The 144,179-nt window shown below is 39.8% G+C and overlaps 2 long non-coding RNA genes and 1 pseudogene across 2 annotated transcripts; 2 read left to right on the top strand and 1 right to left on the bottom strand.

Moving 5' to 3' along the window:
• Positions 1 to 24,984: 24,984 nt before the first annotated feature.
• Positions 24,985 to 101,303, top strand: LOC150014969 (uncharacterized). Its single transcript, XR_016509953.1, has 7 exons — positions 24,985 to 25,090; positions 30,304 to 30,444; positions 33,715 to 33,819; positions 60,158 to 60,236; positions 60,960 to 61,093; positions 63,342 to 63,480; positions 101,187 to 101,303. It is a non-coding gene; the product is annotated as an uncharacterized LOC150014969 (long non-coding RNA).
• On the top strand, positions 65,311 to 65,509 carry LOC150014970 (protein transport protein Sec61 subunit gamma pseudogene; annotated as a pseudogene).
• Positions 101,304 to 111,229: 9,926 nt separating the features above from the next.
• On the bottom strand, positions 111,230 to 130,157 carry LOC150014968 (uncharacterized). Its single transcript, XR_016509952.1, has 5 exons — positions 130,093 to 130,157; positions 125,799 to 125,960; positions 118,127 to 118,269; positions 117,532 to 117,621; positions 111,230 to 111,372 (listed from the first exon to the last, which is right to left on the bottom strand). It is a non-coding gene; the product is annotated as an uncharacterized LOC150014968 (long non-coding RNA).
• Between the last annotated feature and the right edge of the window lie 14,022 nt (positions 130,158 to 144,179).

The following is a 144,179-nucleotide window of genomic DNA, read 5'->3' as shown; positions in this document are numbered from 1 at the left end:
GCCCGGCTGAAGAGGCAAAGACAGATAAATCACCAGGGCAGGGGTCTGGCTTTGTGGACAGTGGACCTCTCTTGGACCCCTTGGAGGGGCAGGTCCTTGTTCCAGAGTGGGGCTCCTGGACCAGGTCATGGCCCGTCTGCTTTGTGTCTCCTGGGTTTCTGATTCCATAGTAACATGTCAGCACAGGACCTTATGAAGGACAGTCATCCCTGCACACTTGTGACTTCTCCGAAGCCTTCCTTGTGCCTACTTCACCTCTCAGCAGACCCTCACAGAAGCATGCAAAGCATGTAGCCTAGGTTAGCATCGCCTCTGGAGCAATTAAGAACTGGCTCCCAGAGAGCTTTTGTAGGTGTCCCAGAGTCACATGGCTGTGGGAACAAGCTTGTGCTCAGTTCCTGCAAAGCCACTTCCACCTCTCAGCTGGGTAGGCCAGGCTGTCCCAGATCTGTGATGAGAGCACCAATTTGTTGTGAGAACGAACCTGGCTGTCAGAGGCACTGGCTGTGGTAGGACCTGGGTTCAAGCCCAGGATTTCTCCTGGCTAGTTCTGTGTACTTGGGAAAAATGCTCTAAGCCTCAGTTTCTTCGAACAGAAAACAAAGAGAGGAAAGTAGGTAAGCTTCTCTCTGGGGTTCATGAGGATTTAGCACTGGCCGGTCCTCTTTCCCTTGATGTGTGACCGACCACCTCTGGGACTTTCGGAAAGCTGTGCACACAGCTCACACAGGGATTCTGAAGCTCAGATGAGATAATGGAGGGAGTATGCTTTGGAAAATCCACACACACCATTCAAACGTGAGGTAATAATAGGAACAACGGATCTGCCACAACCCTGCCAAAACCCCCAGCAACTTCTGAGACAAAAAGCAGACCTGAATTCTAGAATCTTCATCACTGTGATTGCTTTAGCACAGAGGAACTTTTCTGCCTTTCAGACATCTATCTCAAAATGTTATTTTCTTTTGAAGACTGACGAGACTGTGGAAAGCACACTATGGGAGCCATAGGAAGCAGTGGGTGCCTGGTAGGTATCAGTGGTGCTAATTAGGAGGCCCCATTGACTGTAAGCTCTTCCAGGGGACTGACATCATATTTGTCTTCATATTCCCTAGGGCCCAGCACAGGTTCTGGCGTATGGTAGGTGCTCAGTGATTATTTATTAAGCTGAACCAAATTGGCTTTTCTCATGCTCCATGGGGTCTCTGAAGGCAGAATCTATACTCATTTCTCTCTTTCCAGAGCCACTCCTAGTGTCTGGCACAGAGTAGGTGCTTAGTAAATTCGGACTGAATGGAAACTAAGCACGGTGGAAAATCAGGCAAACATTTCTAGTGTCTGCACTGAACCACAGGGGGAACCCAGGGCTCCAGGTAGGAAAGGAGTCTGGGATTTGTAGCCTGAGTAGGAACCGGTCAGATGACAGGCTCACTTCAAAGGCACACGGTAGGGAGGGAAGAGGATGCGGTTTCTCAGCCGCCTGTTTGGCTGTGTGGGAGCTTCAGCTGGCGGCAGAGGGGAGACCTCAGCCAGGACTATAGAGATGGAACAAATGAGCCAGAAGAGAGGAAGCAACTTTAATGGAGACAATACATGCTTAAAATTTCCCTCCCTTCTCTGCATCTGCAGGACCAACGTGGCAGCAGTGTGTGTGTGTGTGTGCGCGTGTGTGCGTGTGTGTGTGTGTGTGTGTGTGTGTGTGTGTGTGTGTGTCTGCTGAAGGAAAAACAGCTTTGCAGCCAAATAAATCTGAGAGCAGGTCCTCCCGGTGCAAACCAAACTAGGGTTATGGGATCCTGAACATGGTCCCCCACCCCCTGAATCTCCATTTCCTCATCTTAAAAAAATGGGATCAGTAATTCTTACCTTACAGGGTTGTTGTGGATATCAAAAGAGTGTTTTGTAAGCAATAAAACAGCCATTTATTAAGCACCTGCTCTCGCCTAGGCACTGAGCCTCATAGCTGCATGGATTTAGTGTGTAATCCCCTTAATCATCTTGAAAGGTAGTTATTATCATCCCCAGTCTCCACTTCAGAACAGAGGAAACTGAAGTTCGGAGGCATTGAGTAATTTGCTTAAGTGATGGTGCCCGAAATCCAACTGGATTCATTTTGCAAAGATTACACGTTGAATATATACATGATGATTATATTTCGTGAATCTTAGTCAAGCCTAAAACTCTCCCACAGGGGCAGTTTTTCTTTACTGTCAGCACTTTTCCTACCCCCCCATCTCTCTTTTTTCAAAAAGCGAAAACTTTGGCTAACCTGGCAGTCGGCAGGAGAAGGGTGAGTTCCACTGAGCCATTTAAAAATGATTTGACTCTCTCTGTCCAGGCACTCCTTGGCTTCAATGGGACACAGATCAGGAAATTATTTCTAGGAGTTTATATGAGGGAAAACTGCTGAAAGTTAAACTCTTGGATGACCCAAGAACATCTGAAATATCAAACTATTCCTCCAAAAGAAAACTATCAACTCTTGACATTTTTTGGAGTCTTTCTTTTAAGCTTTAGCCAAATAGGAGATAAATGTGGAAGATCAGGAAAGCCAATTAACTTTTATTGAACTCTACCACGGGCCTGTGTCTTGACGTACTGTCTTCTCGTTCCCTTATAGTCACCCTGTTTGGGAAGTATCATTAGGTCCACTGGGCAAATGAAGATGCTGGAAAGGTAAACGTTTGTCTGAGATGACACAGCAACCAGGCGTCAGCCAAGATTCAAACCTTAGCCGGTCTGGTCCCAAAACACAAGCTCTTTCTACTGTTACTCTCTGCTTCTCAGTCTGCAAGTTTGCTGAGGGAGGCTGTTGCTTCCCCTAAATTCCATCTTTAAGGAACCTGTTCCTTTGTCCTGTAGCGAGCACCAGAGAGATCTGAAGAAAACTTCCTACCTGCAGGTCAGAAGAAAAAGGACTTTAGCTTTGAGACTGCAGGAGACCACCAAAAGGCTGCAGCAGCAAACATGGGTGAGCTCAACTTTTGGAAGGTGTGCTTTGTGAAATGAACACCGGCTGGATGTTTCTATTTTTGGATGTGAGTCCAGGCATCAGGAATAGGCTGAATCGTTTTTCTTGTTTTTTTTTTTCCGGCAGGGTGGTTTGAGCTTGGGGAGAGGAACAAAAAAGAAGCAGGGAAGGGGAGTGCCTTTCAACTCATTCAATTCAAAGGGAGTATCATGGATGTAAGCAAGCCATGTGCAGATTCCATTATTTAGTTCTATAAAGTGGAAGATGTCCTACCTGCCCCACCCCATTTAATTTTTCATGAACTCTTGAACTTGTCCGAGAAAAATCAAAACGAGCTACCAAACACTTGGTTTGCATGCCATCCTCAGAGTTCTCCTGGGGTAGTAGCAAGCTCACAGACTTCGGCGTTCACAGGATGCAGGTTTTACTTTCAGCCATGCCACTTACCTGTGTGGCTTTGTGTAAGCTGTCAACATCTCTGACCTGAGTTTCCTCATCTGTAAAATGAGTATATTAGTGTCTGCCTTTTAAGGTTGGCATGGATATAAAACACTCGATATTTAGCAGACACTCATTAAACTTTTGTTCCTTTTTCCTCTGTGTGTTGCAAAGTGAAAATTCTTTATCTATATGCTCTTAGGTAAAGAGGTGGGCATGAGTGATGACCTATATATTTTTAGGACAACTTGGATCCACCCCGATTGTTGGCAGGGACCATCCACCGTGGTTTAAGACCTAAGTTGATGCCCATTATGTCATTATGCAGCCTGCAGAAGTGATTACTAATGTTACTTTTCCAGTTCACTGCTGAGCGGAGAGGAGAGAAGAGAGTTTTTCACACTGCTGGCGGTTTGTTGGAGCACAACGATACAAATCGCAGATGGCTTCCTCGGCAGATGTGGCTCTGTAGAGCTGCAGTGTGGGTTTACAAGGGGTTTAATGAAAACCTGGCAGCCTTCCAGGCTTAAATCAATCCTCTGGGGTTCTCAGCTCATGCACATACAGGCCAATCTGCAAATGTCCACCCTGTTGATGGTATGGGGAATGCTAGGGTGAAAAGTTTTTACCTGGGAAACAAAGCCAAACTTATCTGGCTGAGTTCACAGGCTTCGAGCCTGGGAGATGGAACAGTGACGTGGAAGGGAAGTTGGTAGGAGGAGGGAGGCTTACATCTGGAAGATGTCCAGGTGGCTGCCGCCCAGCTGGGGGTGATCTGGGTCCAGGATAGAACGATGGCTTTTCCAGCTGCTTGGGGCTCACACTCTTTTCTCCCTTACCATGGCTCGGTCTGAAGGGAGCAAGCAGGAGCTACAGTGGGGTATGTGGAATAAGAAAATGGTTTCAATTTAGTTGATGGTGTAGACTGGAACTGGACTTGACTATTGTTGCCTCTGCTTGAAATGCTTTTATTCTTCAAATGATCAGTTTGCTATTTTTTCATCTATTTTATTTTGGCTTTAGTGTCATCTCCTTGAAGAAGTCTTCCTTGATCACCTCCCTGAAAGAGAATCTTTGAGCTCTTAGCTGTACATTTGTTTCATAACATATCACAATTTATTTGCCTGTTTGCTTTCTGTTTGAGTCCTTTGGCAGAATGTAAGCTCCCTGGAAGTAGCAGCTTTGTTCATCTTTTCAACTAATGCAGCGCAGGGCCTAGTCGGGTACCTGGAATGTAGCAGATATTCAATAAATGTTATTAGATAAATGAATACATTTTGGGACAAGGATAAGATAGATTAGTGTTTGCAGCTTAATGCTACCATTTATAAGTTGTATAACTGTCTAAATTGTTTAATCTTTCTTAGTATGGGATTCTTCAGCTGTAAAGAGAGTTGTATTTTATGTAGTGTCAGGCACATAAGAAACATTTGATAAATCAAAGCTATTTAGTCCCTGAGGAATTAAGTTAGCCATGAACAAATATTTACCACACCCCATAGTAAGCATTTTTGCATGCATTATCTTACATAATTCTTCATAAAATCCCTGTGAAACAATCATCTCATTTCAAAACAAAAAAAAAAAGAAAAAACAGACTTGGAGAGATCAAATGGCTTGAACAAGCTTACTTACATTGCTACTCAGTGGCAGAGGCAGTATCGATGAATTTCTATTTTTAAAGCCATAATTTTTCCTCATAATTCCAGGCTGCTTCTTATTAACACTCACTCTGGATAAATAAACATAAGGAAGCCACATTCTCTGTTCTGTGGGGGCTCTGGTTTAGGTGATAAGACATATGTAAGAGTAGAACGAACACTAATAAAAACCAACTTTTTAAAAATGCTGCTTTGAAGTTGACAAAGCTTGTTTGAATATTTATAATACACTCAAGTTTTAAAAGATTACTATCCAGGATATATAAATAATTTAAACAAGTCAATAAGAAAAAGACAACTCAATAGAAAAATTGACAAATTATGAACAAGCAGTTTGAATGGCCAATAATCACATGAAAAGATGTTTGACATTTCTAATCACGAGAAAATTCAAGTGAGAAGAATGATCAGACTGGCCAAAATAACAGAAAATATCAAGGGTTGATGAGGATAAGGAGACACATATCATGTCATGCTAGTGAAATTATAAACTGATAAAATCAGTTTTGGAAGCCACTGGCAATATCTAACAGAGGTGAAATTGAACATGCCCTTGGAACCAGGGCTTCCTCTGGGAAATAAGAACCTTGTCTTAGAGAAGCTCTGGCACATGTGCAGTGACAGTGTCGACATTTCATGTAGTATTGTAGACAGTTATTGGAAACGATCTGAAAATACATTAATAGGGGAATGGATAAATAGACTGGTCATTTGTAGATGAAATATAAAAAAGCAACTGAAGGAATAAATTAAAGCTTCACTTAGCAATGTGGATGAATTGCAGACACCTATTGTTAAATATAAAAGAGGAAATTGCAGAAAGACAGCAATAATGATATAATTTATGTACATTTAAAAACCATGTCTGATTCTTGGTATCCACCCCACAAACAACAGTTACTATCACCATCAGCACCATCACTCCAATTTGTTTCAATCAGTCTTTAACAACTTGTTTTCTTACTCCCTCCTTATAGCTTCCCTCCTCTGCCCAACCCAAATCTGGACAGTTTCTTGTGGGCAAGCACCTGGTTTGTCTGTGTCTAAGAATTGGTCTCAGCATTCCAGTTAAGTCTGCCAAGCCCAGGGACAAGCAGAATGATCACTTCTGTTTCTCTAAAGTCCTTGCTCCTCAGAGTAGTCTGAGGTCCCAAGCATTGCTTTTGGGTCCTTTCAGAGTGGAGCTAAAATAAATAAAGAACGTGTGTGTGTGTGTGTGTGCGCGCGCGCATGTGTGTGTCTACCTCTATCTCTAACTCTCTTGGAGTCTTTGATGATTAATTTTATATGTTAAATTGGCTGACCAGACATTATTCTGGATGTTTTAAAAACTTTGAATAAAGCAGAATGCTACTCACAGTGAGGATGGGACTCACCAAATTAATTTTCAAAAGATTGATTTACTCAGTGCTTCAACTAGAACTACAACATCAGCTCTCTCTGGGTTTCCAGGCTGCTGTTCTATCCTGTCGATTTTGGACTTGTCAACCCCTGTAACTAAATAAACTGCCCTCCCTTTATATACTCATACTGTTGGTTCTGTTCTTTTGGAGAACCCTGACTAATACAGAGTCTGACATCTCCAGGTCAAATCCAGTACCACTGGACTCTTGCTCATCTTGTATCTCTCATCTTTTACAGTGAGAATCCTGGTTTCCAATAAAGCTAATATATTTACTTATTTGATCTAACCCAAACACACATACAAATCAACTATTCTGGATTCTTCAAAAATGTCATTGTCATGCAAAAAATGCAGAAGGAATGTTGTAGATTAGATAAAATGAAGAGACATGACAACCAAATGCACTGCATGCTACTTGTTTGGATTCTGAATTGGAAAAAAAGAAAAAATATCCATAAAGGACATTATTGAGAAACTTTGAATATGGAAAGCATATTAGATAATGTTTCATAAATGTTAAATTTTGGAGGAATGATAATGATATCATATGAAAGAATATAATTGTAAGAGATAGGAGATGCATATTGAATTATTTAGAGATGCAGTATTTTGATGTTGGCAAGGTATGCTTATATGGTTCACACAACATATATGTATTAATATAAACAGAAAGATAGATGGATAGGGAGAGAGAAAGAGTAGGGTGTGTGTGTGTGTGTGTGTGAGAGAGAGAGAGACGGAGAGAGAGAAGGAAAGAGCAAATGTGGCAAAATATTAACATTTGGTAAACCTAAGAGTAGAAAAAATAGGAGTTAATAGGACTATTAATAGATTTTTCTGTTGAAATTTTTTGGTTTGAAACATTTTAAAATTCAAAATATGGGTGAAATGGTAGTGGGTATTATATATCAACTATTTTATATCTAGTAGTGAGAACATCTAGATATACATATCAAGTGTTATGTATTTGTAGCAAGTATTATATGAAAAAAGTAATTTATTTATAAATATTGTGTATTTATTCTTACATGTTTAAACTTCAGTCACCTTTAAAATACTCTCCATTTGATACACTACACTTATTGAGACATTTTTTCCACTGCTTCAAACAGTTTTGAACTCGTCAATTTTGATGCCTTTTACTGCTTCTGCTGTTTTTTATTTCACCTCTTCCACATCAGCAGTTTCCATTTGAGCAGTTTTTTCATCTGGGGAAACAAAAAAAAAAAGTCATTTGGGGTGAGATCAGGTAAATAGGGAGGGTGGGGCACGGGGGTCATGCTATTTTTGGTTACAAACTGCTGAACACTCAGCTCAGTTTGGCAAGTGCTCTCGTAAATCACCCATCATGAAATGGGCAAATGTGTTGAATAGTCTAAAAAAAAAATTCACTGAAGCCATATGCAGCCTCTCACAACAATCTCAGCTGGTACCCTGATACAGATGGGTTCCTAGAACACTCACCTAGCAGGGGAAGCCTGTATTACATGGAACCCACCCTCCAGGAGATAATTCTGGTTTTTTGGGGTCCCCCCTCATATATTAAGTACTGACTTTATGCTAGGCTTGTGCTAAGTAGTTTATATATATCATTAATTTATTAAATTCTCATTGTAATTCTTTGAAGTAGCTAACATTACTTTACAGTTGAGGAATCTGAGGCTCAGAGAGGTGCAGAAACTTTCATAAGGTTACTCAGCTAGCAGGAGGCTCAGAGAGAGGAGCAACCTGCCCAGGTCATCAGCTAGACAGTGGCAATGACCAGATAAGGACTGAAGTGTATGATTCTTCTGGGGTTTGGTCTATTGCATCAGAAAGTTTCTTCCTCCTTGTTTTTTTTAACCACTGGAGCTCCATTTAGAGAAAGTTTTTGCCAGCTCATTTGAGAAAGATTCTCTTTCCCCACTCTGCTTTGAGAAAGATAAGGCATCCTGCTTCCTGTCCTTGGCTCTTACCCAAACCTTTTATACTCATCCTCAGCCATACATGTCCTTCCTGGTTTTTGGGTCACAACTTTATCAGATTCCAGAGATGTGAAAACCCAAGCAGGCAGCAGACGTTTCAGACTAAAGGCCAGCATTTCTATTCATGAGCTGAGGGACAGTGATTCTTTGTCTGCTTCTAGCTGTTCTCACGCTATTCACTTTAAACACAAGCACGGAGTTAGCCTGGTACAGTGTTCTGCAAACTGAGGGGCATGACCCACTAGTAAGTCTTGAAATCAATTTAGATGGTGGCTGTCAGCATTTAAAAAGTGATTTAGAATCAAGTTAGAATAGGAAATATCAATATATGCTCATTTTAAAGGCAGGTATTGTTTTTGTGAATGCACATATGCAGACACCCAGAAACACACACATATGTTTGTTTTAAGTGATGGTGTAAATTTTATTTTTTATTATTAGTCACAATTAAAAGAATCCCAAAGCTACTGGTTTTAGGACAGGGGTCAGCAAATGCCTGATCTGTGACCAAAGTTTATCGGAGCACAGATATACCCACTTGCGTGTGCATTGTCTTTGGCTGTGCTCACATTACAGTGGCAGAGTTCAGTAGTTGTGACACACCATGTGGCCTGCAAAGCCTGAAATATTTGCTATGTGGCCCTTCACAGAAAACCGTGTTGGCCCCTGTGGCCCATATGAGGCCAGAAATTCTAATTTAACGTCAAATAAAGCTTCCATTGTATACAATCTCCAGAATTTCTTCCCAGTATTTCTCCTCCAATAACTATCTAAGTTGTAGTTGTCACGTACAGATTTACGTACACGCATATGCAAATACAGAAAAGTAGGCATAACAAAGCAAGTCTTGCCCAAATATCTCTTTCTAACATAATACCTGGAGTATTCAGGTGCAATGTCCTGCGAGGACCCAGCAAACAGGATGGCCTTTCCATTCTAGGAAAGTGTTTCAGTGTTTCACCCCATTGCGCTCAACCAGACGTTTCCTTGTGCAGGTTTTCAAGTGAAATATTTCAATCCTGCGTTCATCTTGAGGGCCACGTGTCTTATCCAAGCTAAATATTTCCAGAAAATAAATGTCTAGACACCGTCTCATATAACTTAAGCACCCGGTTTTTAAAAGATTTCTAGCAGGCCTCCTTTTTGGTGTGTGAGTGAGTATAGTTCTGCTCCTGTGCAAAACCATGGATAAGGTCTGATGAGCCTATGTCAGCGCACCTGCAGGGGGCTGGTGAGCGCTGCTCAGTCATTAGGGGACAGCACACGGGCTGGGGGCTGGGACAAGATGAGGCGGATGAGACTTGGGAGTATATTTTATAGAAGAGTAAAGAGTTTCCTTTTTTTGATATCATCTTTTATAAGAATTTTGGATGAGAAGTCATGTATGTTGAAATCTTACCTCAGGGAGGCTTGCCATATGTGTTGACTCCTCTTATTGAAAAATGAAGACTATATGAATGACCACACATGAAGATAAGATTCAGCTGCATCACTTTCATTTTCCATTTTATTCATGTCTGAGGTTTTTCAAACCATAGGTTTTGCTTAAGTCAAGTGAGCAATTTTTAATGCTTTTGATATTTATGTTTTCTTTAATATATACTTTTGTGTCACTGTGATGTACTTCAGGGTTTTTACTAAAAATGAAATTTTAAGAAAGATTGAATACTTAAAAGAAAAATCAAAAAATGTTTTTAAAACTACTCTTATATTTTTATAAATATATTTATATTTAAAAATATTTATATAAATATACATTTATACTATATGAATATGAAATTATTAAAAATTATATAAATATACCTATATGATAAATATCAATATCTATATTTTGTATAAATATGCATACATATTTTATGTACAAATGAATTACATATTATATTTTATTATGTTTATTCTTATATATTTTAGCTACATTTATTATTTTAAAGAAAATAATTCTATATGAGAGAATTTATAGTGGAATATACTGAACCACCTGAAATTCTATGGAGATACAATTCAAGAAGCAGCCATTACTTTTCCTTTTCTATATTTTTATAGTATCATGCACAGCAGTCTTTTGTGCATCATAATTTTTTTTTTAAAGGGAGAAAATTTGGGAAAGTATCCAGGAAATGGAAAGGAGAAAGAAAAAGAGTTTACATTTTATTGAGATACATGTAAAAGTCCTTTATTCTCCTTAGCCCAAATCCCACAAATAAGAAACAACAAGATTTCTCAGTATGGCACCATTTCCACTTATTCAATGACTGGTTTACATGCCAGGCACGCGGCTAGGTCAGAGAGCAGAAAGAGCAAGGCCTGTGCTCTAATGGGACTTCCACGCAGAGGGAGGGAGATAAGGAAAGAGAAAATAAATGAGATAATTTGAGAGAGTGATAATACTAGGACTAGAACAAAACCTGATAATGTGCTGGACAGAGTGGGCATACTATCCTGGGTAGTCTGGGAAAGTCCATTCAAAAAGGTGAGGTTAGAATGGAGTCCTGAATAAAGAGAACTCAGACCTGTAAAGACTGGAGGAAAGAGCTTTGAAAGCAAAAATCCTGAAATGAGATGTGGGAAAGAATTCATTCTGAGGTCACGTCTTATATGAATAACCTCTGGATCATTACTTTAAAAAGTAAGCTTATGGGATACTTATCTTTTCAGTACCTCATAGGAAAAAGGTTCAGTGGTCAAATGATTTGGAAATTGGGTGGGGCTAATGATGATGCCTTTTTGCTGAGCTGGCATTTCTTAGCAAGCTCCATAGTAAGGTGGCTGGTCTCAATAGCTGGGGGTTCTCTGAACTATGCATAGGAAGTTCTATGGGAGACTTTATTTTCCAAAGATGGTTACAGCAATCTCTCTCACCCCACATAGTCTTCCTACAATATAATCTTGACATTCAAACTATTAATTGGGGGTGTTTAGTTTTCTTCCCTGGAATTTGGATGGGCTTGGACTATACTAGAAGTGACACTCTGTGATTTCAGAGGCCCAATGATAAAAAGCAATGTGATACAGCTTCCTTTCGGTTCTTTTGGGATGGAAACGCCTAGAACCCAGCTGCAGTGCTTTGATGTAGTACAGACAGCCACACGGAGAGGCTTCCTGTAGGTGTTGTAATTGACAGCTACAGCGGAAGCTCTCACCACCATCAGCATCAGCCCCAGACGTGATCCCTGCTCCCACCTGTCAAGTCTAGTGTCTTCCAGCTGAGGCCCCACTGTATAGAAGAGAGCAGTTCTATCTGCTATACCTTTTCCCCAATTTTTGACTTACAAAATCTTTGAGCAATTAAAATGATTGCTGTTTTATACTATAAGGTTTATTTCACATTAGTAGACAAGTCCCTTCCGTCCCTGTCTGTGCGGCTGTCTCTCCAATGCCCGTCCATCCATCCATCTATCTATATCTGTCATCTATCTATCATCTATCTATTATCAATCAGCTATCTTTATCTATCATCTACCTATTTATCTGTATCTGTCTATCTCTGGTTCTAGTCTGCTCATTTGTTTGTTTTGTTCAATAGTTTACACTTATAGGTGAAATCATATGGAATTTGTCTTTCATTGCCTGGCTTATTTCACTTAGTATAATACTCTCCAGTTCCATCCATGCTGTTGCAAAAGGTAAGAATTCCTTCTTTCTTTCTGCTGCATAGTATTCCATGTGTAAATGTACCACAGTTTTCTGATCCACTCATTTACTGATAGGCACTTAGGCTGTCTGCAGCACTTGGCTATTGTAAGTAATACTGCTATGAACATTGGGGTGCTTAGGTTCTTTTGAATTGGTGTTTCAGCATGCTTAGGGTATAATCACAGCAGTGGGATTGAGCATCGGCCTGCGAGCTAAGTGTCGCTGGTTCGATCTTCCAGTCAGGGCACATAAGAGAAGGAAAACTCTGATTCCAAAAAACCTCCGCTGCCTTGCGGCATACCTCTTCAGGGGAAAGGCTAAGGGAGTAAACCCCGACAGAAAATCTGGAGCTGGAGTCCCTAAGGCGGTTTGACGTTGTAGTCAACACCGGCAACTCCTGCAGCGCACCTGAAGCCAAGCTGTATTGACTCTGTCTTTCCCCTTGGATCCTTTAGCTGAGAAGAGAGGGGGGGTCTGCTGCATGGGCAACAGCTGGCCCTCCATATCACCCTGCCCAGGCTCTGTAGCTTCAGCTTCACAGGAGAGGACACTCCAGCGTCATCGCAAGATGTCGACTCAACACGGGAGGAGACAGATACCGTTTATAAGCTCATCCGATTGGCGAAGGAAACGAGCGCCAGGGGTCTCCTCTGACGGTGGGAGAGGTCATCGCACCTCACTGGACAGCTACCGCCCGCCTCAAGCTGGGCAGCCCCCAGCCAATTAGGTGCCGTCTCGCCATGGCTCGCCTGCCCCACTGGGTGCGTGGGGATCAGAGAGGCGTCTCTCGAAAAGTGGGCCACAAAACACTCGCATCAGGCAATTCCAAGCAAAAAACAAGAAAGAAGCCTCCAGCTCTTTGCCTCGCTAGCTGGAACATCAGGACCATGTGTCCCGGACTTACTGCAGACCTTCCGTGGATCAATGATGCCAGGAAAAACGCCGTCATCGACAGGGAACTGGCACGACTAAACATCGACATTGCAGCTCTACAGGAGACCCGGTTGGCCGACAACGGAACTATCAGAGAAACCAACTACACCTTCTACTGGCAAGGGAAGTCTCCGGACCAACCAAGACAGCACGGTGTTGGGTTCGCTGTGAAGAACACACTTGTTAACTCCATAGAGCCACCCACAGGAGGCACAGAGAGATTACTTACCCTCCGATTGTCAACAACTTTCGGCCCAGTCAGCATTCTTAGCATGTACGCCCCAACCCTCTGAGCCACCACCGAAGAGAAAGAACAGTTCTACCATGCACTGGACGAAGCGTTATCCAAGATCCCCAGAAGTAACGCTCTTTATCTCCTTGGAGACTTCAACCCAAGAGTAGGAGCTGACCACATGGCCTGGCCCACCTGCCTCGGAAACTTTGGGAGAGGAAAGATCAATGAGAATGGTCAGCGACTGCTTGAGCTTTCGTGTCACCACGGCCTGTGCGTGACAAACACATTCTTCAAGTGCAAAGAGATCCACCAGGTGTCATGGAGGCACCGCCGCTCCCGCCACTGGCACCAGCTTGACCTCATCATCACCAGAAGAACGGATATTGGCAGCACCCTCCTCACCCGCAGCTACCACAGTGCAGACTGCGACACGGACCATGCCCTCGTGGTAAGCAAGGTGCACATAACGTCGAAGAGGTTGCACCACTCCAAGATGAAGGGTTGCCCACGCATCAACACCAGTTGTGCCAGCAACCCAGTTAAGACCCAGCAATTCATCAACAGGATGGAAGATGCACTCGGCGAGGGAGTGGCGGCAGATGACATTATCGAATCCAATTGGTCACGTCTCCGCGACGCCATATACAACTCCGCCATTATTGCTTACAGGAAGAAAGAGCGGAAGAACGCTGACTGGTACGAGGCTCACTGGGAAGAAATGGAACCCGTGATCGAGGCTAAGAGGAAGGCCCTACTGGCTTACAAGGCCACGCCCACTCCCAGTACACTTCAAGCTCTACGGGCTGCCAGGAACAAAGTCCAGAAGACCGCCCGCCACTGTGCCAACACCTATTGGCTAAACCTGTGCAGAAGCATCCAGGAAGCCGCTGATATAGGCAACGCACGAGGAATGTATGAGGGTATCAAGAAGGCAACAGGCCCAATCCCCTCCAAGATCGCCCCCCTTAAGTCCAAGACAGGTGAGGTCATCACTGACCAGGAACAGCAAATGCGGCGGTGGACCGAGCACTACCTCGAGCTGTACGCAACGAGGAACACCGTAAGAGACACTGCTCTTAACGCCATCCCAGACCTACCAGTCATGGAGGAGCTAGACACCCCACCTACTGCGGCAGAGCTCAGCAAAGCCATCGACCGCCTCGCTTGCGGGAAAGCACCAGGAAGCGACGGAATCCCTCCAGAAATCCTAAAGAGCGGGAAACCAGTCCTGCTACAGCCGCTCCACCATCTATTCTGTCTCTGCTGGAAGGAGGGTTACATCCCCCAGGCTATGAGAGATGCCAACATTATCACCATGTACAAGAACAAAGGAGACCGCAGCGACTGCAACAACTACCGGGGCATCTCTCTCCTCAGCGTCGTCGGCAAAGTATTCGCCCGGGTCGCTCTTGCCCGCCTGCAGACCCTTGCTTCCCGCGTCTACCCAGAGTCCCAGTGTGACTTCAGAGCTGGCTGATCAACAGTGGACATGATCTCCCTACGCCAGCTGCAGGAGAAGTGTCACGAGCAGCATAAACCACTCTACCTCGCCTTTATCGACCTCACGAAGGCGTTTGATCTGGTCAGTCAAAGCGGACTCTTCAGCTTGCTACGGAAGATTGGCTGTCCACCACATCTGCTTGCTGTGGTCATGTCCTTTCACGACAACATGCACAGCACGGTGTCCTACAACGGCGCAACCTCTGAGGCCTTCCCAGTCAGCAGCGGAGTAAAGCAGGGCTGCGTCCTCGCGCCTACGCTGTTCGGAATCTTCTTCTCCATGCTCCTCCAATACGCCTTTAAGGACTGCAGCGAGGGTGTCTTCATTCACACCAGATCCGATGGCAAGCTCTACAACCTGGCCCGTCTACGAGCCAAGACCAAAGTCAAAGAGATGCTCATCCGTGAGATGCTCTTCGCCGACGATGCAGCCTTGACATCACACTCCGAAGAGGGACTCCAGCAGCTAGTCACTTGCCTTTCCCACGCATGCAAGGAGTTCGGACTAGCCATCAGCCTGACGAAGACGAACGTTATGGCTCAAGGCACGGGGACTCCCCCATGCATCACCAGCGACGGATACACCCTGGAGGTTGTCAACGATTTCACTTACCTCGGGTCCACCATCTCAAGCTCTCTGTCAGTCGACTTGGAGGTCAATCGGAGAATCGCCAGGGCAGCCACAGTTATGGCCAAACTGAACCGGCGAGCGTGGAACGATTCCAGCCTCACTGAGAAAACCAGACTGTGCATCTACCAAGCCTGCGTACTCAGCACTCTCCTCTATGGCAGCGAGACGTGGACCACCTACGCAAGGCACGAAAGGAAACTCAACAGCTTCCACATGAGGTGCCTGCGACGCGTCCTGCATGTTGCCTGGCCGGATAAGGTCCCCAACACCGAGGTGCTGAAGCGAGCCAACATGAGCAGTTTGCATGCAGTTCTTAGTGAGAGACGCCTCAGGTGGCTCGGCCATGTCAAAAGAATGGATGCAGGCCGTATTCCCAAAGACCTCCTCTACAGCGAGCTAGCAGAAGGCCAGAGGATGACAGGGCGCCCAAAACTGCGGTTCAAAGACATCTGCAAAAAGGACATGACACAATGCTCCATCAATCTCAACACATGGGAAGTTCAAGCAGACGACCGCCTAGCCTGGAGGCTCGCGGTCAGGCAAGGTACGTTACGCGCAGAGGCTGCACGCAACGAGGAGGCGGTCCAGAAAAGATCGAGGTGGAAGCAGCGTCAACAGCAGCAACAACAGCCATCTGCCTTCACCTGTACCAAGTGCGGCAGGGATTGTCACTCCCGAGTCGGACTGCACAGCCATTCTCGGCGGTGCAGATAGACTCTCAAGAAGCTACGCCATCGTCTCTCGAGACGGACGGCTGCCGACGACGACGAGTAGACAAGTGGACAGGTCCTTGGTACCTTATTGTCAGCTTAGGCACTGGTGGTCTCTTCAGGCAAGAGAGACTCCCCTTAGGTTCTAGGGACATTGTACTAAAAACTCACCTTAGTGGCATCCCAGGGCTCAAGTGCTTTACCACTAAGATGAATGGGAAGCTGGATCATGCAAAAGGCCAAGCTGGACAGAAAAGAGACTAAAGTTCCACTCTTGCGTGTCATTGCTAGTAGAAAGCCGGCCACCATCCGTGTTTGTTCCATCTACCCACTGGCTTTCATGCTGTCCTCCAGAATGTGGCTCCTATTTCACACGAGCATATAGAGCCCAAAACAGGCATTATTTTCATACATCCCAACCAAACTAAATTATTTGCCGCTCTTTGAAAGTGGTCTGCAAACCCCTTCTCAAAAGATTTGTTCAAGCTATTCCTCCCCTGCAGCAAAATCCACATGCAAATGTAGCCTCCACTCCAGTTGAGAAAGAGATTACTATTTACTCTCTTTGAAATCTATAGCATAGAGATGAATAATAGCCTCTGCAGATATTCTGCCTGATTCAAACCCAACCTATTAGATCACGAGCACATTACTTAAAACATCAAAGCTACAGTTTCCTCATCTTTAAAATGTGGATGATGATAGTGCATATTTCATGGAGCTAGTGTGATAGTTAAATGTCTTAATATATGAGTTCTTGGCTCCTAGTGAGCACTATAGTAAATTATACATATAAAACATATATTTATAACATAAAGTTTTTGAAGTGTATAGAATATATGAGAATATATACAAGTTTGTTTCTGCTTTGGTTGTTCATTTACTTTGTTTTTCAGATTCTACATATAAGCAAAATCTATAGTATTTGTCTTTCTCTGACTTATTTTACTTAGCATAATACCTTCCAGATCCTTTTATGTTGTTGCAAATAGTAAGATTTCATTCCTTTTCATGGCTGAGTAATATTCCATTATATATATATGTGTGTGTGTGTGTGTGTGTGTGTGTGTGTGTGTGTGTGTATCCCACAGCTTTTTTTATCCATTCATCTAATAGTGGTTACTTAGGTTACTTCCATATCTTGACTACTAAAAATAAAGCTGCTGCAATAATCATAGTAGTGCATGTATCTTTCTGAATTAGTGTACTGGATTTCTTCAGATAAATACCCAGAAGGGGACTTGCTGGGTCATATGGTAGCTCTATTTTTAATTTTTTGAGGAATATCCATACTGTTTTCCATAGTGACTTCACCAATTTACATTCCCATGGATAGTATACAAGGGTTTCTTTTTCTCCACATTCTCACCAACACTTGTTGTTTGTTGATTTATTGATAATAAGCATTCTGACAAGTATGATGTGATATCTTATTATGGTCTTGCATTGCATCTCCCTTATGATTAGTGGTATTGATCGTCTTTTTCATGTGTTCATTGACCACCTGTATGTCTTCTTTGGAGAGATGTCTGTTCAGGTCCTCTGATGGTTTGTGATTGGTGTTAAGTTGTACGATTTCCTTTTATATTTTGGATACTAACCACTTATCAGATGTATCATTGGTGATTATCTTCTCCCATTCGGTAGGTTGTCTTTTTGGTTTTGTTTCATCAACTTATTTTTCAAAACCTACCTCCAGAGTCATCCCAGGAATGAAGTCTTTGATGACTCATCTGAGAGAACTGGCTATATCATCCATGATGCTCTCATTCAACAAGCTTCTGTTGTTCCACCTGTGACATTGGACTATAAGCTCCTTGAAGATGGGGACTGTGATTCTGTCTTCAGATCCTCTGTCTTAGTAAATGTTCAGCAAATGAATGAGTGAATGCCTTTATCACATCACATTGTAATTAATGTGCCTGCATATCATTATCATTGAGCATCACTGTGTATCATGAGCCCCTGGAGGGCAGAGATTTATTCCTCTCGTCTAGTCAATCATGTCTTTTCCGATTTTTTTCTGTCTCTAGCACTGCTACTCACATTGATTAAGTAGGAGGTGATATTTTTTATTATATATGAGTGAGCCAAGATAAAGAAAACTCATGTGCCTGCACTTGGGTTATTTTTTAGCTTTTAAGTGGAGTGAGATGACACAAGACAGCCTATGGTGGAATCAAAAGAACACCTTACAAGAAACCCTATGCTCTGGGCTTTGCCATAACCTTAACCAGCTACTTACTCAATTTGGATCTACTGACTAGTCAGCTAGACTAGTGGTGTTGAGACCTGAACAAGACAGTATGCATGAAATGCTTGACACTTGGACATGCTCAACCTATGTTAATTTTCTTTCACTTGGTTAGTGTCATGACATGGATCCAACTTGGTTATTTCCTTAAAAGCAATATTCTGTAGGTCTTTAGGCATAATAGACAGTCTAAGTATGTCCCTCTGCCAGCTGGATATCAAATGGTGCCCTTGAAGCCTGACACTATTCTTTGCCAGGAAGATATTAGCCTACGCCCAACTTCTACTATTTTAGGATTTGATGACTTTGGAAAGAAGATAACAGTTGACTTTTATGCAGATAGAGGATGGCTGTGCTCTGGAAGAAGGTGCCAAAACCTCAACTAATGCCATTTGGAATGAATTCAGTATGCTCTGAACTTCGGCATTCAAAGGCTATTATTTTTATGCCAACATAAGAGTTTATTCAGGAAGTTGCAAGAAAAATGTCAAATCTCATAGCAGTGAACTCTAAAGAAACTGGAAAAATCTTTAACTCTCTTGTTTATACATGTTCAAAAGTCAGGAAAATGGGGAAAAAAAGTTCTATTAGTCTTTGGATAGTCTTGGTAATGCGATGGCTACAAATAACTTTACAATTTCAGTGACTTAAAAAAGCCAGATTTATTTATTTTTATTAATATTATATGTTGATTATGTGTAAGCAGGGTTCTGCTGTTCTCACTCCAGGATTGAAGGTGGTGGGGCCTCTACCACATGCAGTGCTGCCAGTTGGGGCAGGTGATATATGACATCATGGTGAATTATGCACTCAGTCTTACAGCTTCTGCTTGCTAGTGACATATCTGTACACATTTCATTGACCAAGAAAGTCATATGGCCTTGTCAACTTCATGAAATGAGGAAGTATAACCTTACTGTGAGCTCTGGAAGAGTAGTACCAGAAATATCAACAAACCACAATAAAACAGAGAAAGTAAATTCAAGAGGTGTTTGGGAAGTAGAATTAATAGGATTTGGTGGAAGGATAAAGGAAAAGGAAGAGGTCTAGGGTGATGGCTTAGTGTCTGGCTTCAATGTCTGAGTAAAGATGGTGCAATTTACTGAAGAAGATATCCTAAGTTTTGGACATGTGGCATTTGCTCCAGCTGAAGGGAACTGGGAAGGGGATGTTAAATAGGGGGTTGAATATATGGATCTAGAGCTTAGGGGTAATATATAATAAGCTGGAGATAAATGTTTGGTAGTCATCAACTCAGAAGTGTTAGCTGAAGCTAAGGGAAAGTGGAAAGAGTAAAAAAAAGAGAAAACTCAGAAAAATAACACAATATCAAGTGCTATAATTGGGTTATCCTTGCAATGATGATAGATGTGAAAATTGATTTAAATTACTTTGGAAAACAATATGTAATTACATAGTAAAGATGTGCAAACCCTCTCACCCTGATATACTGACTCTGGTTTTATATCTTAGATAATTTCAGAGACAATATATGAAAGAAATGCATAGCAGCATTGCTGTACTAGCAAAAAAATGGGAAACAACCCAAATATTCATCAGTAGGAGAAAGGCTAAATGTATCGTGGAATATTCATACAATAAAATGATGCAGCAATAAAGAATAATGCAACAGAGCTTCATAAACAACATGGATTATCCTCAAGAACATAATTTTTAGAAAAAGAAGGTAGCAGAAGAGAACATCCAGAATGGTTCTTTCTGTATGCTTTTCAAAGGCTTGTAAAACTAAACAATTGTGGTAAAACTTGAAAAAAATAAGCAAAAAACAAATGATAAACACAAAAATCAGGATAGTGGTTGTCTTTGCAGGGAAAAGGGTAGAGAATAGGACCCCAAAAGTGCACACAGGGGTTTCAAAGATGATTATCATATTCTATTTCTATAAAGGTGGCATGAACAGGGGTGTAAACTGTGCTTTTTTCCTTTTTAACCTACATCTATTTCACATTTTTTGTTTTTGCTCAATACTTATTTATTTTTGAAATAATAATCTAAAATGTAGAAACAAAAGTAGACACATAGACCAATGGAACAGAATAGAGAGCCCAGAATTAAACCTCTGCATATATGGTCAGCTAATATTCAACAAGACAAGAACACCCAATGGGTAAAGGATAGTCCCTTCAACAAATGACGTTAGGAAAACTGCGTAAACAAACAAAGAACAATGGAATTGGACCCCTATCTCATACCACTCACAAAAATTTGTTTGAAATGAATAAAATACTTTAACATAAGACTTGATACTATAAAATTCCTAGAAGAAAATGTAAGAAAGTCTCCTCACATTGGTCTGGGCAATGATTTTTTTGTCTATAACACCAAAAACAAATAACAAAAGAAAAATCTATAATTATGATTACATCAAACTTAAAAGCCACTGCACAACAAAAAAATTAAGGTGAACAAAATAAACAAAATGAAAAAGTAACCCACAGAATGGGAAAAAAAATTTTGCAAACACTGTTGAATAAGTGGTTAATATCCACAATATATAAAGTACTCATACAACTCAATAGCAACATAAACAGACAACCCCATTTAAAAAGAGCAGAAGAACTAAATAGACTTTTTCCAAAAAAGACATCCAAATGGTCAACAGGTACATTAAAAGATGCTCAAAATCACTAATCATCAGAAAAATACAAACCAAAACTACAATGAAATAGCATCTTATACCTGTTAGAATGGCTATCATTAAGAAGACAAGAGATAACAAGTGCTGGTGAGGATATGGAGAAAAAGGTATACTTGTACACACTGTTTGTGGGAATACAAATCAGTTCAGTCAGTATGGAAAACAACATAGAGATTACTCAATTAAATAAATCTACCGTGTGATCCAGCAGTTCCACTTCTGGGTTTATATCCAAAGGAAAGGAAGACAGGATTTTGAAAAAATATATGTACTTCCACGTTTATTGCAGCATTATTCACAATAGTCAAGATATGGAAACAACCTAAGTGTCCATCAATGAATGAGTAGATAAGTAAAATGTCATATCTCTCTAACTGTCTATCTATCTATTATCTATCTATCTATATCGATTCATCCATCCACTGCTATTTAGCCATGAGAAAGGAGGACATCTTGCCATTCATGACAATAAGGATGGACCTTGAGCACATTATGCTAAGTGAGATAAGTCAGACAGAGAAAGACAGGTACTGTACAATATCACTTACATGTGAAATCTAAAAAGGCCAAACTAATAAAATCAGAGAGCAAAATGGTGGTTACCAGGGGACTGGAGGTGGGGGAATAGGACAGAAGTTGTTTAAAGTTACAAACTTAGAATGCATCCTAGAGAACTAATGCACAGTATAGTGAATATAGACAACAATATTGTATTATAAATATCAATCTTGCTAAAATTAGAAATGAATTATTCCAACGGCTAAAAAAGTATAATTATGTGCTGTGATAGAGGTGCTAATAATTACTACAATGTGATCATATTACGTATATGTAACAAATTAACATCATGTATTTGAGCCTTTGTTTACATAATCATGTACTAGGGCAATAAAAAGATCCACTTCAGGTCAAATAATTTTACTTCATGGATTAAAACACTTCCATAGGTTTCTATGATCTTTTAAGTCCAAACTCCCTGGCCTGGCTCCTTAGATCTTTGATGATCCAATGACTTGTCGTTCTGTCTAGTCTCATCCTTCACTACTCTCACCAGGTTTTAAGCTTGTGGTTTTCCATGCTTGGCACTCTGATCAGCTCTACGCCTAGTTTCCACTGCTCTTATTCCCCAGAATATCCTTTCTTCATATATTAATCTGGCTAAGCCATATTTGACTTTTAAGACTTAAGTCACATGAGAACTCCTCCTGGAAGCCTTTGCCTTCCCTGCATTCTTCCACCCCAGGGTTGTGTTACATAAAGTTTGTCTGAGCTCCCATGCACCCCACAGAGATCTTGATCATTGCAACTATTTCACCATATGGAAAAATTTCCTTCTAATCTTTTGTCTTTATCTTAAGAACATGCATTATTCATTATTTTTTTAATATTCAGAGCATTGGTCAGAACCTATAGGTATCATTAAATATTTGTTGAATGGGCAGACCTGAAAATCATACAATTCACAGCTTATGGAGGGAAACTTCTCTGCAAACTCTTCTTCAATAAAATCATATATTCCTCTATACCCTCTCTCTACCTCCAGTGTTTAGTGCAGAGGCTTGAACAGAGAAGGAATTTAATCAGTGGTGGTGTCTTTGTTGAAATGTGCATTTAAGAAAGGTTGCCTTTAATATTTCTTTTCATTTTAAAGTCAAAGTCTTTAGTTCTAGTTTTGGTTCTGTTAACCTTGTGAACTCGGATAATTATTTTTTCCTATCTTGGACTCACTTTATGCATCTGAATAGTGGGAATGATAAAACTTACCACACAGGATTGTTTTGAGAGTTAAATGACGTATCATCTAGATCAAGAACTGTTTGTTACATTTGAAATCATCAAGCAGGGTTTTCTCACAGGGCGATACATTTATCCAGAAGTATTCAAGTCTCATTAACCTGGAGACACTGTTTTAAAAAGTTTTTGTAGGATATAGGACAGTTTAAGGTCCATGGATGATAATCTTGAGGAAAAACAAAGTCAGAATGGTTACGGCACAGCAAGGAGAGGCCACATCTCCCCCTCTCCTTTCTTCCTTCCAAAACTTCTTCTCACATCTGGCTTGGGTCATCAAATAAAATTAATTTGTTAGTTTCACCCTGTTGAAATCTGTCTCTGTCAATGCACGCCACGGGCAGTTTGGATGCAAATCAGTGCCAGTGTCTGCTGTCTCCCCAGTGAAGACCAGAGAATATTCCTAGATCAGGAAGGGAATTTGTAGGGTGAGTTCAAAGCAATTTCATGGTGTCATCTGGGAATATTTTGAGTGCACTAAATTTTAAAACTTAAGTGAGGACTACCCCTGGATTTTATGATAGGTGTCAAAATTATTATTTGCAAATAATAATAAAAAAACACAACTAAACAACTGCTTTGGTTCCTTTCTTGTTTAAAGTGGAAAAATTTGGATAAGAAAATACTGACAGCTATTATATTTTAAATGCACACAGTCTTTTTCCCTTTGAAAATAACTATTTATTATCTCATTCGATCTTCACAGCAACTTTTTAGAGGTAGATAGGGCAAGTATTACCTTATTTTGTAGCCAAGGAAAGATATATTCAAGTCCACAAAGGTTAAATGATCTGTCCAAGGTCACGAGTTAAGAAGTAGGCGAGGCATGGGACTTGAATTCTTGTCTTCTGATTCTAAATCCTCTTTGGAAAACACAAGGCTGTTTCTCCTTCCATGCCTTTGCTCTTATTGTCCCTTTTGCCTGAAACAATGTAAATGAAAGAAAGAGTTTTCTAATAGCTGTGCTTTCCAGAGAAGGAATGAGGTAATGAACTCCTTATTACTGGAGATGAGATCCTAGCATTGAACCGTAGATTAGACTCGACAGCCCAGAAGCCACTTCCAAATACGTGATTCAGTATCGTTAACCCAAAAGCAACAAGGCTAGCCATCTAATCTGTGGACATGGAAGCCAGGCTGGGAGAATAGAAGTATGGGGTATTACAGAGATCTTTCAATTCACAGAACACCAACGCATCAAAACCAGAGGGGACCTTGGCCCAGCTCCCTGCACCAACTGTAAAACTCTCCTCTCCCTTTACCACTTGCTAATTAGGATAGCCCCAGCAATTTGAAAAAAGAAGAAGCTCAAAGTTTGTTCTGGCTCTGAGAATCTAGGCAAAGGTGCAACTTGGTGGGTCCTGGAGTGCACCAGGTCTGGAAGAAGTCCTAGGAAGGACTCTCCCAGATTCCAGCTATACTGGAACTCCTCATGACATGTAGGATTGAAGGACAATTCACCTAATGATTTAGCCTGATAACTTATCAGGACTCCAGCTAAAGTAGATTGAGAGAAATAATACACTTCAAAAACTAACCAGTGAAACAATATACATATTATCAGCAAGTTAGCAGTGGGCCAGATCAATTGATTTCTAGAGCATAGGTAAAGTGGGAGGGGCATGGACACACTGTACTTAGAGTAGAATAGCTTGGAGTTGAAATTCTGGTTCTGCCACCATGTCTTGAAGTGACTTGGCAAGTTAGTCACCTGTCTTCCTGTATCCTTATCTGTAACTTGGGAAATATTCACTCCCACCTCTCAGAGGAATGAAACGGCAGATGTACATGCACACACAGGGCATGTTGTAGGTGTTCAACAAATTCCAACTTCTTAATCTCTTCCCACCTAGTAACAGAATGCCCACTTATTGCAGAGCAAAATACTGTATGCCATCAAGAATACATTAAAATACTAAGAAAAAGATTAGGAAATTGCTGTTTTTTTCCTTAGACTATTTGAGTGAGGACTAAAGGCTAATGCTTATTTTCCATCATTTAGTGGATTTGAAACACAAAAAGGAATCTGTGGGTCATTAATCTGGCTCAAGGGGTCACCCTGCTCAAGTTCAAACCAGTTGCTCTTCACAGCTCTGCCTTATTCTGGGTTTTCCCTGCACTCTGGGATCTCCTTCCCCCGCCCCATGTCCCCTGTCAACATGACTGATGAATTCAATATCACTCTCTCCCCAGCTGACAGCCCAGAGAGCTGACTCCGAACAGCGGGCCCCCTGGTTGCCTGACTCAGGCCTCCCCAGTCAGAGGCAGGGGCTGCTGTGGACAGGCAGACAGGTTTGGAGAGCTGGTAAGTGAGAACTCCCCTAGTGCCTCCACCAAGAACGGATTTGACGAGGCTGCCATTCACTCTGTCAGGCTGCGTGTGGGATTCATCAGGATCCAGCCCATCACTCCTTCAACCCCATCGCTGTGCCCTCAAGGATTTTTCTTTGAACTGGGTTGCTCTGAAGGCATTGGTAAATCCACACGTTTGTGATCCATCAATGCCTGACAGCCTGTTATTCCAGAAGCACTTATGCCCGGAACCAGCAGAGTAGGAAAGGTTTCTCGGTGCCATCACGGGACAGAGATTCACTGGTTTATTGATTCATCCCACAAATATTTACTCAACCTGCTGGTTAACTACTGAGACGAACCAAGGAGGAGGACTGCTGGTGGGCCTCCCTATAAAGAAATATCACTTAGTGAAATGGAATCCAGAAATTCAGACTGGAGGACTGTGAATATTGAATTGTTGTTGAACATACGATCTGAGTCAGGCATTTTACATTTATCACCTACTTGACTCTGTGATGTCCCTGTATATTGTACTACCTTCATTTTATAGATGTGGAAACTGAGGTACCTAGAGGCTCAGTGACTTATTCAAGTTCCATGCATAGAATGTGTCAGAAATGGGATCCAAACCAATCAGGTTCCAAATACCCATAATCTTAATCATTTTTCTTGCATTGCCTCTTCCCACACTCTTTTTTATTTTTTAGTTGTTGGTAGGACAAAAGCAAAATGGAGCTGTTTATGGCAGCACTTTGAAAAAATATAAAGCTTTCTGCTGTAAGAGAATAATACTGCATTGGGTGTAACTTTCAGTGGCTAATAGAGCATTTGGTTGACTGACCTCTCCACCAAGTTCAAGAGGCCTCTCAGGTTTCAGTCATCAAGGCTGCCTAAGAGCCCTGGGATTCTGAACTATTTCCTTGTGTGTTTCTCCTGGACCAAGGCTCCTGAGTGTGGCCTTAACCTGGTGGTACTCTGCCGCCCACAGAGAGATGAGGTTGGCCCGGCACTGCCCTGGGGTTTTCATCCAAATAACTGCTGGAATAGGCTACATTCAACCTGGTGAATGTTTATTTCTTATCTCTATTTGAAGTAAGCTTGTTTTCCAAAGGCTCCCCACTAAAATAGGAAGTAGAGAGAGGGCCTTTCTGTGTTCAGCGAGGTTTCTCTTGCTTTTCTTAGCTATTTGCTATAAAGGTTGAGTTGTTCAGACCCAGGAGACATTGAGACAGGGCATTAAGACACAGCATTCAATAACTAAGTGCACTGAGCTAGGGGTCTGTATTCAGTGATTCACTCACTGTATAACTTTAGGCAAATTGCTTAACTCCTTTTTGTTCCCATTTCTCCCTTTATAAATTGGGGGTAATAATAGTTTTTCATCTTATGTAATTATTGTGCAAGATAAATGGGATTATAATGTCATTTATTGATTCTTTCATTCATTCTGTCACTGTAAGAAACTTGATATATAGTGATGAATAAAACAGTCATGAGCTATGCTTATAGTCTGTTTTATTACATATCAACCAAAATTCCATGTTCTTTATACAAATTACTCAAATTAGCCTTCACATCAGGCATTAATATTCCTGTTTTGCAGATGAGGAAACTGAGAATAGAGAGATGAAATTTCAAGCCCAAGTCCCCATAGCTCACAAGTGGGTTTGGACCCATGTGGCTCTGCTTCAGAATTTGCTCTCACTTGGTAGGCAAGGAATCTCCACTGACAGAAAACCATACAGACTGTCTTAGCTCATGTATATAGAGTACCAGCTCTGTGCTGGGCACTCCCAGGTGCTTTTACAAAACTTTAATTTTAGCTTTACTATGTAACTTGGGCGAGTTATTTAACCCCTTATCTGTAAAATGGGAATAATAATAGCACTTAATACAGAGCCTGACCAGCAGCAAGTGCTCAGAAAGTGCTTGGTAAATGAATAATCTCCACCCTTCTATGTTAGGTAATTACTTTATTTTATGATTCCTATTTTAGCTTGGGGATTGGGTACCATAAAGAAAGCAAAAGGTATGCCTTGCCTCTAGGAAACAGTAACCTCTGAGCAACAGTAGCCTCTGAACTACTTTAAGCATCATAGGTACTATACCTTCCTCTTATTTTCCTCTCCTTCACCATCCTTCTTCTTCACATACGTCAAGTGTACAATTTGATAAGTGTATGTATGTACCTACGAACCCACCAATCTAAGATAGTGAACATATCTATCACCCCCATGTATTTCCTCATGCCCCTTCAGAATCCTTCCTTCCTCCCCTTATTTGCCACTTCCTCATCCCCACCTCCAGGCGATCACTCATCTGTTTTTTGTTACTTTACATTAGTTTACATTTCTAGTATTTTATATGGACAGAACCACATATTCAGTATTCTTTTAAAATTTAATCCTCACTTTTTTTATTCAGCACAATTATTTTGAGGTTTACCACGCTCTTTCATGTACACCTTATCATTCCTTTTATTGCCAAGTACAAGTTAGTTGTAAATATATATCATAATTCATCCATCATCTGTTGATGAACATTTGCTTTGTTTCCAGTTCTTGGCTATTAGGACTAAAGCTGCCAAGACATTAGTCTTGTTAAATTCCTAGAAGTAAAATGTTGGGTCACGTGGTAAATGTGTGTTTAACTTTTTAAAAAGCTGCCAAACTATTTTCTCAAGTGGTTGACATTTTACATTTGCACCAGCAAAGTAGGAGAGTTCCACTTGCTCCATATCCTCACCAACACTTGGTACATCACTCTTTTATAATTTTAGACATTCTAATAAGTGAAAAAGTATCTTATTGTGATTTTCATTTACATTTTTCTAATGACCAATGATGCTGAGCATCTTTCATGTGTTTATATGCCATCCATATATCTTTTGGGTTAGAGTGTCAAATCTTATGTCTATTTTTTATATTGATTGTTTTCTTATTATTGAGTTTTGAGAATTGTTTACACGTTCTGGATACAAGTCCTTCATCAAATATATAATTTGAAAATAATTTCTCCCACTGTATGGTTTGTCCTTTTGTTCTCTAGATAGTATTTTCCCATATCTTACTGATAATCTGTTTATTGTTTCCAGTCTTTTTTCCCCTGTGTGTCTTATTTTGGACGGTCTTCACGTTAACTACCTTCTGCAATGTTGAAGCTGCCATTAATCCCATCCATTTCACTTCTCATATCAGATATTGTAATTCAGCTTCAGTCTTTCTTACATCTTTCATAACTCTTTTTAATATGTTCAGTCTTTTTCTCTAGCTTCTTAAACACATGGAATACCATTATAACTGCTTTAATGTTCTTTTCTACTAATTTTATCATCTGGTTTAGTGTCAATTGATTGATACTCCTTTTTATAACAGGTTGGTTCTTCCCACTGCCTCAAGTAGTTTTCTCACACGTGTGCACTGCTCAGCACTTAGCTGATTATATAGGGGCCCTGTTCAGATCTCTGAAGTTTGCTCTCCTTGCGAGTCTCTCTTTCTAGAACACTGCCTTAGGAACTCTACCCACTTTGGTCTACTCAGACTCAGCTATGTCTCTGCAAATCAGGGAGCCCACTGGCTTCCACCTGGCTTCTCTATCTTATGCCATGACCTAGAAACTCACTCCAGGCTGTAAACAATTATAAAAGTTATAACTGTTATAAGACTTATAAGGGCAATTGTAAGACTTACCTTGGCTGGGTCCTCAGGGATCACTGTCCTTCATTGTCTAAATGCCCAATGTCTTGAGAACTGTTGTTTTTTTGTGTGTGTGTTTTGTTTTGTTTTGTTTTGTTTTAGTTGTTTCCCGTGGGAGGGCAAATCTGTTACTCCATCTTGGCCAATAGAAGAAAACTTCATAGTTTCTTTAGGTACAGGGAACCCTTAGAGTCCATTATCAAATCTCTCATTGTTATGGGTTAGGAAATGAGGAATGGTGCATATGTTGTCTATAGCAGGTTGATTGAGTTTTAAGGAATATACTGTGCAGTATTTGGTGTTGGGTTAGGAGAATAATGCTGTTAAGGCTAAAGGAGTAGGCAGAAGCTAGATCACAAAAAAATACTAAATGCCATACAAGGAGAAAGGATTATTCTACGGTTGATGAAGAGGAACTGAACAATCATTTTGAGTCAAGGGATGACAAAGTCAGTCTTAATAGCTTAATTAAAATGTGGACATCTTTTTTTTACACAATGAAATTGTATTCACCTCTAATCCTAGAGGTGAGGAGTTGAGTTTATGGAGTTCTAGACTGCATTTAGGTCCTATCTGTGTGTCTTTGGACAAATCAGTTCATCCCTCTGGAGTCTCAGTTTCCACAAATGTAAAATGAGAATCCCAGCACCTGCATCTACATCAACTGATAGTAGTGGGATTAGATGAGATAATATATGTCAATGTTTGAGGACTACATGAAACAATGTACATTTGACAAGATATTATAGGTGCCCAGTACAGAGCCTGACATACAATAAGCCTTTACTAAAGATAAACAATTATCAATTGAGAAAACTGAGGCACAATGAAGCTGTTTTGATTGCAGTAACAGAGAAGTAAGGGGTAGTACTAAGCCTCCAACTCAGCATTTTGATAGCTTTCCATGCCTATAATCCTTGAAAGCAGGATTTAATACAAAAAAAAGGTAATAATGGTTGGTAGAAGCAAATGCCAACAGGGCCACAGAGATGTACATAGAGGTGGTGCAGGAGTATTTGCTTCTCTTGGGCACTCTCTGACCCAGCATTTATAGCCCAACCAGACACGATTTTCTGAGCAATGACTGTTGGAAGCTCTTGGATCCCAGCTACACAGAGGGTTACATTTAACAGGCTAAAATAAAGAATCAGAGCTAAACTGTGGTGTGCAATGGTTTGTGGTCATGTGTTTTAATGTAATATTTTGGGAAAAATTAAACTATAAGAGGTTCTATTGTGAAATGAAGGCTTTTATTTGTGTATGTTCTCCCATGTTGCCAAATCTTTGTACAGGCTGTTCTCATGGACTAAAATGCAGTATATTGTATATTCAATATTCTTTAGATGTCTGATTGTGGAACATGTATTCTTCTTTCAATTCTCAGCTCAAATACGATTAAACCTTCCCTGACCTCCCTAGGCAGATTTTATATTCTTTCTCTTTTGAATCCTTTGCATTTTGCAAATACTGCTATTTTAAAATTGCCTCGTTTTATTTCATCTCTTTATCTGGCTGTGTCTCCCACTAGACTGTGAATTCTGTATCAGCAGAACTATACCACCGTTGTTTATTGTGGTATCCCTGGGACCTAAGACAATGCCTGGAACTATTAGTGCTCAATAAATATTTTTGGATGAATAAATGCATAAATGGACATTGGGAATATAAGGTAAAGTGATATGCATAAGGACCCTTGCTCATAGTAGAACCTCCTTTGTGTTTTCATTTCCCTCCATTGTATTAATGTGAGTTTTACATGAAGTCTTACTTCTCTCGCTCTATTTAACTTCATTTATTGTTGGAGACTGTAGTAGAGGCTTCAGCAAATGCTGGTTGAATAAACAAGGAGGTTTTGAACCTTAGTTACTTCATCTGTTGCGTGAAATGGTTAGATTTAAATATCATAGTCACTCAACCAATATTTCCTGAACCTCTACCCTTTGCCAGGCACTGAGAACACATCAGTCATGGACAGTGTCCTCAAGAAGCCTATGGACTAGTAGACTTAAGACGGGGACTATCATGCAAGGTAGAAAGTAGCTGAGACTGACAGGGAATGGAGGAGACTTAAACCAAGGTTTAAGGAGAATGGGCCAGGTTCTCAGGAGATGGTGCAGCTGCAGTTGTGAGAATTAGATTTAAACATCTTCTCTGCACCTCTCAGCCAGAAGTAGCATTTTTTATAGCTCTTTAAGGAAACCCCTTTTAGAATACCAGTTCTTTTCTCGGAGGATGTGACGATTAATTTTATGCTTCAAGTTGGCCACAGGATGCCCTGACATTTGGTCAAACATTATTGTTGGGTGTGTCTATGAAGGTGTTTCCAAATGAGATGCATATTTTTGAGTTGGTAGACTCAGTAAAGCAGATTGTCCTCCCTAATGTGGGTGGGCCTCATCCAGTCCACTGAATGAAAAGGTTGAGTAGAAGGGAACGCCTCTGCCTAACTGCTGAGCTGGGACATCAGTCTTTGTTTTCAGATACAAACTGAAAAAAGAGCTCTTGGGTTTCGAGCCTGCTGGCTTCTGGATTGGAACTAATGCCATCAGCTCTCCTGGTTCTCAGGTGTTCAGACTTGGATCAGAACCACATCATTGGTTCTCCTGGGTCTGTAGCTTGCTGACTGCAGATCTCAGGACTTCTCCATCTCTGTATCTGCATGAGCCAATTCCTTGTGATCTCTCTCTCTCTCTCTCTCTCTCTCTCTCTCTCTCTCTCTCAGCTGTGTTTTTCTGAAATACCTTGATTAATATAGAGGCTAAGAAGAAAATTCCCCTTGCTGAGTCTGTATATAACAGGAACTGGATGAGGTGCTTTGTATTCATTACATCATTCATTTCACACAACACCTCTCTGGGTGTGGATGTCATTTCCAGCTTACAGATGAAAACACTGAGGCTCAGAGAGGTAAAGCATCATTCCCAAGTTCACACAACTAACAAATGACAAAATCAGGTTGTAATCTCATTTTCTTTAGCTCCATAGCCTATGCTGTTTCTCCTCCATTCAACCACATCCTTCCCTGCATGTTTTATCTCTGTTAGAGAGTGAGTTCTTTGTGGGCAGAAACCAGGTATAATATTTTTCTTCCTCTTGCCCATCTTTGATTCTCATGCTCAGTGCAGTATCTGGCACCGGTGGTGAGAGTGGGACTTGTTGAGCGATCTACCTGAGTCATGGGACTTCTCTGCAGAAAAAGACTTCGGAGACCACTTAGATCAACTCAGCCTTCCCTCTCCCCTTGTTTCTAATTCAATTCATTTTCTAATATATGCTATTGTTAATTATTATATGGCCATACGTTTCCCATGGAAATTCCTGGGTTTCCTAAAAGTTTCCCCGAAAGGCTGCAGAGCACACCTCCTCACAGGACTCTCCCTAATGCCCCTTTTGGCACTTTGACTTGCCTGTGCCACCTGGGCCTGGCGCCAGCTCTGCAGTTGGGCTGGAGCAGGGAGCAGAGGGTGCGAGCTGAAGAGGACAGGGGGACCCTGACAGGCTAACGGGGCTCCTGCTGATTGAACTCTGGCTATAAATAGAAGGAGTACTAAGCTGAATGTCTTTTTAATATACACGTGGTATTCATTTATTTAATGAAGAATTTTCCTGGAAAAGAGAGCTGAGCTATTTTTTTAGTCGAATGTGAAAGAAAAACTCAAAGGAATTATTTGCTATTTGGATGTATGCTTTTAAAATGGGCCACTCTGCAGGGGCAAAATTAAAATCAGTGTGAGCCATGGGCTGGAGGTGGGGGTGAGGCGCTGACTGGAAGGGGCATGAAGGAACTTTTTGGGGTGATGGCAGCATTCTATATCATATTGTGATAATAGCCACATGGCTGTACATGTTTGTCAAAACTCATAAACTATTCACCTAAAAGGAGTAAATTTTACTGTACAGTAGTCCCCTCTCATCCATGGGACATACATTCCAAGACCTTTAGTGGATGCTTGAATCCTATAACTAGTTAAAATGTTTTTTCCTATACATACATACATACCCATGATAAAGTTTAACATATAAATTAAGCGCAGTAAGAAAATAACAATAACTAATAATAAAATAGAAAAATTTTAACTATATTATAATAAAAGTTCTGCAAATATGGTCTCTCTCTGTTAATGTCCTCCACCCACAAATTTAATGCCTTTTTAATTTTAATTAAGCATTTACCACACAGTGTGTCCATAACTTATGCAGTTAGAAGTGTGACAGCAAAACTAGCCTAATGTTATTTCTTCTTCACAATTTTATAGAGAGAAGATTTGTTTTTATTGTAGATCTTAGCAATCTCAACATACAATTTTTTTCCTTTCCTTATGAAATTGAGAACTTTCTTTCACCTTTTCACATAAAAGAAGCATTTTAGAACTTCTCTTTGGTATATCCAAATTGCCAGCATCACTACTCTTGTGCCTTGGGGCCATTATTGACTAAGATAAGGGTTGAACACAAGCACTGTGGTACTGGGACAGTGATCTGAAGACCAGGATGGCTACTAAGTGACAACCGGTTGGATATTCAACGTGGACATGCTGAACAGAGGAATGATTAACGTCCTGGGTGGGATGGCATGCAATTTCCTTATGTTACACTGAACAGCACACCATTTAAAACTTATGAATTGTTTCTTTCTGGAATTTTTCACTTAATATTTTTGAACCAAGGTTGATCATGGCTAACTGAAATGCAGAAAGTGAAACCATGGACTAAGAGGGACTAAGAGGGACTCAACATCTCTGAATTACAAACAACATATCACAGTGTTTCTTTCAAGGGAGAAAGGGAAAGAGTGGGGAATGAATGCTTTCAAATACCTACTTTGGGTGGAGTTCTCTGAAGCTCCTTTTTTTCTTTTCTTTATTTATTTTTAATTTTTATTTATCTTCAATTTGTTTTTATCCTCACTCAAGGACATTTTTCTATTGCTTTTTTAGAGAGAAAGGAAGGGAGAGAGGAAGAGAGAAACATTGATGTGAGGGAGGAACATCGATCTGTTGCTTCCTGTATGTGCTTCAACCAGAGCATTGAACCCACAACTCAGGTATGTGCCCTGACTGAGAAATGAACCCCAACTCTTTGGTTACATGAGGACACTCCAATCAACTGAGCTACACTGGCCAGTGGTATTTCATTTTTTAAATTAAGTTTATTGGGGTAATATTGGTTAATAAAATTACATACGTTTCAAGTATACAATTCTATGGTACATCATCTATATATTGCACTGTGTGTTTACTGTCCAAAATCAGATCTCCTTCCATCACCATATATTTGACCACCTTTACCCTTTCCTGCTCTCCAACCCCTTTTCCCTCTGATAACCATCATACTGTTGTCTGTGTCTATAGATTTTTGTTTGTTTTTCTTGTTTGGTCATGTGTTGCTTTCAGTTTTATATCCCACATGTGAGTAGAATCATATGGATCTTGACTTTTTCTGTCTGACTTATTTCACTTAGGATGATATTCTCAAGAACGATCCATGCTGTTGCAAATGGCAGTGTTTTGTCTTTTTTTTCTGAAACTTCTTTGGGTTATTAACCTTATTTAATACTTGTAAAACCACAATGAATTAAAGATTATTGTCCACGTTTTACAGATTAAACACCTGAGATTGGGAGAGCCCAAGTTAGTTGTCCAAAATCACACATAAGCTCATACTGGGCTTTCCAAGGAGGTTTTAGAATCTCATAGTGACTTCCTTCCATTTATCTGAGTGTTCAGGAAGATGGAGCCCAGTAGTCTTTGGGACTAGAAAGACTGAGTTTTTTTTCTCCTTACATAAAATGCTTCAGACAGCTTCATAATTTCTCTCAAAAATGTTCCTTCATTCTGTATTCTTTGGCTGTTTCTGGCTGCATTCAGGAAAAGGTCTTAATAAGGTGCTAATGGTTTTTAACAGCCTTGTTTACTACCCTTGGACCTCCCTTCTTATCCAGTGTGCTTAAATTTGGGCAGACTTTGAAATCTTTAAGGTGGCAGGGTGTTCTCTGTAGGGCCTGCCATCATTCCTGGAGTGCATTCCCATAGCTGACACCATTAGTCAATCATGATTCTCTGTGACCCCTGATGTGCTCTTGCAATCCTTCATAACATGGTCCTCTGGGCAGTAATTACTAACCCTTTTGAGTTGGTACTCCAAAGTAAAGGCCTATTTTTCATTGTACCTGTGTTGCTAGACTTAATATAGGTGCATTTATTAATTGAGGATGAAATCTTACTCTTTCCTGTCCTTGAACCTGAAACCCTGAGAAAAGTTGGTGTCTGAATCTAGAGGCAAAACTAGAAGGCGTATGACTAGATTTATCAGGGTGATCACTTTATAATTATGTAAATGTCTAATCACTGTGTTGTAGACTGGAAATAATATCACATGGTTTATCAATGGTAATTGATAAATAAAAAATAGTAAAACAAACGTAGAAGAAACATGGATTAGAAAATTGGAATTGGAATTAGATATCAGGTCTGAATCACTTCCCCCTATCTCACCTCCATGTCTCATTTTCTTTATCTGTGAGATGGGGAAGCTTAAGTTAAATGAGTTAGCAAATAGGAAACAAATCTCACTATACCCCAGGCTCTGTGAAGGACTTTTACGTGCATTATCTCATTCAACCCTTACAGCAAAATTATGCATAAGACATTTTTAAATCTGCCTTTTATAGACAATACTTAATTTGTTCAAATCACTCAGTAAAAAGTGAGGTCAAAAATAGAATTCAGATCTGACTCCAAAGCTCATACTGTTAATGACAAGCCATATTGCCTCTTATTCCAAGCATGAGGCAGAAAGTATCTGGGATGTTGCACCCTTTATTGCAAAACTCAGTGGATTGGCAAGGAATTAGACCAGGAATTAGCTCATATATTAGACTGGTACAGGCACTGAAGATTATAAAGAAGTCATCTGTGGCAGAGAAATCTGGGAGTGGTAACAGGTACTAGTACCATTTTGAGGATCCTGCTAGTCTGTATGGTACCTTTGTACAAGTTAGAAAAAAGGCTCACTCTGGGCAGATGAATTAGAAATGTCATTACTTCTAGGAAGACATAGAACAATAGGAGGCAGAGATTAGAACATTTGGATGGAAAAAAAATGGAGCCCCTTCCTGTATGTGGAGGCATTAGTACAGGGTGGAATGTCAGAAGCACTCAGTCTTTAGGCTGGTGTCTGGGTAGTACGCAGGTTATGCAACGGCACTAAGTAGCTGTGTCTTGATAGGAGGAAAGGGCATCTTGAGGGACCTGGAAACAGGTGAAAGTGAAAATCCAGATATAGTTTTGTCAGACTGGTAACATCATTGCTTGAACTAGAATTGCAATCCCTCTTTAAATGATTCTACAAGCCAGGGTGACTGATTACAAGAATCACTTCGGGGACTTGGAAAAAAATGCAGATGTCTATGTTCTTCTGCTAAATAATCCAGCTCGGTGAATCTGAGGTGAGTAATTCTTATGAAAAATTTATAAAATACTGCTTTACTTCACGCTCATCACACTAAAGTATTGCAACTGTCTCTGTTAGCAGCATGGTAACCATCTGGCCTGCTGGACTGTCTCTTCAGGGTAGGGCCATGTCTGCTTCACGTCCACATCCCTAGCACTAAGAGCAAGTTCTGGCACATAAAATGGGGGGAAAAAAAAAGAGTCAATCAACAGAGAAATGATTTATTGATTAAATAACTCATAGTCCATCTAAGAATTCTGGCTTACTCATGTTATTACCCCCTCTGCCAAGTTAGCTGCAACTACATGTATTCCTTCCCTGCTTCCTCCTTTTTCCTATTTTTCTAATCACCATCTGTTCCTCACCCTAGCCCCAATAGGACAGGACCCACCATTGTGGGAGATCCTATCACAATGATCTGAGTTTAATTCTCAACCTCACTCTTTACTGTGTGACTTGAAAAAATTAAGTACTGCCTATAAAATGTATATTTAAAAGTTTCTTACATATATGTATCTTTGTTGTAAGGCTTGAACAAAATAATGCGTGTTTTTCCTGATACCCACACCTATGTTTGGGTCTGGGCTCTGCATCTAACACATTATCTGTGACTGTTCCTCTTTAGGCCTCATTTACGCCCTGTAAAATGGAATAGTTTGACAATATAATTTCTGAAGTTTCTTCGAACTCTGACATGCTAGAATTCTCTTATTGGAATCTAGAATTTCTGGTAACTTCTGTAAGATGAGATGGCCTTACGTACTGGCGTCACAGAGCCTGCTGGTTGGAACCGGGAGGCTGCGCAGCTGCAGTGTGGGATTTTCCGGAGTTTGCTTTGCTGGTAGGAGGCTTTCTTTAATAGACATGTCCCAGCAGGCTGTGGCCATGCCCATGGGCAACTCAAGAAATACTGGCTGCCTGATGGTTGTGTTGGACGAGGAATGTGCGAGGAGCCCTGGAAAACTCAGTTCAAAGGCGGAGTGTGCTGAGGTTTCCAAAGGCACTTATCCTCTGAGGCTTTGAATGCAAGCTCTATCGGAAAAACACAAGTGTCTGATTCCAAGGGAATAGTTTCAAGTAATAATAATAAAAAGGGGCTTTGAAGGCTTCTTGGAAATCAGCTTCTATAGAATAGTGTTTGAGAAATTGGGTGCAACTCAAGCAGAAACATGGATTGAACTTCTCCCTTTGCAGACTCATTCTTTTAAAATATTTTATTTATAAATATGAAAATAATTTGTGCATATGGTTAAAGAATCCAAACATTACAAAAAAGTACAAAATACAAAACCAAAATCTCCCTTCCTTTTTCTCTTCTCATTTCTAGTTCCACAAGGTCACAATTTCTTTCTTTCTTGCATGTGATTATTATGTAAGTTTACAGAAATTGAAAACAATATTGTGATCAAATATGCATAACAAAGTTTACCATCTTAATCATTTCCAAGTGTACAGTTTGGTGCCATTAAGTGCACTCACATTGTTGTGCAACCATCACCACCATTTGTCTCCAGAACTTTTCCATCATCCCAAAGTGAGACTTTGTGCCCATTGAACATTAACTCTCCATCTTCCCACCTCCTTCCTCCCCAGCCTCTAATAATTACCCTGCTACTTTTTCTGTCTGTCAGTTTGCCTACTCTAGGTACCTCATATAGGTGGAATCATATACTATTTTTTTTTTATGACTGGCTTATTTTACCTAATATAATTTATTTTTGACTATTTTTTATTTTAAGTAGGTTACTATCATAACTAATTTATAAGCTTATATGGTGTTAATCTTTTAAACTTAAACAGTGTTTATTGATTCCTTGCTGTAAAAGATTTAGCATCATTTTTCCACTTCTAAAATCCCTTCACACTCTCTATCCCTCAGGCTATTATTTTTATCATTCCAATATTTTCAGTTCTTCAAGTAGGTGGTTCTCTGCTGAAACTGTAGACTCTTACACCCAAGCATCTGCTGGGTATCTCCACTTTAATATCTCACAAACATCTCAAACTTAAAATACCAGAGAGGAGGAGGCAGGGGGATAATGAGGAAAAGAAGGAGAAGGGTCTAGTCAAGGAACAAGTATAAAGGACGTATGGACATGAACAGGGAGGGGATTGACTGTGGAAGCAGAGGGTGGGCAGGGCAAGGGAGAGCAATGGGGGAAATATTAGGAGAGCTATAATTAAACAATAATTTTTTAAAAATCACAAACTAAATTCATGGTCTTTGGCCCTACTTCACCCTGTCCCATCTCCAGCCTGCTTTCCCTCAGTCTTCCCATTCAGTAAATGCCAAATTCATCTTTGTACTTGTTTGGGCCCCAAATCTTATAATCACTCTCTCTCCTTTTTGTCTCCTTCACATTCAAAGTGATGGAAAATCCTGTTGACTTTCTTTCAAAATATATTCAGAATCTGACCACTTGTTATTACCTTCCCTGTCCAAATCATCATCATCTCTCAGGTGGATTACTGAAATGTTCTAGCTTGTCTCCCTGCTTCCTTCCTTACCATCCTATAGTCTAATTACAAAATAGTAGCTAAAGAAATTCCTCTTAAATGAATATTAGATCATGTCTCTCTTCAAAATCAGCCAATGGCTTTCATGCTCATTCAGAATGAAAGCCAAAATCTTTTTGGTGGTGGCTCAGGAGGTTATGTAGGAGTGCATTTTAAACTATTTTTTTTACATATATTTTATTGATTATGCTATTACAGTTGTCTTAGTTTGTTTCCCTTTGTCCCCCTCCACCCGGTACTCCCAATCTCTCTAGCAATCCTCTTTTTAGTTTATGTCCATGGGTCATGCATATAAGTTCTTTGGCCATTCCATTTCCTATACTGTTCTTAACATCTCCTTCTTTATTTTGTACCTACCAATTATGCTTTTTTTTGGATTCCAGTTATTCTTTTTTTTTTTTCCACCCTTAAAGATTTTACTTATTTATTATTTTTTAGAGAGGAGGAAGGGAGGGAGAAAGAGACGTAGAGAAACATCAATGTATGGTTGCCTCTCACATGCCCCCAGCTGGGGACCTGGCTGAAGATCTGGCCTGCAACCCAGGCATGTGCCCTGACTGGGAATCGAACTGGTGACCCTTTGGTTCACAGGCCAGCGCTCAATCCACTGAACCACACCAGCCAGGGCCAGTTATTCTTTCTTTCTTTATTTATTTAATTTAAAAAAGATATATTTATTTATTTTTAGAGAGAGGAAGGAAGAGAGAAAGAGAGGGAGAGAAACAACAATGTGCAAGAGATACATTGATTTGTTGCTTCTCGGACAACCTCAGCTGGGGACCTGGCCTGCAACCCAGGCATGTGCCCTGACCAGGAATCTAACCAGCAATCTTCCGGTTCTCAGGCTAGTGCTTGATCCACTGAGCCACACCAGCCAGGGTCAGTTATTCTTTTTTTGAAGTAAATTTTATTGATTATGTTGTTACAGTAGTCCCAATTTTTTTTCCCTTTGCTCCCCTCCACCCAGTACCCCCTTATCTCCAGCAGCCCCACCCCCCTTAGTCTATATCCATGGGTTGTGCATACAAGTTCTTTGGCTTTACCCTTTTCTATATTATTCTTAACTTCCCCCTGTCTATGTATTTTGTACCCATCAATTATGCTTCTTAACCCCTACACCATTTCCCCATTTTTCTCTCTTCCCCCTTCCAGCTGATAACCCTCCAAATGATCCCCATACCTATGATTCTGTTCCTATTCTGGTTTGCTTAGTTGGATTTTGGTTTTATTTTTTTTAGATTCAGTTGTTGGTAGTTGTGAGTTCGTCATAATTTAATGTTCATAGTTTTGATCTTTTTTTTCTTAAATAAGTCTCTTTAAAATTTCATATAATAATGGCTTGGTGATGATGAACTCCTTTAGCTTTAACTTGTCTGGGAAGCACTTTGTCTGCCCTTCCATTCTAAATGATAGCTTTGCTGAATAGAGTAATTTTGGTTGTAGGTCCTTGCTTTTCATCACATTGAATACTTCTTGCTAGCCCCTCTTGCCTGCAAAGTTTCTTTTGAGAAATCAGCTGATAGTCTTACAGGTATCCCTTTGTAGGTAACTCTCTGCTTTTCTCTTGCTTCTTTTAAGATCCTCTCTTTATCTTTGACCTCTGGCATTTTAATTATAATGTGTCTTGGTGTGGCCCTCTTTGGGTCTAGCTTAGTTGAAATTCTCTGTGCTTCCTGGACTTGTATGCCTATTTTCTTCACCAAATTTGGCAAGTTTTCCTTCATTATTTTTTCACATAAGCTTTCAATTTCTTGCTCTTTTTCTTCTCCTTCTGGCACCCCTATGATTCAGATGTTGGCATGTTTAAAGTTGTCCCAGAGGTTCCTATGCCTCTCATCATTTTTTTCAATTCTTGTTTCCTCATTCTGTACTGGTTGACTGTTTCTTTCTTTCTAATGTTCCAAATCATTGATTTGAACCCCAGTTACCTTCCCTTCACCTTTGGTTTTGTGTGGATTTTCCTTTGTTTCATTTGGCATAGCCTTCACTTCTTCCCTTATGCATTTGCTGTCTTTAAGCTTATCTGTCAAGCCTGTGAGCATCTTTATCACCAGTGTTTTGAATTCTGCATCTGTTAGGTTGGCTATCTCCTCATCGTTTAGTTCTCCCACTGGAACCTTAATTCGTTCCCTCTTTTGGGCCATACTTCTCTGTCTCCTCAACTTGACAGGCTCCTGTGTTTATTTGTCTCTGTGTCTTAGGTAGAGCTATCGCACCTGTTACATTGTAAGGGATGGAGCCTTAGATATGTCAGTGTGGGGGCGACCTATTTCACCACGTTGTGAAGCTGCATGTGGGGGAGGGATCTGAGAGGGAACAATGCTGCTTGCTCAGCACTTTTCCCTTTTCCAGGCTCTTCTCCCACTTCCATATGGGACTGGTGCCTCTCTAGCTGTTGCCCTGGCCATTGTTCCCAGAGTGAGTGGGCCTGCGGATGTTCTAGGACCATGGGGCCCTTTAAACAAGTGGACTCTGTCGAGAGGCTGGCATTTTCTTTCTCTGCTCCAACCCCCACTGGTTTGCACAGTCAGAAGCAATGAGGTTTATTTTCCCAGGCACTGGAACTGTAGCTGTGTGGTCTGGTCTGGTGCTGGGAGCATTCCCCAGGTGTCCCTCCCCACTTTTTAAAACATGTGGCTGCACCTTCCACCAGCCTGCTGCTGCCACCACTGCTGCTGCCATCACACTGCATCCTATCTGCCCTAGCTCTCCCCCTTCTACTTGTCTAGGTGAGTTCTTCTTTATATCGTTGTTTGTTGGACTTCCATGCAGCTCGATTTTCTGGAGCTTCTGGTTGTCTCTAGTTTTGAGGTAGTTTTATTTCTTCTTAGTTGTGGAGAGAGATGCAGGGTGTCTGTCTAGGCCCCCCTCTTGGGTGGAAGTGAGTCCCAATTATGTTTCTTAATCCCTGTACCTTTTACCTCATTCTCCCACTTCCCCTTCTCACCTAATAACCCTTCAAATGATCTCCATATATATGATTTTGTTCCTGTTCTGGTTGTTGGCTTAGTTTTTTGTTTTTTTAAGATTCAGTTGTTGAGGTTTTGAATTTGTTGCCATTTTAATGTTTGTAGTTTTGATCTTCTTTTTCTTAAATAAGTCCTTTTAATATTTCATGTAATAATGGCTTGGTGATGATGAACTCCTTTGGCTTTACATTGTGTAAGAAGCACTTTATCTACCCTTCTAATCTGAAAGATAGCCTTTCTGGATACAGTAAGCTAGGTTGTAGATCCATGGTTTTCATCGCTTTGAATACTTCTTGCCAGTTCCTTCTTGCCTGCAAAGTTTCTTTTGAGAAATCTGCTGAGAGTTTTATAGGAACTCCATTGTAGGTAACTCTCTGCTTTTTCTTGTTGCTCTTAAGGTTTTCTCTTTATCTTTAACCTTTGGCATTTTAATTATAATGGGTCTTGGTGTGGTCCTCTTTGGGTGCAACTTGTTTTGGACTCTTATTGTTTCCTGAACTTGTATATCTATTTCCTTGCCAAATTAGGGAAGTTTTCTTTCATTATATTTTCAAATAAGGTGTCAATTTCTTGCTCTTCCTCTTCTCCTTCTGGCATCCATATAATTTAAATGTTAGCACTTTTGGAGAAGTCACAGAGTCTTCTTATTCTCTCCTCATCTTCTTGAATTCTTGTTTCTTCATTCTGTACTGGTTGACCGTTTATGTCTTCCTTTTGTTCCACTTCATTGATTTAAACCCTGGCTTCAGGCCCTCCACTGTTGGTTCTCTGTAGACTTTTCTTTATTTCACTTAGTGTGACCATTTCTTCTGGGCTCTTTTTTATTTTGTTCCTGTACTCAATGAGTTCTTTGAGCATCCTGATCACCAATGGCTTGAACTCTGCATCTAATAAGTTGGTTATCTCCATGCCATTTAGTTCTTTTTCTGGGATTTTGTTCTGTTCTTTCATTTGAGTCATATTTCTTTGTCTCCTCAATCTTGCAGCCTCCCTGTGTTTGTTTCTGTGTATTAGGTAGAGCTACTTTGACTCCCTGTCTTATTAGCATGGCCTATTGTAGAAAAGGCACCTGTAAATTGTGTAGGGTGGAGCCTTAGGTAATCACCAGGGCATGGCAATCTGCTCCACTGCTTTGTGGCTGTTTGGGGGGAGGACGTGGAGAGAGGATATTGTTCCTGCCTGGCTTTTGGAGGTTTTCCCAGCCCTTGCCCTGTGCAACTGGTACCCTTCCAGCTGTTGCTCTTGTGCTAAATCCGGGGAGGGGGGTCTGCATACATTTTAAGTTCATACAGGCCCTTTAAGCAGAGTCTTCTGAAAATCTGGCAGTTTTTTTCCAGCACCTCAACTCCCTCTGGGTTTTATAATCAGAAGTTATGGGGATTTACCTTCCTGTTGCTGGAACTCTGGGCTATGCAGTCTGGCCTGGAGCTGGGTATGTTCCATACAAGGAGGGATACCTTGGGAGAGAGCCTTCTGCCACTGCCACCTCTCTGTGCCTCTCCTCCCATTTCCATATCTCCATCCCTCCTACCCACCTGGATTAATGTGGCTTCTTTAAATCCTTGGTTGTCGGACTTCCATGCAGCTTGATTTTCTGATGGTTCTGGGTGTTATTTGTTTTAAGGTGTAATCGTAATTCTTTCTGTGTTTGCGCAAGGAGTCAAAGCATGTTTACCTACACCTCCATCTTAACTGGAAGTCCTCTTTTCAACCTTTAATGCTCATATTTTTCACCAAGGGGTCTTGTTTAAAGTGCAGGTGTTATCCTAAGTGATCTGATACTGCTGGCTCAAGGATGACACTTTTAAAAATTCTTCACCCAAGGATATGTTTTTATTGATTTTAGAAAGAGAGGGGGAGAGAGAGAAAGATTGATTGATTGACTACCTCTCATATATGCCAGGACTAGAGATTGAAACTGCAACCTGGTTATGTGTCCTGGCTGGGAATTGAACCAGAAAACTTTTTGGTGTATGGGACAATACTCCAAACAATTGAACCACCCAGTCAGGGCTCAAAGACCCCACTTTTAGTGCAAGACTATATGATCTTCTCCGCAACCCTTATCCTCACCCTCCCTTGCTTCACAGGCCTCTGTCTATTATATTCCTCCTCCTTCTTCTTGCTCCATCTTCCCAGCCTCAGCTGCAGTACTTGTTCTCCCTGCCTAGAACACCCTTCCCCCAGATATTTGTAAGACTCACTTTTTCCCCTTCTTCAGGCCATTTCCCAAGTTTCTTCTGAGGCCTTTTCTCAACTCTTTATTTAAAATGGCAACCTTACTTTCTATGGCTCTCCTTAGTGCCTATCCCTGCTTAATTTATAACAAGGGTATACAAACTATGGCCTGCAGGGTATTGGTCAGATCTGAGCCACTGCTTGTTTTTGTAAACAAAGTTTTATTGGAACAGAGCCACATGCATTTGTTTATGTATTTTTTATATATTCCTGCTACAATGGCAAAGTACAGACAGTCCCTATCTTAGTGATGGCTTGACTTACAATTTTTTGACTTCCCGATGATGCAAAATGATATGCATAATAAATTCCAAGAGATATTCAATATTTTGTTACAGAAGGTTTCATGTTAGATGATTTTGCCCACTCTAAGAAAATATAATTGTTCTGAGCATGTTTAAGGTAGTAGGTAAAGTGTATTAAATGAATTTTTGACTTATAATACTTTTAATTTATGACAAATGGGTTTATCAGAAAGTAACCATATTGTTTAAGTTGAGTAGCATCTGTATTTTTGTCAGAGACTTAATGGCTTGCAAAATTTAAAATATTTACTATCTAGTTAGCCCTTTACAGAAAAAGTTTGCTGACCTCTGCTTTGTAGCTTTGAACCACCATCTGACTTATTAGATAAGTCACTCATTTGTTTGTTTATAATCTGTCTCTCCTCACTATGAAGTGAACCGTGTGATAAAAAAGGTTTTGTCTGTTTTGTTCACTGTTATATTCCTAACACTTAGGAAGATACCTAACATAAAAACACCCAATAAGTATTTGTTAAATGCAAGATTGATTATCTTTTATAAGTTAAAAAATATCCTTAAACTTTTGCCAGCCATTTGGATAGTATTGACTGACTTCCCACCACGAAAATGAGGACACTGTTGGACCCACACTTTCTGCCTTCCTCAGGGCTTTCTCAGGCTGCACAGCTCCTATGCTCACTGCAGCCTTCTGTTGTGTCTCTCACTGACCTTTTGTGGTCTGGATTATGCCTGGATGATCTCATTGGCTTTCCAGCCTTTCGAAATTTGTGTGGGTATCTCTCTCTCTCTCTTTTAAAAATATGGGGCAGATGAAGTGCTTCCCAGACAAGGTGAAGCTAAAAGAGTTCATCATCACCAAGCCATCATTGTAGGAAATGTCAAAGGGACTTATTTAAGAAAAAGAAGATCAAAGCTATGAACATTAAAATGACAACAAACTCACAGCTATTAACAACTGAATCTAAAAAATAAAAACAAAATCCAACTAAGCAAACCAGAATAGGAACAGAATCATAGGTATGGGGATCATTTGGAGGGTTATCAGCTGGGAGGGGAAAGGGGTAGAAATGGGGAAATGCTGTAGGGATTAAGAAGCATAATCGGTTGGTACAAAATAGATAGCGAGAAGTTAAGAATAATATAGGAAAGGGTGAAGCCAAAGAACTTATATACATGACCCATGGACATGAACTAAGGGGGGTGGAACTGCTGGAGGAAAGGGGGTACTGGGCAGAGGGAGCAAAGGGGGAAAAAATTAAAACTACTGTAACAGCATAAACAATAAAATATACTTAAAAAATATGAACCACCAATGATTTGTGTATTCTATTTTGTATACCTTTGTTGTCTGTTCAGTGGGGTCTTATCTGGGAGGGATGTTCAGTCTGCCATCTTGAAACATAAACCTGAAATTTTAAAAGTTTAAACACAGTTCAAATTTAAAGGACACACATGTATCATCTTCCCATAGAAGTATCTTCCTCCCCTCTCTGCTCACCCAGATTGTTCAGAGCCTCTCCTTGGGACCCCAAGAAGAGCATTTTGTGTTTCTTTTTCACCATGTCATTCTATTATTATTATTATTATTATTATTATTATTATTATTATTATTATTATTTGCTTCTCTCTGTGTTGGTTGTGCCTCCAGGTTGCAGAGTCTTTGAGTGTAGGGTACATGTTCATCTGTAAATTTCTAGTGCTGCCCACATAGTAGGTGTTCAGTATTTTCAGATTGTCTGTGCATGCACACCTACTCTATGCACATGAGAATCTAAGGTTATACAATATAGCTTTAGCTTTTGAGAAATTGAAAGCGTAGTGGGGAGAGCAAATGACACACTGATAATTCTAAGTGTAAATAGAGTGGGTACAGTGCATTGATGACACACAAAGGAGCAGAAAACTGTGCTTGGGGTGGGCAGAGAGGTCAGGAGAAGCCTTGAAAAGCAAGAAGATTTATATATATATGTTCTGAAGGGCATATGAAACTCTCAGGTAATGCCAAGAACAGAAGAGAAGTTCAAAGTTAATTATGGCTGGGGTCTAAAACACAAGGGGGCAGTGGCAGAGGAGGAGGAAACTAAAGAGACAGGCAGAGGTCAGAACATGCCTAGTGTCAGCTGTCTAGATGATCATCTTGCAGTTTATTCTGAGAGGAGCCACTGGAGAACTTTAAGCAAGGAGTAGCACGAGCATATTGACATATAAAGATTTTGAGCCATATAGGGGGTGGACTGACAGAGTGCTGAAGATTTGTGACATCACTGCAGTAGTCTAGGTGAGGGAAGTGATGAGGGCTTGACCGGGGGAATAAATGCTAGGAAAAAGTTAGAGAGATGGGTTTGGGAAACAGAAGGAGGATGGAACTGGTGGGATTTAGAAACTGCATGATGTAATGGGTTGATGGAGAGGGAGTAGGCCAGCTTTTTAAGGGCCCTTCCAGTGCTGGGGTTCTAGGATCCAATGACTGAACGAAAGGACAGGAACTCTTGTTTTTTTGTAGATCTCAAGTGAAAGGCAAAAAGGCTGTGACAAGAGTAATTTATGAGACTCCACTGGGCTGTTTCAATCCTTTCTGAAACTGCAGATTCCAGCTGAAATGAGGAAAAGGCGTGCCTTCAGTTCTGTTTTTGACAGCCAGGCTACCCATTTCCTTCCCAGGAAATCGATGGGGAGTGGGATGTTCTGGTAAAATACGTGAGATCAGCGTCTTGTCAAGTTCGGATTAATTTAAAAAAAATTGGATTAGCATCCAACTGAAATGAATGTCAACTGCTTGGAATGTGTCTTTGGATCTGAGTGATTTTGATATGAACCAAATGTGACTGCTTAGTTAAGTTTTTAAGTTTTTATTTATGCAGAAGCATCTTGATGTCTTAACCATGTACCAAGTTTAACCTTTAGAAACTCCCCAAGGAAAGGAACACATATCATCTGTTTTACCTTTGTGCAGTTCTACTTTTTAAAAATGTTTTATCAGGCTCCTTACCTGTTCCTAACCATCACAACCAACCCAAAAGTGTTCAGGAAAAGGAAGAGAATAGGTCTCACCACATACCGAGTGCCTTCTCTGCTTAGACAGGTCCATTAATATTGCATAGATCTTCACAATTGCATTCAACTTAACAATTATTATCCCCATGTGAAAGACGTGGAAATCAGGCCTCCTAGGGGTCTCTAAGTTAGTAAACGTGAGAGGGGATTCCACTCCAGACCCAGCTGATGTATTGAGTACCTATCATGGCCTGACATTATACCTGCTTTACTCCATTTCATCCTTTCAGCAATGCTAAAGTATAGAGACTTAGAGAGGCTTAAGAAAAAGAAGCTTAGCAAGGTTAAATAACCCCTCCAAGGTCACTCACAAGAGAGACATGAGACTTTGTTTTCCTTATTTACTTACAGGCCAAATATACACATTATATGCCTAAGAGTGTGTTCAGAAATAATATGAGCAATATTAGATGTTATTGCTAGGAAAACTCACCATGATAACACACATAATTCTAATACAGTATTCCCTAACTTATTGCAGGTATTACGTTCTAGACCCCCCTGTGATAGGTGAAAATCCGCGAAGTAGGTACCTTACAATTATTTTAGTATTCATATATATTTTAAGGCTTTATAAACCCTTTCCACACACTTATAAATCATTCCCAGTCCTTTATTAACCTTTTCCACTCCCATATTAACTTTTCCACACTTTTATAAACACTACTTATTTCTTAAACATATTCTACACTCTTAAACCTACATAACTTTAACAACATATGTATACAGTACTACAAAATCACACAATATAGGGAAAAATTCATGATAAATAACTAAATAAAATATTTTTTAAAATCCCACGATACAGTGAGGCCATGATAAGTGAACCACAATATAGAGAGGGACTACTGTACTTCAAATGGCCCTTTCTGGGTGGGCATCATGATTCCTGTTTCCTAGATAAAGCAATTGAAGTTTAGAAAGGTTAAAGAGCTTGCCCAAGGATCCTACCCAGGTCTGGCTGACTGAAAACCTGCAGGTATTCAGGGTAGTGCTAACCTACATCGAGAGCAGTTAGTTAGAGAAACTTGTAAGAAGGAAGAAGGTGACCAGAGTGAAAACTCTGCATTGATATTTCACTCAGCCCATGAAGTTTCCCTAAGTAAGTGGTGAATAAATGCCCTTTGGTGAAATTTATAGATGATTCTAAATCAGGTCTTCAGCCAACATGAACAACACAAAAAGTGATGTAAGTAATCCCAAATTAGGGATGTTAGAAGAGCAGGTAGGAAATAACAAGATGAGACTGATCAAGGAAATTGAGTTAAAACATCTGGGCAGGCCATGTGACTGGCATAAGCAACTCATATAAGCACCTTTTAGGAGCTTGAAGTTCTGTAGGCGGAAGGGTGTGAATGGTCACTGTGTCTATTTCCTTCATCTACAGATGAGGAAACCCAGGCTCAGACAAGAGAAGAAAATGATCCAAGGCCATGGTCAAATTAATGGCCAACTTAGGATAAGCCCCACGTCTCCTTCCTCATAAATTGACTTTTTCCATTATGGCCACGGTTTTGGAGTCAAAGGTACTTAAACCTAACTCTACCATTTAGATGCTTTGTCTTTTCAGGCATGTTACTTGACATCGTGGAAACTCACTTTTATTATCTGGAAAAATGGTAAACTAATAGATATTCATTGGGGCTACTTTGAAAAATAAGTGAAACAAGGATCAGCACCTGACCAATCCTTGAATCCTTGAAGTTCAAGAAATATTAATTTATAGCAGAGAAATGCCTTAAGGGCAATAGCTCTGGCACAGGTATGCTGTATCTGTTCACCACGCATGAATGGATACTGAAGGCTCTTCTAGGAAGATCACAATGAATGTGGTTGGAGTAGATCTGGAAAGACTGCTTTTCAGAAGGAAGATTCCTCATAAGATCTAATTTGAGAGATGACTTCTACATCAAACATTGGCTAACGTAAAAAAGTAGGGGCACAGTTATCTTGTTTGTATGATATGATGGTCATGTGGGAGTTGGCCATCATACCGAGATGACCTTAAGAAGCTGCATTCACCAGAGGTAGAATTTACAAAGACTATAGCACCAAATAGATTCTGTGGCTCTTGGATCCTACATTCAAGAGGATATAAAAGATTGGAGATAAATCAAGAGACTGGAGGTTAAATAAGGGTTGATGAGAATGTCTTTGATTTTAAATGACTATCAAAATTTTTATTATCTAAGAGTAAACAAGGAAGTCAGGGGGCCTACCTCAGCTTTCATCCAGAAATATAAGTAAGACTGTCCCCACTGAGTAGGTTATAAGGACAAAGAGAGACATATATAAAGTTGCTTTTTCAATTTTAGCCTATTGATCTCACATGTGCACTCGTCAATTCCTCATATTTACTTTATTGAATTGTACTCTTTAGATTGGCTTGTCTGATTTATTACTGGATATGAGTTCTTTGTCACTCATCAGATTATGGTTATGAACTTTGTCAAGCACATTGTTTCTCCTCAAAATGTTGTGAACTGAGATGAATAGAGGAAAATTTGCATGGGTAGGTTAGTTGAGCAAAGACTGTCTTCCAGATGCTGATCTGTTTTGTTATCCAGATTTTATCCCACCTCTTTCATCCATTCAATGAGAACTTATTGACTATTATATCATTCCCAAATAAACTTTTCTTTTGTGTCACAATGAGTGAATATGACTCCATTCTAATCAACTCAGCTTTGGGACTCCTAAGAAATGCAGTTTAATTTTCTTATCTTCTATCACTTGCATGGTTCTCTCTGAGGGCCAGGGCAGTGTTGTTCATATCTCTGAGGCTCTAACATAATATCTAGCACATAGTAACTGCTCAATAACTGTGAAACAAATGAATTAACAGAGCAAATCTGATAGTCCTTTGAAACTCTAGGCCTCAAGCCTACTAAACCAGAAAGAAAGATAGCTTCAATACTCCTATGATATTTTTTTGAATGCAGTCTATGCAGGGGTAAGATTAGGAGCTATGGCTCAGAAGAAGTGACCTGAATCCCAGATTCACCGACTACTTGGGTTATGTATAATTTTTTCTAAGACTAAATTTGAGGATAAAACAAGGGCAATAGTAATAATCATAAATGAGACATGTAAAAATATCTAGTAAAATCATGTATAGCTTAGTCCCTTGAAACAAGAGATTCTTCTTTCTCTTTCTTATATATATGAGGTTCATCTGGAAAAAGTTCAACCATTGTTAATACAATGAGAATGGTTTGCATGACATCGGTATAACCTGGCAGCCAAAGAGAGTGGATTGGAATGCACATTCATGAACTTAAGATGACTTCACTGTACTAGTCAGGGGGTGGTAGATGCCATTGAGTGAGCATGTGTACTATGTGACTGTCACATTCAAAATGACTGAGCAAGTAGTGCAACAAATCTGCATTAAATTTTGCATTAAGTTTTAACAGTCCTCTGTGGAAATTATTCCGATGATTCAGAAGGCTGCAGCTATGGGCAACTGGTGTTTGGTAGCTTCATCACGACAATGCACCCGCTCATACATCATATCCTGTGAAGAGTTTTTTGGCTAAACAACATTTCACCCAGGTGATTCAGCCCCTCTATAGACCAGATTTGGTGCCCTGCAACTTCTGGCTTTTTCTAAAACTAAAGTCACCTTTGAAAGAGAAGAGATTTCAGATCATCAATGAGATTCAGGAAAACATGATAGAGCAGCTGATGGCAACTGGGAAAACTGTGTGAGGTCCTAAGGTGCCTACTTTGAAGGGCACTAATACATCATTGTCCTGTGTACAATGTTTCTTGTATCTTCTTCAATAAATGTCTTTATTTTTGGTAATACATGGCTTGATACTTTCTGGACAGACCTCGTGTGTGTGTGTGTGTGTGTGTGTGTGTGTACTTGATCTTTATTCTCTATACTTGAAACCCAAGCAGCAACTGGGGGTAAGAGTCATAGAAAAAAAGTTAAGTTAAAACTTAAGGTCATGATCAAGGTTATGATCATTTTGGACGAGAGCCGAACTAGAATAACATTATCTGATAACATGGTGCAAATAACATGGCAATTGGAAGGAGACAATTTAGTTTGGGTTTCCGCCCTTTCCTGTGATGTATCAACTGAGAACGCTGGCAAATCAATGAATTTCCTGAACCTCTTTTCATTCACCTTTAAATGAAGTTCCTAAGCTGCCTAGACCCTTCTTGGGGGCAGAATCTGTGTCTTATTTATTTTTATGTGCTTAGCATCTGTCAGAGCATTTAGCATACAACAATAACAATATAAATGATAATAAATGACTTTTCTAAACATTTGTACTAATTTATTTAATCCTCACAGAAACACTGTGACGTAGGTACTCTTTCAGTTTTAATAAATACTTGGAGAATGGAATAAGACTAATATATCAGTAAATCAACTCAGAAGCAACCATAACAAGTCAAAGTAATTTGTAAACTTCAACTGCCATAAAATTATAAGATAGCATTTTAATTCTATTTCTTTATTTTGATCTAGAGGACAAGCTGCTTGGACTTGTCACAAAAGAGGGAGAGGAATCCTATCTAGAGATTTTTATAAACATCACTCTTTGTTTATGCTATTTTATTTAATCTTCATCACAGCTCTTTGAGGAAGATAAAATTATCTCATTTTATAGCTATGGAAACTGAAGCTCAGTTATATTGAGCAACTCTGATTTGCTCAGTGGCAAGGTTAAGATCCACATCTCAGTTGGCTGTCTCTGAGACCAGGCCCTTCTAGAGATGGCTAGGGAAGGGAAGAATGAGAAAAGAGGAGGCTTCGTGTGGGTTTGTAATGGGTTAAAAACAATAAAACAAAAACTGAGGCCTTGTAACCCCTGCCTCCAGCACCACTTCAAATGTTTTTCTTATCCTGAGAGTCAGAAGTAGATGTCCTCAAAGTACCTCTGTTCCCAGGAAAAGGCCAATGGTTACTCTGCTGGGAACTGCAAAGGATAAGGAGACTGTTATTTTCACGGAAATCTGAAAGGGCAAGCAGAGGCCAGATCGTGAGACGTGTGTCTGTGGTCTCTTTCACATGTAAACATGATGATTGTTCTGGTTGGGTTATACTTTTATACCTTTTATTCTTTCCCCCCGTGCTGGGGAGGCAGCACAGTACAAGGGGAGAACACTGGACTAGCATGTAGGTGAGAGCCCCAGGGATGAGAACCTTGCTCTAACCTATTTCGAGTCCTCCCTGAGTCCTCCCCTCTGGATCTCATTTTCCCCAACCAGTAAGAGTGGGCCCTTCCTGTTCTATATTCCATGGTCTTAATTTACTATTTTTTATTATAACTTCCCATGCCTTAGGAAGGATGATTCAGGCTTCACTTTGGGAGAGGAGAGGTATTCCCAACTATTATTTCTAAAGTGTAAGTTTAATAATGCTTAGCCCTCTAGTATGGCTTTTTTTTTTTTTTTTTGCAGGTTTCCCTCTTAAGGAACCCATTTGTTCTAGGCACAGTCGAAATAAGTCAGGTGTTTAAGTTATTTAATTAAGTGGTGTTTATGTGTTTGCATATGTTTACCTAAAAGGTAGAGTTCCTGTTTCTAATCCCAAGCCCACCCAGAGCTAACTGTGGAAGTTTGAATAAGTTATTAACCTCTCTAGGCTTCAGTTTCATCCTCTGTTACGGAGAGTAGTAGTAGCACCTAGCTGATGGGGTTGTTCTGAGGAGTAAGTAGAATCATTTAGGTAAAGCGCTTAGAAGAGTGCCTGGCCCGTAGTGAACACTAAATGATGTAAGGTGTTTTTATGAATTCTTATCAACTCTAACTCTCATTCTACACACGAGAAGATGGACCCTCAGAAAGTTTAAGCAACTTGCTCAAGGTCCTATGGTAAGCATATGCTAAGAAGAGGGGTGAGAATTTTAGGATGCGTTGATTGTATTTCAGTCTGGGTCTCAGAACAGCCTGGGTTGTGCCCTTTCTAACCCTGGTCAGTTTCTGCCCTGACCTAAGGCAGGTGGGCAATGAAGGAAGCAGAGGGCATGTGTGATGCCCTCAAGGCACAGCCCCCGACCCTAGAACACCACAGTCCCTGAAGAGTCTGGTACTTGACTGTTATGCTAAAGGTTTTTCCCAGGAAACTGGTGAGGTGTTGAGGGAGGATCATGGGGAAAAGATGGTCTTTCCTCAACAGCAGTTCTTTCACTGCATCTTCGCTGCATTCAAGGCCATTCTCAAACTCCCCATGCTCGCCTGTCAACTTCATCTCCATACTATTGTTGACATAAGGAACTTCCAAACCTGTAAGATTTTTTTTTTAACTGAGATGGTTTATTAGTTTATTCATGCCTTCTTTTTTTTCTTTTTTTTCATTTATTTTATTTTATTGTTTAATTACAACTGTCCCAATTTTTCCCCCATTGCTCTCCCTTGCCCCTTATCCCCACCCACAGTCAACCCCCACCCTGTTGTCCATGTCCATGGGTCCTTCATATTTGTTCCTTGACTAGACCTTTCCCCCATCTGTCCCTCGTTATCTCCCTCCTCCTTCCTCTCTGGTCACTGTCAGTTTGTTCCTTATTTCCATGTCTCTGGTTCTGTTTTGCTCATTTGTTTGTTATTATGAGTTTATCTCAGTCAAACTGATGACAGTGGCTGGGGAGCAAATTCTCCATGGGTTGAGAAAACGCTCCAGAGAATGGCAGTTTTGCACATTATTTTATACATTACAATCACAGTAGGAGACCGAAGCGGGTTACAGGAAATCCGCTGGTGATAGATTAGGGAGGTGAGAGAAAACAAAATAGCAAATCTCTGTGACTGAATAAAATGTAAAACAGAGAGACAGGTACTTCTTTTACTTTGGTGGGTATAGGATAGTAAATAGTTAATGATTAACATGATAACAATAACAATGAGGGGTTCTGTAGTCTCTTGCTCAGGTAAGAGATTGTGCCCTGAGGGGTCTGGAGGAAGGAAATTACCCTCCCTCCTGCCACCCTCCCTCCCCCAAGGTGAGCTCAGTATCCAAGTCTAGCCCTGAGGTCCAGGCATGGGTGCACTCTCAGTTGGGTATCCAATGAGTCCCTTAAGGCTGATGGGTATTTTGAGATGTTGCATAGTTATTTGAGTAGCTTCTTGGGGTCATTGAGTAATTTGGGGGTTTGAAATCTGGTGGTGAGGGGTCCAGGCTCAGGAAGACAAAACCTTAATTTAGGTCTCAAGCTGATGGACTTCAATATGAAATAATACTCCTTGGAGGTATCTAAAGACTTTCCTGAAATGTGCAGACATGATTACATGAATAGTTTTAGAGAATTAATTTCTAGCACCTTAACTTCCATATATGTTCTTTCCTAGCATTGATCTCCCCTAAAGCTTTCCTGCTAGTAAGAGAGTCTCCTCTCCTTTCTCTCCTCCCTTTTATAATCTCTCTCCCCTGCCCACTTTTAAATACCTCTTGCTTTATGGTTTTAGGAAACTAAATGAATTTACAAATTTATACATACAGAAACACTTTACAGAAGTATTGATGGCCAATAAAAGACTAGGTTCTAGCATAAAAATCTAATACACTAGGATAAAATTCTGTGGGAGAAGTAAAATAAAAATAGGAGATCAAGGAGTTTTTTAAGTAGAAAAAAAATTTTAAATTTCCAACTGTTAAAGAAGAGCTTGTTTATACATATTCCACATGGATTGTGGTAGGTTTTAACTAACTATGATATTTAGACTAAATTGGGTACATGCAAAAGCGTGATGTAACTATTTTATTCTAAAATGTCAATATTTACAACATGATGTTTAAAGTTTGATGAAAAATTTCAGATGTCAACTTAGAGTGTGTGTTTTATAAAACAACTGTTTTAAGGGTACATGAAGAAAGTTTGCAGACCACTGCTCTACTGAGCCGGCCTGGCTAAGCATTCCTGGCCTGGTTACTGGATTCTGTTCTCTGGCCAGCACCCATTGTACCTACTGTCCATTCCCCTTAGGACAGTGACCCACAGCTCCATTCAGGGTTCCTTCCCAGTCTCCTTTCTGAGGGTTTGTTTGCAAACTCTCTGGAAACTTCATATACCAAAGCCTTCATTCTGCATATTTTCTCCTGTTATTATGTTTAATGCCCATAGAAAGAGATTAATGGTCCCTTTGAATAGAACCAAAACCCTTAGCAATGTGCCCTTTAGGTAAGAAAAGCCTTTAGAAATAAAAATACAGCATCCTTGATTATCTCTTTGAAGAAAGAAAAACGATTTATTTCTTCCTGGTGCATCACTTTCTTCCTCCCTCAGGTTGGATAGACGCACTGTAGCTAAAAGTGCAAATAGCAGACTATGAAGATGCATGTGGGCAATATTTGGTAGAGAAAGAAAGAGGGTGAACTCTTTGATCCTGATGCCATCCACCACTTCTGAGCTGTGAGATCTTGGGCAAATTTCTCACCCTCTCTGAGCCACAGATTCATAACTGTAAGGTGAGATTATAATGTGAACCTGTTACGATTTTTGTAAAGATTATATAAGATATTTATGAAAATGCCTAGCCTAGGGTGTGGAATGTAGAAGGCAGCCAATAAGTAATTACTCTGAGCACTGACTATATACGTGCTGTTCCTTATACTGCATTTGGGGAAACAGAGGTGAAGAGGATAACAGCACATCTTTAAGATGTTTGCAACGTGAGTGAGAGTAAGATGAATCTAGCAGGCAGTTAGAGGGGCGTGATGGAAGATCGGTTAGAGCAGCAGAGGTAAGTGTGAGGAATAATGGCAGGATATGAGCAGGACCACTAATCCAGGGTTGAGGAATCCAGGGTTGAGGTAGATAATGGCTTCTTAGAGACCCTGACATCTAAGTGAAGAACTGAAGGCTAAGAAGGAGTTGGCCAGGCACAGAGGAGAAATGCCACCGTGGGCACAGGGAAAGTCCTCAGCAGAGGCCTTGGTGCAGAGATCTTGGGGAGGGTTGGGATGCAGGTACGGAGATCACCTAAAGAGGTGAGACTTATTTTCTCTTCACAAGGAAGAGCCATTGCAGGGGCTGATCTGGGAATGACCTGGCCCACTTTGTGGTTTAGAAATCTCGAGCTTTAGCAGGAGTAGATAACAGGGTGCCAGTCAAGAAGAGCAGTAGCCCTTCTAGTCCATGAACTTTTCGAGGGCAGAGAGAATGTTTATATACCTTCATTAATTCAGGGCCCAGGGCTGCCTCTTAAGGAGTTAGAGTCTGATAAAATGTTTATTGAATGAACTAGTCAATAGCTCAGAAAACTAATTTTCCTCAATTTTATATTAACTAGGGCAAAATTACTGCTGAATATAGTTTCTCCTCAATGTCCACTTTGATTGCTCCATTAATGTTCTCAGCAGGTTCATGCCTGTAAAGAAGGCAACAGATAAAAGAAATTACAGCTGTCTGCTAGTTCACACAGGAGTTGCCCTAAGCATCCCTCCCAATGACCACTTGAACATTGTACCTTCTCTCTTTTCATTGTACCCTTGTTTTTCTTATTTGTCCTCATAATCAGACTTCATCATTGAGCTCTGTTTGTGTTGACAGGCACCTTTGATTGTGTGATTTACCCACCTCCATTCTGGCACTCTGAGAAGGTGCCCTTCTCTTCCCCTGAGGCCATTCCCACTTCTCCCAGGAATGTGATCAGACAATCAGCATGCAGTCTATAATATGAACATGACGAACTGATAAAAAGCCAGACAAAAATGGAGACAACAAAAATCCCCTTTCAGCTCACTTAGCCTGGTGGCCCTATTATGAGTACAATATGATTTCCTTGAAGTTTTGTGCAATTTTGAGAGTTAGGACCCCCTGGGCTATTTCACTTTGGAGAATTTTCTCTGGGACTTGCTTCATAAGGCTGAACCTCAGGGCTTGTAATTATACCACAGGACAGCAGGAAAGCAGTTGAAAAAAAACCATTGAAAAGGATTCTTATCATAAGCTCCTTCTCTAATTTGGGGAAACAGAAATCTCTGCATGTTTTCTCAATAAGCACTCCATCAGAAGCCTTCTTATCCTGACAGGCTTCTCTCTTTCATAAACACAGCAAGAATAACCTCTGGACGCTGGCCTACCATAGTCAAGTATGAAAATGTAAATTCCATGGGACACTGTTTTTCCAGCCGCCAGATGTGGATGAAAGGAGAAGGGTGTTTTATTGTGTTTTCTCAAGAAACAGAGAATGGTCTGTCCTGAGATGGGGCTGCTCTCCTCCCACACAAGTGGCCACCATGTGGCCAGAGGACAGCTAGCTAATTTGCAAGATTAAGCTTTTCCAAATATTTGGAATTGGTCTATTCTGTCTTCAGCTAATAAAATGGATTTCTATTCCAAAATGGATTTAGGAAGCAGACACAAGAGCTCCTAAGGGCTTGTTGGCAAGTTACCTGTTAACAGGGTCCATCCGTCAAATGGATGTATGATGGGTAGGCTCTATATGGATTGTCTCCTACCTGTATTTTCAAGGATGCTTACCTTCATACAGAGGTGTTGAGGGCAGATGGAGGCCAATCCCAGTTGATGCTGACAGATGTCCAATATAAGCTTCTGTCCTCTGTTGCACACTTACCCCCTCGGAGTCCATAACAAACAAGGGTCCATTAGAAAAAAGCAAACTTATCCACCAAACGAGAAATCTACCTCAATTACAAGTATCTTTATTTGATTCAATGACTCATTCATTAATTTAATATTGAATGTCTACAATGTGCCAGAGACTCTGCTAGATACCAAGAAAATAATGAAGTGCCTCAGAGGGGCTGGTAGTTTATTTGGGGAGACAGTTGTAAACATCTATAATATAAAGTGCTGTAAAATATAAGCTGTACAAGGAGCTTTGTAGAAGGATGCCAAGAGTCTGTCTAGGGAAGGCAGGGAGTTTCACAGTGGAAGTAGCCCTTGCATTGAGTCTCAAAGAATGAGTAGGAGGTTTCCAATGAGAGAAATGTGTGCAAGGCAAAATGATAAATGTTTTAGAGAAAATGCTGTGTTTGGGGAGTGACAAGTGTTCATGTGGCTAGACTGTGAAGTAGAAGGGCAGGGAGAGGTGGCTGTGAGGAAGTGAGGAAGGCAAGAGCCAAGTCACCAGGGACATTAGTCATGCTGATACATTTATAGTTGTCTCTGCAGGCAATGGGAGAGGGGAGAGCAGTGGGACACTCAACAAAACTGAATGGGAGAGCAAAATGATCACATCGTGGTGTAGAAGATGGTTTGGAGGTGAGGGAGAGAGTACATTATCTGTTCAGGGAGTGAAGCAGACCTGCTGACAATGAACTATAATCAAGGGTAATAAGGTTTAATATGGTGAGATGGGGATCTTCCCTCTGCTCTTCATATCTAGCCTCTACCCTTCTCCATCATGCTCTATGCCATAGGGCATTGACATCTATGGACTACATCAATGCATCTTAGCCCTCAGAATCTAGTTAGGTTCTGTTAATGGAAGCCTGGGCAGGAGACGAAAAATGGAGAGGAGAGTGAAATCAAGTTGGGTATTTATTCTCTTTGGTCCTTCTCTGTGAGATTACCTCGGGCTGGTTTTGTCTCTTGGTAAAAGTCACAGCTCCACTCAATATGACCCTTCCCTGATAAGTTCCAATAACCCCTCCCTGTCTTGACTCTCTCAGGTAGAGGGATATTAAAAGCCTTGCTGGTCTTTGAGTACTGTGCTATTTCTTAGTTCCTCCATGTCCTGCCCACACCTTCCTAAATAATTCCTCTATTAACTCCTCCTGAGTTACCAGAATTGAGTGAATCCTTTTGTGGGGGGACTCTGACCACCACTGTAGTAGGTAGCACAGGACTAGGGTAGACAGAGCAGGCTAAAGGAAATAAGAAAACTTCAGGGAAGCATGGCATTTGGGTCCTGTCTTGAAAGATGAGACCAAGTTTTCAAGCCATCAATAGTGTGAAATGCAATCCTTTGACTGAAGGAACAGAATAAACAAATGAATGGAGAAATGAAGGAACAGGGTGCATGTACAAAGCCATGGTTGACTGGAGGGGAGGGTGCCTGAAATGTGAGGTGAGCTGCAGCAGGAGATGAAGAGGCAAAGATAAAGTAGGTCAGAGTGGAAGAACCTGGAACGCCAGCTTAGGAGTTTGTGCTTTGACCCTAAGAAAAGGGACAAGGATGGTGGCAGCACTGGGGATTGAATTATATGAAGAGTAATAGAAGGATCTGAGAGTGTTTCGCTGGTAGAAAAGATTAGAGAACATGATCATTGTCTTCAACTATGTGAAGGATCTGGATAATGATATGGCAATACGTTTCATGAGTTCACATTCTTTGGCCCAGTATTTCTATGTCTAGGAATTCGGCTGAAGGAAATTATCCAAAGTGCAGACAAAGTCTTCTGGACAAAAATTTACATTGTTAAATTATTTATAATAAGCAAATTGAAAACAACCTGAATGTCCAGTAAAAAGAGAGTTGTTTAAATAGGTCTTTACAATAGAATATTATGTAATTGTTAAAACGAAGTGTATAAAAATGTGAAGTCATGGAAACATATTTTTAATGTCATGTTAGGTGGGAAGGTAGGATATAAAATGTCTATACAGAATGATCTCAGAGACATAAAAATATAGGAACAAAATAAAAATACCAAAATCTTATCTATAGTTATTGCTGTTGGTAAATTTGTAGGTGGCTGGTAGTCTCAGGATGTTCCAAAGACCATCCAAAGAGAGGCTGTATACTCATCTCAATGACACTATAACCACCACCACCACCACCACCACCATCCCACAACCACCACCACTACCACTGCCATCACCACCTCCTCCTTCTCCACTACCACCTCTTCTGGCACTACCTCCTCCACCATTTCTACCACCACCATCACCTACTTTATTGAGCATGTACTATTTTTTCTCTATATATTATGTTTCTTAATCTTCTCAATTCTGTAAGGTAGGTTTTATTTTTGCTCACACTTACCAGATGAGGAGACCAGCTCAGAGAAGTCAAGCAACTTGTTGAAGATCACAGTGCAAGTAAGTTTTAGAATTGGGATTTGAACCCAGGTTATCTGATTCCAAACTGTTATGTTATTCTGCTAGTCCATTACTTTTGCATAGCCATGTCATTGTCTCCAGTAATATATTATTGGTTAGAAGTTTTCCACAATAATGATCTACAATGCTCAAAATGGTAATCTTGGTAACACCTTGTAGATATTGACTGCATTTAAAGTAGATGACCCAAATGAAATAAAGTCTTATGAGGAGGAGATGGGTCATAGTAAATGTAGTAAAACTTGTTTAATAAAAGCAAATGACTAATATTTATTGAGATCTTATTATGTGCTAAACAATGTTCTGGGGTTTTTACACATATTAATTATTTAGTTCTTATAAACACTCTATGAGTTTAGTACAATTGTAATCTTCATTTTATATATAAAGATACTGAGTTTAAATAACTCGCCAAGGCCACACATTTAGAAGATACGCAGCAGCAAAGATCCACTACACAGCCCACTATGCTCCTAAGTACTGTGCAATACTGCCTTTGTATGTGTGTGATGATGTAATTTTTTTGTTTTTTTAATGGCCAGCACCAGAATCCCTCTCAAGGATATAACTGTCTTTCCTATAAAAATACCTTGATGAGCTATTGGGAATAAAGGTGTTATCAGGAGCTCCAGCCATGAAAGAATAGTTTAACTTCTCTGCCTGAGAAACTGAGAGAAATCTGCTTGTTTGTTCTTGCTCTAGTGAGAGAGAAGAAAGATGGAGGTCAGAGAGGTGTAAGAGCGAACAAGCCAGCAAGACAGAGCATGAAATATAAAGTGATGGAATGCAGGGAGGTCAAGGGACATTTAGGAACAGGTCATACCTTCAAAATGTCTGTAAGTACTACTATGCTCACAAATGCTATATGATTATACTATTATTGTTATTATTATGGGTAGAAATTGGAAAAGTGCCTGAATTTTACATATGAATCAATGCTACATGAAATGGAATCAGCAAGTTTCAGTAGTACCCTAGAATCATATATGTACAAGCAAGGAATGCCTCTAGGGTTTACAGAAATTTGAAGGAGGATTTCAGACAGTGACAGGGTCTGAAACTTCAGGTTCCATCCAATTCTTTCTAGATCTCTTTAGGAACAGAGGCCCCAGCCAACATCTAAGTTAGCTATTTTATCAGGGTTGAATTTTCGGACAATCCTATAATCTCTTGTTCTGACCATTTTCTTTTGAGAAGAAAGAAATGGTGTTCAGAAATGGTATGGAACTTCCTTGGGTCTACAACAGTAAGAGGAAGAGGTAGGACTCAAAGCCACGTTTGTCTGATTTCAAGGCCCATGGACTGCTCACTGTCTCACCTGTCTTAGTTTTGCTTCTCCGTTGAACCTCATTGAGAAACCCTCATAGATTCAGTGGTGGAGATTCTGAATCTCTGGGTATTGGGATGGCTCAGGTCTTAGTCCACAGGCCAGACCCTTCCACTAATTCAGCAGCCGGGGTGTAATTATTCATTCAGTTCTCAGTAAGACAAGGGAATGTAGACTAGCCCATGTGGGTGAGCCAATGGCTAACCTAAGGTAGCAATGGGTTACTTTAAAGTTTTCAAAGTAAGCTTCCCAGCCTTAAAAACGTGCAAGTCACATTTTTCCAGTTTGAAATATGCAAATTTTAATAAGATCTGCTTAGTCTTGTAAAAGTATTCTCATAACTTTAAAGTATTTTTTAAATGGAAAAATGAATATACTTGTATGTTCATTGTAGAACATTTGAAAAATACCAAAAAGAGTAAAAAAAGAAAAACAAAAAACAAAAAACCTCAGCTTTAGGAATTTTAGCATATCATTATCACTAAAACTATATCTTTGATAATTTGGTTCACCAAAACCATCCTTTGTTGTTTGACTTTATACTGCTTTGTGTACTTAGTGAGGCCCAATGTCTTTCCATATATTAACTGATGACTTGTCTCTTCTTTTATAAATTGCCTTTTCATTTTTTTGCTTACTGTTTTAGATTTAATTTATACTTAAATATAAAATAGAGGTCTCTTACAGCCACAAAAAGAAGAGATGATCCAAATATCTTTGTGTCTCACCTATTCAGTAACTGTCTCTCTTTGGCTCCCCCATCTAAAATGAGGGGGAGGAGGTGAGTGAGAGCAATCATGACAGAGAGCAGTGTTTCTCAAGGTGTGTTTTCTGAAAAGGAAAATAATAATTTCAGGAGAAGTTAATGGATGTTGTGAAGAAAGGTGCTCAAAGGAGTTTGGAAAGTGCTGCATTCAATAAAAAACATAATCATTCTTAAATTGCAGCTAAACTACAGGATTTTCTATAGCCTTTTGGTGTTGATAGGGATTAAGGCTTCTCTAGAAAGTAGGAGTGGAAGATAGATATAACATTTCCCAATGCTCTTTGGACAACCCTGGTGTGAAAGAAAGATTTTAGGACAAGTGCCTAGAGTCCTGTTATTTTCTTTGTTTGCCACTGAAGTGTTTTATGACCTGGGGCAAATCCAAAATCTAACCATTGGTAAAATAAACAAAGATATGTCTGAGATGGGGCTTGAAGGTAGGATTTTGATAAGAGGAACAAAGACATTCTAGGTGAAGACAACTGAATGAGCTAAATACAAGGCACTTTCCTATCCAGTGATAGGAAACCAAATATTTCTGGCCCCCATTTTGTAACAAATTTACTCTCTGAGTAGAAAAGTGAGAGGTAGACTTTCACCAACTTCTTAATACTTCTGTTTCAATGCCCAGAAATCCACCTGTCTTTTTTTAAGTGTTTTTGCCCATAGGTAGACCACATCATAAAAATCTGTATTTGAAACAAGAAAGCTCTCTATTTCAGTCACTTCAACAGCCAGACTTTGGGCTTAAGGAGAAATTATAGATGAATGTCTTTAAAATTCAGTGAAGAATTTTTATGACCCATTACTTGAATGGCAGGTCTAGAATTTTCATTCATGCCTTATTTGTACTAATTGTATAATATATTCAGGCAAACTTCTTAGAAAGGTATTTATTTTATTATGAAAAAAAGAGCATAAACCAGAACATTATTGAAACTGCTAATTATGAAATAAGTTTCTCGAGTAAAAAGAAACCTTGAATTTGCAGAGGATCTGCATATCAGTTCATGCAAGTTTCATCTTGTTGGTACCTGGCGCCGCGGTGGGGCTGCAGAAATGAGCAATACGGCATTGTGCTATCAAGGAGCCCATAGTCTGTGGGGAGACAGACTAGAACACAGCTAAAGGTAATAACAGTGTCCTCAAAGCTATGCTAGTGTCCCTGAAATAAAACCTACAGATCCCAAAGGAGAAAGGTGATCGATTGTCTTGCTAGGGGAGAAGCAGATGACTTCACAGAGATGATATTTAGACTGCATCATAAGCTGAAAACAATTATGTATCTAAAAGGAAGGACATAAAGGTGTTACTTACGCTAAAAAGCCTTCCCTGACCTCCATAATTAAATCAATTTCTTCTACTATTCCACTCATAAACAATATCCTCCACCCCACTCCCCACAGTGTCGGGTGTACAACCTTTAATGTTTCCATTTCTTTGTACCATTTTTTAGTTAATGTCTGTCAAGTTAATCTAGTTAATGTTAGACTACATGCCTATGAGAGCCGGGACTATGTTTTTCTTTCTTTCTTTCTTTCTTTTCTCCATGCACAACATAGGTCACAGAAGGAGCTCAGTAAATGTTTGTTGAATGAACAAACAACATAAATAAAGACAAAGAAGCAGGGGATAAGGGCATTTTAGGAGAATGAAGAATTATTCATTAACATGACTGGAGTAGGGTGCAGAGTTGGACATGAGACTAGAAAAAAGTTGAGCAAGAATTTATTAGCTGTTAGCTAGAGTAACCAGATAAAAGTGAAAGTCAACCAGCACTTCTAAATAACTAGTTGGACTTCCTTCTGTCACCCCTCATCCCCAATTAATTTATTGTTGTGCATGTAGTGGTTAAAAGTTATTCTTTACCCTAAAGCCAGGTGAGCAGGCCTCTGAGATTTTTCTAAAAACTGTTTTTCTTTTTTATTCTGAGACATCTCATTCTGTATACTCACTCAAAGTGAGAGGAACTTTGGGATAACAAAATTCTTTTCAACCTTCAAAGTTAAGCTCATGTACTGCCTCATGGAATCCTTGAACCTCAGAACTAGAAGGGGTATTAGCTGAAGAAATTGAGGCTCAGGCTGAGGAAGTGACTTGTCGGAGGCCACACAACCAGGAAGGAGCAAAGCTGGGACTGGAATCCAGATGTGCCTGACTCTATCCCCTGTCATCCTTCTCTACTTTTCTGAAACCACTTGTCTTTCATTTGGCAGCCTTCTGCACTTCCAGGCTTCCTGCCCCAGAAGAGTTTCCTGTTTCACCTCCAAAGCTATCAGCAGCCCTTAGGCCCCTGCCAAACATCTGGCACTTGACAGGGATGTTCCCTGCTTCCCCCTCTCTGCAGGGTGCTGAAGGGGGTGGGTCAGGAATTATGCCTTGATTCCATCCAGCCAAGCAGAGTGTAAATAAACAGGAGCAGGAAAGCACATGTGTAGCTGGATAGTGGACGTTATGCATTTCCCTCTGAGCGTCTATCTGCAGGAGAGCCTGACAGCTCATCTCTGTAGGTGCCTCAGACACCACCTCTCTCCTTGGTGGAGGACCCTTGAGACTGTGCCCTCAATTTCTACCCCTCATAAACCCTCTTTTAACTTTCTAAACTGCTTTTGTGTCCCATGTCATGCCATGTTCTGTCATATGCCATATTTTTATTCTTGTTATGTGCTTGGCTGGGAACGCTTTCTCTTGATTTGTGGACCTTTAAGAAATCTCAGTTCAAGAGCAACTTCCTCTGTGAAGCATCCTTGATTCCTTCAAACGTAAGGACTCCTTCACCTGTTCTCATTTGCATGTTCAACCACTTTATACTTCTATGATAGCATTTATCTTATTAGCTTATACTTGTCCATCTTCCCCATCAGGACTATAATAGCTAGTTCCGGTGGGACTTGGTGGGTGTGCTCCTGTGCTACATGCCCCAAACAGCTGAGGTGTAGGCAGGCAACATTACAGATCAGGTAATGCGGTTTGTTGAGCCTAGTTGGCAGTTCATGAAGGATTCAATACAGCTGGTTAGAAGAGGCACCAAACCTAATAGGAAAGAATTCCAGAAGATTGGCATGGCAACAGTGATACGACTTGCTATAATGGGGTTCATTGGCTTTTTTTGTGAAATTGATCCATATCCCTATTAATAACATTATTGTTGATGGCTGAATACCTTTCTAGAGGAGGGTTTTTTAATCTTGGGTATTGGTGAATGAATGAGGACTTGAGAAGCTCATGGAGTAAAAAAAAAAAAAATGCCTACATATTTTGTATTCTTTTTTCATTTTTCCCTTCCAAGATGCTTTTTTTTCTAAATTAAAATAATTTCAAAAAAGAATATAGTAGCTAACATTAATAACTACAATTTATTAAACACTGACAGTGTGTTAGGAAATATCACACATGTTGCCATAGTTAATCTTTGGGGTTTGGTGTTCTAATTTGGGTTGTTCTCAAAGCAAAGCCTGATACAGGGGATCGCAAGAAAGAGGAGTGAGGCCACATGGAGAGGGAGACAGAGAAGGAGGAAAAGGCAAAATAATTTTGCATTTGAAGGTCACCACAGTAGGCAATGGGGGTTCCATTCTATCTCTGAGAAAAGTGGGAGGCTGTAGCTGATTTTTAGCAGAAAGGTGATGGTAGCTTAGTTTGGTGTCATGGGGATGGTAGGATTGGTAATGTGAATGGATTCTAAAGATATGTATGAACTTGGTGATTAACTGGCAGAAGTGACAATAAGGTGACATCAAGGATGATTCCCAGGATTCAGGCTTGAGCAGCCAGATAAGTGGTAGATGTTTATGTTATTTCCCAACTTAGGGAGCATAGGAGGACAAGATTGGGGGATGGAAAGTGATAGGATATGTCTTAATCATGCTGAACTTGAGAGGCCCATGGCTTACCCTGGTAGGTCAATGTCCAGTACACAGGCTTGAGGATCAAGGGTTAAGATTAAGGTGAGGCAAGAAAGGCACACAAGGCACAACAGTTAAGGAGGCATTTATTCTCAGTGTTTTGCAAGTGCAGGGTCAGCACTTGAGAATGACCGTCTCCTTAAATTTTAAACCCTAGGCACCTTGCTTGCCTCACTGTAGTCCTGGCCCTGTCTGAGTCACAGGAGAGAGGTTTGGGCTGGAGTCTCAAGTTTGGATGATGTCAGCATATAGGTGATGGACTGGACATTTGCCATGGTTTCGCTTCCCAGAATTGGTTTCTACTTCCTAAAAACACTTAATTTCATGTTGGGAACAAATGTCTTGGTTGGACATTATGGGAAATAGGTGCTTGCCTCCTACAATATAAGCCCAGGAGGGCCCTGGAGGAACACACTCTGAATATCAGGGCTTGAATCTAATGTCCATTGTAGTTGGTTTAAGTCCTGGTCTAATGGCTCTAGTTAAATAGGTCAGTTATGCTCAAAGATGAAATTGTAGGCCATTTAACTTTGGTACCTTATCTTTCTGTCTTTGGTGTCCCTATTGTCCCTTTTCAATGATAACAGAAGGAAATATCACTCTTCTCTAGAGTGTGTTGTGTCAAGATTTGAGGTTTGTACTGACTGTAGCAATTTTGGTTACAGTAGGCTGGGGAAGTAGGGACCAGTTGTGGGAGGGGGAACATGTGGAGTCTGAAAATAAGAGACAGCACTGGAAGCAGAACAGAGACAATGAGAGAAACCAGATCCATGATGACATTGTTAGAGATGGCTAGATCAAGTCTCACTGAAATGAATTGTGTTAGTAAGTTAGAGTCTGTGCTGCTGTAACAGTTGCTCCAGTTGACCCATTTCTCAACCAAGGGGAAGAGCAAAAGAAGCTGTGAAGATCAATGAACTTCCTTTAAGAGAAGTGAGCTGAAAATTGTACTCACCTCCTTCGTTTACATTCTACTGCAGGACCACTCATAGATGCAAAGGAGGCTGGGAAATGTAGCCTCTGGAGAGTGTGCAGATCAATGGACACCCCTTTCTGGTCATGTGGAGACAGTGAGTCCTATTACTAAAGAAAAGAATGGGAGAATAGATATTGGGAGTATTAATTGGTTTTACTGAAGCTATAAATTCTCCCTCCTGCCAAGCTGAGATTTCTGTTCTTTGCAATAAAAATGTGACTTATAAGAGATAGGATCTATCTCTGAGCCTTTGCTCTTCCCATCATACTGTCTCTCTGCACCTTTAAGGGACATTGCTGTGCTGTGTTTGTCTGAATGCAATTGAATTTAATTTGTTAAGGGAGGAAGAGGGATGGAAATAACCTGAGATGATACTTTAGTTCTTTCATTTTTTTTTAAATCTCCAAGTTGCAGTGAGAAAAATCAGTTGAGAGAGGGTTATACACTGTCTGTTTGATTTGAAGGCCCCTGTTCTCTCCACCTCACCCCCACTGTGTCCTGTGGTATTGAGGTGCATAATGGTGTAAGAATTAATGGAGACACGAGGAGTCAAAAAATATTTGCAGTGGGGAGGTAATTGGTGTGAATGCAAGGAACAAGAGGGCCAGGTGTCATGTGTGTGCATGTGTGGGCATGAGTGTGTATGTGTTTGCTCGTCTACAGAGATGGCAGGCAGTCAAGAGGGAGTTAAGTGCTGAAAGGACTTGTGAGAGATCAGCTCAAGCAGTTGTCACTTTCTTAAGACCTCCCCTCCTTGTCACCCACACTCCTGACCCCTCCTTGACAATGTGCTTGTTTGTTGACTTGGTGTTTACTTGAATGGGGTGTTCTGCACACCCAGAGCCTTCCTTGCTCTGACAAGCTTGGAGAGGCTGGTTGAAAAATGGCTGCATCACCCAAGAGTCTGGAATTCAATGTAGAAAGTCGTTTAAGGCCCATCCTGACTGTGAGGGCTGGCCAGGAGGCTGTTGCCATAGCAGAGCAGCCAGTGGGGGTAGGACAAGGGTGGGGAGGCATTTGTTAGCAAACTGGATTTCCAGGAAGGAAAGCCCACGCTCCACCCCACAGGCTAAATTAAAGCTGCCTTAGGATTTCTCATTCCTGTGAAGGCTCTCTCAGAAGAATTCTATTGTCTGCCCTTCAGGAATGAGAGGAAACTTGCTCCTAAGGGGGCATAATAAGGGCACAGCAGCCAAGGACACAAGGAGGAAGCAGGGAGTCCTTGAGTTCTCTAAGAACCTGCTGTAGACTCCCTTTTGGCAAGTGTTCAGGGAGTGGCTGAACACTTGAACCTGGCAGGGCAGCCTGGGGCCCTGGGAACAGTGGTGAAGTGGAGGAGTTGGCCTTGTGCTGACTCTGCCCAGCCCAGACTCTTGGCAGCTGATGGTCACACTGACACTGTCACTGGAAGTATGCAGCCCCACTTCTCCCACACCCCAGTGTGCCCTTTTCTTGGCCAGAGGGAACTGCTCAGTGTTCCAGTATAAACATCACACACTTTCCTCATCCCAAGTTCTCTCCAGTGTCCTTCCTTTCCACCTATATCTGCTCATCCTTCAGGCCCTGATCAAATTTTCTCTCTTTTGGAAAGCCTTCCTTGATTGCCCAGGTAACCATTTATACCTACTTTCTACTAGCCTATATATCTTTACACCTAGCATATTGTCTTAACATTTTTATAGACACCTGATAAATTATGTTGGTAAATGAATAGTCCTGACTTGAATGCTGTAACTATTAATAAAGCATAAACATTCAATCATTAAATAAGATTGCACCTGTATGTGTTCATGGACAAAATTCACAAGCTCTTTAGTTGAACATCATGTTTTAATTTTTCAGTTTATGGTGTGTGGTTATTGCACCTATCCAAACCTGCATTCAAGTGACAAGTGACATGCTAGAAGGGTGATATGTAACTTATTTCTGACTGTGTATTCTTCAATAAGTCATCTCTTTTCTCCTTTCCATCTCAGCTTTTGCTAAGGCTTCTTCTAGCCAGAAAAACACTATGGTTATAGGCCTGAAATGTTAAAAATGTGACCTCCTAGGAACATTTGTATTTTAAAAGGGTCACAACTAGAACCATGAAGACTTAGTATAGGACTTCACTGGAAGATCTGGAAGATGAAACAGGATTCCAAAGGCAAAGATTCACAGAACTTCTATAGAGAGACACAGTATGAGTATCGTCATCCAAATTGGTATGACTATACCTACCTCTTATTAAAACTTAAAAAAAAAAAAAAGAAAGAAAGAAAGAAACACATAGAGAAAACTTAAATGCATATTGCCAAGTGAGAGACACCAATGTTTAAAAGCTATATATACTGAATGATTCCAACTATATGACATTCTGGAAAAGGTAAACTAGAGACAGTAAAGAGATCAGTGGTTGCCAGAGGAGAGAGGTTTGGGGGAGGAACAAATAGAACATAGGGGATTTTTAGTGCAATTAAACTACTCTGTATGATAAAGTAATGACCAATACATGTCATTATGAATTTGTCCAAACCCAGAGAATGCACAACACAAAGAGTGAATCCTAATGTAAACCATGGACCTTAGTTAGTGATAATATTCATATTGGAACATCAGTTATAACAATAATACCACACTAATGCAAGATGTTAATAATAGAGGGAATTATGTATGGAGGGAAGGGGTATATGGAAACTTGCTGTACTTTCTGCTTAATTTTTCTATAAATCTAAAGCTGCTCAAAGAACGTAAGTCTATAAATTTAAAAAAGAAACAAAACCTTAACCACAGATCTCCTTAAATCAGAGCTAACATTTATATACACTTACCACATCAGTTACTTTTCCGAGCACTTTGTGTAGATTTAACTGTTTTAAAATTTTCACATCATCTTGTGAGTTAAGTGCTATTATTATTCTCATTTTACAGATGAGGAAAGTGAGGCCCAGTGAGATTAAAGAAACTTGCCCAGGTTAACACATTTAGTAACTGGCAGAGCCCACTTTGACCCCAGGCCTCCCGGATCCAGAGTTCGAGCCATGCCGTACTACATGTTTCTGTTCTGTACTCTGTCACGTGCTGGATGTTTGTATTCTATTCAGGTGTCTCTCTTTCAGGTTGCCGTTCAGGCTTGTCACAGGCCGGGGTAGGTGCTCTCGTCTGTGTTCTCATTGCACCCTGTCCGCAACCTCAGCACTGCAGGCACGCCGCATTCAGCATGCGTCTGTTGAGTGTATATTAACTGATGGCCAAAGGAGAATTTAGCACGTGTTTGTTGGGCCTTGGACCCCCATCTTTTAACTCTGTTGTCACTCTTCACACATCCTCAAAGCTTTATATGAGCAATTCTCCTTTCTGGAACACAACTTAATCTAATCCAGGAGATGAGAACTCATTCAAGGAGATAAAAATTTCACTTATTTGCTCCACTCTCCTGGAGCTCATTTCCTTGTCAGTGAAGGTAAAGAAAAGGAGTGGAGCAATTCAGCATCCCACTTAGTAGACCACTTTCACCTCCTCACTTCACAGTGGTTCTTCTGTTCACAATAATCAGGCTCTGGAGGTGTGCATTCTGAATTCCCCTCCCTGACAAGGGGCCCCTGAAACTCTGTGCTTTGGGACTCTGGAAGTGGGATCCCACTGAGGACTAAGTTGTAAAGCTTGGAGCAAAAGATGGTCTGAAAAACTGTGTGCAGCCTAAGAAGCTGGACATCAGTGTAATGGTCAGCTCTCCCCTACCCTGGATCTGGGTCGGCCATGGCTCACCTCTTTCACTTCCTATTCTCTACAACCCGGGTACAGCTCACTCCTTTTGTGTCCCTAGTTTCCTGCTCCCCCTGCCCAGGCCAACTCAGCCTTCTTCTGTCCAGTTCTGGCTAAAATGTCAATTTTTTCAAAGATCTTCTCCAACTGCCTGCTATATGTCCTCACTGGGTTTTAAGTTTACCTAGCGTAATACCCATTATACTTAATTGTAATAAACAAAGGCATGGTTTGACTTTCTAATTAGTTGTAAAATGCATGAAGGGAGAGAACAGCTCTGTCTCTCTTCCCATTGTGTCCCTACTACAATACTGAGAACAGAAAAACTGCTCATTAAGTACTGGTTGAATAAGTGAGTGAACTTGAAAGCACCAGTGTAAAATGGGTGTGCAAAGAGATGGGTTTTAGATTCAAGGTCATGGGCTAGAACACACCATCGGGAAGGCAGCTAAATATCCAGTACATTAGTTATATTTTGTGCCCCATTAATGTGTGTTGAATAAATGAAAGAACACTGATCTGACTGTGCCTGGAGGTTGGGTTCCCACCCCCAGCCCCCAAAGAAAAATTAAATAAGCCTTCAGTGGAGCAAAGCATCTTTTCCCCCAAGAATCAGAATGGCCTGGCCTAATATATTTTGGGGGAGAGCTTTGGATTATAGATTACAAAAAGAGAGAGTTTCTCCCCTCCAAACCACTTCCTTGAGGATGTACTGAATCACAGTGAATGGCTGATTGAGCTGCCAACAGGCCCCTCAGAAAGTGAGTGGTCAGAGACTCATATTACGTAGGATTAATATTAGGCATCTCTGTCTCAGCCCAGTGAAAGGCCTCAAGTGTCCTTGGAATTTCAGCGACCTTTCCCCATCAATGACAACATTGTTCTCCCAGCTCCGTGGCTTAATTCGTAGGAAATGCAGCACGCTCCTCATCACCACTGCCCACCACATCTGCGATGGGGGTCCCAGGGCTGGGAGCACTGAGCTCCAGGCACTGCAATGTTACACTTCCCTTGCACAAAACCTCCCAGGCTTCAAGGCCTCCGGATTGTTGTTTTCCGAATCTCTCTGCAGTCTTTTCAATGGTCTTAGCTGAGAATTAGGAGGTAATGGCACAGGTTCGAGGAGCCTCGTGGATCTTAAACCTGTCCATCAGTGGAGCACCTCTGACCCAACAGAGCAAAGCTGCGGATCAGAGAACCACCGCAAACAGAGGCAACAGTGTAGGATCTGAAACCCAGACAAAGCACTTCCACTTAGGCAAAGCACAATGGAATGAATGGGTTGTTGACTTGTTTGCTTCTAAACCCTCTCTACCACCTTAAGAGTTTGCCTTCATTTTACAGAGGATGGGGGTGTGGCTCAGGGCACACAGCAAACTGAATAAATCATGAGAATTCAAATGCAGACCTGCTTGACTTCAACCATCAGTTGGGTGATGGTAGTGGTATCTACTGAATACTCACTTGTTGGTCACAGTATATTTGGGTTTTAGATTCTTTTCCTTCTATATTTCTTATTGTACCCTTGTGATGTAGAAATTGAAACTAAGGCAGCGTTTGCCAATTCTTTTCTTTTGCAATTTAACAACCTTAGGCAAACTTCTCCAGTGGTTGGGCAGCCCGAGTAGAGAAGATGAGTGAGTAGGTGGAGCAGAATGAAGTGTCTGTAGGTTGGTGGGAGGATGGACTAGGTTGGGCAGGAAAGGAGGTGAAGCTGGTGTGTGAGAGCAGGGGTGGGTCTTATTCAAGTTGAGCCTCTCATGCCTGGACTATGATGGGCACTCATAACATGTCTTCTGAACAGGTATGTGAATGTTAGCAGGGGATTCATGGATGGATCACGTATCTGGAAAGTCCAGTGAGGCCTTAGAGCAGTAATTATGCAAGTGAGCCCGTAGGAGTTGAGGGTCCTAGAGGGGGATAGTGGACTTTAAGAGTCTCAGAGAGGGAGCCATTTGGAGTAATGACAAAGGCCACTCTGGGGCCATTGCTGAGTGGCTGCAGAAGGCTATGGCAATGACCATTGAAGAGCAAGAGACCCGTGGGACCAGAGTCTGGGGCAACTCCTTTCACTCACCTATTGGTTTTCCACACAATTCTGGGTGGTTGTCATGCATAGGGGTTGGACGAATACACGTCTCCAATCACTTCAAAGAGTCGAGTGTTAGGTTTCTCCAAAGCTCTACTTCCAAGGGAGAGAAAATGTAAACATCTTGTTGTCAAGATCCACTTTGCCTGTTGTGATATGTGTGTCACCTGCAGTGTGTAGCCAGGAAGCTTAGATACTGGCTGTGGTGCCCACCCCCCTGGCTTTCTATGAACTGGGTTGCTAGAACGTAAACACCAGAGCTGATCTACGAATACGTTTTCTTTTTCATCCAGGCACTGCTTTTACCTAATCAGCCCCTGCTTCCTGCAGCAGAGGTCTGGGCTGTAATAGAGCTGTTCTTATTTTATTTTTTATTAAGTTCATGAACTTTGGAGGAAGGAACTTGGAAAAAAAGGTCTCATTACCTCAGGAATGAAGGCTCATGCTTCTTTTAATGCCAGACATTGGTACAGCTTTGCTTGTTATAGCCACAAATAATCCAGGTGGAATATTGCAGCAGAGTGGCAAAGAACAAACAGGATGGCCTCTTGGGGTGAAGCAGGTGGGGTAGGACGCAAAGGTCAGTGAAGGGTCAACCTAAAATGGGAAGATCCTGAGTCAAGACTTGCAGGCTTCAACTATGGCTAATGATTCATATTGATTGACTTTGTGAGGACAGAATCTACTGTAGAGTCTTCTAGAAGTCAGGATAATGGGAAGAGTATGGGTTCTGAATTCAGATAGCTTTGGTTTCAAATTCCAATGTGGCTACTTACTGTAAGCTGCATGACCTACACGTTTCCCAAATCTCTTGAGTTCTGGTTTCTAAATCTGTACAATGTAGAAAATATCTACCTTGTAGGACTGTTGAGGGGATTAGATATGACCCTGTAGGAGAAGTACCAAATAGTGGGTCAATAAAGAGAAATGTGGTATAAGACTGCTGACTTCACGAGTCCCATTCTCTAATAAAATTGTGGTGATTCACGCAATTTAATTATTAACTGACAGGAGGCTTGCTGCTGTGCTGGAGTCTCCTTCCTCTGCAGAGATTTGTGGGAGGAGTGCTGAACTTCAGGGCCTGAGCTAACCCAGTTTGCTAGACTTCTCTGATGATAACAATCGCCTGGAACACTTGTTCCATATTCTGAGTTCTTGGCTTTATCTCAGACCCACTGAATAAGAAGTTTCAGGGAGCCTGGGAAGCTGCATTTTTAAGAGACCATTCTTATTAAGGATTTCAGGAAGCACCATCAATCTTAACTATACCACTGATCGATTTGTGATAACAAGCTGATTTGTTCTCTTGAAGTATAAAATAAAAATTTACTACAAAGGTGATCTCTAAGATCCAGACTTATTTAAAAAGCACCTTTAATTGACTGATATTTGGGGGAAGAGTGTATCATTATGCCTTTAGGAAGAAGATGCTCTTTCCTTCCTCCCTGCCTTTGCTGTTCCCTCTGCTTAAAATTCTCTTCCCTGCTCCTTCTTCAAGAGTCAGTTCACACATTCAATTCACTTCCTCTGAAAACCTTCCATGATTCCCCCAGCTCAAGCAGGGGCTTCTTCCTCTATGTTCCCCTTGTGCCTTACTGATACATCCTTCATAAGATGAATTGCATCATATTATGCATTTGTTTTTACGTTTCTTCCATACTGTTTTTTTGGTGCATAAGGGTTAAGAGGGTGGGTTCTGGAACCAAAGTGCCTAGATTTGAATTTCTTTCTGGGAGTTCAGAGCAGAAAAAACAGAAGAGATCACATTGAATGGGGTGTTGAAGGACAAACAAAAGTTGTCCAGGTGGAGAAGGGAGATTTCCAGTGAATAGCAGATGCAAATGTGTGGAGGTTATAGGAAAACACACCTTTCCCATCTGGAACCATTTTTAATGAGAAAATCATTTTTGTGATGATATCTTTTGAGGTCTTGAAAACTTTTTGAATAGAACACATTTGGTGCCTTTTCATTAGGCTTTATTTACAAAGGCCAGAAAAGAGACTGTTATAATTCTGAAAATAATGTTTTAAATTGTTAAACTGGAGTGAGTGTGGATTAGTCCTCAGACACCCCATGCACTGTACGATTTTGCAAAGCATGCTACAACCTTGCATATGAAAGACTTCAGCTTCAGACATACCTGGTTCAAAGATGCCTCTTGCACTCATTGTTGAGTGACCTTGAGCAAATTACTTAGCTTCTTTGAGCTCAGTTTCCTGTGGGTAAAATAGAAAATTAAGACCCTTTCCCTTTCCTTCTACTCTCCCAAAGTTGAAAGGGGCAACTAAAAAATAGAAAACAGAGGAAAGATTTTAAACTAATCTTGAGAGATCAAGACACTAGGCTCATGCTGTTTAAACAAAACTTTTAAATGATAAATGACAAGCCTAGAATTTAAATTCACACATATAATGGAAATACTGGTTTGAGGAAAATTAGTCTTGCAACAATTCATGTCAAAAATACAAAAAAAATTGTTAAAAATTAACTTAAATCAGCTTTAACAGTTTAATGGGTCACTAAAAATGTACTTTTTAGTTTGGCGTAATAACTAGGTTGGCAAACTCTTTTTAGCTATGTAATATCAAGTGTTATCAGGGAAGAGGAAATCGGGAACCCTCATGCACTGCTGACTGGGGTGTAGACTTCTTTAGTCATTCTACAGAACAACGTAACACTACTTGGACAAATTAAGTTTGTGTATTCTTAGGACCCATCAGTCCCATTCTTGGTTTGTGGAAAACTCTATAGATTCATCCATCCAACTTTCTTTTGCCTCCCCAGGTGATAAGAAGGTAAAAATCTATATTTTCCAGATGTCTTATCGTTCAGGTTCCATTAATGGTTTAGTGTCCTCCAAGTAAAGGCATGCATGCAATATTTGTGATGTGGGAGTAATTATCATGAGGCAGAGGTCTATTTTCTGTTGTGTCTTATTTTTGATGGTAGGTATGCTCATGAACACTTTCAAATTGCTGCAATTTATTTTGTAGAAAGTGTAGTCATTGCCTAATAGCCAGCCCTAACATGGTGAGTATTGATAAGCTGAACAATGCACATCTTCTTCTCAAGCCTTGGTTTCAGAGAGGCAGTGCTGGTTTCCGGGTCCTCTAGCCACTGATAGTGGAAGAGGCCATTGCTCCCAGGTTGGCCACTTCTGCTGTATGGTTCTGGGAGTCATTCCTAGAAGCTTAGCCTAGATCCTACTTACTTCCAACCATTTAAAAATAACAAATTCTATTAGATACCTTTTTGGCTCAACTAGCTCGAGCAGACTCTGATAACTAAAACTGATCCAGGAGAATTTCTCATAAAGGGAATGTAAATGATGCTTATTACAATATTATATATAACAGCTGGGGGTAAAAGATCACCTGTTTATCATCACTGAGGAGATGGATTTATAAAATGAGGTGGATGTATACTCAGGAAGGAAATGGATGTCTACATGATGATATAGACAGGTTTTAATAACAGCCTTTATTTAAAAAAATAAGAGAAAATGAATGTATAGCATAATGTCTGTTATGAAAATTGAAAAATATGCAAATTAAAAAACAACTACCTGACTGACAATGACACAAACCCTTATTTAATCTACCCCACATTAGAATGGGTGCCTAATTGAGGGAGAGAAATAAAAGTACAGGATGCAGACAACAAGGAATAAATAAACAAGAAGCCATGCATATAGTGTGAACAATGAAATTAGGAGATGGATTTACAAAAGTATTTGAGATAGGAGGGAAAAAGAAGAACAAATGTTATGTATCGCAGGAGAAAATACTTCGAAGTGCTATTTCTATCATACCTGTAGCACAGCATAAATGTTTTGTGTTGTACACTAATACAGATGTTGACAAAAATATTAATGTCTGTGGGGAGGTATAAGAAGATGATGGAAGGGCCACATAATGTGTCATAATGTCTGAAGGCCATGGGGATAGTCATCCTGGGGAAGAACAGAGATGAAGTGGTAAGCAACCATCTTGGTTTGCTTGAAACATTCCCAATTTTATCACGAAAGTCCTGAATTCCAGGAAGCCTCTGAGTCCTGGGCAAACCAGGATGGTTGGTAACCCTGGGGGGTTATCACTGCTATCTTCAACTATCTGAGTAGCTTTCCTAGACAAAGATAAGAAGTAAATGGACTCTATGAACCTTCAGAGGGAAGACCTTAGACTACAGGAAAGAGCAAAGTTAGAGGAGGAAAAATTTTGACTTAATATGTGCAGGACAGTCTGACACCCAGTAGTGAATCTGTGAGCAACCCATTTCTGATGATACTACTGACCACTAGCATTCAGGAGGTTCCTGCTAGGTATGTAATCTCATTAAATCTTTACTGCATTGAATTTATGAGAAAACAAAATAACTCTTTCAAGGTCAAACAGTTAGGAGTTGAACATGGGATTCACTGTTTGACTCCAAGAAACCCAGGCTAAGTAACTAATATCTTTTAAGATAACCTTAAGCATCCTTACTATTCCAAGATGGTAAAATTAAGTGCTAGATTGTATGTTACAGATTTAACAATGCTTGGAAGTTCAGAGGTGAGGAGTTTCAATGAATGCTGGTCTAGTCAGAGACTAATCATGACTAGATTTTTAAAACACTTGATTCTCCTAAGAAGTCTAGCAGCAGATACAATCCTGAGCATGTGTCTCTGGCCGGAACTCTCAATGACACTCGATAAGAAAAGAGCTCTGAAGAGGTTTATGATGTGGTAACTACAGTATCCCTTGCACAGACCCTCCTATTGTTGAGACTTAAAAAGCAGGTGCAGTGTCTGTCTCTAGATGCAGAATGGATAACCAGGATCATTGCAACTGGGATTAATAATAATAATAGCTACATTTAAAAAAATACACATATACTATGTGCTAAGTATGGTGTAAAGTGTTTTACACATATCCAGAACCTATCACAGAAATATGGTAGTCACTCCATAAATATTTCATGAGCAAATAATCACATGTCAGTTTCTCTGATACAGTCAAACCTGGAGACCCTACACATCTCTTCATGGTAGGCTCTATTATTATGCCCATTAGATTGATAAGGACACTAAGGATCAAAAAATAAATTGTGTTGCTATTATCATACTTTATTTTTATCTACTGTTATAATAAAGTTAGTAGGTTGGAGAGTATATGGATATACCTACATTTTAAGAGACCTATCAAATCAGATCACATACAATATTTTGTTGTATAGTTGGTTAAATCCAACTTCTGCAGTATTTTTAACATCACTAATCATTATATTTTTTCTTTTAGGTCTCAATTGTTCTTGCATGTAAAGGTATTTTTAAAATTTGATCTTTTTTCTTAATTGTATTTACTTATTTATTTATTTTTTGATAGAGACACTTTAAACTTGATTATATCATATGCCATGGTTTCCTAAATCCTGTCAAATGACAACAAGGATTACTAGGGCTCTTATAACAACGATTTCTAGGTCACCTTCTTGATATTCTGCTCTAGAATTTGTGACTGTATCCAACACAATGTAGTATAATTATTATAGCCATTTACTATTCAATGATCTTTTCAAGAGAAAGCACAAGCTAAGTGTTCAGCAGTTTTCTGTTGAATGGATGAATGTATTTGTTAAACTGATCTTACGTATCTTTTTCAAATAATTTGCACAATTGTTAAATAGGAAAAGCAAAGAAGAGATGATAGTATTCTCCCACTAGACTAATTTGGATACATTCATTAATACATAAACTTAATCAACTACAAATTTGTCTAAATGGCATTATATTCCTGTTAATTTTTTTCTCTTTTTACATGAACATCATACAATGTTTGTCAAATGCTTGAATGTGAGAGAGAGTTTTGCAGGAGTTATGATTTTAAAAAACTATGTATCAAATATATCTCAATGATCGCTTCTGTTTTTAAAATGCTCTTATATTTTTCTAGTAGTCAGTTATAAGTAAATATGTTCATATTTTCTTAAATTCACTTTCAGCTGCTTTTTGAAAAACTAACATTTCTATCCATTTCCTGTCTTGTGGCATTTTTCTAACCCTTTAATATTTTAAAAATTTCTGAAAGTGTCTGTAATGTTTTGACTCCAGAAAGAGACTTCACTTGAATTGAATTAGTTGAATAACTTAGATCTGCTGGTTATGCATTTCTTCATTCATTCAGTTTTACTGCCTTTGTTAGTATCTGCGATATGTCAGGTTTGTGCAATACACCTGGTCTTTGGCAATGAGTGAGATATGGTTCTCACAGATGAGGCAGTAATGACAAAAATTAATAGTTGATTATACTGTGATGGAGGTAAGCATGGGCTGCTTATAAGAGAACAGAGAAGGGGCTATCTGTGTCAGTTTGTCAGTAGAGGATTTTCCCCGAAGAGCTGATTCCTGGGCTGTGGCTCAACGTATGAGCGGAAACTGGGGGAAGGACATTTTAGGCAGAGCATTTGCCAAGTGTGGAGAAAGGGAGGAACAAGGGGGAAAGTGAGGAACAGAATTGGCAGGAATTTTGGCCTTTTCTCTCCAAGACCCAAAGTAAGATCTGTCAGACAGCATGATCATTCAGTGATCACCTATCTGTCCTTTACATGAACTCTGTTTGTGGGCGCTCAAAATATGTTGGCATGGAGTGAGAAATTGTACAGAAACAATATTACTCCAACCAGTAAGCTGGCAGATTCAAACAGATTTCTATGGGGCTGATGGCAGAGAATGAGAAATCCTATAAACTGAATCCTGAGGAAGCTCATATTCATTTAAGTCTTATGATAAGCACATGCTTTGTATAATCATGCTAGTTAGTTCTGTGTGCTCCTTATCCCTCTCACACAGCTCTCTGGAAAGCTAGGATTTATATTTATCCATGGATGTGCTGTCTATAATCAGGAAGCTTTCCTTTTGACTCCCACAGAAGTTTCCATTTAAATAAAAATAAAATTGAAATCAAAAGCTGCATTTGAAGTTACTCTGCTCCCTTTGCCATTTACTAATCAGCCCTTCTCATTATTTAACCTCAGAAATCAAAGCCTCTGAAACAGATGAATGTAACTACGTACATGCTATCCATTTGTTTATTGACTCTGCTTATTCCCAGGCTCCCCTATGAAACTTCCCCACATGACTCTTTAATGGAGTCCAGATAAATAAGTGTTTCTCAAGGTGTGGGTTCCAAACCATGTGCATGAGACTCGCTGGAAAGTTTACTAAAACTGAAAATTCTCCGGACCCCACACAGACATTCTGCATCAGAAGGTCTGGAGTTAATGCCAAGTATCAGCATTTTAAACAATCTCTAGAGGATTCCTATGAATATTCACCTATTAAGTGCATCTACCCTGAGCACTGACTGTGTTCCAATGCAGGAGCTCAAAGTGGAGTAGGACGTAGTCTGGCGGATGACGAATGAGCACACTCATTTCACTGAAACCGATTATAGCAGGGATGGAGCACACAAAACATCAGTGTTTAACAAATTCAATGCTTTGGCACAGTGATGGAGCAGAAATTTTTGCTATTAATAAAATTATCAAAGTCTGCAAATGATTTTTAGCAAAATGTGTATTAAATCTGATTCAAGCTTTTCCTATTTTTATAAAAGGTTTTTTTTTTTTTTTTTTGGTTTTTTTTTTTACTTCTGGCCATATAGAGGCATAGGTAGATATGCTGCATCTCCCTCCACAACTAAGAAGGAATAAAACTACTTCAAAACTAGAAGACAACCAGAAGTTCTAGAAAAAGTTGCATGGATGTCCAACAAATAAAGAAATAAAGAAGAAATACTCATCCAGACAGCTAGGAGAGGTGGAGAGGACTAAGTGTGGTGGCGGCAGCAGCGGTGACAGCAGCAGACTGGTGGAAAGCACAGCCACACATTTTAAAAAGTTGAGAGGAACACCTGGGCAGCATTCCCAGCACCAGACCAGACAATGCAGCTGTGGTTCCAGTGCCTAGGGAAATAAAGCCTCCTTGCTTCTGACTGTGCAAACCAGTGGGGTCAGTGCAGAGGAAGAAACTGCCAGTCTTTCAGTATAGTTGGCTTGTTTAAAGGGCTCCCATAGTCCTAGAACGTCCACAGGCCCACCCACTCTGGGAACAATGGCCAGGGCAACAGCTAGAGAGGTGCCAGTCCCATACAGACGTGGGAAAAGTGTCTGGAAAAGGGGAAAGTGCTGAGCAAGCGGCATTGTTCCCCCTCAGACTCCTCCCCTACATACAGCATCACAATGTGTTGAGACAGGTCACCCACACACTAATACTTAAAGCTCCATCCCTTACAACATAACAGGTGCAACAAACAGAAGCAACAAACACAGAAGCCTGTCAAGATGAGGAGACAGAGAAGTATGACCCAAAAGAAGGAACGGATTAAGGTTCTAGTGGGAGAACTAAGAGATGAGGAGATAGCCAACCTAACAGATGTAGAGTTCAAAACACTGGTGATAAAGATGCTCACAGGCTTGACAGATATGCTTAAGGACAGCAAATGCATAAGGGAAGAAGTGAAGGCTATGCCAAATGAAACAAAGGAAAATCCACTCAAAACCAATGGTGAAGGGAAGAAAACTGGGGTTCAAATCAATGATTTGGAACATAAGGAAGAAAAAAAGTCAACCAGTACAGAATGAGGAAATAAGAATTGAAAAAAATGAGGAGAGGCTTAAGAACCTCTGGGACAACTTTAAACCTGCCAACATCTGAATCATAGGGGTGCCAGAAGGAGAAGAGGAAGAGCGAGAAATTAAAAGCCTATGTTAGAAAATAATGAAGGAAGACTCCCCAAATTTTGGCAAAGGAAATAGACATACAAGTCCAGGAAACACAGAAAGTCCCAAACAAGCTAGACCCAAAAAGGTCCACACCAAGACACATCATAATTAAAATGGCAAAGATTCAATATAAAGAGAGGATCTTAAAATAAGCAAGAGAAAAGCAGAGTTACCTACAAAGGGGTGCCTATAAGACTATCAGATGATTTCTCAAAAGAAACTTTGCAGGCAAGAAGGGGCTGGCAAGAAGTATTCAAGGTGATGAAAAACAAGGACCTACAACCAAGATTACTCTATTCAGCAAAGCTATCATTTAAAATGGAAGGGCAGATAAAGTGCTTCCCAGACAAGGTAAAATGAAAGGAGTTCATCATCATCAAGCCATTATTATAGGAAGTGTCAAAGGGACTTAAGAAAAAGAAGATCAAAACTATGAACACTAAAATGACAACAAACTCACAACTATCAACAACTGAATCTAAAAAATAAAAACAAAACCCAACTAAGCAAACCAGAATAGGAACAGAATCATAGGTATGGGGATCATTTGCAGGGTTATCAGCTGGGAGGGGGAAGGGGAGAAATGAGGAAATGGTGCAGGGATTAAGAAGCATAATTTGTTAGTACAAAATAGACAGGGTGAAGTTAAGAATAATATAGGAAAGGGTGAAGCCAAAGAACTTATATGCATGAACCATGGACATGAACTAAGGGAGGTGGGATTGCTGGGCGAAGGGGGATACTGGTTGGAGGGGATCAAATGAAAAAGAAAATGGGACTACTGTAACAGCATAATCAATAAAATATACTTAAAAAAAGATAAATTTTTATTACACAACCATTCAAACATACACAAAAGTGGTGAGAATATAATACTAGTACTAACATTAATATTAATAGTATAGCATATAATAGCATAATGTGATTTAATATAATAAACTTCATATACCCAGTATATATATATATATATATATATATCAGGACTCTGCCTTTCTTGCTTCACTTCTGCCTCTCCCCCCTGCAATGCCACCCAAGTATTATTATTTTTGGTCATTATTTCAGATCTCAAATGATTTCATTCATACATAGTTAAAGACAGAGTTTTTAAGAATATGGACATTTTCTTAGCTGACCATAGCATTTCTTCACATCTGAAGAAATTCACTATAATGACTTGGTATCATTCAAATTTTTCCAGTTATCTTCACAATGTGTTATTACTGTTGGTTTGTCCAAATTATGACCTAAATAAGATCCAAACATATTGCATTTAATTGCTTTTCTTGTCTCTTGTAATTTAGAACTGCCTCTTCTCCCTGCCTCCTTTCCCTGATCCTTCCAGTTTTTATGCTGTTTTCTTATTGAAGAAACTAGGTCTGATAGTAAGTCTTTTATTTACAATAGCCAAAATATGGAAGCAAATGGGTTTTCCATAGGCAGATGAATGGATAAGATGTGGTACATATATACAATGGAATGTTATACAGCAATAAAATAAAGGATTAAATTTTGACATTTGCAACAACAGGGATGGGCCTAGGGTGAAATAAGTAAAATTGTCAGAGAAAAGCATATACTGTGTGCTTTCATGTACAGGTGGAACCTAGAAAACAAAACAAAGCAACACAAAAACAGACCTACAGAAACAGAGACCAAAGGAATGGTTGCCAGAGGGGAGAGGTGTGGGGATGGGAAAAACGTGAAGGGAACTTGAGTAAAAAATAATGTGATAAGTTTTCATGGTAACAGATGAGTACTGGGATTAGTGGGGTGATCACATTGTAAGGTATAAAAATGTCTAATCACTATATTGTACACCTGAAACTAATATAATTAAAGGTAATACAGTATACCAACTATACTTAATTTTAAAATATTTTAAAAGCCCCACATCCTGAATTTGTCTATTTACTTTCTTGTGGTGTCATTTAAGTAATTTCTCTACCCTTCCCATTTACAGTTAACTATAAGTGAGTTCTAATGCCTTGATCCAAGTACAAGGTTTTTTTTTTTCCCCCAAGAATGTTTCCTAGTTGCTGCTGTGGACTTCACAGAATCTTTAGAAAGCACATAAAATCTGGTTGTTTAGTGGTACCATTTTGAACAATGCTAATTTGATTAAGGGTTTCAGATGGTGACAGCCTATCTCCATTCTAAAACTTCCCTCTCAACTTTCATCTAATGGTCTCACCTATGATAATTTTTGCTTGAATCAATTATTTCATAAAGAGTTGAAAGGTGACAATTTTTTAAATTTTGCCATCCTTTCATATTTATTGGCTGAGATTCTTCTGTCATGTCCCATGGTGCTCACAAACTATAGATACCTGATTACTCTGAAACATATTTCATTGAGCAAAAGCAAGATAAATGCTTCTTTCCATTAAATTACTGATTTTCAGATAGGACTTGGTGCCTAGTTACCATTAAGTGGAGCACCAAGCACATTGAGATTATTGATTTATTTTCCTATTGAGTCTTATTATGAGTACTTGGATATTCATATGCAGTGTGTTTCAATGCATTGCAGCCATCATTATCTTGGTCAAGAGTCCTTTCATCGCACCCTCAGTAGTCTTTGATAGTTTTCCTACTTCTTAGTATTAGGAGTCCCTAGAATGTTTTTGCTCCAGATCTGTAGCATCATTCATTTATCAGAGAAATCCTTGTTCCTTTGGCAGGGGAATGGTATTTATAAGCCACTATTCAGATGTTAGGAACATTCACTGTCATGAGGCTGTGATTGCTTCTAGGTCCTTTTAGGGGGCAGAGCTAGAAAATACCTATCTTTAGAAAATCATAGGTTCAACTAATCATTTCCAATTCAAATATAGTAATATAAAGTTTTATTTAACTATATCAAATTTATACTCACATCTCTCATTTCATATATACAACATCTTGGTTCCTGATAAAATTACCACAAGGACTTATTTTTTATATACATAATATTTGTTTTGGTTGAGACAGATGCTTGATATAATTTCAATCTTAAATTTATCAAGACTCACTTTCTCTTGTCCCTGTCACTTACTTGCATTCCAATAAAATTTCTTAAGTGGGAGTTAAAGGGGTGGAGTTTCAGCTGATGTAATGCTTGCTAATATTTGTCTGGTACTTATGATATAGTGGGAAGAATTTTAATGAACTCATGCTTAAATGATTAACATTCAATCCTTATGCCAGCTCTGAGATTGGGTATTATTATTATTTCTATGTTACCATTGGGGAAACCAAGGAATCAAGAGGCTTAATAACTTGCTCAAGGTCACACACATAGTAAATCGTAGAGCTGAACTTTAAACTGGTGAAGTTGGGCTACCAGGACGCTGATCTTAACCATAAAGAAACCCTGCTTCTATGAAGCTGTGTGCTCCAGGTCATAGTAAAAAAAAAAATAGCTTGGGAAATCTACTGCCTAAACTTCTCAAGTTCAGATTTACCACTTGTTTCTCCTCCAGTTTTCTCCTTCAGTGATTCAGTTTCTCCTTCGTTGACTAATTCTGGCTAATTTTGTTCTCTACTGTTGAAAGTAGTAGACATTTAATAGACACTTTCAGGTCTGCTTATGGTCATTTATTCAGCAAAGTCTAACTCTGAAGCACAATCTGCTTATACATAATGTATAAGCAAGGCTATTTTGGTTGTAATTTTTTAGAAACCAGAGTATTCCTGTTTGACTATTAGCTCTTTTTTTTTTTTTTTTTTTTTTTTAACAAACATGTTCCAGCACAAAAAATTTTCTTGTGCACTCCAAATCCCTTTCAACCTTAGTAAATTTTAGAATTAAGGTTGGGTGGTATAGTGGGAAGTGCATGAAAGACTTGGGTACTCTGTATTTTGACTTTTACATAAGAGAAGTTGGTGGCATCCATTAGAGGCAATGACCATGAGAGGTACATTGGGGCTGGAGAATTCTGGATCCAAGGTGTAGAGGACAAGTGCTTACTCAGGACAACTACTTCAGGCAGCATAGCTGAAGTCATAATGGGACTTTCCAAAGTGACTAAAACCTTAGCCAAGAAAGAAGAGTGAAGCATTAAGCCATCATGTCAAGGGAAAAACATCAATGGCAATAATGAGAACATAGCAGGCAAAGTCAGCAGTTCATTAGTGGGATAGAATCAGGTGTGAGCGATAGACAAAGAGAATAGTTGTGAACAAGGTGGTGTGTGAAAGAAGAAAGTGTGCTGAAGTCCCATTTATGTGGTGCTTAGTGTGGATTTTCAAGGTGGTTGAAGTAGCTTCAAGCCTTGCTACACAAAACATGGTCCACAGATGCCATTTCTGTCTCAGCTCAGACCTACTGGATCAGGGTCTCCTTTAAACAAGATTACCAGGTAGACTGAGGAACACAGATTTTAAGGAGCTCAGCTCTAAGAGACTTTGCCAATGGCAGCTATGTGATTTAGGGAAGTCCATATCCCTCTCCACTCACAAGTTCCTCATTTCTAAAATGAACAGGTCATAGTTAAGTTTTCAAAGTATCTTTCAAAAATTGGAATTTCACTTCTAGATGTGCTATTGATACCATCTCCTCTCCTGCACTTTGGTAGAGCACAGCATGAAGGAGTTTGATGTTCTGGTGCCACTGTGGTGGTGTCAGAGCTCCCTGAGCTGTCTGGGGTTCCAGTGCCCCAGCCTGCTTGGCCCACATGGCCCACAGACCAAGCTGGACAACAAGGGGATTCCTCCCCACTGAGATAGGAAAAATGCTTCCTGATTGGCTGGCTATTCAGGAGCCTAGTGATACAACCCAGAGGTGTGAGGAGTTAGCTTCCAATGGGGCAAACCTTGACCAATGGAACAGGGAGACCATGATGAGAAAGGCAGATATATGTCTCTCTTCTTTCTCTTCTGTGGAGTGCTGAGTTGCAGGGTTTGCTGGAAGTCTTTCTGGAAAGTCGTGTTGACTGAAGAAGTGAATATGCCTTTGCAGGGTGAACATCTTTTGGCAGCTTATCTTGAAGAGTGTCCTCAGAGCAATATATGCATCACCTTAGTTGACTTATCTCTTTCTTTCTCTTCTACTTTCCTTCTTCACATTGACCTTGCTTGGCTTGCACTTTCAATATAAAGTGCTAGCACTTTAATCCTTGCCTCAGACTTTTTCCTAGTGGATGAAGAAAAAATTATTCCAATAAGTGTCAAAGACACCAGGCTGTTTAATAGGAGAAGGTACTGTTATCCCATTTTATAGAATATAGAAAAATGATGTGAATGAGTTGTCCCAAGGTCACACAATTAGAAAGTTCCAGAGCTGGGTCTTTATCATAAGTCTATTGGCTGCAAGCCCATGCATGTCTTTACTTGGATAAAGAACTGAGGTTTACAGAACATCACTTAACATGTCGGTTCTCCCACTCAGTTCTCATAATCGCTCTGGGTGGTAGAGGTTATTGATCTCCATTTATAGATGAGGAAATCAAGGCTCAGAAAGTTATTGGATTTTCCCGAGACATCACAGCAAGTAAGTGCTCAATCTGTGCTCAGCTTCATTTCATAGCAGTGAATCAATAATTCCTGATGGCTCTATGCCTGTGGAAGGGCTCTTCCTCCACATGGCTATGATGGCCAACGCTGATTAAAGAATACGAAAATCACTGTGACTGCAGATATCCTATACAGACTCAGATAAAAAGGCTCAAAGTAATTTTTAAACAAATCCCTCTTGTGGTAGTCACTCTCATTTTACCACAATATGTCCTATAGAGTCCTTTACAGCAATACAGACTCAAATTGTGTCCCTCCCCAATCCCATGCTTCAAGATATAAACAACTGGAATCTTTAAAATATAAGCACCCAGATCCATGGAATGAATTTTGATGTGGTAACTTTAGATCAACACCAATCTACTGGCAAAGCCTTCCTTAGTCACCCCAGCCTATGATCCCCTCTCTGTGGATGGTGTAGAGTTATTCAAACAAATATGGGTTTTCTCTTCATCTCTTTTTTATGGCATATCATTTGTGGAAGGAAAATCCCCATCCTAGCTGGACTGCTTTGAAAAGTTGGAGGTTGGGCTGGAAGAAAACACAAGAGGAGCATGACCTTGAAATGGATTCAGAATTCTTCATCAGGGCCAAGCCTTCAACCATGATGGATCTGTGGAATAATTCCTCAGAGCCAACTGCTACAAGATGAAACTGAAGCCACTGTAGATTGCAGGAGGCCAGGCTGAGAGTTTTCTCAGTGGCTGGGCCACAAAACTCTCCTTCTACATGAAGTCAAGCAAACTATTTCATATACAAGTTCATGGGGAACAGTGTTTGCCTTTCTATTTGAGTTTTCCACAGTCCCTGTACCAAGGCCTCACTGCCTGGTGGTTGCACCAGCCCCATTTACTTTTCCTGCCTCCAGTAGTCAAATCTGAATGGTGTCATAAGATTCATTAACTTTCTTTCAGAATAAAATCCAAGTGCTTGAGTATCTATATCACAAAAAGCCTTTTATTAACTGACTTCTGCCTCTTTCCAATCTTCTTCTGTTTTATTTATTTATTTATTTATTTCTATTTTTAATCCTCACCTGAGAATATGTTTATCGATTTTAGGGAGGAAGGAAAAGAGAGAGAGAGAGAGAGAGAGAGAGAGAGAGAGAGAGAGAGAGAGAGAGAGAGAGAGAGAGAGACATTGATGTGAGAAACAAACATTGATCTGTTGCCTTCCCTACTCATCCCTACTGGGGATTGAACCCACAATATTTTGGTGTATGAGATGATGCTCCAACCAAATGGATCATCTGGCCAGAGCTCTCCTTCCATTTTATATTCTAGCAACATGAAGCTTGTGACAGTTAGCAGAAGTTATGTGGCAATAACAAACCAAATCTCTGTGACTGACAGGAGCAATGACTTATGTCTTGATTCTGCTACATGTTCACTGAGTGTTGATTGGGCCTCTGCTCTGTTTCTCACTCACTGCCAACTGTCTGAAGACTCTACCATGTAGCTACCAGACACCTGTGGCTACTGAGCACTTGAAAAGGGCCTAGTCCAAACTGAGATGTTCTGTAAGCACATCTCAAAGATTTACTACAAGAAAAGAACAAAATAACTCATTAATATTTTTATATAAATTATATGATAAAACTATATTTTGAATACACGAATTAAAATATTTACTATAATATTAAAATTAGTGTTATTTGTTTATCTAATCTCAAATTTATCTATGATATTACTTTTTAAAATGTGGCTACAAGAAAGTTAAAAATTACATAGGTGGCTTGCAAAGAGATTAGCAGTCACTTCTACTCACATTTCATTGGCCAAAACGATTACAGGTTCCACCAACTTTCAAAGAGCAGGACAGTGCTATCCTAACATGTACTTGAATGGATAAGAGGAAAGAATAGGCATGAACACCCTTAATGACTACACAGAGTTCTTAGTGGTTTTCTGAACAGGACAGGTGTCTCTGACAGGCTGTTCTTTCTGGCTGAAAATCCTTGGATGACTCCTACTTCTTAATTTGAGGAGTGGCTCAAATGAAACTTTTACAGGGAAACCTTCCTGGACTGGCCCCCCTGCCCCCACTTCCACAACCAACACACATAGTGTAGGGCTGATCACACTATTCTCTTTGCCTGTTTGACGTTGAGTGCATCTTATCTAGTTCTTCAATGATGTGAGTTTTTTGTTGTTGTTAGTTTTTTTGCATCTGGTGCCATGACAAAGCTGGTGTTCTTACAGGAGACCCCACCAAACCCCGGGCTGCAGCCCAGTAGTGGTCCATGGCCTGAGCTCCACCTCTTCTCACCCCTGTTCATGGTAAAAAAATTGTCTTTCATGAAACTGGTCCCTGGTGCCAAAATGATTGGGGACTGCTGCTTTACAACATGCTCCCTGTCTCACTCATTGCTGCATCCCCAGTGATGCATAAATGGCCTGCTTGCTACAGGGTAAACACTCAGTAAATGTTTAATGATCAAATGAATGCTGGATTGTAGAGCACCATTTATAAGCTACTTTTACATCTCCCCATCCCATGTGAGCCTTGTGGTATTCATGAGGGGGAGACTGCACTGTGTTTATTATCTTCAGTTTATAGAAAAGAAAACTGAAGTTCAGAGTAGTGCAGAGATTAGTCTACATTACACAAAAGAAGTTGCAAAATCAGAAACAAAACACAGGCCTCCTGACTCCTGACACAGTACTCTTTCCATAAATTGCCTCTTTATTCATCAGGCTATTCTTTTTTTTTAAATTATATTTTATTGATTATATTGTTACAATAGTTCCAATTTTTCCCCTTTGCTCCCCTCCACCCAGCAACCCCCCCTCCCCCAGCAATCCCCTACCAAATCCATGCCCATGATTCATACATACAAGCTCTCCCACTTCACCCTTTCATATATTCTTCTTCTTCTTCTTTTAATAAATAAATGATTAATTAATTATTTTAACAATAAAAAATAACAATCCCTCCCTCTCAGATATTAAGATCCTTTATAATCTTATAAAGGACAATGGGCGAAGGTCTCAAGCTCCTCTAGCTGCTTCAAGCTGGACACGGTTGTTGCCCTACCTACCCTTGGGTCCAGAAATCCCTAATAAGATTGGGGGTGTGGAGGGGAGGGTGGCCTTCCCACATGGGGAAGGATCATGCAGACTCCAGGTCAGTTGGCTGTCCCCGGACAACGGTGTGCTTGGTTTAACAAGCTGGCATCCTTGTTGTATTCTGGGGGCAACAGATTTGGCAACAGGGTTAAAAGATATCATTCAATCCATAACTACTAGATGACAAAAGGCAGGGGTTAATTTTTCAATGTCCCACATTAGGAAAAAAAAGGGGGGGCTTCTTTGGAGGAAGGTGTGCCAGGCACATATCACCTGTCCAAAACCCTTTTGCCCATTATACTTAGTTTGGGCTGAGGGAAATATTTTAGGTTTCCCCCCTCTCAGATCTCTGGGCCCTTTTGGTCCAAGTCATTAGGATAGAAAAGAGAAACCAGTTTTAAAGTGAAGCCCACAGACCACCCCATTCTTCACCAACCCAGCCACTTAGTTCAGCCAAACCATTGAGTCTCAGGAGGCAGCACTGAAGACAGGATTAAGTGAGGCCTATAAGTACAGACAATCACTCAGGTAATGAAATCATAGGCTTATGCCCTTTGAAAACAGAAAACACATGTTAATTTATGTAACATAACCCCAAAACAAGTCTCTAAATCTGTAAGACTGTCTTACTGGAAAGACATCCAGTTGCAAGGCATTTGACATTCTTCTTGCCTGTAAATTAAATATCTTTGATGATACCACAGACATAATTTAACTTTCAAGTGAAAACATACTTTAAATGAAAAGAAACTTTAAAGATGGTTAGCTGCACTACTTTATAGTTTACCACTGAGCACTATGATTTTCCTTCAATCACGATTTTTCTCTCTTAGATTACCCTCTTTGTCATTAAAGGGACTCATTAAGTCCATTTTTAATTTATCCTGTTCATTTGCATAAACACAACAAGAGCAGCAACTGATCACTTATGATCTTTAGTTCTGCTTTGCTGGAACTTACACAAGGAACATTTAGGGTGACCCTCAGTCTGCCCTTCAGGGCACAGAAACTGAGCATTCAGCCTTGCCTGTACACACCTATCTTTTCCAAGTCCTTCTGGTTTTCCATTGTGCCTTAAGGTCCCTTCTAGCCATCTTTCAGGAAAACAACCTTCATTCCTTCCATGGAAAGATTGCTGTGGACTGCACAACGAACCATGGTACCAGACCTTTTATCTTGTGGGCTTTTATTACCTTCGAAAGTCATTCTCAGTTCCTCAGGGCTTTTTGGTAACATCCAGAGCCCAAGCATGTCTCCTTTAGGCATGACATTCCAGTCAAAGTCTTGGTCAAAAAAAAAAAAAACCTCTATTAACAACTGGTCGTATTAGTTTTATGCAAAGAAACTTACATCAGGCTATTCTTAAAATGGCCAGTTTGGATCTGCTTAATGTAACAAAAGTAACAATTTTTTCTATGTCTTTAGAATTTCACATCCAGTGTTTCTCTCCACTCATTCATCTAACCTTCCTTTTTTTTTTTTTAATTTCACAAATATTTATTGAGAACCTACTACATACCAGGGACTGTTTTTAGGAATAAAGGTTCTTGAATCAGACTGGATCAAGTACACTTATTAGTTGTATGGTCTTGGGTGAGCTTAACCATTCCTAGCCCCAATTTCTCATCAGCAAAATGGGAATTACAATGACTCTTCCTTCACAGGGCTGTGCTGAGAATTTTCTATTTTCTATTGCTGCTGTAATAAATAACATAGAGTTAGGACCTTAGAAATAGCACCATTTATTATTTCAAAGTTCTATAGGCCAGAAGTCTGGGCACGGTTTGGCTCAGCTGGTTCTGCGCTGGGCTTCATAAGGCTGAAATCAAGGTGCTGAGTTCCTTTCTGGAAGCTCTGGAAGATGAGTCTGCTTGAATTTCTTCCAAGTTGCTGATAGAATTTAGTTTTTTGTGGTTGTAGGACTGAGGTTTCCATTTCCTTTCTGACTGTTGGCCAGAAGTAGCTCTCAGCTTCTGGGGGCCAATTGCATTCCTTGAGTCATGCCCCACTTCCTCCATTTTCAGAGCCAGCAACACATTTAGTCCTTCTTACACTTCAAAACTTCATCTTTTGCCTCATTTTTAAAGGCCCAAGGAAAAAAGGAGTTTGAGAGGTGGTGAAGCCCTGTGTAACCCATAACTTAGGTATGTTTTCTGTCTTAATTCCATCCATGGAAATTCAGGCAGTCTAAGGACTCTGGTGCTCCTATTCAGGAAAATGGTTTGGGGAGATATTTGTCATCAAGAAGGCAAGAACATCATTGTGTCAATAGCTACTTATATTGCGGGATTTTCTTCTGGCAACAGAAAGGTGTATGGTCACAAACATTGCTGTCATTGATAATTAACACTAGTATCACTTGTTGCAAAAGTTATTAACTTCTGAAATCTCAGCTGACCATAAAGCACCCCAGGGCGATGAGTGGGACACTGACTGCATCTTAGTTAAGGTCACAGGTATTGAAGTCACCAGATTCTGGTTCAATTCTGGTTCTGTCACTTACTACGTGTCCTTAGGTAGTGCAATTTACCCCTCTGATCCTCAGTGTCCTTATCCCTAACTACAGATAATAACCTCTAACTAACAGGCCTACTTGGGATTACATGATATAGCACTAGAACGGTTATTATTAATGCTGTGTCTGGTAGGAAGGTGCTCCATCAGTGGTGCTCTTCTTTTCCAGGAGGGCAAGGTCACAGAGCAAACACAGTGGCAGAACATACTGTCTCCTATTCCAGAGGCTTTAACCCAGACTGTCACCAACTGAGAACTCAAAGCCTCTTCTCCAAACCTGTCCCATTCATCATCCTCACCATGCCTCCCTGACTATCAGTCCAGTAGAGAGAGACATTTTCAGAACTGTAACCATGAAGTAGGTCAGAGGAGGCACACCCATCTCTTGGCACCTGTCTCCACTGACATGGCCCAGTTTAGATCTTCATCCTTGACTTATATAATTACCTTTCTTAAGCACTTAGCCAGCCATCACTGCTACAGGAACATGCCTAAAAATAATATACCTTTAAAGGTTTTAACCAGCACCCAAGACTGAATGTCCTCTAGACCCACAGTGGCAAGGACAATCTCTATCTCTCCCATCTACCTTTACCTCCTAGCACTGGATGTGGCCTTCCCAAAGGATCTTTGACATTTAAACAGTCCACTCACCTTCCTGGATGGTCTGGGTTCTCTTCTGGACTCAAGGAGAGCCAAGAGAAGCTCAGTGGATAGCATCATCAGAGGGCCTTGCAGATTTAAGTCAGGTTATGTCCTCATTGCCTTTGCTGTAGGGATACTGTTAGGAGGTGAAATTCACATGTTAAAGCCCTAAACCCAGTACCCCAGAATGTAACTGTATTTGTAGATAAGGCCTTTAAGGAGGTAATTAAGATAAAATGAGGTAATCATGGTGGGCCTTGATCAACTATGACTAATTTTCTTAAACAAAGAGGAAATTAGACATGAACAAATGCAGAGGAAAGACTATGTGAAGACACAGGGAGAAGAAGGCTACCTATAAACCAAGGAGAGGAGCCTAAGAAAAATACTGCCAACACCTTGATCTCAGACTTCCAGCCTCTAGAACTGTGAGAAAGTAAATTTCTGTTGTATAAGCCACCCAGTCTATGGCACATCTTTTGCAGCCCAAGCAAAATAATCAAGACACAATTGCAAATATTGTTCACTACATCACAAAGTGCCTCCTGTGTGAAGCCTGTGGAAGAAATTCTTTTAGACAGTCTGTCCTGGGAAAGTAATTATGGATTGGTTTTCCTTTTTGCTTTGGCTGCCAGGAAACTGGCCGTCAAACTTGAAACTATACCAAGCAGTCATGTGAGGCTTTATGGTCTGGATTTTTGTGTTCTTTTCCCCATATTAATCAATGATTGTTATGTATATTTCCTCTTGTTTTTATTTTTTTATACATACTTCCCCAGTCATTGTAAAGAACTGAAATTAAAAATAGAGTGGACAGAATTGCAGAAGCTATGCTTTGGGCAATTACTATAATAGTGATAATAAGTAACACTTATTAATTAATTGTTCTGTGTGAGATTGTCTTGGTCATTTATATAATGTATTGTCTCATTTAATTCTCACACAAACCTCATGTGGTAAGGGCTATTATTGTCCCCTTTTTAAAGGTGAGAAAACAGGCACAAGGACAGAAATTATTTGCCCAGTTAATACAAAATGTATGGTAAGTGGTCACGCCAAGCTCTGAAGGGGAGACAGTCTGACCCAAAGCCTGAACCATTCAGTATTGGTCTAAAGGAAATAGGCATAACTGATTCCAGCTTTGTTTATAAGGGAAACGAGACATGGTTTAGGTACCAGGTTGCTAAGACCTGACTTGTTCGTAGGAGCAACTGAAGAAGATGATGGATCTGAGTGAGGCAGAAGGCTCCTGAAGGCTCCAGGAGACTCCACAGTTTCACTGTCTCTGGGATGAGGACATTCATGAGCAGAGCCAGGGAAGTTATTGTAGCTCTGAGTGCTTCATCATACACACCCCACTCTCCCCTACAACTTTAAGCTTCAGCCAAATCTTTTTTTTTTTTTCAGTTCTACAACACTGCCAACTCAGACACCCTCTCTTCCGTGGGTGTGAATACCCTGCTCTTCTTTTACCTCCAGACTTTGCCTAGTTGATTAGTTCATTTTTCAGAAAACAGCTCAGAAATTCCTGCCTCTAGGAGTGCTTTCTTGGGTTTGGTCTCCTCTGTCACAGTCCTCCAAATTTCAACTTGCTGAGCACACTTTTAAAGTGACCTGCTTATTAGTCTATTTTCTCTGCTAGACCCTGAAGTTCTTAAGAACAGGAGCTGTGTTTTATTCATCATTTATGTACTACACTCAGGGTTGGCCCAATGCAGGGAATTAATAAGGGTGTGTTGAATGAATGATTTTATGAATGGGAGAGTGGCGTCCTTAGGTTTTGTTTGCACTTGCAGAGTCTTCCTCCATGAGGATTTATCAAGCAGGGAGATTTATCTCTCTGCACATCCGGACTGATACTCACATTATCCTGCAGTGTTACATCACTGTGTGTGGTCTCAAGTAGGGCTCATTGTGGAATAAAATAGGTTTAAGCAAATGAGCAAGCAAAAAACACATGTAACTCAAATTTGCATAATCGTTGTGGTTAATGAAATTCTTTCACATAGATTATCTCAGTGGTTTTAGCCTCCTCGTTTTACAAATAAGAAAAGAGAGTGACTTTGCTTAGTGGTGCTCAGCCTGTATGGTGGTTTGGGGTGGGCTCTAATACAGAACAGGGGCTTTGGATCAGAAGGTCCTGGGCATGAAGCCCATCTTGATTGCTTATGGATCTCATCGAAATTCTATTTTCTCATTTCTAAAATGGCAATAATAATAGAAACTAGAGTGGCTGTGCAGATCAAGAGAGTTATGTTTGGTGAATAAATTAATATACAACTTGACTCTTTAGAAAGTTTTACAGCGAACTTGAGGTTGTAAGAAAGCATCGGAATTCCTTGTGGATTCCTGAACACCCTCAATCTTCCCCCTAGAGTTCTCCTCATTTACTTCTCCCTACATCTTGCAGTTGCTAAGATCCTTAGCTCTCACCACGTGGGCTTTACTTCATGATTCTTGGCCTCGCTTTGAACTCTTGTTCTTCTGCAGCTCTCTCTTCAGGACTTGTTCTTTTGCTGAGTTGGAACTTATTTCTCCTCTTGCACAACTTCTCTGATTCCACAGCTGTGACACCCCACCTGGCAGAGAGTTCTGCTGTGGAGACAAAGCTGGCTTGGGGGGCCTCAGCCAGAAACACAGAGACCTCACTGCCTTGGCCTGGAGGAGAACACCTTCCTCTGATTCTAGGCAATGCACAAGAGAGGACCTGCACAATTCCAAAGCCAACATTTTTGAGGCATTGGACAATTTGATGGTGGAGTTCATTCCTTCCTCCCATCTGGCTGGGCTCATTGTGATCTGTCAAGTGGCCTTGGGGCCAGAAGGACTGCCAGATTGGGTAATTTTCTCAGAAAAGTGCTATAAAGATGAGGGTTTCAGATGTGCTTTCAGCATGAATCATAAGTCACAGGCACCAGGGTTAATGTGAGGCACATGTCTACCAAAGGCAGTGAGGCAAAGCGAGGCTGGGGTGAGGTGTGACATCCTTGGGGCTGTCACATTTCCAAGGAGAATTTGGCACCTGTGAATTTTTAGTGCTTGTTTTAGATATTTACACCAACCCTTTAGGTTGAACTCATACTAATTTTTATTCAACAAAGAATTATTGAGCTTTGAAAAAGATAGGAATGGTCCTGGCAGTGTAGTTGGGAAGACAGATATGTCAAGTGACAATTACAATATGGTGTGAAAAGGATAGAAGTGAAGAAAAGGAAAAGGTGCTATGGGACGCTGCATAATTGGATCTCAATTCAAACTTGGTAGTGATGGTGAATAGAGGGGAATGGTATCATGGGAAACCTTATGTATCCGAGACCTAAGGAATGAGTAGAATTTAGCTAGTTTAAGAAGGGAGATTAAGAATATTCCAGGAGTTGAAAGAATATGTGCTAAGCCCTGGACATAACTTGTTTGAGGAATGGACATAATTTCTTAGGGGAACTGGAGCATAGGTAAAAATGGAGTGAGGGCAAGTAAGAGATAAAGGAGTTCATTCTCTACTTTTTCCCTGTGCCCCAACTCATGTCCAGGCAAGGTTTGCATGGGTACAATGTGCCCAAGAATATGTGTCACGTGGGAAATTCCCTACCATCATAGATTCATAAATTCCTAAAGTTTTGATGAGACTTTAAAAATCACCCATTCGAACCCATATTGTTTGGTTGTGATGCTCATTCTCTATTTATGTCTCTGTCTATCTCAGTGGTCTAAACCTTCATTCATTCATTCATTCATTCATTCATTCATTTCTCACTCACAAAACAACTCAGACTGACCTGCTCGCTTCTTTGTTAACCAGGGCAGTGGTCCTTATCCCTGGACATACCTTAGAATGTCCTGGAGGAGATAGAAACCCAGGCTGCACCTCAGATCAATGAAATGAAAATCATTGAGGGTGGGGCCCTGGCTCCCAGGTGATTCTACTGTGTAGTTATGGTTGAGACTGATCATCCCTTTGCTCTCTGGTCTGGCAGAGATGATTTACATCAGGAAAGCTAGAAAGGAAAAAGTGTGCTGTTATATGGGTAAATGGATACAGTATGTTATTAGAGACCTAGAAAGAGCTTTTTGTACTTAGAATTATTATATAATTTATCATCCAGATTGGGACACTTTTAACTGGACAATGGGGGAAGACTGGGATAGCCACAGTCAAACCCAAACAAATGGCAGCCCTAGCTACCCTCTGTCACCAGCTCTGTTTATCTCATTTTCTCTAAAACCTACCCCCAATCAGGCTTTCATCATATTCTTCATAAAACCTTTCCTTGTCCAGATTACCAATTTCTCCATTATTAAAACTTATGGTCAATTGTCTGTCCACATTTTATTTGGTCCAACATTTGACATAGTTGATCTCTTCCTCACTTTGCCATATGCCACACTCCCCTGGTTTTCCTTCTAGCCCACTGGCTACTTCTTCTTCGTGCTGGTTTCTCATGAGCTCTCAGACCTCTTAACATCAGAGTGAACCTACGTTGGGCCTCAGGCCTTCTTCTCTGCTTCGTTTTTATCTACATCCCTTCATGAGGTTATCCAGTCTCATGGGGTGAAATGTTATCATTATGCTGACATGTCCTAAATTTATATTTCTAGCTCTAATTTCTTCAGTGAATGACAGGCTCTCCTTTCTACCTTCCAGCTTGACATCTCACCTGGATGATAGAAGTATCTCAGACTTCAGTTTCCCACAACTGAACCCCTCCAACCCCCTCATTCTTGCACAAGATCTTTTTCTCTCACAGTCTATCACAATGAGATATCATGTCACAACTATTAGGATGGCTACTGTTAAAAAAAAAAAGAAACACAGAAAACAGGTGTTGGTGAGGCTGCGGGAAAAAGGTAACCCTTGCACATTGTTAAGAGGAATGTAAATTGGTGCAGCCTCTATGGAAAACAGTATGGCAGTTCCTCAAAAAATTAAAAATAGAACTAATATATGGTCTAGCAATCTGTCTTCTAGGTATAAGCCAAAATAAATTACATCAGCTTCTTGAAGAGATATCTGAATTCCCATGTTCACTGAAGCACTATTCATAATAGCTAAGATATAGAAACAACCTAAATGTCCATTTATAGGTGAATGGATAAAGATGTGAGACTCTAACTCTAGCTCTATCTATTTCTATCTGCATATAAAATAAAATATTATTTAAGCATGAGAAAGAAGAAATTCCTGCCACTTGTGACAATATGGATGAATCTAATGGCATTATGCCAAGTGGTTGACAGGGGTTTGGGGCAGGGAAAAGGGAAATTTTTGTCAAAGGATACAAAGTTCCAGTTATAAGATGAATAAGTTCTGGGGATCCAAAATACATCATGGCGACTATAGTTAACAACTGTACTATATACTGGACACTCGCTCAGAGAGCAGATCTTGTGTTCTTCATACACACACACACACACACACAAGAGGTAAATATGTTAGGTGAGAGAGGTGCTAGGTAATCCTATTATGGTAATCATTTCTCAATAGATAATGTGTATCAAATGATCATGTTGTACATCTTAAACTTACACAATGTTGCATGTCAAATATATCTCAGTATCTTTGGGTAAAAACCCCAACAATCCCTTTCATATTGTTGCTCATACCCCCAAAACATACTGCTTTTACTGTGTCTTCTTTTTCTTATACCCACATTTAATTAGTCAGTATGTGCTTTCAAAATATACCCAGAATTTGTCCACCTCTTATCTCACAGTAGCCACCACTCTGTCCTAAGCCTCCATTATTTCTTGGCTAGATTAGTACACCAATGTGTCTCTGTCTGCTCTGTTCTTGCTTCCCTATTGTCTTTCTAACACCACAACTAAACTTATGCTTGGTTCAACTTATGTCAGTTGATCTCCTTTTGCTGTTCAAAACCTTCCAGTGGCTTCCAATCTCACACAGAGAGAAGGTCTAAGTCCTCATAATGACCTTTCAGACTCTCCATACTCTCCCTCACTGTCCCCTTCACTTACACTGCTCTATCCACACTAGTTTCAGATTTGATCCTAAAACATGCTGCTCTGAAGCAGATGATCCTTGTCTCTAACTTGGATTATTGACATGGCTACCAACTCTGGGCCTTGGTACCAGACATTTCCTCATCCTGGAATGCCTTATACCTTGGTATGTGCCGACTCATTTTCTTATTTCCTTTGAGTCCTTGTTCCAAATTCACCTTCTAATAAAGGCCCTGTAGAAACACTCCTTAAAATATCACCTTACCCTCCAGCATACAATATATTCTCTATCTCCCTTTGTGCTTTATATTTCTACACAGTATTCTTCAACACTCAGTGTACTTCATTTATACTTATTTATTTTTGTCTAATTCTCACTTAAATATAAGCAACATGAGGACAAAGATTTGTTTCTGTATCCCCAGTGCCTAACAAAGTGTCTAAAATATGACAGGTGTTCAATAAATATTTGAATAATGAATAAATTATCAGAGCTGAAGGGAGGAAGACCGCAGCCTGGTTTTCAAGAGGAAAATATCTTAGTGCTTTCCTAGTGACCCACCAGAGGAAGTGAGGAATAATAGAAATGGATCTCCTGTGTGGATGTATCAGGACATTAGTGCAGCCAAACTTTATTAAATGCTTACCTTATGCTGGAGGTAGTTTCAGAGCTGCTTCTGACTCATAGGAACTTAAAATCTACTGGGAAATATGGAAGTATATATGGTGATGCTAAGCAGAATGACTTATGTGCACAAAAAGGAAATCTAAGCATGTGGAGTGGAAGCAGAAAAGAAGGCGAGATTCCTTCCAAAGAGAAAGGGTGCTTCCACAGAGAAGATGGCATTTGAACTGCATTTGAATCATATGAGAACTTCACCAGAGGGAGATTGGAGGAAAGGATACAAGGTGGAAGAAGAAAAGACAAGATGTGTCTGGTTGGTGGAGAAAAGACCATCATGACTGCATCATAAATAAACATGCATATTTAATAAGATACAAATACAGACAGATGGTTGGAAACCAGATAATCCTGGGGAGGAAGTAGTGTCATGCTGGAGAATTTGGCTACTTTTCAGTAGGAAGCTGAATGCATTTTGGAGACATTAAGTGATGTGATATAGCTGACTTTGTAGTATGCTGTCTGGGTGAAGAGAGGAGGGGAAAACAATTCCATGCAGAAGGGATGTACAAAGGTACTGTAGTGGGAACAATTTTGTCAGTCCTCCTTGCCAGAATGTGAGCACGGCATCTAGAGTACCCAGCAGAGTATCTGGGGCATAAGAAGTGCTTAGTAAATATTAGTTTAGTGAACGAATGAAGGCATGAGCCAAGTGGAAATGTGTTGACTATTTAACAGACACCCCAGAATCTAAGTCCAATGTGGCTTCATTCCAGCGTGGCTCGTATATAACTGAATTATTGATCTGGGCAATAACAGTGGTCACCTTTTATTTTGGATACAATCTGGGAATAAAGTGGAAAGATTTGTATGTTTGTGTGTGTGTGTGTGAGAGAGAGAGAGAGAGAGAGAGAATTGTGGACATACTTTGTTTACTTTAGATACAGCATTTCTGCCTCTGAGGAATAACAGAAAACCCATATGAATCTTGGTTTTCTTCAGAGAGCTGTAAAGATTTTACACAGGAATTTTCATTAAAGTCTTTGCTTTTTCTCCAGGATCCAAGTGACCACCTGGCAGTTACTTCACCAGCAGAGCAGCTCCTACAGTCAGCAGTTTGCTTTGTTCTTTTATAGATTGCACTTTTGCTGGATTCAAGGAACCTTTTCTTGACGTCAAGGTCACAAATGTTGTCTCTTCTGTTTCCATCTAGAAGTTTTAGATTTTTTTTTGAAGAATTGGAATCTTTTATTCATTTATTCTATTTTTTAAGATTATATATATATATATTTTTAGAGAGAGGGGAAGGAAGGGAGAGAGGGAGAGGGATAGAAACATCAATGTGCCAGAGAAACAGCAACCGCTTACATGCTCCCAGCTGGGGACCTAGCCCACAACCCAAGGATGTGCCCTGACTGGGAATCAAACCAGCAACCTTACACTTTGTGGTAAAATGCCCATCTCGCTGAGCCACACCACTCAGAGTAGAATTTTTTAAAATTATAAGTATATTTTTATGCTGTTACAGTTATCCCAATTTTACTCCTTTGCCCCCCTCCACCCAGCCCCACCACCACTCCCTCAGGCAGTGTATAACTATTTCACAACTTTTTCAGATTCATTTATAAATATTTGATATTTTTTATGCTATTAGAAGTGATATATTTAAAATTTTTTAATTTCTGATATTTCATTTCTAGTATATGGAAATACAATTGATCTTTGTACTATCAGTCTTGTATTCTAAAGCTTTGCTAAACTCAGTTCTAGTAGCTCTTTTTTTTAAAATTTTTTTTGTAGATTGTATTGGATTTATTACCTGGATAATGGTGTCAATTGTGAATAAAGTCAATTTCACTTCTTCCTTTCTAATCTTGATATTTATATTTCTTTTTTAGGGGATCTGGAAACTCTTTGAAGGTAGTAAACAAACTGTGAGCATCAACTTGTTTGTATCCTACTTTTTTTTTTCTTCTGTATATAGCAAGAGAGTAAATCTAGTTCCTGTTATTCCATCTTCACCAGAAGCAAAAGTTCTCCTTACTTAGATTTAAGATAAAGACAAAAGATGAAATTTAAAAAATAATCTTCAGACCCAATGTCATTGTCACTGCCTAATGAGTTTTTGAGTCCATTGTGCTTAATTTCTCATGAGAAGAGACTAAGTATAAAGAGATAGTGCTACTAAGGGGGCCACAGAGGCCAACAGATCTAAATTATTTTCAAGGTCAATAGTGATAGTAACAAAAACAGTTCCTTGCATTCTGTGTAGCTCTTCCTGGTTTATGAAATGCTTTTGCATTTATGAACTGATTTGGTCCTCCTAGCATCACTAGAAAATAAATGAGGGAGATTATCCCTATTTCATTGGTAAGGAAATGTGAGCTCAGAGAAGTAAAATGAATTTTCAAAGAACATTCACTTAAGGAGAGGGGAGTTGGGAGCTGCTACTACTGTCTGACTTGTTGCCTAACTCTTTAAAAAATAAATAAATAAAAACATACTTCTATGAAGTATTTCAAACATATACTACAACAGCCAGAATTATATTATGAATGCCCAGGTACTCATCACCTGTCATGAACAGTTATCATATCATGAACATTCTTCTTTCATCTGTATCCTATCTACTATATGAGGTCTGTCCAGAAAGTATCCAGCCATGCACTAGAAAAATACAGACATTTATTGAAGAAGATACAAGAAATATTGTACATAGGACAATGAGGCCTCATTTCCCTTCAAAGTATGCACATTGGGACCTCACATAGTTCTCCCAGTGTCTCTTCCACTGTTCAAAACACGCTGCAAAATCCTTTGTTGGAATCACAGAGCAAATTTCGCCACATAATATTTCATGTCAAGATCCTGTGTCAAAATCATAGACACAGTAGTTTTTAGAATCCCCAGATCAGCTTCTAGTTCTTGCACTGTCCGTTGCTGATCTTTGTTGATTGCAGCCTGTATATGTTCAACATTCTCAGATGTTCTGCTTGTTGCAGGCCTTCCTAATGCCAATAACCTTCAACAGATTCTCATTTTTGAAGTGTTTGTGCCACACTTTTATCTGTGCTGCACTCATTGCGTCATCTCTAAAAGCCTTCTTAATCATCCAAAGAGTTTCCACAGAGGAATGTTCAAGCTTAATGCAAAGTTTGACACAGATTCATTGCTCTACTTGCTCAGTCATTTTTTATTATGACAGCCACACGGTGCACATGCTCACTCAACTCGATGGCGTCTACCACCCCCACTGACTAGCACAGTAAAGTCATCATTGTTCATCATGTGAATTCCAGTCCACTACCCTTGGCTTTCAGGTTACATCAACGTTGTGTAAACCATTCTTGTTATATTAACAATGGCTGGGTTTTTCCAGACAGCTCTAATATCATTTACCAGGTAAACCCTCAAAATGTACTCTAAAAGCTAAAGAGTCTTTTAAAAATACATACCCACAATACCAATTTACATGTAAAATTAGCTTCAATCCCTTAATTTTATTAATTATCCATTCAGTTTACAAAATTTTGGTTGATCTCATAATGTCATAATTTTAAAAAGTTTACTTGAATATAAATAAGTTCCACACACTGTTATTGGTTTCTCTTAATGTATATGCTTTTTTAAAACATACTTTTTCTCCTTGTAACTTACTTATTGAAAAAGAAAACAAATTATTTTCCTGTAGTATTTCCAGCCTGTATTTTACTGATTATACTTTTGTGGTATGATTAAACATGCTCTTCTTCTATATTTCCTGGAAATTGGTAGTTGCAGCTAGAAGCTTGATCAGATTCAGGTCCAACTGTTTATTTTGGCAAGACAACTTCATAGGTGATGTTGTATTCCTCAATAGACACATAATATCTAATTGTCTTAGTTTTTGTGATGTTAGCAGTCATTGATGCTTAAAGCCTGTATCTACTAATTTATTATGGGCTGTGAAATGATAATATGCTAATCCTATTACCTGTCTAGGATAATTTCCTTTATATTCTCATACACTCAACCAGTGAAGAATCAAAATTCTGAAAATTTAACCCAGACCATCTTAAGACCAGTTAAATAATACAAATAGTAGAGCAAAAATTGAATGCTCTCCAATCTGTATGACATAACACTTCATCCTTTGCTAAGGGTCATTAATTATATTAGCTTGGTACTTGAAAAAACCCTGGAGGCAAGACAGGGTTCTATGTGTATCAAATTGGCATAAGAAAGGCCACCCAAAAAAACATATTTCCCTGTGACGTCGTCCCCTTTTGTAATTTGACTTTGCCTTCCTCCCATCAAAGGGTGGAGTCTGTTTCCCCAACCCTAGAATACTGAGGAAGTGACCCTGTGTAAAGCTATGCCTTAAGAAATCACATAGTTTCTACTTTCTTTCAGAACACCATGCATGTGAAGAGACCCAGTCTAGTTCCTTAGGTTTGAAAGACCCTTTACAGAAAAAAGAGAGTCAGAACCCTAGCTGTGTCATTTGGGTTTAGGTCCTAATTAACCCACCAGCTGAATGTTGCTTCATGAGTGGGCCCAGGCAAGACAACTCACAATATGTCAACAAATTGTTGATATTTTAAATCACTAAATTTGGGGATGATTTGTTGTATGGCCACGGATAATGAAATAAGGGAGGCTATCCATATTTTACCTAGAAAACTAAAGTCCAGATAGGGAAAATGTTCAAACTAGCAGGTTGTAGAACTAGATTAAGATTTATGATTTAAGACTCCTGCTCAAGTGTTCTTGTCATCTTGATGGTTCTTTCTTTTTCCAAACTTACTGGCCATCTTAATCTAAACTCCCTATATCATAAAGTAATTCCTGAGGTTGAACTTCTTAATACCTCAAGGAAACCTGTGAATTGAGATGCATTTCATAACTCTGCTATTAGCCAGGGCTCTAGAAACTCCCTTGAGAGAAATAGAAACAAATTCTTTAGTGAAGTTTTAGCCTTAGCTATATTCTCAATTCCTATCGTTATTTAGTCTTTGGGAAAAGAAATGTGAAAATCCCCAAATTAGGGTGAACATGGAGAAAAGACTTGCAATATAGAAAGGGTTAAGGGCTTTAAAAAAATTACCCAAGCGTAACAACTGCTTTTGTGTAAGTCAAGTAGGTGTTGACTGATTCTATCAATTTGTAAGTCTAAACAACTTCCAGATGGTTCTGATAATGGTGAAAATATCTTCTATTTGATTAGTGCTTTTCAGTTTACAAAGCAGTTTCACATCTGTATCCTTATTCCAATCCCATTGTGGAGCCTGTAAGGAAGTAGGCAAAGGGTTATTAGTTTCATTTTCTAGATGAGGAAACTGAGTCCTAGGAAGGGGAAGTGACTTGCACAAAGCCAATGTTTAAGGAAGCAGAAGAGCCAAGATTTGAACCAAATCTGATTTAATGATTGATGTCTTTTCCACTCCACTACCTCTACTCTTGTCCAAAGAGTTTCCTTAAGAACAGCCTCCATCCATTTCCATTTTAGTAACAACAATGAAAGGAGCAACTATTATGTGCCAAGTTCAAAAGATAAGGACACAAAAATTCAGTCTGGCAAAGCAATATATATAGAAACAAATACTTAATAATAATAATAACATCAATCAAGTACCATGTGTCTAATCTTATTCTAAAAGAATTACATATCTTATTTAGCTCTCAAAACAGTACTATAAGGTCTCTGCTGCTATTATTCTCCTTTTATAGATGAGGCAACTGAAGCATAAAGATGTTTTAAGTAACTTCTTAAAGAAAGACAGCTTGTAAGTGGTGAAACTGGGACAATAAGTTCCAGAGTGGAGCCCTGGAGAGGTGAAGAGGGGCACAAAGGAAAGAAGCCCCTACGACTAGGAAGACTTCACTGAAGACAAGCTACATATACCCGGCCATGAAGGATCTGGGGTTTGTCGGGAGTCATGGGCAACGTGATGAGTAGGTGTTGTTAGGGAGATGCGTGGTCCATGAGAAGTTCAATACGGTGAAGCTTAATGTGGAAGTGTCACCACACAGCGATGTACATGCACATACAGCTATATGACCTCAACAGCTTGTGTAACAATAGCTGCTTTCGGTGTTTATCAAGTGCTTCCACCTCAGCACAGCAGAACTTTCAGTCAGGGCAAACAGGGTGAATCTGCTCGTCTAGTGCATTAGCTTGGTTCTGTGGACTTCTGCCAGTTCTCACTTGTGATGTTTACTTCCCAGTTTCATGCTAGCCCACACCTGATGAGCCACTTCTCAGTATCAGGGCTAATTATCATTATTATTGAGAATTTTAATTAGCGTAATTACCATCAACATACATTTTGATTAATAGTCATTAACAGTAGTTTCTAAGATTTATTTTAAAGCTGAGATTTAATTATTTAATTAATATAACAATTAAAAATAACTTATATTTACATGGGGCTTGATAGTTTGCAAAGTGGTGTCAAATATAAAATCCCATTTGATCCTCCCCCGAAACTCCAGGTGGTAGGCAGGGTGTGGGTTATTATCCATGTTTTATAGACAAGGAAGCTTAGGTGAGAGGAGTGTAGAGACTCATCCAGTTTCCTTCCTCCCAGTCTGGTTCTACTTTTTTCCTCCATCTCTCCATCAGCAATTATTCAGAGTTTCACCCCGAAGTGATGCCTGAGCCAAATCTTAGGGGATGGGTAGCAGTCAGCCAGTCGTGAAAGAAAGGCAAGAGCAATTGCTTCTTCAGAGAACTGCCAGTATTTCAGAATGGCCATGTGGCAAAGTAGAAAGAATTTGGGAGTCAGGTGGACCTGGCTTTGGGTCTCTGCTTTGTCACCTGAGTAATCATCAGCTCTGTGATCCTGGGCATGTTTCTTAACTTTCATAATCTCAGTATAATAGAAGTATTAAAGTATCTCATAGGAGGTTTCTGAGAATTTGTGGAAAAGTGTTACATAGAATCAGACACACAGTAGGCCTATAAAAGAGAGCTTATGCTAGTAAGTATCATTGCCATGATAAGAGAGTAGGATGGGTGCTGATCATGCAGGGGGTGACAATGGCAATGTGATGATGCTAGAAGGATATGTAGGAGTCCAATTATAGAGAACACCACTAAATAATTTGGACTTTGTTATCTAGCAAATAGAGAGCCACAGAAGGATGATGCAGAACTGACATGGTCAGACCTGTGCTTTGACATCATCCCATGGAGGTGGATGACTGGTTAGCAAGCTACTTAAACCACCTGGAATGGAGGTGTGAAGACCTGGGCTAAGGCCGTGACACAGCATGGAAGAGGACCGAGACTGGAGACGTCCTGGGGATGTCCCTCACCTCACCTGCTGCTTGATGACATGTATGCATTGAGGAGCAGGAGGGTTAAACCACAGTCCTTGTTTGGACAAATCTGTAATTGATGGGCTATAACCATAATGCTGGCTGACAAAGGCTTCCATTAGAGTCATGCAGGTATTTTCTAAGGACTAGAGGTTATTCCACGGACCCTTGATGCCTTAAAGGACTGCCATCTGAGATACTGCAGCAGGGCAGAAGTTGCTGGCCAAGTTAAAGAAAAGTTTCACTTTCTTTGTTAATCAGTACTTCACAGCATGAGAACGTTCAGCAGAAACCAGTATCACTGTGAACTGGGTGAAATGAAAAAATAAGCAGAAACCAGGTGGTGTCAGTGCAAAACGAATCCAGAGGAACACTGTTTATGTCTGTTTTTTAAAAAACCAAGAGGAGTCCAACATTTGGATCCAGGATAAATTAACTTTATTCTCTGTTTCCTTAGTTAAATTCTGTCAATCAAGAGTTCGAAAAAAAAATGTAGCCTAAAACACTTGGGTCTGCCTATTGGCTTTTTACAAATACACTTTTATTTTAAAGGATAAATTTTGCTTTATATAAAGTTTCAAAATCATAGTATCCTGGCATTATGAGAAATAAATAATAATAATACCTCACTTTGCTACTATGTCGCTCTTTTTCTAAGCACTTTCACTTTCAGCATCACTTAATCATATTATCATAAAAGTAGGCAAGCAGAAACTATTATTCTCATTTTGAACATAATAAAAATGAGACATGGAGAGATTAGGGGTATTGTCCAAGACCATACAGTTTGACAGTGGATCTTTTTAGTTGCCAAGGAGGCCAAAGTGTAAGTCATCAGCCACAGGCAGTAGAGTGTAGTTAAGTGTGGGAATTAAGTGCATGACTTTGGAGTCAGACAGCCCAAGATTCAAATCTTGCCCCTACCACTTACTAGCTGTAGAACTTTGGCCAAATCAATAGGCCTCTCTGAGTCTCAGCTTCTTTATACATAAATTGGAGATCACTATGTTTCATGGTTGTTTTGGGAATCAGAAACGATAAAACAATGTGCTTTCTCAGCTCAGAGCTGTCATTCATTAAATCTCCTATAAATGATAAATACTGTTATAAATTCAGTAGATACTCTTCGGAGTGGCTTCTTGACTCACAAAAAGTTTTGGAGAATGACTCTCAACACAAAAGAATGAAGCCCTAGTGGCCACCTTTGTTTCCCTAGTTATAATTGATTGATTCATGGGTGGACACTTGACCCGCACTGGGCCCATCACAGATCTTCCCTTAAGTTTAAAAACCAAAGCAGAGAGCAGGTCTGTAGTGGTAGAGGCCTCAACTGTGGGCAAAGCTTCTGCTGCAAGGAAAATAGTTGGTAGTAAAAGAGAATAAATTGCCCATGGATAGAGAGTTAGATAAGAGGGATCGAGGACCCTAGTGAGCTGCTGTTCCCCATGCCCAGATGAACTCCTGCCCCTCTTATGCCCGAGTACTAAATATTTCCTTAATTATTTCTCAATTCTGACATATCTACCATCTACCATTTACCTAAGCTTGTTGAATTTAGATTCTTGTCATTTACAGATAAGAGTCCTGACTTAATGCCATTAGTGTTTGCCAGTCTTAGTCACCCACTTGGGTAATATTCTGGTCAAACTAGAAAGCTCTTGGAAATGGAGACACAAGACAGTTCCAGAAGTCGGCCAGGAAGACTAGACTATGAAGGCTGGCTCACTGCCTACTGCATGTGTGACCTTAGCCAGATTGCTTTACTTTCTGGTGCTTCAGTTTCCTCATCCATCAAATGGAGCTCTACCTGACAGTATCTAGCACTTAGTAGGTGCTCAGTAGATATTAACTCCTTTTAAAAATGTTTTCACTTTCCCGCTCTGCCCTCCTTTCATGATGTTGCCACCTGCCTTGTTAACATCGATGAGAACAAATCTCTGACCTCTGAGTTTGCCATTAGAATAATGTTCCTCAGTAGTGTTATTAATAACCACTAATGTCACTCTCTTTAATATCCCTAGCCTTATCCAGGTCTTTGTTTTGTTGTTTTTTTAGTCCCCATGACACATATAAGTACTCATGGCTCCCCAAACATGCCCCATGCTTTCTTATTTCTGGATTGTTGTGTATTCTATTTCTTCTGTGTGCACTAGTCAAACAATTCTTCCTCTGTTGGATTCTTGTGCATTCTTCAGTTCTCAGTTTACATATTGCTATCTCCAGAAAGTGTTTTCCAACTACCCAACCTTGGGCAGCTGAGCTCCCCTTCCTCTGTTTCCAGAGCACGGTGTCTTTCCCGGCCATAATACCGATTCACCCTCTTATATGCAGTTGCCTGTTTTACTTGTCCCTTTTCCTCCTATTTTTATCACTTTCTTCAGCTTATTTCCCTCTGCCCCAAGTTTTAACCCAGGCTTGCCTAGTTATCACTTTTTCAGGGACCCCCTTCTCTGACTTTAATGACAACATCAGGTCTTCCTTTCCTCACCCATTTTATCCTTTCCTGGCTCCTTGTACCACTTCTTGATGGCACCCAGTATGGTATGGGAGTCATTCATGATTTTTGTTCACCCAATTAACATCAGCATCTCACACATAGTTGACACTCAAACACATTCACTGACTGACTAACTAATCTACAGAATGAGACAGTCTTTAAATTTTCTGGACCCAGGATAGCACCTGGGACACACAGAAACTTGCCTGCCAAAGCATGAACATTTCTTTTAAGCATGGATTTCTGTGGAACCCAGGACAAAATAATGACAAACATTGTAATTCTAACCAACTACTGGATTAATGATTTTGACGTAATATGGAATGAATAAAGGTTTAGGGATCAAAGAACTTTGGGTAGAGATTCTGGCTTAGCCACTTGCCCTTATATGATCTTAGACAAGCAACTGAACCATTCTGAGACTGTTTCTTCATCTGTATAATAGCAAAGAAGGGTTGTGAAGAGGATAAGATGTATGTAAATTGTTGTCTACAGAGCAAGTACTTAATTTTGACTATTATAACCTGGATAGTTTTTACCCAACCATAGCTAGTTTGACCTTGGCATCTGATTAACTTTCCTTTTTCACTGTTTGGCATGGACTGATGTAGTCTTATAATGGACAGGCAATTTTTCCATCAAGTTCAACCTTGGATTTTTTGTGAAAGACTTTTTACTGACTGGATCCACTTTGGCTCTAGACACCAAGGGTCTACATGTCTCCGTGGAAAGAAATTGAGAAGGAAATTCTGTATACTGTGACAGTCTGAAATGAAGAGAGATCTAAATGATTAGAGCTTCCAGAAACCCACTGGCTATAAAAGTGAGTTGTAGCAGAGGAGGGACTGGATGAAAGAATGTGAATGGATTAACCAAAGAACATATATGCATAATCCATAGACATAGACAACAGCATGGTGATCACCAGAGGGAAGGGGGGGGGGCGACATTTGTAATAAGGAAAACAATAAAAATAAAGTGAAAAAATATTCGAGATCCAGGGAAAGCTTGACATTTCAATTACCACAGGTACTCTATCCTTCACACACACTGAAACTGCTCCCATGAATCTTTTCTCCAGGGAATAAAGGGGAATGGATGATCTTCAAGTTCAGTAGTCCTTTCACATCCATAGTTTTACTTTCTATGGTTTCACTTACCTGAGGTCAATCCTGGTTGAAAAACATTAAATTGAAACTTTCAGAAATAAACAATTCATCAGGGTTTTTTTTTTTTTTTTTAAGAAGTGAGTTGCGAAAAAGAGAATGGTTGATTATGAATATTTTATTATTCTGACTTCCATGAAGGATATAGGGATTGCATCCAGGCCACCAGCTGTTGAAGGATTTTTATTATTGTGTCAGTCTCAGATTGACCCACGATGGCCAGGACCAACTTCTTAGGATCAGGAAGCGATGCTGAAGCTTTCTTATTCCTAGACAAGGCTGTGGGAGATAGATAGTGCCACTAAGAATTGGTAAGTGCCAGATGGAGACAACATCCACTGTACCTTTATGCCTTGGCCTGTGCTACTTTATTCCCCCAAAACAGTGTTTCCAGTTTACCCACATGCCATATTCTTGTTCTCATTTATGGAAGGCACCATACCAATAGTCAATAGAGAGCATGGGTTTAAGAATTAGTCTGACCTGGGTTTGAATCTTGACCTTGCTATCTACTAGCTGTGTGGGAAGGTGACTAATCTCTCTATGCTTGTTTCTTCCTCTTTAAAAACTGTGGCCAGTAATGGTACCCACCCAAAAGGGTCGTTGTGAAGATTAAATGAGACAATGCCCGTGAAGTGTTAAGCACATTGTCATGCTAAATAAACGAGAGCAACTTTTGTTAATTATTTGATTCTTAACTCAAACTCTCTCTTTTTTTGTTTTATATCCCATTGCTTCTTGTCCAACTCTTCATTTGAGAACTTCCCATACTCTGTTGTGACAGTCACAATTATACAATGCAAGCCTTACTCATCAGCTTAGGATATGTTTTGATGCCAGCCACCCCACTCTATAACTTTGACAATCTTTCTTTTTTTCTCCTTTTTTCATGATCTCTTCCCCATTTTATAAATAAGGCTCTATGGTCTCTTACAACTTTAAGCCTTCTAAAAACTGAAACCAAATTACAGTGGGATGCCAACAACCTCCCCTTCCAAATCACAGAAATATCTTTCCTTCTGGAACACTTATTATTTACACATCACTGAGCCTAGATCAGCCATTTCTCAAAAGAGCCACACAAAGTGAATTCTCCATCGGGGAAAACAAACCACCAATTGAAAGGGATTTCACGCCTGAATGCTCTCATTCTGCTCCTGCCTGGACATCATGGCTGCTACCTTTCTGTACATTATCAGGGGAACTGGGGTTTGTCACTTGCACCAGACCCTGGCCTCCAGAAGAGGCCTTAGTGGTTACCGTAGAAACGTCTTCCTTCCTGGATGCAGACCCATGAAGGCTCAAGCAGCCATGACCCAAGAGGGGCCTTGTTTAAACAGGAAAGAGCAGACAGTTTAATGGGTAGCTTTGCAGCTCAGATTCCTACACAGTTTACAGTAGTTGGAGTAATAAAATTCATAATGAATGTTTCTTTATTTTACAGCTAACTTTTTGAGTTTGTTTTTTTTTTTCTTTTCTTTTGTTTGTTTTCATTTCTTTTTCCTGAACACTATCTAACTGCTGGTAGGCACCAAGAGTTTTAATTGTCTTTTATTTATTTTTAATACTAGGGAAATAACATTGAGAAGAATTGTGCTGTATATACATTTATCTCATTGATTTTCATGATATTTTTAATAACATTTATAATTATGATGTTGGGAAAAGTTAGAGTTACAGAACTTAATTTACTAGTCAGAGCTTTTTTTAAGAAGTAGAACTTTCAAATGGATGACCACAAAAAAACAATCCCCATTCTGACTTCATTAATAAATTATTAATTAAATGTGGAATTTCCCATCAGTATATAGCATCTGTAATTTGATCCACAAAAAAATGTGTAACATCTAGCTGGCAGGTACATTAATGAGTTACTAATTCAAGGAAATAGTTAAGGAAGCCAATTATTAAATTCTTGTCCTTGGCTGCCTTTGGAGACTTGAGACATCATAATTGGTCAAGAAGCACATACTGTGTGGTTGAAACTAAAGAAAATCTATTACAGTCACTGAACAACCATTACTGTATATATCAGGTGCTTTACCCATGCTTTCTAGTTTAATGCTAGTAACAATCCTGTGGGGTAGATCCTACCATCTCCATTTTACTGATAGTTAATAAAATCTCAGAAGGGTAAAACTAATCCATCAAAAGTCAGAGTTAATTATTTCTTACTACCAAGCTCAGTGCTTTGCTGGCATTTAATGCTTTATCTCTCCAAAGGAAAGTCTCATGAGAAAAGTGAAGATCTTTCATCTCAAAGCAAACAGCATTTCTTTAATCTCAAGGGCAAGTAATCTATTAAGGAATTGGTCCTGATCTATATGAACTATTTCTGCAGTTTTGGAAAGTAACTGGAATACTGTAGCATCCAGTGGGCACATTGGATGGAGACTGAACTCTCTTTCACATTCATGGCACAGGAAAATAGCAACCATCTAAAAGGCAGTTATTACCTTGGGAAGGTCCTGGAGAAGAGCAGAGAGCTGTGGCGAGTTGTGAACCGTGAGAACTGCCCAGAGCCAGGGGAGCAGGTAATTTTAAAAGCCAGTAGAGAGTTTTAACAAGCCATGGGGAGTTCTAATTGATGGAGTCTCTCTTACAATTAAGACAGGTACTGTCCTCTACTGTGGTTATTAAGCTAAGAACAAGAAAATTACTGTGTGTGTGTGTGTGTGTGTGTGTGTGTAGAGGAGAGAGGAGATAAGTAGATGTTGGGGCAGGGTGGCTAGAAAGCACCTGTTGATGTATTACACATCTCTGGAAGCCATAGTAAATGCTAATCAATATTTGTCAATAAATGAACAAGTGAATAAATTAGTAAATAAAGAAGGGTAGGAGGGCAAGTGACTGATCCCAAGGTTTAGAAATAAGGTTTCTCTCTATGCTGTTTCCAAGTGAGCCATTTTAGCACCTTTCCAAGCTCCCCATGCTGTTCCCAGACTCCACGATTTTGCACAAGCCTTGTCCTCTGTCTAGGATGTCCTCTTCAGTCCTCCACCCCAGATCTTAATCACATGGTAGGTGCCTCTTTTCTCCTCCCACAATCAGCCTCTTCTGGGAGACTTCTCTATTTTTCTACTTTGTTGTACATAGCTCTCTGAGATCAGCTGCACTGTGTTTTCTATTTGTTCATTTGTAACTCAAACTAGAGTGTGAACTCTTGAGCTTTTATTGTATTTAGTACTTACTGTATTTTATTGCACATAGGATGATTTGTAAATGAATGAATAAATGGATGAACATACTAGGTAAACCCTCTCACTTTTCAGTCTGTGGCCTACACTGAAAAAAGAAGGGCCCTGTGGTTGCAGAGAGAATATTGGTGTGGGGCTCAGGAAACTGGGTTCAGGTTTACCTTGTGCCACCAGCTTACTGGCTAACCTTGGGAAAGTCACTTGCCATCTCTGAGCCTCACGCTCCCCAGAGGTGGTATGAAAGTGTTGAACTGAAGAATGATCAACATTCTATCACCTTCTGGGTTCCTTAAGGTTTTAGCAAGAGTTTCTGTGGATTAGAAGCCGCTTCTGTACACAAAATGTTATCAGTGAGACCACTTTTCTGAAACTGTATTTTGTAATGCACTGGTCTTGCAAAATGTTATTAGGTCCTCTGCAAAAAGGGAATTATAGTCAGCACTTGAGGATGGTGGGGAAACAAAGGTAAGGACATGACTCCACTGCAGGTCTTCTTGACTCATTTAATATGCAAAGGGGCATTGGACACCCCAGGAGAGACATACTGTACCTGGTATTGCTCTAGTTAATACCCAGTAGAACAAGTGATCTGTGGAATTCATCTCAGGGAAGTTCTGTGCTGGATGTATAAGAAAGTCCCTCCAATGTCAGGATTCTAAGAATTCAAGTTTTGCTTCAAACTAGATTGGGAAACTGTTGGGAATAAAGGGAATTAAAATATTTGGGTGGTATCAGAAAGGTCAGGGAAGCAGAATTAGGACTCTGTGCTAATTGGGCTGGGGACCTGACCATGAGCCATTGCTCTCTGTAGTGATCCCATTAACAGCAGGTTTGGGGAGGGGTGGAGGTTGGGATTTTACATTATGACCCTAGAAACCCTTCACTTACAGTGAGAGGATTATGGGGTATGGTAAGGAAGTGGAAAAGGAGGACTAATAATCATTGAACAGCCAATGTATCCTTCACCTCATTTAATTCTCATGACAGGTCTAAGAGACAGGTGGTGCTTTTATAGGTGAGTTGACTGAGGTCCAAGGTCACAAAAACAATGAGTGGCAGACCTACACTTTGAATCTGGATCTTTTGAGTTCCAAGCTTAAATTCTCCCATACAGTATGGTTTTCATAGCAGAGCACTCTTTTTTATTTTTGTCACAATTTTGTTTGCCACTGCTTATCTGTCTTACTCTGCTTTCTATGGGCCTTATTATTTTATATGTAACATGGGAATAATACTTGCTCTATTTCATGGAAGTTGTGGTAGGAATAAAATGAACACATTTTCTTTCTTCCTTATACTTTTTTCTTCCATTTACTCATTTAAATGGAAGCCCACTTAAAAAAATGTTGAATATGTCATTTGTTTTTATGTAATAGTGTCAATCCTAAGCAAGTTTATGGTTAATGTAATTTACAATTCCCATGGCTTCCCATGAATATTGAAAGAATATGTACACATTGCTGGTTTTATTAAAATACATAAGTCAAGTAGATGGTAATCAAATCTAAAAATCACCCTGCTCTGTCTTTGAGTAGATTTTAAGCACAAGTAACAAACCTTGTCTTTTTATTTGTGTTATAAATAAAATTTATGAGAAAAAAATAGCTCAGAGGGACTAATACTGTATACATTTATTTTTAGCTGTCCCTACTGGTAGAGTTTGTGAATGGAAGAAATTCCTGAGTGTAGTATTCAGGATGCACAGAGTCTTGTAATTAGTTCAGGTGAAATCATTTGTATTTCCTGAGGAAAATCTCAGAAATCCAACTGACTTAACACTTTCTTGTTTTGCCTTTGGTGGGGCAAACTTGATTGGCAGGGTTTTACCTGACCTTGGATTTAAGGTAATTGTTGGGGTTTTAGAGCATTGCCTGTTAGTGGAAGTGAAAAGCTGACAGAAGGAGAATGGAGGTGAAAATCTTTTATGTATTATGGAGACAGTAATGCATATTATTAGTGTCCACCATTGTTTAGGGAAGAATTAAGATAGGCTGGATGTCATGGCCTGACCTTAATATCATTTCAAGCTTCCCCTCATTCTTTGTGTAGTCACATGACTGTCACCTCCTTTATAAAGTAGTTCCTGATTAGCTCTCCTCAGAGTTTTCTTTTTTCTTTTTGGAAGATTTTGTGTCCCAATTATCATATTATCATATTATATTTCTCTCTATAGCCATAGTGTTTCTTGTTCAGACACATTTACCATAATACTTAATAGAATTCATCATGGACAAGGGCTACCATGCCTGATCTTTCTCTGTGTTCCCAGGGTGTGGCGCAGTGGTACATGGTAATGTTGGAAATAATAACCAGCATTTCCAAATAGTTAAAAATGCCGGGTACTCTTTAAGCACTTAACATGAATTAACTCATTTGATCTTCACAACACCTCTGTGAGGTAGGCACTATTATAATTTCCATTCAAGATGTAGAAACCAAGACAACATAGCATGAAGTGACTCATCTGAGAGAGCCCAGAGTGAAGGTCAGAATTCAGACCTAGGCAGTGTGGCTCCAAAGCCCATGTTCTTAGTGCACAGTATTGTTGCAGATTGGAGGCACACACAGACATAGAGATTGGGAAATGAAATGTTTACTAAAGGAAGCAAGACAAGGGAAAGGGAGAAGTAAAATTGGGCAGAGCTGCTAAGGAGTGCTGGAGTGGAATTGATCTGCTCTGTTCTCAGATGACTGGCCCCACCTCCCCTGGTCTCCAGATATGTGCTGCTGTGGCAAAGGTGTGACCACGGGCAAAGCAGCTGCTTTTAGCTAATGCAGACCTTGTTGGCAGCTGGAGGCTGTCTGTGCATTACATCCTCCACAGCTGGTCAGAACGTTCTTCCTTACAGGCAATCTAGATGGCTCATATCCATGTCAACCAAAGATAATTGATTGTGTCTCAGGGGAATATAATAAACATTTGTTAAATTAACATAATTTTTATTAGTTATAATAACTATAATAATGGCTATAACTTATTAAGCAGTTATTATGTACCATAAAAAGATGGCTATAATTTATTGAGCCATTAAATATCATTAGACTATACTGAGGTTAATACTATATTACATAACCTAATTTTGCTGATGATGAAATAGAGATCTACTGATGTTAAATAACTTGTTCTACTGATGTTAAATAACTTGTTCAGTGTTATATAATTACTAAGTGGGAGAGCTAGGAGTCTCTCTCCAGCTTTTCTGACACTAGAGTCCATACTCCTAACTTCTAGGCTACTTACTGTATATATGTTTCCAGCTTGATTGCCATGAGCTTTTCAATAGCAGACACAGTTTTCTTCAATTTTGTGACTCTCAGCACCTAGCAATGCCTGGAATGCAGTATGTATTAAATATATATTTGTTGAATTAATGATAAATAGGTCTTCAGTAAAAATTCATGGTTTTGATAGAAACTAACAAAATGATTTAATAACTCAGTGACTTTAATTAGAAACAACTGAGTATTTAATGAAGCACATTAAAGCCATAAATTTTTGTCTGTTTAATAAGACTTGTCAAAGCTAAGAGTTGTTAGTGGAAACAACAGGAAGAACCCACACACAAAGTTGTACAAATGGCTGGCGTATTAGGTCAATCCTTCAGGATGGATGAGAGGGCACATGCTGTTGTGGCAAGACATGGGCCTAGAACTGAGGTTTTAACTTCAGGCATTTCACTAATGTGCAGTTTACTTCAATACTCTTAGTTCCGAAATGAGAATATTGTAGAAGATGATCCTTGAGTCTCAGTCAATGCTTAAATGCTATAATTCTGTAAAAATGATATGGAAGTGAAAGCAGACATTCTGTGAAGGAACAGAGAGCAGAACCAGACCTGGTGGGTGGTAGGCACCACAGGAAGAATATCCCTGTGAGGAAGTGATTCCTTCTTCATTGGAAGTGTTCAGGTAGAGGCTGACCTTGCGTTGGGTCAAAGGCTGGAAGAAATGACTTCAGAAATCAACTGGATCTCAGAGCCTGAGAATATAAAAGACAAGGATTAAATCCCAAATATTAAAAAGTATCAGAGTGTAGAGTAAGAAATTGGATTAAAACAGTGCCTAAGACATAATAGCTACACAGAAAATATTTATTGAATGAACCAATATTTAAATCCATGTAATCAGGATCAGTGCTTAGAATTAGGGTTGAACGTAATCAATGCATGCAACCCTGGATAATATGAGATAACATAAAGGTGTTTTGAATTTTTTTTTTAAAAAGATTTTATTTATTTATTCTCAGAGAGAGGGGAAGGGAGGGAGAAAGAGAAGGAGAGAAACATCAATGTGTGATCAGTTGCCTCTTGCATGTCCCCAACTGGGGACCTGGCCTGCAACCCTGGCATATGCCCTGAACGGGAATTGAACTGGTGACCTTTCCATTCACAGACTGGCACTGAATCCACTGAGCCACACCAGCTAAGGCATGTGTTTCAAATCTTTAGTGTTATGGTTTAGGTTCCTAGAAAATAGAGCCTGAGACAAGGAAAGACTATGTGCAGATAATACAGTGGCATTCCCAGTAATTAAACAAGAGTGAAACAAAATCCTAGGTTGATGGCTACTGTGGCAACTATTCCCACTGTTTAGTGATTCTTTAGGGAGAGAAAATCTTTCCCTTTTTCTTTTTCAACTGCTATTGCCTAATATAAGTCTGGTACAGAACAAGATAGTATAACTTCTGGTAAATAAATGTGTAAGCATTATCTCATTAGTTCAGTTTAACAGCCTGAATTGCTAGATTATTTTTACCCTTTTTCTTAAGGAGAAAATGAAGACTAAGATAGGTTATGTAAGGAGCTAAAATGTTCCCAGTTAGAGAGTGGTGGAACTAGAAATCCACGGGAGCTCTGTTAACTCCAAGTTGCCCATACTTTTTGCTTTACCATTTGCCTTCCAAAATCCAAAGTGCATTGTAGGTTATATCTGAGGAGTAGAGATATTTTTTTTAAATTAATAAACTGCAACCATTCCTAATGCTGTGTTTAAGAAATTGGAACTTTACAATCTTAGCATTAGAGAACACAGACAATATAGAGTTGCAGGAAGTCCCTGGTCTTGAGAGATTTGGACCACACTTCAAACTCTGACATTCTCCACTATTCTCACAGCTGAACAAATATGACATATATAATTGTCAAGCCCACCACTGATCTTATGAATTAATTTTTGGGATTTATGTGTTTTGCACTCTCTTTTCAAAGCACCTTATAACTGTTAATTATTTAAGCTGCCTTACATCCCTCAGAGGAAGGACAGGGATGTTATTCTGCTCCTGAGCCTGGGGGAAGGTGGAGGTCGAGAGAGGTGGAATATCAGTGGTTACCAGAGTCCAGGGTAGGAGAGATCAGATTGCACCTGAGTGAATTCAGGGGGTTTTATTGTGGAGGAAATCCTGCTGGGGAGACAGGACAGGGTCTTCTCTTGTGGGCTTGGAATCAGAATATGAGAGGGAGTGCAAGGGCCATTTCTGATACCTAATAATAAGATTATAGCTATCATTTATTGAATACTTCCTATGTAGCTGGTAGTGTGCTATGTCATTAACATTTTTTCATTTAATTTTATAAGAGAAATGTAAGTTGGGTAATGATGACAAAACAGCAGCTACCATTTGGGGGGCACTCCTGCCATGCACACACATTACAGTGTTGCCTCTTTAGATTCCAATAGTGACCTCATAAAGCATGTATTTTTATTCCTACATTAAAGAAGAGAACTAAACGACCCAAGTCACTTACTATTACAGAACAAAACTGGAATTCGAGCTGGGACTTTGCCTCTGAAGCTTGGGCTCTCTCCTTTTAGTTTTACTGGCAAATCATTGGTTCTTCTCTGAACTGTGGTTTCCTCATTTGTAAAATCGGGATAATAATATCTACATCACAGAGTGTGATGAGGGTTTTCTGTGATAATATCCCTGGCAATCACTTAAGGATGTGTTAGAAGCTTTCAGGCAAGAAAGACCTAAATTTGAATTTCATCTTAATATTTAATAGCTGTGAGGTCTTACATTAGTTAACAGCTTTCTGAACCTCAATTTCTTTGTCTGTAAAATGGGGTTAATAATATTTACCTTATAGATTTCATCAAAGGTTAAGTGAAAGGATGCATATAAAGTGCCCACTTCAGGGGTTGGTACATAGAACTGTTCAGTATAAGTTGTTTCTTCCCCACTTCTTCCCTGAGTTTGAGATTAGGCATAAGAGGTTAGGTAATTAGTAGCTGGTGTAGTAACCTGTGTTTTAACTAAAGCACTATGGATTGGGAGTTGGAGTGCTTAACAATAATAAGTACAAATTATTAAGTCACTTTGTGAGGATATTTAGAGTTTACAATCGGTGTTCACGTATATAATCTCATCTCATCACCATGAGAATTTACTGGAGTAGACAAGGGATACATAGTCCTTCATCATTGGGAGGCTGTAGTTTGTAACAACTGAGATCATGAACTTTGAATTCATCATAATATGGGTTTGAATTTTGGCTCTCACTTTCTGAGTCTCAGTTTCTTCCCCAGTAAAATGGGGATGAGTATGACATTTCATAGGACTTTTGTGAGCATTAAATTAAATAATATAAACAAATCACTTCATTTGTATTGAATACATGTCAACAGTTGTAAACTCATCTTCCTTCCTTGCTTTCCTCCATACATAATATACCAGAGCATTCAGGGGATGGTGTGGAAACACCAGTACATAAGACTCCATGATGGTTTGTTGGGGAGAGAGGAATCAAGGATCATGGCAGGTTCATATTTGTGGCAACTCTTTAAGCTTTAATTTCTTCATCTCAAAAATGGAAATAATGTGTATGAAAGTATGATGTAAAGTGCTACTTTTGTCTTCTGTGGAATAAAGTGCTTTTTTGTTATTATATCCAGGACTGAACCCTGTGAGGATAAGTTAATCATCAGAATCTGTTTACCAAAGTAGAGGTTAAGAACCTTAAGGACAGAGACTAAATGTACATGTCTGAATGTCTCTACTTCATATGATATTGCCCCATTACATGCTAAATAATTTTGACCTTCTTGCCCTCAGATCCAGTCCTCATCCTTCCCTGGTTGCCCTTATGTTGCAGAAGCTCCTGGCCCCTGATGTCTTTATTTCCTTGGCTCCTATACCAACCAGCTAGCTTCTAGCTGGGTTTTCCCAATGGAATGTACTGACGAGGGATTGAAAAGTGGGAAGAAGCAAAGAGCTAGGATATTTCTTCTCCTTCTGTGTCTTCTATCTCATGCTGAGGCTTTATCTCTTCCATGGACCCTGGCTCATGATTATTCCAGCTTCAACTAGGCGACTCTGGCTCTTGGGCATTTTGCTTTGTCCTTTCAGTTTAGGGGCTCTATCAACTTCTTGCCCTTGCAGCTCTCTGGAGTACCTATGGTTTCCCATGAAGCTTCTCACTCATTCATCACCTATGCTACAAGTTCCTTATATTAAGTTCCTTCTGTTTTAGACACTTAGCTTCACTTAACAGGTTAGATTTGGAGTGATATATACATACACATAGGCCAAATTTTATTAATGATCAAATAGCATTCTTTTCAACAATCCAATATTTTCATATAGATCAACTTTGAAACTTTAAAACATCATATAAAGAAAATATCCTGGAGCCCTGGCTGCTGTGGCTCAGTGGATTGAGCGTCGGCCTGCGAGCCAAGTATCGCTGGTTCGATTCCCAGTCAGAGCACATTACTCGGTTGCACATCAGGTCCCCAGTTGGGGGCGCGGGTGAGAGGCAACCACACAGTGATGTTTCTCTCCCCCTCTTTCTCCTTTCCCCTCTCTCTAAAAGATAAACAAATAAAAACAAAACAACAAACAAATAAATAAATTATTTAAAAAATAAAATAAAATATCCTGTCAATATAAACACATTTCAAAATTATAAGCAAACTTAGAATGGTCTTCCTTGTGATTTAGCAATATGTAACAAAATTAATTCTAAGTTTTTTTCAACTTTATTTTTCCAGCTGACCAAACTTCAGAGCTGAGATAAATGTTGCCACTTAGTGTTCTTTAAATAGTTTTTAGCTACTTTTAATTTGAAAAAAGAACATTCTTCATTAGAGACAGACAGAGTAATTACCAAAAAATAAAACAAACAAGTAACATACTTTGGAAACTCTTGCCGTTATGTCATAGCATTACATGCTATCTTGGCAAATTTATGGATAATTTTAATTTTTATTTTGGTTTCACTTGGTAATGGTTTGACACAAAACAGTGATATCATTGGCAATGATTCTATTTTGCTTGAAAATTTATTTGGAGTCTTTTTTGTGTTCCTTACAATAGACTTTCTCCAAGATAATATTATTAGTTGATTTATTGATGCATGTATTGGTTTATTTAAAAATTTATGGGATGAGCACTGTATTTGCTTTTATAATGCAAAATATTTAGATACAGAAAAGTTCTTTGAGAGATCAGTTTTGAACGTTATTGAAGTTATCAATCTATTTAAAAAATTATTTATTCAGGTGACATTTACATAACAAAATTAACCATTTTAAAGTGAGGAATTCAGTAGCATTTAGTACATTCCCAGTGTTGAACCACTACCATCTCTATCTATTTCCAAAATATTTCCATTATTCCAAATTAAAACTCCTTACTCCGTAAGCAGTTTGTCCCCATTCTGGCTTCCCCCAGTTCCCCATGGAAACCACCACTCTATATTCTTCTCTGTGAATTTATTTATTCTGGATATGTCACATGAATGGAATTATACAATACGTGACCTTTGTGTCTGACTTTTTTCACATAATATTTTCAGTTTATACATATTTTAGCATGCATCAGTGCTTCATAGCTTTTTATAGTTAAATAATATTCCATTTGAATGTACCTACTACAATTTATTTATCTTTTCATCTACTGATGAATATTTGAGCTGGTCTCACCTCGTGGTTGTTGTGAATAATGCTGCTATGAACGGGCATGTTCATGTGCTTGCTTGTGTACCTGTTTTAGTTCTTTGAGTACAGACTTAAGAGAGAAGCAGAGTGTATCTATTTTCAGTGCTTTCAGGTATAGACCATAGAAGAATTACATGGTAATTTTATTTTTTAACTTTTTAAGGAAATGCTAAACTACTTTCCATAGCAGCTGAACCATTTTACATTCCCAACAGCAATGTGTCAGGGTTCCCATTTCTCCACATCCTTGCCAACATTTATTATTTCCCACTGTTGTTATTGTTTTATGTAGCCATCCTAGGGGTTGTGAAGTTGTACCTCATTGTGGTTTTACTTTGCATTTCCCTAATAGTTAATAATGTTGAACATCTTTTCATGTGTTCATCAGCCATTTGTTTATCTTCTTTGGTGAGGTGTTTATTTAAGTTCTTTATCCCCTTTTGAATATGCTTTGTCTTCTTGTTGTTAAGTTATAGGAGTTCTTTATATATTATGGTTATTAGACTCATCAGATATATAATTTGCAAATATTTTTACTCATTCTATAGGTTGTCTATTCACTCTCTTTATAATGCTCTTTGACACAGAGATGGTTTTAATTCTGATAAAGTCCATTTTATCTTTTATTACTTTTGTACCTTTGGTGTCATATCTGAGAAAACATTGCCAAATCCAATGCCATGAAAACCGATCTATTTTTAATGTTTACAAAATGTTTAGTATGCCTTCTATTTCATGTACAATTTCATATATAAATATAAAACTCTATATATGTGTGTGTGTATATACACATATATGACACATGTTCATGTCAAAACATTTTTAAATTCTTTGATTCATTTGATCCTTTTAACAATGCTGTGAGGTATACAAGGCAATAGTGATTATGCTCCTCTTTAAGATTAAATAAAAGCTTGAACCTGAAGTTGGAAAACTGTCAAAGTCTCATGGATGATAAATAGCTGATGCAAGATACAAATTCCAGCTGCATAGCCCCCATGATGTGTCTGTGTCATCCCACCATCTTGCTTTCCACAGAATGCCTCAATGTTTGCTAAATGATGTGAAACAAGGAAGGGAGGAAAAGAAAACTAAGATTTGCTATGTTCCTACTATGCACAAGGTTTTATTGAGGTACTTCTGTATGCGTAATCACACAATTCTCATACCATTCTAGAGGCAGATATTGATATTCTGATGTTAAGATGAAGAAAGTGAGGCTCAGAGAATTTGTAATTTACTATGTGGCAGAGTCTTTGTTCAACCCCAAATCAGCTTGACTCCTTGTGATAATCTAGCACTTAGTGGACAGCCCAGTGGCAGGAGATTGTTTCAAAGACATATAATAATAAAATTTTAAAAATGAAAAATAATATTAGAATTTTTCTTCTAGATCTTCAGTTGCCCACGTTTAATGATATCTGAGCATCTGTTTGTTCTATTTTTTTGTCTTTAAAGATCTTTTGTTTGTTTGTTTTTCTATTACAGTTGTCCCATTACCCCCCCCACCCCCGCCCTGCCACTGCTCTCCCCTGCCCTGCCCCTCCCTTTCCCACAGCCAACCCCCACCCTGTTGTCCATGTCCATGGGTCATTTATACTAGTTCCTTGACTAGATCCTTTCCCTTCTTTCCCCCCTTCCCTCCCACCCACCTTCCCCCTGGTCACTGTCAATCTGTTCTTGTTTACTTGCCTCTGGTTCTGTTTTGCTCATTTGTTTTGTTCATTAGTTTCCTGTATTAGGTGAGATCATATGGTATTTGTCTTTCACTGCCTGGCTTATTTCACTAAGTGTAATACTCTCCAGTTTCTTACTCTTACAACTCATCTGCTTCAATGATAAACCTTGATTCCCCCATCCCCCTGTTTAATCATTCCTCAACCAGTGTCCCTGACAATATTAAAAAATCCCACCATAAGGATGTGGAACTATTTTTCTACAGCTTTAGCCTCCAGGCTCAGCTTGGCCAGGTTCTGTGGTACAGCTTTCCCAGCCACCAAAGATCCTCATCTGGTATTTAACAAATTATACCCCTTTAGCCCTCCCTCCTCCTCTGCCTGCCCTTGGCACACAGACAGGAAATTAGAGACTAAGGGAAATTCACCTCTGACTTTTAATTCACTTCTTAATAAAAGCATTCAGAGTCATTTGCATGCTTCATACCAGACATAGGAGACTACTATTGGCCCTTTGAAGGAAAACTCATTCATCCTCATACACTGGCATTTTAAAAAAGTTGTCAACCCTCAAAGTCAATTGCTAACGTAGAGCATGTCCATGTTAGCACCTAGTCCAGTGCCTAACACATGATAGATGCTTATAAATACTGACTGTACTCAATGAATATTAGTTGTTTTTGAAAAGTGAATGATCGTGTTCTTATTCTACATAGCAAAATAAATTAATGAATAGAATTGTCCTGATGTTATATTTTTCTCCTATCAATTTTTCTTAAACCGTTGTTGATTTTGATGTGATAATTTTTATTACATATGCCTCAGTTGTTTGAGAAAGAAACCACATTAAAAACGACTTAAGAAAACAAAGAGGGGAATTTATTAGCTCACTTACCTGCCTTGGCTGGACCCGGATTATGTTTAGTTACCTGCCCCCTCTCTGTCTTGGTCTGCTTTCCTCTGACTGGCTTCATTCTCAAGCAAATTCATGTGGCAGCAAGAGGGCCATTGGTTTCTTCAGATCTTCAGGCATATTTTACCAGTTTGGCAATTTCAGCTGGAAGACAGAGATGCTGTTCTAACTCAAATCCTGGGACTGCCTGTCATGTGCTCATCTCTGAGCCAATTATGGTGCCAATGTGCTGGTGTATGTACTTTCCTTGATCGGTGGGCCACACACACACCCCTGCAGCTAGGAGTGGGGATCGGCTCTCCCTTAATGATATGGACTGAGATAGGAGTAAGAAAATTCCTAAAAGAATGTTGGGCTAACTCATCCAAATGATGAGGGAAAAGAAAATAAATAGGCAAAACAACATATGCTCACCACATATGTGATGCAGTATATGATCATTTAGGAATCATCAATTTGTTACACAAAATTATAAGTTTGATTTCTTGGTGTTAGGCAAAAGCCACATCATTATTAAGTGCTCTACAATTGGAGGAAAAGATTAATTTCAAGCTAGAATGTACACTTCTTTTGACGCCTCCTTTACATACATACAAGTGAAGGTCGTAGCTGCTGTCTCATTGGTATTTTTACTTAGCCCAATGCATTGTCTGTTTTCAACCTTCTCTAATACCAACTGACTGCTTACTATGTACCAAACATTGTATATACATTGAGAAGAGAATGTTAAGTAAGAACAATTCTCTTCTCACAGAGGTTAAACCCTAGAGGAGCTTATAAGCTATATCTAATTAACTCATAACTTGTGACTTACTAGAAGTTTTAATTGATACACTAGAGTTGGCACATTTGCAAAAACTAGATATGTAAATATATCTATTTTATCCTATTATGATTTTTTAATCTTTACCCGAGGATACATCTATTAACTTGAGAGAGAGAGGAAAGGAAAGAGAGAGAGACACTGATGTGAGGGAGAAACATCATTTGACTGCCTCCCATATGCACCTCTGACTAGGAGGTCAAACCCACAACTTAGGTATGTACCCTGAGTAGAAATCAAACTAATCAACTTTTGGTGTAAGGGACAATGCTCCAACCAACTGAGTCACCCAGCCAGGGAAAATACAGTCATTTTATGTAAGAAGTAGGTTATTTGAATAGGTTGAAAAATAATTATTTATTTGGATCTGTGTTAGACACTTTAAACTGATGTCCACCTTGAAATTATTTTTAAGTTCCACTATACAGATAAAGGAGGAGAAATTGGCCCAGTGTCCTACAGCAAGAGGATGAGGGGGCTAAGTATTCGCCAAGTCTGATGTTTAAGCTTTCAAGGATGACGTGCCTGTATTGGATGATCTATGACTTCTCCTATGTCATGGCCATTAATCACACCCAGAAATATACACACATAAACAGTTTGTTTATAGAAGCCATTGGAAAAGTTCTCAAGAACTTCTGGGAGAGCAGTGATGACAATGTCATTAGTCTGATTCCTTGTGCCCTTGGAATTATATAGTTATGTAACATCTAAGAGTGTATTTCCATTACTAAACATGAGAATCCACTTATGACACTTTGTACTTCCTGGTGTTTTGTGACAATCAAAGGCAACGGTACCTATGGAAATTACTTTGGGCAGTGTAGACAGTTATAATTTGTGAAGTTTTATTTTGTGTATCACTGCTCTCTCAATCTTCCTCTGCTTGCCCTCTTTCACACACACTTGTCGTGATTTCCAGCAATTCAGAGGTGCCATAGTTCTTGTTTAGTTGAAACAAGCTTTTTCTTTCATTATCTACTCCTTAATTTATTCTTATCCATCATTGATTTCCTCCAGTCTCTCATGTTCTAGATACTGTAATCAGTGCTAGAGATAAGGGAGAAAGCATGGTCTGAGGGAAAGAGTATGAAGTTTGATCTTAGGGTCTAAATCCTGACTTCTACTGCTCTGAATATAGTTCTGAGGTAGTCAGCTAAACTCTACAAATTCAGTTTCTTCCTCCGTAAAACAGGAATAATTTCTGTTGTTTACAGGAAATTTACCAAGTACTAGAGGGAACACAGGCTCAATAAATCATTATTTTCTTTAAGACATTTTCCCTGTCATTCAAGAACTCAGTCTAGAGTTGGCAGGACATTTTTCAAGATTATTCCAAATCAGGGAGCGATCAAGAGACTGAGAAGGGCCGACCTCTCAGTGGTAGAATAAGGCATGAGCTAACCAAAGATACCCAGCTGGTTCTGGTAGAATCCAGTCTCGAATTCAAATTTCCTAGGAAATTTATGATAAGGTAGACATCTTACAGTTTACTGAACTATCCTTTGGGCCTTTTATGAAAGAATATTTCCTGAAGTTAGTGAATTTTCCAGAGGAAAAAGTGAGCTGAGATATCCCATGCTAATTTAAGGAGCGTATGTGTAGTACAAGTAAGGATGAAAAGTGTGGCTTTTTTTTTTCTTAAAAAAATAAGTAAATATATTGTTAAAAATTGGATAGATCAGAGAAGGAAAGTTCTGGCACGAAGAAGTTGTTTGATTTTACAACAAATGGTTAGTGTCCTAAAATTACTCTTTGTTTGGGCAGTCTAGGGCTTTTTGGTAATCTTGGTCTTGCTCTGGTTTCTGAGAGTCAGCCTTTCAGCTGATCAGTATGAGCCAATTGTGTGTTGTTTCAGGTTGCAAACACTCTCTGCATTACATAACAATCCCACAACAGTAGGCCTCTCTTGACCTTCTTCTTCTGCTTCTCCCCCAGCCCCGTCAAATACCCACAGCATGTTTATAGTTACCTCTGCTTGGTCCTTGTTGCTCATAATGATGTCCTTGAGAGAACACCTTGAGTGTCCTCATGAAGCAGTTGAAATGAGGTTTTGGTGTTCCTTTGTTGTAGACTAAACAATGGACCCCAAAGGTATCAGATCCTAATCCCTGGAACCTACCAATGTGTCTTATTTAGAAAAAGGTTGCTAAAAATGTGAATAAGTTAAGAATCTAGAGAAGGGGGCAGCCTGTGGGCCCTAAACAAAAATCACAAATAACTTTATAAGCAAGAGGCAGAGGTAACATTAAACACAGAACATGAGCAGAAGGCAACATGATTGTAGAGACTGGAAACAGAAGAGAGCAATGTAGTCACAAGCCCAGAAGGCCAATAGATAACCAGAAACTGAAAGAGACAAGGAACAGATTTGCTTCTAGCAAGTCTGGAGGGAGAACAACCCAATCAACACCTTTATTTCAAAGTCCGACCTCCAGAACTGAAAGAATAAATGCCTGTTGTTTTAAACTACAGAGTTTGTGATCATTTGTTTCAGCAGTCACAGGAAATTAAAACAGCCTCCATATCCTTTCTCTGGCCGTTATATTATTCTGCATAATACTGTGAATTATTTAAATTCTATTGTAAGTAAAAGATCTTATAAAATAAGCCCATCCACATTTTAGGAAGTCATGAGAGACAGGTCAGAACTGGAAGGGTCCTCAGGGACCACTCAAACTATTCATCATAAAAGTGAGGTGACTGACATGCAGACAGAGAGGTTACTGGCCCAAGATCACTCAGTACGTTAATAGTGTAGCCGGGACCTAACCCAAGATCCAGATTTTCTCTTTTGGTCAAGTGCTTTGCCCACCACAGATAAGAGGGCATAACTATGTGGATTTCTGGCCCAGCAAGTAGATAGGAAAGAACCTGTTTAAGCTTACCTGAAAGATGTGATTTTTAAAAAGTAAATTGTAGATTGGCCCCTTCACTCTAATGAATTAAACCCAAGAAGCACTTACGGGAACAGAAGAAAATGGAAACCTTTTTTTTTCCTTCAAGAAACAGATACAATTGAATATATCTGACTTAGAAAGATATTTCTGGTATATAGTTGCAGGTAGGTGTGTAGGCTCTGGAACCATAGGACCTGCCCAGAATTCTGTCTCTGCCACTCACCAGCTCTATAAACCTGAGCAAGTTACTCTCTGGGAGTCTCAGTTTCCTCATCTGTAGAATAAAGGAAATAACAGGTCTTGTCCGAGACTATTGTGAAGACTAAATGAGATGCCGTATGTAAAAGTACCTCCTGTATGCCTGACAATTAATAAAGGCTCCATCAAGGTTAGTGAGTGTTTTATATTAAGTTATCAGATAAAAAAGTAAGTTGTAGCAGAGTAAATCACATTTTATCTTTTTAAAATTTCTTCTTTGAATATTATACAATGACCAGGAAATTTCTTTAGTAATCAGAAAAAACAGTAAAGATGAATATCAGTTCTGACTCACAGGGAACGAAGCCTGTCGTGAGAAGCTGGGGTCTCTGGTGCAGCAGCTGCTTATACTCCCAGAACTGATGGGAATCTTCTGACCTCTCTTCTGGGAAATAGTGACTATAAATGTGCATTTACATAAATATGAATACACAAATAAGATCAAAGACTGCTTGATCCTGGAGGAGTGAGGTGAGCCATTCCTGTAACCCAAACTCCACATTACACTATGTCCTGATGCTGTTTGGAGGGCTTGGGGATGGTAGTCAGGGGACCTGGACTCCAGCCCGTCCAGCGCTCCCAGTGTGTGTGACTTGGATAGTTCATCTCCCAAGCCTGTTTCCTTATCTAACACACAGACTTATTATGAGGGTCAAATGAGATAAAGGATATAAAAATAAAGACTATAAACAGAAAACCAGTCAAAAGGAGATGCTATTACATGTTCTCTCAATTACCAAACTTAACTGAGTGTACCTTAGTCATATATTTCAATTCTGTTCACTCTGCTCCAATTTTCACTGCTCTATTTCTTGTTCTCGTTACTTTTCTCTTGACTTTTAATGAGCCTCTTAGCTGGTCTTCCGGATTCGTGTGTGGTTTTTCTCTATCTGCCCTAACAGAACAATCTTCCTTAAACACACCTTCTGCCATGATATTCCACCAGTGCTTCTGTCTACAGCTCCCTATTACTTACTATATGAAATGGTTGAGCATAAGAGAAGGATCGTATTTGTCAAGGTATAGAGACAACTATTTTAACTAAAATATTCCAAAAAAGAGTTGTGAACTTTGTTTCCTGGTTCTGTTGTTGGGATACCAGTCCTCTGGCTTCTAAAGGGGAGATTTGAGTGATCTATCCTGCTGGAGACAAAGGCTCTTGATCCTCTCCCCTTGCCTCTGGTCCTATTCTTGGCTCCCAGCTTCCATTTAGACATGAAAACAAGTGGCTTACATCAGTTGACAAGCTGCTGATCTCTTGGATATATTTTTGTACGTACTCTCTGATTACCTGGGAAGTCACCTTCTGACTTATGAGTTGACACTCTCTGGACCTATCCAGACTTCTCCATGAGAGGGAATAATTTTTCTTTTCATTCTATACATCTATTAAGTGCTTAATAAGTATTAGAAACTACGCTAGCTGAATACGGTCCCTACCTTCATTGAATGTTAAGCTTAGCAAAGAAAATAGAAATTGAAAAAGTTTTAAGTATGATGAACATTACTAAGTAAGAAGAAAAAGATGCTAAAGAAACAAAGAACAGTGGAACCTCTAACTTAGATAGGGGTTTTGGGGAAGACCATCTTGAGAAAGTGACATTGTGCTGAAACTTAAAGATTCATTGGAGTCAAATACCAGTTGGAATCAGCATGCAGGAAGAAATGAAGTCTAGTAATGTCTAAAAGGAACCTCATTGCTTCTTCCAGTCACCCATGCAGATAGCCTAGGTCACACCTCAGAATGTTTATTGGTACCAAGTTGCATATAGAAATCTGGGCTGGCTGGAGTCAGTGGCATGAGCATTAAACTACCACTGTGGGCTGTGGGATATTTGGTAAGTTACTTATCCTTTCTGACCCATAGTTCTCACATATGGGAATCACAAATGATAACCCTTTAAGGTCATTATGAATGATGAATGCAATAATGAATATGAAAGCATTTTAAAAACTGCAAACTATGTGAATCAAAGGGAGGAAGATGACTATAAAGTATGTGACCCAGCATCGAGTGGAACAAGAATTAGAAAATGCCGGCCCTATCAGAAGTCAGTTCTCTCAAAGTTGTATTGTCTTGGAACTTCAGGAGTTTCATATACGTTGCAGATACATGTGCTCTGTACATATTATTCAAGGGGGTAAAAGTAGTTTAAATTTTATCTGCATGGCTCAATTGTCCCAAAGGAGACAGTCTTTTCTTAAATGATGTCACTAAAATTTCAGTTGGTTGGTTTAATGGAACCCAGTACCGCCATAAATCTCTGGGGCTAGGATGGCTATGTACGGTCCTGATAGTGTATGATAACATGAGTGAATTGTTAGTGCTTCCCCTTTGCCAACCAAAGTCCACAACTTTCTGTCATCATAATGGCCAGCGATAGGTTGGCAGGGAACAGCTGGCTTATTCTCTGCAGAAATTGCTTTGTGCTTTGAAGAACAAAACTATGTTTAGTATTTCCAGCCTGGAGTCCAGAGGTCCAGACATCACCTGGGTTCTGGAATGACCATAGGCTTCTGGAGGTGCAAAGCATTGGCACCAAACCTTAGGCGTGTTTGCAGTAAGATGAAATGTCAGAGGCATACATGGCCCCTGATCTCTACATGCCCACATGCTACTTTTCTTTGGATCATTTATGAATGAAATACATACAGTGCTCTTTGGCCAATTAATCATTGATTACTTTCAGCTTGATGTACAATGCTCTTCTAATTGCTTGTAAGCAAAGCTGGATAGTGTCTGGGGATGGATAGTTGCTCCCCCTATAACCTGATTGCTAGTAGCTGCAGGTGTATAGATATGTTGTAAGGGTTAAGTGTGCTCTGCAAATAATATATCCGCAGAGTGCCTGATAGAAGGTGAATGTTCTATATGTATATTACCTATCAATGACTATCACCAGTGGGCATGGGAATCCCTAGGGACTGAGCTCGCCAAAGAACAAAAGGCTTTAGAAAAACAGCACATCCCTTTTCTTTGTTTCCCACAGTGTTTCCTCATAACCTCTTTAGACAGAGTACCAGACTGTTTTTTAATTATAAAGTCCAAATAGGAGAAGTAAAGGGCAGTGGAGACAGGTCGTCCTTGGAATTTGAAATGGCAGATGTCCAAATGCCTAGTTTATGGTGTGTGTGTGTGTGTGTGTGTGTGTGTGTGTGTCTGCACTAAGCATTTGAAATGGTAATTTGCATATGACTATTTCTAAAGGTCATTCTGGTAATGAATTCTATGTTTTCATGGCACCAGTGCCACAAAAGGTCAGAGGAGAAAGAGATCAACAGGGAGGGGGAGTATCTATGGTCCTTCAACCATTTCAAGACCAATTCCCATGTCGGCAGCCGTCCGTCTCAAGAGACGATGGTGTAGCTTCTTCAGAGTCTATCTGCACCTCCGAGAATGGCTGTGCAGTCCGACTCGGGAGTGACATGGTATCTGTCTCCTCCCGTGTTGAATCGACATCTTGCGATGACGCTGAAGCTACAGAGCCTGGGCAGGGTGATATGGAGGGTCTGCTGTTGCCCATGCAGCAGACCCCCCCTCTCTTCGCAGCTGAAGGGTCCAAGGGAAAGACGGAGTCAATACAGCTTGGCTTCAGGTGCGCCGCAGGAGTTGACGGTGTTGACTACAACGTCAAACCGCCTTAGGGACTCAGGCTCCGGATTTTCTGTCGGGGTTTACTCCCTTAGCCTTTCCCCTGAAGAGGTATGCTGCAAGGCAGCGGAGGTTTTTTGGAATCAGAGTTTTCCTTCTCTGATGTGCCCTGACTGGAAGATCGAACCAGCGACACTTAGCTCGCAGGCCGACGCTCAATCCACTGAGCCAAACCAGCCAGGGGTTAAAGAGAGGGAGAGAAACATCACTGTGTGGTTGCCTCTCACTTGCGCCCCCAACTGGGGACCTGACGTGCAACCTAATCATGTGCCCTGACTGGGAATCGAACCAGCGACACTTGGCTCGCAGGCCGACGCTCAATCCACTGAGCCACAGCAGCCAGGGCCTGATAGGGCCTGATATGGTTAATAAATAGTAGATATTGACCTGATAATGACAAATCAATCAATCTGAGGGAGTGAAAGGCTCAGGGAATGTTGCAGTCAGAGTTTAGGGGAATATAGACAGAAGGTGTAGTAAAAAGGTAATGGTGAGATTTACAGGCTAGTGTTAGCCCCTAGAGATCCCAGTGGAGACCTGAAGGGAATACATATATTACTCAGAGGCCTCTTATTTTGGCATTCTGGGAAGACCGAAGGGTAAGAATAGAGAAATCAGCTCCCAGAAACAGATCATTCCAAATAACAGCAATGAATTGGGCCAAGCAAAGAGCATCTGTGATTAAATTCCCTTGGGTGTCGCTTTCCAAGGACAAGTTTTAGATTCTATATTGGACAAGAGTTTGAACTTAAAAAAACTGTTGCAACGGACTTTGATTGCTATCTGCAAGGGAAACAGACAGTGGAAACTATTTCATCAGGACTGATGGGAAAAACACATTTTTCACAGTGCCCTAAATAGCCATACTTAGTGTTTGAAGTCGTTATCATAATAATGGGTAAGCTGAAAGGAGGAAAAGACACCACAAATGACTTTAAAGAGAAAGAGGAGAGAAAGATAATCATGAAAGTCAGATTGGATATTGGTTGCTGGTGAGAAATTTCCATGGAACATTAAGCTCTTCCTGAATCTTGCTTCCCAAATCCTGCTTGGGACGTGCGGTGAAAGAAAGTCAGTATATGTGATGGGACCTTTGTTGGATACATTCAAGGCCTGCTAGAGCTTCCTGGTAGACTGAATGCCTCATCAGTTTCTTTATTTCTTTATTTGTTATTTGTTAATTTATTTCATCATTTTTTCATTTGTTACATATTCTCTCAACACTTCCTACTTGTCAGGCTATGAGTTTAATGCTAAGAAAGCAAAGAGGAACAAATAAGACAAAACTTACAGTCTAGTGAAGACTAGTATGGATAATTATAATGCATATAATAATGCTAGAATGAAGGAATCGAGAAATTTCAGATAATGTAGAGAACAATCTTTAACTTTCACTTTGTCATACCTACGTTGTGCTATAGGAATACAGAATGATCAGAATGTGCTCTCTCCCTTCTCTGGACCCCACAGTCTAATGGAAAAATGCCTACTCTAGAAGGAACTTGAATCAACAAGTCTAAGCCCATGGAAGATAATGCCTTCCCTATTGGTAGGCCCAATGAATGAGGGATAGGAGAAGACAGATCTAGATTCTATTTCATTCAAAATGTCCTAACTCTCAGGTTCACAAAGAGAGGTCAGCAGAAAGTTGAAAGACAGTGGCTGAATTTCCTCTCCCTTGATCCAGTGTCTCTTGATCTGCTGTTGGCATTGCTCTTTAGTGAGGTAAAGAACATTGGATGAGAAGTCATGGGAGGAGAATGTTAAGTTTTATTTTGGACATATTTAGTTTGAGTTGCCTGAAAGACATCCAAGTGAAGATGTTAAGAAAATTGTTGTGTATATGAGACAGAAAGTCAGAAGAAAATATAGTCTGGTGATAAAATTTGGAAGTTATCATGGGGGAGCTTATTGAAACCAAGGATTTTGATGAAATCATCTCAAAATGGTTCTGTGGATGCTCATTGAGTTTTGTAGGTAACTCCTCAGGACTTAAGAAAAATGGAATCACAAGAACACTGGTTGAGATGGTTACTTATGGAAACTTATGGTTCATTTTATGCAATTATAAGCCTTGACTCTTGACTCAAAAAGGACCTGTTGGTCACCAACTCTGCAATAATCCACCCATAGCATGCTGGTCTTACATTGATACCAGTCATAGAAAGTCTTATAACCATTGCTGGACAACATAGTTTAGGGCAAAAGGAGGAGGTTTGTGATTGTCAACTATACTACATTTAAACCCTGGATTTGCCTTTTAAACCGTACAACTATCCAGTCCTCACTGCTGTGTTTTATTCATTGAACCCTGTTAGAAGACCTTGTCCAATGTGTAGCTATTCAAATATCAGGCCTCGTCTAGGATGATTTAATTTTCCTGAACACATGTGAATTTCTGGTAACCACATTTCCTTTTTTTGTCATTGCAAAACATCTTTTAGACTTTTATCAAATTGTACAATTTTATGTGAGCTCATAGTGGCATCCGCACCCTGTATAAAAATACTGGGCTTTTTCACATTAGAGAACTATTGTTAGTCAATTTGTATGGACCTCAGTTGACACTCACTTGAAACCCTCATTTCCCAGGAGAGGCCCGTACCCCAGAAATCAGGGACATGCTTGGGGTATACAGAGAGTTTGTAGCAGGGCTGGAACTGCCATCTTGTGCCCTCTGTTTCATCTTGAGTGTGCTTTGTCCATCTGCTGACCAAACCCACTCCCCTGACTCTAAGGAAAGAAGCTAGGAGATAAGTGAATTGGAACTTTCTGCAACTCAGTCTGGTATTACAACATCGCCCTCTGATGAGTTAAGTGCAAATGAATCAGAACCAGATGGACAAATTTTCCTGAAAATAATGTGTTTAAAAAGTGGAGAAGAGGAAAAGAAATTTTTGGTGGAACTCCCAAACACTTAGGCTACATCAGATACATAGCACTTTGCCTGATTTCAGATACTCCTGTTATTACCACCAGGAGAAAATGACATGTCAGAGCTCCAGGGGGAAGCAGGAAAGTCAGGGGTAGAGATTATATCAACAGTCCTATAGCAAGCATGGCTGTCTTTAGCCCTTGTTTTCTCAAAGGTCATTCTTGGCAGGCAAATGAGGTTTAGATGAATAAAGCAATCATACGGAATCAATTCTGGAGAAATATCCAGGCTTACACTTTTAACATGCATTTTTCTTGGACTGTTCAGAGATTCACATTTTCAGATTCAACCGAAGTCTCCTGAGTACTTATTAAGTCAAGGTTTTGCATTAGGCACTTGCGCGGTTCTTCTCTCACTTTGTCAATCCAGCGCAGGTGTGAGGTGGCAGGATCATGAACAGATGAGTGACCGCAGGCTCAGGGAAATGAAATAACTTGTTCAAGGTCACACAGCTAGGCTATACTGTCCAATCCAGTAGCCACTAGCTACATGTGGCCATTTGAATTTAAATTAATTAATTCTAAATAAAATTAAAAACTGAGTTGCTCAGTTTCATGAGCCCCACACCCTTCAAGTGCTCTATTTCCACACAAGGCTAGTGACTACCATATTAGACAGCACAGATATAGAACATGAAATCATTGCAGGAAATAGTACTGTACAGTGCTGCCATAGAGCCTGGGCTTCAACGAATATGTTTATGACAAAGTTCTGCGCTCCTTTCGTTATACCAGTTGGAGTTGTCTCACAAAATGCAAGCTCCTGAAATGGAAAACACTTCTTTCTAAGCACAACTAGAAATGTTCTCCTCTTCACTCTGGATAGAGCACTCACTGAGACGCAGGCGGATGCTTTGTTAAGTCTGCTCTGTCGTTGATGTGGCTGTTGAGGCAGACGGGAAAGGATGAGAATGTGGAATGGGTGCTGTTCCCCCACTGGACACGCCTACATTTCAGGGCATCCTAGCACCGTCACAGAGTGTGTTGCTAGGGGCAGTGTTTAACTCAGCCAAGTTAGGAAGGAATACAAGGAGAATTAAGCACAGTGGAGTGAAAAGGTAGTGCAAATTTGGTCAGAAAAATGTGGCTCTAAATTTCATAGCCACATGGGCTTGGGCAAATTGTGAAGAGGGATGATACCATCTCCTTTACAGACATGAGGATTTAAATGTGTTAATAGCTGTAAGACACTTATAATGTCTGATGCATAGTGGGTGTTCTGCAAAACTAAGTGCCTCCTTTCCGGGTAGCTACCAGTTTCATAGTGTTCAAAAGAGAATACTCTGATTTCAATGCTTTCCTCCCATTTTTGAAACTAGTTATCAGGAAAACTGCTGATATTGTTCTTTATGACATATATGAATTAAAGCAAGTTTCTCAAAATATCTTCCTTTTTCTTTTTCTTTCCTCATTTTTTTAAACTTATTTAATCTTGTAAATGCAAATATCTCTATTTTAGTCTTCACATTAGGATAGGTTTAAGGTTGGGTAATCAGAGAGTGAGATCAGATTTACTTAGGCAAAGTCAGTGAATTTTAATACTGGGGCATTTCCCTCTGCTATTATTTGTTATATATACCATTGTCATGTTTCATTCTACAAACTATTTGTGGCATCTTGCTCAGTATGGCAATACTACAATAGAAAAGTAGAAGTTAAAAAGACTCAGTATTCAGAACCTGGGAAAATATAAATCAGAATACAAGGTTAAGATGGAAGAGAATAACAACCTAGAAATGTTGATCATAGGGCAGATACCACATGGAAATGATGAAATTGTGTAATTCACATCATTAACTATTAGTAATTAGTCAATAATATAATGTTTATCCCTTCTGTTTGACTAACACTTTATAGCATGATTCACAGTACCTGCCACATAAGAGAGGCTTTTGTGAATATTTCTTGAATAGTGTGAGGAAAATGAACCTCCAGGAGGTAAATCATCTCTCAAGGTCACCCAGCCATTAAGTGGCAGGGCCAGGATCCAGGCCCTGTGTCTCCTGACTTTAATTCATTGCCCTTTGGAGTGATGACAAGTCACATTTATTCAACACTAAAAATATAAAAGCCTCTTTTATTTCCGGACTTCTATTGAGCGACCTGACAGTCCTGGGAGGTGGGCATTGTTGCCCCACATTACAGGTGAGAAGTGACTCACACAGCATGACATAGCTAATATAAAACACAGTACGTATTTGAATTCTGGTGGTTTCACTTCAAGTCCAGTGTTTCTTCCACTACAACCCAGGTCTTTCTCTTTCTCACCATTCATAAAAGAACAAAAGTAAAAATAAAAACAGAAAAACAATATTTCTTAATCAGGACATTACACATCTATAGAGGTTCTGTGTGGTGATATTTCCATCTCCTTGTGACAGAAAAAAATCCCAAGGGAAGTCCCCTCTGGCCAGTAACTTGCAGTTCCTAGGAACAAATGCTCTGATATTTGCTTTTATTAGAGGGCATTTAGGTTCTAAATGTCCATTCAGGGCTGACTCTAGGCTAAGCCTGTGTGTCTTGGTGTGAAGAGCAAGTGGAAGGGATTCAAGAAATGGTCATGGCTGCATTACCAGGGCTGCTCAGAGACTCCATTAAGTCAGCTCTTCCCAACTGGCTATTTCTTTTGTTAAAGACACTGTTGGGAAGGGATGCACTGATCTGCCCTGTGTGTGTGCATGTTGTATGTGTGTCTCTGTGTGTATTAGGGTGATTTTTCCAATGTGTGTTGCATTTTATGATCTTTGCAGATGTAAGACTTCACCATGATGAGAAGAAGGGTGAGGAGAGAGGCTATTATTTGGGAGACTAGGGGAAAGAGGTGAAATTAATGGGAGGCAGGAAACAGAATTGTGTAGATTTAATTGGCCTCATTTTATAGCATTTAGCTCTGTTTTCACATGGTAGCAATGAATAGGCTCATAAAGGTAAACAGTTTTTTTACCATTATTGGGCCAGGAGTTGAAAGTTTCATTGTTATTCTTCCTTGGAGCTCATGTGGCCACTTGAAATATCAACTGTTTTTTGCCTCAGCAATTCAGAATTTCAGTGGAACCACTTGAACATTGACTGGATTTGTAAATTTAATCCCATATGTTTGTAAAGAGATTCAGTTTACAAAGCACTGGTTTATGTTATCCCATCTGCTATTTGATCTTTAGAATAATCCCATAAAATACCCAGTGCAGATTCTTATTCCCACCTTTTAAAGTAGAAAACAGAGGCAAAGAGAAGTTAAGTGACTTGCTAGAATCACAGGCAGCATCTGGCCTAGAAGGGAAGAAAAAGGCACCCATATTTGCTGATTATCAGCTCTGTGCTCCCCACAGTGCTGAAAGAGGACCCTTAATTTCAGAGAGGGGTCATAATTGGCCTAAAGTCATTCAGCTTAGACTCTATGAACAACTGGGGTGGGGGGTTCACAATCAGAAACTGAGCCAGCCTTTCTCTAAAACCAATGTTCTTTTCTACTACCCCACCAACTCTCTGTGTATAATAGCCAAGGGCACGCTTTGAAGGAAAAAAGAACTTGGAATTGATTATCCCAAACCACTGACAAACCAAACATTATGTAAATCAGGACCCACCATGTGAATAATAGCTCACATGTGTAAGGCACTTTCAAAAGCACTTTGTGAGGATCCTTCTTTAACTCTCACAACAGTCTTGTGAGCTAGATATTCTTATCATTCCCGTTTAACAAATGATGAAGTTGAGGTTCAGAGATATGAGTAACTTATCATAGGTCATATAGCTAGTGGGTAGCAGAGCTGGAATTCTAACATAAACCTGACTAGAAAAGAGTGTCTTCTTTTAATTCATGTTTTCTACAGGCTAATTTCTGTTTCATTTGGGTCATTTCTATGGTCCTATGTCTTAAACTGAATCTATTCCATCCCATCCTCATTACATATAATGTGAAGTTCAAACTGCTCAGCCTAACATTCAAGATCCTTAGACTCGAAGTTCATCTTCTTCTACCTCTTGACTATCTCATGCCCCAGCCATGTGCCAGTGAATGCTCTACAATACTTCAGTTGTTTCTAGGATAGCATTTTAATCCTGCTTCCCCTCTGATAGTGCTTTTGATCTTTCAAGGACGACCTCAAATGTAATCAATTCCAAGTACCCTTCCAGGAACCCCTAATTGAGTGTAATGGGCCCCCACAGTTCTCTCCTATGGCTCAGATCATAATACTTATCTTTTCTTCATCCTCCCTGGATCCCATCTGAGTGCCCAGGCAGGACCTGATTCATTGCTTCATCCTCAGCACTGACCACAGTGACTGACAAGCGCTGGACACTTTGGATAAAGAATGAGCATTTTCTTTAGATATCTAAAAACTGACTTATACATCATCATACAACATAAGTGGCTTCCCGTCATTCCTTTTGGTGTAGTAAAGCAGTGCAGGGCTTTGGAACCAAATAGATCTGGGTCCAAATCCCAACATGTTTACTTCTCAGCTGTAACCCTGGACATTAATTATTTAGACCTCCTGACCCTCTGTTGAAGTGATGACGATGGTGCTGCCTCTCCTGAAGTGTCGCTGTGAGAACTGAACAAGAGGAAGGACAGAGGCATTTGGGACCGTGCTTGGCACACAGAGACTCTCAGGAAATGTTAGTTGTTAGGTAGAACTATTATTATTGTAGCAGTTCATAGGATCTGCCAGAAATATTATTATATTTTCTTTGGATTTGGTTATGCAATTCAGTTGCTTTAGAAGTTAACTCTTCACCTTGACCAACACTCAACTCTTCTGTCTGACTTTTTCAATTTCTCACGACTGTTTGTTTTAAGGTTGCTGGAATTACCTGTTAGAGTGGTGGCTTTCTTTGTAAACCATTTCGTAAAGTACTCCTGTGCTTTAAAAGGCAGTATATTGGGGAAAGAAAATTAGGTAGAAGGGAGTAGGAAGGAAGGAAACAGGGTTAAAACAGTTTCTTAGGAAAGCCAGCCTTCCTCTCTGGGACTTTTTTCCTCATCTGCCAATCGAGGAGTGTTTGGCCATATAGGGTGTAAAGTCCCTTACTGTTTAAACATGCTGCTTGTATCAACCTTTCACTTTCCAGTGCCGAGATATCGAATGCCCTTATTCATAAAGATGAAATGTATGCATGTGCATCTTCCCCTGACCTTCTTCCAAAACATATACACATACACCAAATGCCCAGAGGAAATCCACCGTTCTGTTGTTTGAACATGTTGTTTTCTTTAACCAAGTGGTTGTTTGCAAATGTTTTCTGATTGTAGAAGCAGTGAGGCAACCTCTCCTGGAGGAGATTGAGTTCTTTCTCTTTGAAAGATGCTGTTTACTGAAATAAATTCCACCTCCTTCTTTGTTTGGCTTTTTCTTTTTAAACAATCAAAGCCAATTGGCAGAGCCAGCAGGCTCAAGTAGCATCTGGCTTTCTTTTTCTAAGCTGAAGTGCAGGCTGCATTGTGAGCCCCAAATTCATTTGCCAGTGGCAATTCTGTGAGAACTGACCAAGAGCCCACCATGTACAAGATACTATGGGGAAAAGAAGGTAAAGGTGGTTTGGATGCTGAGTTCAGGATGGTAGAGGATCATGGCAGGTCAGAGAGGAGAATCAGACACCTTCTGGACTAGTGCCCCCAAAGTGCAGCTTGTCCCATGAGTAACTTCTCAGAAAGAGGCCCAGTAGCAGATAAAATTGATTTTTTAAAAAAGGCATAGCATAGCTTCTAATCTGGATTCACAATGTTCCTGAGCATATGAAAAGTTCTGAGATTTACAATTAAAAAATTATGCTTCATTTTGTCCAACTGAATTTACCCAGATTATATGACTAGGTGATCATGTGTGTGTGTAAGCATGTATGTGTAGGTAGCATTATTTTTGGCAGAAGTGAATTTTTACCAAAGTATTTCGACCTCAAAACCCTACTCTCAACATTCCTCCAGTTGTACCTGCTAAAAGTCAACGTTCAAATGGAGGCCACCAGCTGTACCTGACAGTTTGGTTTTGCCTTTGTAGTATCGGCCTCAGAGGATTTTACACTTTTGAATTATTTGCCAACATCTAGAAGTGGGGCGTTGTTTTATAAAAGGCCAAGATTCTTGCTGTTCCTAAGAGTTGGAAGACCTGGCTGTATTTGGTGACAGCAGGAGTACTGCTGCTCCCTTGCACGCGGCGTCAGCTCTCGGTCCACCGCGGGCCTGCCCAGATGGTCTTCACTCGCTGGTATATCAGGATTGGCCCTTGTGGGCGTTGGAGTGGGCGATCCCGGTTCAGAGTAGCTCCTTGTGAGGCTGCAATTTTGCTCTTTGTCCTCACCTCTTTTTCACTGCCAAGAGCTCATTGCTGGGTTTGATTAGACCATCTTTGACAAGTAAACCCCAAGGGTGCCTGGCATAGGTAAACCACTGCATATTAACAACAACAGCAAAAAGATGATATTTATCGAGTATTTATTCTGTTCAACTTCTGTTTTTAGCATTTAACAAGGATTCCTTTCTTTAATTTTTCTAACAATCTTGTAAATTAGGAATGATTATGTTACTCATTTGTGAGATGAGTAAATTGGAGCACAGAAATATTAGTATAACCTGCCCCATATAATGCAGTTAATAAGTAAAAGAATTGAGGTTTGAATACAGGGAACATGATCTTAACCACTATACAACTTTTCATAAAACATTGTTTTATATAAGTGACATTATAATTAAAGTTTTATAAAGCTTTTTTATTTTGAACATTGAACTTACAGAGAAGTAGAAAAAAATGCAAAGAATTCCCTTATATCCCTCACCCTGCCCCCCTCAACATTTAAAATAAAATCATAGTACAATTATCATGTATAGGAAATTAACATTATTAACTAAAATATAGACCTTTTTCTAATTTCATCAATTTTAACACAAATGTTTTTCCTTGTTTGTTCCAAGATCTTACCCACGATCTCACGTTGCGTCGCATGGCTATGCCTCCTCCATCTCTTCTAGTCTATAGCCTTTCCTCGACTTTTATGACCCTGACATTTTTAGGAAATATTGATTAACTATTTTTTAGAATGTCCCTCATTCTGATGTCCTCTAATGATTGGAGAATATGATATGCTTTATTTTGGCAAGAATGCTGACACTAAAATGATGTGTCCTCAGCAACATCAAGGAGTGTATGTCAGTTGTCTTATTGCTGGCAATGCACCTTCGTTCCTGAGTTAAGGTGGTTTCTGCTGGGTTTCTCTATGACAAAATTACTATTCTTTCTTTTGCAGTTGATAAGTTTCTTGGGGAAATGAGTTTAAAATTGTGCAAACTTTTGTCTACTAATTTTAGCATTTTTTAGTTGATCTTGCCTGTGAAAATGTGCTTCTTTTGCTTTCAGTAGAAGAATTACAAAATACTGGAAGATGATAGCAAGAATCAAGATTATCATGCAAAATGTTTGAAGCTACACCTTTACTTAATAATCAATATTGTCTTTGATTTTATAATGGGGTTGATATCCAAACTTCCCAGGAATGAATTTTGTGACTTTGAGCAAGCACTAAGAATTCAGATGTTAGTTTCTTTATTGTCAATAGGGGCAACAATTGCAATTTGAAAGTGTTATGGCATGGGTAGAAAGTCGGTAAGAGGAGATGCTCCAGCCAGACTGGCTGAGCTAGTAGCCTGAAGCTGTCACTCATAAACTGTGTGACTTTTGGTAGGTTATGGAACCCAGCTCTGCTTCAGTTCCTCTAAGATCTAATGTGAGGCTTCAACAAAACAAGAGATGTCCAAAACTTACTTAGTTCAGTGCTTGGCACATAAAAAGTGATCAATA

Source organism: Furipterus horrens, unplaced genomic scaffold, assembly GCF_987537825.1.
Source record: "Furipterus horrens unplaced genomic scaffold, mFurHor1.1.pri manual_scaffold_3, whole genome shotgun sequence".
In the NCBI taxonomy this organism is placed as follows: domain Eukaryota; kingdom Metazoa; phylum Chordata; class Mammalia; order Chiroptera; family Furipteridae; genus Furipterus; species Furipterus horrens.
Note: the sequence above shows the minus strand (reverse complement) of the source record. Positions and strands in the feature narration are given on the sequence as shown.